The sequence below is a fragment of the Cavia porcellus genome, unplaced genomic scaffold (assembly GCF_034190915.1).
Source record: "Cavia porcellus strain 051 isolate PalLab524CR breed Dunkin Hartley unplaced genomic scaffold, mCavPor4.1 scaffold_12, whole genome shotgun sequence".
NCBI classification, from domain to species: Eukaryota; Metazoa; Chordata; class Mammalia; order Rodentia; family Caviidae; genus Cavia; species Cavia porcellus.
Genome location: NW_026947495.1, coordinates 82902360 through 83021831, shown reverse-complemented (window position 1 = coordinate 83021831; position 119472 = coordinate 82902360). Strand labels below are relative to the sequence as shown.

The 119472-nt window shown below is 52.3% G+C and overlaps 3 long non-coding RNA genes across 3 annotated transcripts; 1 reads left to right on the top strand and 2 right to left on the bottom strand.

Annotated features, from left to right (window-relative positions):
• Window positions 1-60811: 60811 nt before the first annotated feature.
• Window positions 60812-79480, bottom strand: LOC134478360 (uncharacterized). Its single transcript, XR_010050974.1, has 3 exons — window positions 78421-79480; window positions 62172-64114; window positions 60812-61278 (listed from the first exon to the last, which is right to left on the bottom strand). It is a non-coding gene; the product is annotated as an uncharacterized LOC134478360 (long non-coding RNA).
• A 2937-nt stretch (window positions 79481-82417) lies between these two features.
• On the bottom strand, window positions 82418-98370 carry LOC134478359 (uncharacterized). Its single transcript, XR_010050973.1, has 2 exons — window positions 91760-98370; window positions 82418-91416 (listed from the first exon to the last, which is right to left on the bottom strand). It is a non-coding gene; the product is annotated as an uncharacterized LOC134478359 (long non-coding RNA).
• A 16370-nt stretch (window positions 98371-114740) lies between these two features.
• Window positions 114741-118382, top strand: LOC134478232 (uncharacterized). Its single transcript, XR_010050723.1, has 3 exons — window positions 114741-114972; window positions 116457-116930; window positions 118280-118382. It is a non-coding gene; the product is annotated as an uncharacterized LOC134478232 (long non-coding RNA).
• The last annotated feature ends 1090 nt before the right edge of the window (window positions 118383-119472 follow it).

Genomic DNA, 119472 nt, shown 5'->3' with positions numbered 1-119472 from the left:
AAGAGTTGAGGGGACCCCTGCGGTGGCAGGGCCCAGGACACCCGCATCTTCAGCTGTCCTACTGGACATGGAGGAAAGTCGTTGCCAAGGGCACCTTGTCCCAGAGAGGCCCTGTCATCCGTCTGCTGTGGCCCGCTGGGGACTTGCCCTCATCCTGCTTGCCGGTTGCTGGGCTCCTGCTGGTCCGAAGTGGACTGAGCTCTGGATGGAACAAGTATAACTGATTTCCAGAGCTATCGTGGTGGTGGTGCCTGGTGACCAAACACAACAAGTGATTGTTGTCTCCCTGCTCCAGCTGGTCCTGACCTCCTCACAGAGGTCTGGCAAGGGCTCAGTTTTGCTGACTGGCCAGTCCTATGGCCTGGCCGGGGTGCCAGCCCTTGAGTCAGGGTTGGCCTGAGTCTGCACAGCCAGCCCAAGAGCAGGGCCTTGCTGCCCACCGCAGCCCCCTTGCTGAGGAGTGCAGTCCTGGTCTGGTTGAGCCCGACCTGCCATCACCGTCTCCCCGGAGCTCTGGCGTCATCGTGGCTTCCAGCATGACTCACTGCCACATGGAGGGTTCTCCTGCTGTGCAGAAAGCTCGGGACACTGAGGGCTGTCTGCTGGTTTGAGTAGAGGAGGCAGAACTCGCCCCACACATGACTAAGTATGAAGGCCATTTCCGGCTTGGTCGACTTTAAAGAAGACAGTTCCATGCCTTGTAAAATCCGGTCCACGTTGCAGAGTCCTTCATATTTAATATGCACCGATAAGGACACGTTGGCATTTAAATGTTTTCAGAAACCAGTGCTGTGATCCCAGGATAGCAATTTGATTGAGACTTGCTATAGTCAAAAATAAAATAATCACAGGGTGAATTCAGCACTCTGGCGTGGAGTCCATGCTCGTGTCTCCTGTCCGAGGTCTCTGATTGGCCAGCAGCATGCCTTCCACTGCCGTGACCTTGGCTGATGTTTGTCTGAACCGGTGCCATTGAGTCAGAAGAGATCAGCCAGGAAGGGTCCCTGCGGGGAGGTTGGAGGGAACTGTGTTTGGGTTTGTGCTGCCAGCACTGGGCTTAAGTGGGAACTGAGAGCAGGAAGCGCTGAGCTGTGCTTCTGAGGGTCACTCTGCACTGCAGGCTCTGGCGTCTTGGAGCCCAGCCATCGCCCTGAGTCACTGTGAGCGCTGTGGGAGGAGGGCTGTGAGGTCCTCGGTCCCTGAGTGCCTCTCGGGAACATGGCTGGATGGTGATGCAGCCACTGTCGGGAGGCAGTGGAAAAGCTTCTAGGAAGCTGGATAGAGGCAGAAAGGTCTCACGAGCAGGGATGCATCTTGGGAAAAAGTGCAAAATGCTGTTGCACTGAGGTGGAGCGGAAGCTGTACCTCGGAAAAGCTGTCTGTTAGAAGGGCTGGCTCCATGGGGTGTCAGCTCCGTGATGACGGGCTCGCTGGGAACCCTCAGCAGGTGTGGGGCTGCGGTGACTGTGTGCTGAATGGGAGTTGGGCTGGGTGGAACCAGGCCCACAGGAGACAGAGCTGTGGACTGCAGAGCTGCAGACCAGAGCAGTGGACAGGTCCATGAGCACCAGGGGAGAAGCAGAGACTGGCGGCTACACGTCGAGTGTGTGGCCCCAGAGCTCTCTCAGGACACAGGGCTGGGGCCAGCACTTCCCGAGTCTTGGGCCATGGCAGGGGCCGGGGTGATGATACCCGAAGGGCACTCAGACATCCAGGTCTTCTGGTCCTCAGAGGCCTGAGAGATTGAGGTGCAGAAGCAGCAAGAGAAGGCAGGGAGGTCCAGGTCTTCAGCTCCAGGCCTTGAAGTCCTGACTGGGTGAACCCGGGTGCTCCCGGGAGACCAGGCTGTGGGTTTAGTGGGTGTTGCTCTGGTCTGCTGGCCATGACAGAGCACCCCAGCCCTGAAGCAAGAAGTTGCTCCTGTCAGTTCCGGAACCTGGGGAGCAAAACTGGGGGTTGTGAGGTCAGGGTTCTCCCGAGCCTCTGCCCAGTGTGCAGCTGGGGCCTTCTCACTGTGTCCTGCATGGCCCTGCACGTGTGTGTGCCTGTGCATGTGTGTGCACGTGTGTGTACATGCTTGTGTCGTCTGACCTCTGTTCATGCTGCGGCACCATGCAGCCTTGGCAGTGCCACTGGAATTGGGGAAGGTGCGCCTGGCCTGTGGTGACCGAGAGGGCAGCAGCCTGTGCCGGAGGAAGCTGCCAGCCGGGGTCTCCTTCCGTTTACTTTTAAAGGCCATTTATCCCCTGGAAACAGGGGACTTCAGCTTCCAATTCTTAGGCAAACCACTGAGAATGTCTTTATTACAGTCCTGTCAGTGTTCCCGGAGGAGCCTACTCCCCGCATATCGAAGGGCCCCCTGGAGGGGTTTAGGGTTTGGAGGATGGAGGACTCTTGAGGAAACTATCTTTTCATTTGCTAACGCTTTGCCTCAAATCAGAGGAGCTGCACCAGCGGGGCAGAGGCGGAGGCAGGAGCTGAGCCTGTTGGGCAGGTGCCCCCAGGCCTGGGAGTGGGGAACAGGCTCTGCTGGACTTGGGGCTTCTGCCCCTTCACCTCTACCTGGGCTCTGACCTGTGCTTAATCAGCCCGTGGACCAGTGTTCAGTGAGCAGCTACTGTGTGCCCAGCAGCAACGGGACAGCAGGGCCTTTCTTCTGACAGTCACACAGCCGGGCTGGGTGCTCAGACTGACATCCAGGGACACCAGAGCTCAGTCTCACCACAGGAGCAGTGATGGTCCTGGTGGCTTCTGCGGACGGCCCAGCTCCTTGGTGTCTTTTGGGTTTGGGGTCGGTTCTGGGGTACCACTTCTGGTTGTCTTTAGGACGTACCCTTGCTGGGGCAGGGTGCCAGTGGCGGGCTCCTTTGTGTGATCCTCCCAGGTCCTCCACGCCAAACCACACATATCCAAGTATGCGTCTTCTGCTCAGCGAATCAGAGGAAATGGTATTTTGTGTTTTTCCTTTTAAGACAGTGAGCTTTTTTTTTTTGGTGTTTAAATAAACACATGAGCATTTTATAACACAGGAACCAAGAAAATCTTTGGGTGCAAGGCCCAGTTCCACAGCTATCAAGTGACGGTGAGCAGGTGACTTAGCGTCTCTGTCTTCTTCAGCCACAGGTGGGGATGATCTCTTCAGGCCTGGGGCTGCGGGGAGCATCCAGCAGCCCCTCACGGGACAGGCCTGGGTGCGCCAGCTCGGCACACAGTAAGTGCCAATAATGATCAGCTGCGTTTGTATTAATGTTGTTGAGACTGTTAGGTGACCACGTTACTTGGTATGGGATTAGTTTAAAGAAGGAAATAAAATAAACAGGTGCTCTCAGTGCAAAGCCCCCTCAGGGATGCGCCGGGTCCTGCGGTGAGCCTGGGGACCAGGATGGCGGGTGGCAGCTCTGCTTCCTCCGACCATTCTGAGATGTTCCGCGGGCCGGGAGCCTGGGAACACTCAGCTGAGATGTGCTGTGTTGGCCTCTCACACACGGTCACTTCTGAGGAAGCTTAACATAAGTCAGCCAGAGTGAGAGAAGAGCATCGGTGACTACTAATAAAACACAAAGGGTAACAATGCATTTGAATAAAAGCCCATGAATGTGGTGTCCGTCTTTCAGCCTCTCACAGTGCTCCACTCCTGCTCCTCTGGGACTGTGTGGGATGGGACAGTGCCACCTGCAGAAGGGAGGGAGCGGCGGCCCCAGAGCCAAGGAGTGCAGGGGTGGATGCGGGACGAGGCGCGACAGCTGCCTGGCAGGATGCAGCAGGGAGGTGCTGGCACACGGGGTGTGGAGCTCAGGGACCGTGTGCTCCTGAAACTGTCCGTGTCATGTTCTCAGATCACAGCTGACCTCACAGTGAAACGTGGGGTACAGAGGGACTGTGCATGTCCCCACATCTGAAGGGACGTTGCTTAAAACAAGACACTGAGTGTGTTCTTTATGCAGCGCATGGTGGTGCCTTCTGTCAGTGCCGGCTTCCTTGGGAATCTGTCCGTAAGTCGGCACAATTAAAGGAGCCCTGTGGTTGCCCCGTGTGGCACATCCCTAGACACAGATGCAGACTTGAGCGTAGACCAGGCACAGGCACAGAGGCTTGCAGTGTAAGCAGGGCTGCAGGCATAGGAGCACGAGGAAGAGACATCCACTGCATGAATGTAAGCTACGCGCGTGGCCTTTGGATGGCGTTGGAGCGCTCCGTGGCCTGAAGGACACGTAGGAGCTGGTACACGTGGACACTGGACAGCATTTTCCGAGCTGTCCAGTGAGGGTAGGTTGCAGCCCTGGCTCCCAGCATTGTGGGGAGGCATCTGCTCAATGTGCTCCACCACTCTACAGGATGGTCCACTCCTGGGACACAGAGTGACCGCAAGCAGTGCCTTCTGGGGCCCAGGAGACTTCACCAGGAGAGCTTCGGGAGGCTCCCTGAAGGCCGGACCTGGGTTCCTGTGGGAGGAATGGCATGTCCTCCCGGGACCTGCACACCCTGGAGGTGGAGGGAGGATGCATCCTTGCCCTGCGGTAAGTGGACTCTTGAGAGTCCACTCCAGCCCTGGGCCTTGTTCCTTGGCCAGAATGCCAGCTCAGAGCCAGGGCGCTCCCGGTGCAGCGTGACCAGCTGAGCGCCACGCTCCCTGGGGCTGTGCCTGCCCCAGGCCTCCTGCAGAGCTGCCTTTGCACCTTGTTTCATGCTGGGTGGCCCTGCCACAGCAGCTGTCTTTGTCTCCGCGTGGCCTTTCATTTCAGTGGGTCTTTGCCAGTGATGATAGTTCATAAAATGACTAACAATAACGAAGCAAAGCAGTAGCGATTCTTTGCACTTATAACTCTTCAGAACAGACAGCGAAGAACTGAAGGAATCAACATTAATTTCTCGGTTACACAGTGGTGGTTTCCACCCTACCCCTTGCTCTGGGCGGAAGTGTGTGCTCTGGGCAGCAGGGGGCAGTGTTCATCTGCAGATCGCAGGAGAAGGCCCCAGAGGGTGTGCAGCACCCCGCTGAGAGCAGAGCCGGCCTTGCACACGCACAGACTTCCCGGTGCGCATCTCCTGCCTGGTGGGTCTCAGTTTGCTCTGAGTCCTGCAGCTATGACCGAGGGACCTCTCCTAGGTCAGGATGTGCAGCACGAGGGACAGCATGAGCCACGTTTTTATACTTTTGTGGCTGGGGCGTGGCAGCGCAACCGGAAGCCCCCAGGAGCTGGCCCAGCAGCCAGGCTGGCTACCTTTTTCTGTTTGGTTTGCTTGGCTGAGAAGGGTCAGGCGCATCAGGGTGCCACCCCTCGCCAGGGCATCTTTTCCTTCAGAGAAAGCGCCAGCTCCCAGAGCAGGGCCCCGTGCTGGATAGAGAAGAGGCCCAGGCTCCGCTGCTGCGGGGAGGTCGAGTGCATGCTCAGCCTGTGCTCGACCTCTGTGTTGTACCCGGAAAACCTCTGTGCAAGTGAGGCGCGCAGGAGCGCGGGCCTGCAGGTGGGGCCCTCGGCCGCAGGGAGGGTGGAGGTCAGGACTGCGCTCCCTGCAGCCTCCAGGAAACCAAGGCGCCCCCTGCTTCCCAGCGAGCTCTGCTTGGAACCACAGCCCCTGCTCTTTCAATGAGAAACACACATCATAAGCAAACATTTAGGATTATTTTCCCAAAATCTTCAAGTTTTTATCTTTTCCTTCCAAAACATGGTTTCTAGTAATTTCCCCATACAATTTGTGCTTCTGGTGACTGATGGTTTATTTCAGTGCCTGACACATTTTATGGTACCCTTACAAAACGTAACTGAAATAAATGAGCATGGTGTTTACAAAGATTGTGCTAAGCAAAGTTCCTTCAGAAAAGGAAAGTGGGTCTGAAGCTTTAGGGGAAGGAAGAGAGGAAGGGAAGGAGGGAGAGAGATTTGGCCTATAAATTCTTCACTTCTTCATTTTTCTCAGTTACCATTATTTTTAGTTGATTCAGGGTTCACACAAACAGCTGTGTATTGGAACTGACTTCCACAGAGTGAAGGAATTTAGGGCTCTGAGAATTTGGAATTTGGGAAACATAAAATTCATCATTTGACCTTGGATTGTATGTCCCAATTCCCTGTTCCAGCATAAAGCCTGCATATGTACATGCTTGATGAATAAGACCCTCAAGGTTTACAAAAGAACACAATATCCTAGATTTATATATTCCATTAAACGTGATCTTCACAGGCTAATTAGTTGGTAATTTCACCCTTGCTTGTAGTATAAACCACTTTATGCTCAATAATAATAAAATCTATGTAAACTAGGCTCTTTATTAATAAACATTATGTGCTTCTGGCTTTCAAATAAAATAGTGCTTTACGTGGCTCTCTTCTTATCATGCCTGGACTAATCACCCAGTAAAAACCAAACAGCTAAACACTGGCTTTATCTCATGCTGCAGAAAATCAATGCGGAGTCCACGTTCAGAGCGTCAGGACGAGACAGAAACTGGAGAGCCTGGGCCAGAGGGGACAAGTGCATGCCGTTATTTCCGGGTTGGGTGTTGTGAAGGATCCCTGAACCGCAGCGTAGACATCCGTGAATCGCAGATGGGGGGTGAGGGCTTCACCCCCACAGCGTGATCCCTGTGGCTGGGCAGGTCCTGCGGCTCTGAGCTGTCTGGCTGTGTCCTGCACAAGCAGAAGGCCTGGAACACATCTGTGTAGTGCTGAGTTCACCGGTGGGCCAGGAGTTTCTCCTGACCCAGCCTCTTCCCGTGAAAGGCACAGCTCCTGCCGCCAGCAAGGGTCCCATCCTGCAGGACCAGTGATGCCAGGGGCAGGGTCCCCGGCAGAATGGAAAGGTGGGGTCACTTCTTCCAAAGTGATGAGAATCTCAAAACAACAGAGGCGCACTGCAGCAGCCCTGCTCCCACTCACGACATACACACACATTTCCTGTATCTTTGACTTCCTGAGGAGTCAACTTGTAGTTAGAACGAGACAAGCTCTGGTCACCATGGAGCCAACCCAGAAGTCTCCAGTGCGGTGATTCCAGAGAGGTTTCACGCTGCTGTCATGCCTAGGACGGTATCTATAAATGGAGACCTCCAGAGAAATGAAATATATACAGACAAATGACTCTACCTTTGCTAGGAGACATTATTCCAAATTTAAAAGTATCAGTCACCCTACAGAAGCTATGAAGTTGCCTTCTGTTGGACGCTCCTGGCGTCCTAAGGATCTGCTTCTATCAGTCCATGAATCCAACAGCCCAGTCCTTCCTGACGGGTGGTGCGGGGTCCACACGAGGGATTGGAGGCAGAGCAACTGATGTCCCAGCGGGAGGGCACACAGGAAGCCTGGCTCCAGGCAGTGTGATTTCCCGAGAGCTTGCTGCTGTCTCTCTCCTAGACAAGGTGGGGGCACAGGGGCAAATTCACCCTCTGACCACCAGGCCCTGGGCCAGCAGCCTAGCGTCCAGGCGCTCTGTCTTCCCGCGTGCATTGGGGCAGGCCAGATGAGCCACCTGGGCAGCACAACTGCTGTGGGCTGAAGTCCTCAGGACCATCAAGCTGCCCCACAGCCTGGTAATGACCAGTACAGCTGTGTGGATTTGGCCCTACTGGTGGGCTGCCTGCACTTGGCGAGCAGCTGCTGAGTCCTGGTGCAGTGTAGACGTGGCTCGGGATTGATGCAATCGCCCTACATGGAGTTCTTGGGAAAGGGATTTGCTTCCTAAGTGGATCGTGTTGGGTTGAAAATAGATAAAAATCAGCAAAATGGGTGACGAAGGCACCCTCTGTGCAACAGGACAGGGACAGGCTGCTTTTATCCGGAAAGGCAAGGTGGGTGTCCACCTCCTTCAGCCTGCAGGAAGTCGCCTCTTCCTAGAGCCAAAAGGGCAAGCAGCCAGCCAGAGGGTGGGCCAGTGTTTGCTGAAGGTTGACTAAATAAACCGACAGGGACAGAAGATGGATGCCCAGGAATGTTTTTACCAGTCAGGTTGGGCCCCTTGTCTCTGTGACACTGTGAGAATGGACCCACCTCCCCGTTAAGCACCCACAGCTCTAAGTTTTGCTGGGGGATTGCTCCCCGCATTCGAAGCAGTCGCAGTGGGTGCTGCGGGATGGAGCTGCTCTCTGTCTGCAGAGGCAGCCGGGTTGGCATCAGCCTTTCTAAGACCTGGCAGGGAAGGAAAGCTTGGGACCCTCCAGATCCACCTGGTGTAGTGACAGGAAGGGCTGTGGCTGTCCCTCTGTTGGGAGTCTCTGTCTGAGAGAGAACACAGGAAGTTTTCTGGTCTCTGTCCCTCCCTCAGTGCTCAGCAGATACCTGCTGGGTGACCTCGCTGTGCCTGGTGCCATGCTGGGGACAGCAGCAGAGCTGGGATGGTGCCAGCCAACGGCCTGGCCTTCAGAGGGGACAGCACCAGGGGAGGTTTGGGGAAGATTGATTCAGTAATCTCCAAATAGCCTGCCCACACTAAAAGCATTAGTAATTGATTCGAAACATGAGTTGAATCAATCTGATATTGATTCATCTGAAATTCATTTGAAATCTTAAGTTAAAAAAAGTGAAAAAGAAATCAGACCTCCTCCCCACCTGACAGCATCTTAAAGGTGCTTCTGGGAACCCCTGTACCCACATTTCAGGTTTTCTAAGCCGGAAGAGGTAGCCCATCTCCCACAGATCCCTCTGCCTAAGGCTGCTCGGCCCCTGGACCCCAGTTCAGGAGCTGAGAGCCTTCTCCCTGAGCGTGATCTCTGCAGAGAGGAGGGGGACAGGGACAGGGACAGGCTTGGGACACGCCCAGGCCCTCGCAGAGGGCAGCCCAGGGGCACAGTGGGGTCACTCAGCTTGTCCTGTGCAGGAAGCTGCTCTGGGGATCCCCAGGACCCAGTGGGGGGGTGCTCAGTGGCCCGAGCCCTCTCTTTAGCTTCACGACGTGGAACTCTTGGCACCACGCCCACGTCTGCCGTGGGTCCTTCCGCCTCTGGGCTCCAGTTCCCCCAGCTGAGCTGCAACGTCACGAGGGCACGCAAGTGTCCAAGCGTGCCTTCCAGGGGTCGGGTCCCCCACCACCCACTGTCCATCGTGGTGGCTCACTCTTAGCCCTCGGCGCTGGGAAATCAACCTCGGTCTGGCCACGTGCGAGTCCCTGCTGCCCTGCCTTCTGGGCAGTGCTGAGTACTGCAGTGTGACGCCTCAGAACCTGCCTGCCCCCCACCACTGCTTGGCATGTGGGGTTCCCACAGAGCTGCACCCCGGCCCTGTGTTTGTTTTGAGGCAGGATCTCGCTAAGACGCTAAACTGCCCAGGACGTTGCACTTTGCAGTGCTCCTGCCTGAGGCTCCCGGAGGGCCGGGCTTACAGGTGGGCACTGCCACATGGGCTGATTTTCTTTTAAGGAAGAAAGCGACGGTGGCTCCCTGTCCTGACACGGGGCGTCCGTGCACCTGCCATGAGATCCAGCTGTGCACCGGGTTTGGCTGTGACTGTGGCCACACCTCCCTGCCTTCTGTTGTCGTTCCTGCTTCCTTGCGTAAACGGCAGCCACATGGTGAGTGTCACACGCAGAAGTGGACCTTCCATTCTCTGTCAGAAGCCTCCACCAGAAGCCTTGTCGCTGTGGAGGCTTTGATTCACAGGTGAAGCGCTTTTGCAAACCCTGGGTTTTAACACCTGCTTTCTCACGGGTCCTCGGTGATTCTCAGGAGGGCAGGCACGGAGGACTTGGCAGCAGAGTCAGGGCTCTCCCAGGCCCAGAGCTGCCCTGAGGGGAAAGGAGGGGGCGGCCAGGTGGCACGGACAGCGGGCAGCTTAGCTAGGAGCAGGCCAGGGAGTGAGGCGCAGAGTTCCTGTCCTGCCTCCGAGAGTTGAGTCCGTCCTGATGATGCAGTGCAGCCTGGGTTTTGGGGTCCACAGAGTGGGGTTATTTGGAATGGAATGCCAGGGCCCAATGTTGCTTTTTATCAAAGGGAAGCGAGAGGGGGTGCAGTGTGGGGCGCTGGGGATGCTGGCTGCCTCTCCTCGCATCACCACTGTCCTGCACGCTCTGAGGGGTGGGGTCTAAGGAAGGAGTCACATACAACAGAGGAGAAGTACCATGCTCTGCCTTTCCTCCCAAAGAGAAAGGTCCGGGTGGACGGGGGACAGGAGACACTCGCTCCTGAGCCCAAGCCCAGTGGCAGTGTCCTGAGCTGCAAAAGCGCCACCCCTGCCAAGGACCCCAGCATCTGGGGAGCCATCATCCCCGAGCACCTCCCAGCCCCAAGCCAGCTGCACCTCAGTCCTGGACGCCTGGTGCCAGAGCAGTGAGAGCAGACGTGGAACCCCAGCTGGCGCTACCTTGTTAAAGCAGCCTCGGGACCCAAGACACCTTGGTCCCCTGCCTAGGTCACCTCCTTGAGGCTGCCTTTGTCTGCCCCGCCTCTGATTTGCTGAAAGCAAGCTGGGCGTCATGCTGCATGCCCGTGTGATCGCAGGGTTTAGGATGCTGAGGCGGGAGGGTTATAAATCCAACTCTCAGCTGGGCAACTTAGCAAGACCTGTTATTAAAACACCTCAAAACAAACGGAACCAAAGGCTACCTCAGTGTGGTGACAGAGCTCAAAACGTTTGGGCCCTTGTGAAGAAGAACTGAATGAATATTTTGTTGATGAATCCAGGATGAGAGTGTTAGCTGGGGGTGGTTACGCATGAGGATCACTGAGTTTGATGCCAACCTGAGCTACACAGTGAGAGAGAGATACAGAGAAATAGGAGGATAGAAAGAGAGAGGGGGACCTCTGTCACTGCCGGTTTCCCGAGGTGGCTTTGGGAAGTCACGTGTGTGTCTTCGCGCTAAGCTCAACTGTGTGTGCCAGGCCTGGCAGTGCAGACTCCTCTTTGAATAGCTCAGCCCCACTGCTCCTGCCCATCATCTCCTGGAGGAAGCAGATGCTGGTAGCTGGGCCTCAGTCCCTCCGTCAGGTGAACATCTGTGTGGGGACTGATGGGGCCCTCCTGGCGGCATCTTCCTGGGACGCAGCACAGCCTTGCCACTCAGGAGCAGCCTCTCCCCTACTCAGGTGCTCTGCTGCCGGAGAGACCTGTGTCTCCGGGGAGCACGGAGAACCCTGGGGAAGCCCAGCAGAGCTGGAGGATGGACCTGTGGGGAGCACAGGAAGGACCTGGGGACTGACACTGCCTGGAGGTGTGTGGGTGGCCATGCTGTGTGGACGCCTCTGTGGACAGGAGGCCGAGGTGCTGCTGGGCGTGCTCATCTCTGGGGTGATGGTGGGGCAGACCCTCCTCAGCGCTGACGGTCTCTGTGCCCCGTGGAGTCTGGGACAGATGCTGGCAGGACAATCAGCCACTCGAGAGAAGGACACAGCTAGGGTCATGCTCCCTGCTTGCCCTGGGGCTCCGAACGGGAATTCGTTTCTTTTCTTTACATCCAGGTCCTGCAAAGTCCCACTTGGAGGCTGTGCACCTAGAGGGACATTTGTCACTGTGACAGTGCCCGTGGCTCCATGTCAAGAGCCGGACCAGCAGCGGGACCAGAACTGCGAAGCCCTTAACGGGGGTCAGGGCAACCCTAGGCTCTTCCCGTCCAAGGCTCCTCTGAGCGCAGCTTCTGACGTCGCCCTGTGTTGCGGCAGGATTTAATGCTTCTGTTTCTCCAGGAATGATCCAGGAAACTGCTAATTTTATTTGTCCTTTGAGCCTGTTATTCAGATTAAATCTATAAAAGGAAATTATTAGAGCTGTAACCCTAATCCCTCCAATTTTCCCGGGTCTCGTGGTAAACAGTGTTACAGGAAAGTCCTGTTGGATCAGGAGCTTCTATTAACCTGAAGCACTTTTACTGACCCCAATTGCTCAGGGAGCAAAGGATCAGGGAAGGGAACCGAGCACTTCTTCCCAGGGAGGGAAGAGAAGCCCAGACGCCTCTCGGAGATGGTGTCTATCATTTCATCACTTCTGGGTGATAAAACCCTACTCAGCTCCCTGGTGATTAGGGCCAAAAAGGCTGTGGAGTCGAGAACTCTCCAGCATCTTTCTTGACAGATGAGACCCAGGGTGGGACTTAGGCGGCGGTGCACAGACCCCCTGGTCACAGCAGGGGCCAGGAAGCAGGGGCCTTCTGTGGCCAGGAAGGGCCTAGGACACAGCTCTCATCTTCTAACCAGGGATGAGTTGGAGCAGTTTCTAAATCGACACTCATCAAATAAAATTCCCACTGTTTTCACTAAGGGAAATAGGAAAATTAATACATTTTCCAGAAGGAAGAGGAGATGGAGCTTTCTGCTCATAGTGAAGTAAACTGTCCAGATACACTTAAGCTGTTGGTGCTCGGCTCTAAGGATCTTCCTTGCATTTCGATTTTTATTTGTTGAGTTTTCTGCCTTGCTGCAGGCCGTGCACTCTAGGATGGCGGGGTTTACACACAGGATGAGTTTCCGAGGCCTGCAGGTAGCTCAGCGCTGGAGGCAGAGCAGGGGCTGCGTTTTGCAGGAGGGTTCACCTGCTTCTTCTGGGGTCGTCGCTGTGCCCTTCTCCCTGCCAGCCTCTCCCCTTTGCTGCTCTTCTCTGGTCCTGACCCTGGCCACCACCCTTACTGGGTATCTCACTGCAGAGAGGTAACATCTCTGTGCCTCAGTTTGTCCATCTGAGGGGAGGGTACTCTGTAACATGCCATCTCTATCCAGTAGGGAGGCTGGAGGCAGTGACTTGCTGTGTGTCCCAGACGGTCACTTCAGCTGTGTGTGTGACTGCAGACACAGCAGCTGCTCAAAGGTGGAGATGAATTTCTCATGTAAAGCTTGAGCTGCGGGCAGCCAGCCTGGGCGCTGCAGCATCTGTCACAGGTCCCTGTTTCCCCGTCCAGCCCTGGGCCGCCCCTCTCCCGGGCTTCTGTCTGTGGCCTCCACGCTCCTGGCTGCCGCGGTTCCAGTGCTGCTCAGCCGGCCTGCCCTCCGGTGGGGACTTCTGTCTGCTGCTTACCTCGGGTCGATGGTGGCAGATTTGACAGTGGGATCTGGGCACACAGGATGTTCTGGGTCAGGGACACTCCCACCCCCTCCTGCCATGATGTCAGGCTGCTGCAAGGACAGGCTGGCTTTATCTTGTTTGGTGTGCATGTCTACAGATAGCTCCTGCAGACACCAGCATCAGCTCTTCAGAGAAATGAGGTTACAGTGAGAGGCAAGAAAATGCCAGTCAGGTGATTTCACATCTTTCCACGATGGAGCTGGAAGATGTGTGCTGTGTATGGTTTTCCTGTGGGACATGAAATCTGGGAAGCCAGGTGTGTTTTAACAACAGTGCAATGCTTGAGGTAGCTGCAGGGGCATTGGAGTCATTTACGTAGAAAAGATTCAGGAGTTTCGTGGAGGACTTGGACCTTAAGGTGAGCTGGCCACGTTTTGCTGATGAGGGTCCTGAGTCCTGCTTAGTTTGGGGTTGGGGGGTATGAGGAGTAGGGCTCTCAGTTGCCAGGGTGACCTTCACCCTCAAAGCCTGGTGATTGACCAGCGTGCAGAGGGACAGGAGGAGGATGCATCGGAGAAGCGGGAGGCTGAGGCAATGTCCTCGTGCATGTCCAGGTTCCATACTTCGAATGCAGTGACCAGAGAGAAGAGCACACTTTGGATACTGCGCTTCCCTCTGAGAGCAAAGCTAGAGACCTCTCACTGTCATAGGGATAACAAAGCACAGTGTGAGTGTCTGCATCGTCTGGCCAAGCTCGACAGTACACTCAGGATTATAGCTCACATTTTCCAGTAAAGATACTTTAAAATCCCTGTTTACCTTAAAAATAAAATATATTGCTCAAAGGTAAACTGAGGCACAATAAAGTTCTCAAGGAGTTTATCTGAGCACACAGAGATTGGGAAGCCCTCAGCCAGAAGTGATGTGGGCCCCAGTGCGGGAGCCCAGCAAGGCCTCGGATTGGCTGGCAGGGACTGCTTGGTCACAGGCCTGTGCTTCTGCACCTGGCTACTGTTTAGGAGTCACTGGCACGGTGAGTTGGTGGCTTCTGACTTGTTGCATGTGAGTTTCATTTCTCTTCCATGTAGATGCGCAGATGCACGCAGGAAAGGCCAGAGTGAGGTTTGCACACTGAGAGGCTGAGGAGCTGGGAGGCCCCGCTGGCTTGGGAGTCCTCGGGCTGCTGCACCTGCGTCCACTCCACCAGCACCCAGAGTGCAAGCAGCCAGGCCTGAGTGACAGCAAACACAGATGCACCCCTCTGTGCACCAAAAGCTGTGGCTCGTCTCACAGAAGTGGCTTTTTAAAACTTATTCTTTTCTCACATATTTTTGGTTGTTTCCTCCATAATTCTAAAGACAATGTACACATTTTTCTTTCTTTTTCAACTTTAGCCATATCTGTTTTTTCAGGTCTAAAACGTCCTCATTTACTCTAGCTGTGGTATTTTGTTCACTTCTTCCAATTAGAGTTTGATTTTAGTCACTGGAAATAAAAATAAGACTTCAGTCTCACCTATTCAATCCCTGAACTTGCTCATAGTCAATGATCCCAATGAAGTAAATTTCTCTAGTGTCAGATTAGTCCTATCATGGTATGATAAGCAAGGCACAGTGTTATGGTTAGTGTTGGGGTGTCCCCTCAAAGCCTCCTATGCAGTCATGGGGAGCAGGCCTCCCAAAGAGGGCCAAGTCTAGCATTTGTGATTGGTTTGTTATCTAGCGCTGGGACTGGTGGTGTGAGTGCTGTACCGGCCCACAGTCGGGGAGGTGGCGTACAATATCAGGGAGAGAAGGAGGTGTGCTTTTCCCCTTTTTATCTTTTGCTCTGGTTTCTTCTGGTATCTGCTGCAGCTGCCATGCTGTCCCTCAGCCATGCCACCCTGCCTTGGAGCCAGCTGAGTATGGACTGAAACCTCCACAAACTGTAAGCTAAATAAACCTTTCCTTCCCTTATTTTGGCTGTCAGTTATTTTGTCTCAGCCATGAGAAAAAAGTAACCAAGACACATGGCATTCAGATTAGCATTACCTAGAAGCTTACTTGCAAATATAGGTAAGCTCTTTAAATATAGCTATTGGTGATGAAAACATTTCCTTATTGAAAGTCTGTCTAAGGATACATGTGCAATGATTATTACGAGTCAAGTGGCACATCGATCATTAATGCTGGCTATAAGAACACCAATTTTCTGGGCTTTGGCAGTTATTCTGAACATTCAGATGATCACATGAGTGGAGAAAGGGAATAAGAGTGGTTACTTGCCTTCCTCCTCCCTGTGCCGAGTCTGGAAACTCTGTCTGCAGTGTAGCTGGCCAGTGAGGCTTTCTCTACAGGGTCATCATTGTTTGTTCTTTGATGCCCAGAGTCCTTAAAAATGTTTCATATGTTTTGTCTGGAGTTTCAGTCACTTCAAACAGAAGGATAAGTATGATCTGCATTATTCTGTCTTGACTTGAATTTCTACTTGAAAAAAAATCTCTTAAGTAGAGTGACACTCATGATAAATTAATTCTAAGATCCAGACATAATAAAGAATCAAAACAAGGGCGGGAGAAAGAAGAAAAACAACATTTATGCTCTTTATACTACAAAGCTACATTAAAGAATGCTTTAATTAATGCCTATTATTCTGAACCAGTGAAAACTGGTTTAGGGTGAATTGTATCCTGCGCTGAAAGGCATTTTGAAATCTTTCAGATGCTGAAGACCTCATTTGGGACTAACACGTCCTTGTAGATGCACTCAGTTGAGGTCACTGCAGTACACTGGCCCTTCCTATGGCTGTGTCCCCTGAAAAACAGAGTGCTCGTAGAAACAGGGATTGAAGAGTCTGAGGAACATCAAGGAAGTGGCCCCAGTGGGGGAGACACGGAAGGTCTCAAAGTCTCGACTGCTTGGCTCAGACTTCGGGCCTCCAGAACTGTGAGACAATAAAACTGGGTTCTTTTGAGTCACCCCTCTATCGGACTATGTCAGGGCCACCCTCTGCGGCCATCACAGAGATGATCATCCTCGAGTTATTGACATGAGCGCGTTTGGGTCATCTTCGGCTTCCGAGGCGGAAGGACAGACGGGTGTTCTGCTCACGGCCTCTTCCGCGCTGCACGTTGACAGAGGTGTTGCTACTCTTCTCACTCAGGAGCCTGCTGAAACGAATGTCTACCGTCCCAAGTAACTCAAGAGCAGTGCAAAAAGGTGAGCAGCTGAGCAGCTGATGACTCTGAAGTATTATTTATCGTGCTCTATTGAAATTTGACTGATCAAAATTTTGGAAACTAAGCAATTTTGAATAAAATTTTAGATTTCTTTTTTCTAAGCCTGGTTCTAGGAATCTGGGTTTCTGGTGTTTCAGCTTTGGCTGGGTATTGATATTATTAACATTTGACCAAAGCATTTATCTTCCCAGTGTTTCACTTGCTCATGGTCAGCTCTGGTCTCCAAATATTAAGTGCAAACATTCCAGAAACACCGGTTCTAGGTTTTCAGTGGTGTGCTGTGTCCATCTTGGCTGGGATGCAAATCCTCTCTGCCCAGCGTGCCCATGTGCCATGCACCGCCTGCCTGCCAGTGACTTCGCTGGCCCCTGTGCCGGGCTGGCTGTCGTGGAGCTGCAGTGCTGGGGTCTGAGTCATTTTCTTTGCTCTCCATCTCGGTCTGAAGTACAGGACAAGGGCTGCAAAGGAGGCATCACCATGGGAGGGGCAACCAAAGCGCTTTGTGGCTTCACACGCTGCATGGCAGGTTCCGAATGCTGTTGCTTCCAGCATCCCCTGGGGCTTTGGGTAGAGATTCCTGGGCCCCTCTGCCTCATGGGGAGCCTGTGACTCTGCCTGGAACCTACACGGTCTCCTCTCTGAGTAACACGGTCACACTCCTGCATCTACCCTCAGAGTTTCTGACGCCAGAATCAGGAAAGCCATTTCCCACTCACCATGGCAGCTGGACCCGAACATGTGATGACGGAGGGTGGCTCTCTTGTGCCTGTGAGGGGTTTTCTGCTCTCTGGGTCCCAGCTGTGCCCTAGGGGTGTGGCCAGGCCAGTGACAGCCAGGGTGTTAGTGAGTTTAGTTCTCTTCCGGTAGACCATGTGTCCCTGCTCCTGCCAAGGTGGCCTGCTTATCCTGCCCCTCTAGTCCAGGATCTGGAAGCTCGTCTGATCCTTCCGAGTGGGTTTGGGGATGCCATCTCCAAATTCTAGTCCCAGGGGCTGCACTGTCCTTGGAAAGGCTGCAGACGATTTCTGCAGCAGACCCTCTGACGCCCTGGATGATCCTGATTGTACTTTTGCCCCTGTCTGTGCTAAGTCCAGGACCGTGACAGAGCACTGGGCACTGCATCCCTGCATGGCGGAATGGCAGCCAGAGCTGGTGACAGCTACAGACTGGAGGCATCACCCAAGCCCTCACCCAAGAGTCCTCGGGGAAAATCCATCTCCTTTTGGGAAAAGTTCTGTTCCTGATTTTCAGGTTGCTGTTGACACGTCTCTCTACTGGAGGAAGAGCCAGTTATATGGAGAATTCACCTCACGTTTGAACTGCTCCTCACCCCTCACAGGCACAAGAGAGCTACCCTCTGTCATCACATGTTGGGTCAGGCTGCGTGTCGAGGGGGACATGGCTTTCCTGATCTGATGTTAGAAACTCTGAGGGCAGATGCAGGAGTGTGACCGTGCTCCCTCTGGTCCTGGCATTTTTAGCGATGCTTCTGCTCAGCCTGGCAGCACCGTGGCACCCAGCATTCAAACCCATTACCAGGAGGCTGTGCCCTTTGTAAGCCCAGTGGGACTGTGCCTTGAATGTCCATGTTGACACCTACCTGTGTGTGACATGGGCTGCAGCCCCAGGGAACCCTGATGTGACTTCCAAAGGCAGCATCCTCTGCTCTCCAGTCTCTGTGTTTAGGGCGCATCCCCAGGGATGGTGTAGAGCAGGGGGTGTCCCCAGGGATGGTGGGCCACAAAGCCAGAGGACACTTCCTGGTGAGGAATGGTGCTGGACTTCCTGTGCTGATGGCCTCAGGTCACAGGACGCTAGGCTTGGAGGCCTAGCGATACTCTGTTCCGAGAGCTGCATCTCAGCCACAGAGCAGGGAGCCGGGTCACCACTGAGACACGCAGCCCTCGGCAGGAGAGTGGGAGCCGGAGCCGAGCTCCCGACATTCCTGAGCCGGTCCTTTCCCACCACACTTCCTTCAGGCGATTCTCATAGCTTTTCAGGGCTTGTAACCTGTAAAGTCGAGCACATGGAGTGCCAGTGTCCCTTCCGGGACACAGGCTCAGGGCCCGTTGGGCGCAGTCACTCGGGGACAGTCTGTGTGACCTTGCCGTTGCTTCTGTTGGAAGGTGTAACTTTCCCCATGTGTTGCCGACCCACTGATGCTAGACTTGGGTCTAGGCGAAGCTTTCTGACTGTGGAATTTCCTCCTTGAGGCTCATCTCAGCCTTTTCACCTTAGAAAGACCAGACGGCACCTCGGCATTTCTGACAGTGAAATCACCACAAAAGCGCAGAATCGTGAACAGCGCAGCGCTCACTAGGCCGTGGAAAGGACGCGAGTTTATACTTTGGGGCTGAAGCGGGAAGGAGCAGCAGGGCTGTGCTCGCCACAGCTGGAGCCGAGGATCTGTCTCCACCCCGGCCGGGCCAGGAGTGGCTGGGAAGCACTGTGATTTGGGGGGTCTCAAGTAACTATCAGCAGGGAGGTGCTGCAGATACGGATCCCAAGCGGAAGTGTGATCCGGTGACTATGGAGAAACGATTCACAAATGTGGAAATCGGTGGACCTGCAAGTGTTTTGACAGCACTGTGTCTTTCATTACGGGGATAAGAAGGCGTTTCCTGTGGGAACCACCTGTTTCAGCCACTTTCTCTTCCTGTCTCCTGCAGGCATCTTCCTGCTCCTCTTTGTCCTGGAGAGGACAGCTCATCGCTACCTCGTGGCCCCCTCCCCCTTTCACCCAAATACCAGATGTCTTGGCTCCCAGCCTCTTCCATCTGGCTCCACCAGGATGCCCTGGGCAACACCCACTCTGTCTCCCCCCGTGATGGATGCCCTCGGCCCCCCCGAGACCTCGTCCTCCCTGGGCGCTCAGTGCAGCAGCCTTCCTGCTTTCTCCGTGGACCCCACACACGGACTCCCCGGAGACTGTCCTCTCCCTCCCACAGTCTCTACACACCGGGATGCCCAGGCCTAACCCCTGCTCTGTCGTCTGTCCTCACTCTTTAGCCACACAGCTGGAAATCACACACTTGCACGTGCACACACACTCACATGTGAATTCACACTGTGCAAAGGGAAGGGCTGCTCTTGGCCACTCCTGTCAGCCTCCTTTCGTAATACAATTCGCATCCTCGGGCTTCTGCTCTTCTGCAGAGCCCTGGCACGTGGCTCCACTTCCCAGTGGGGACTAGACCTCTCCGCCCTCCTGCAGCAGAGTGCAATACTCCACCGCTCAGCCCGCAAATCGTGATGGAGCGTTATCGATGATTTGCTATCGACACGAAGCAACAGGCTAACTGGAAAATAGCCGTGAACAGATGTTTTCAGAGTTGGGGAGCGTGAAGCACAGTCTGTGGTCCCTGAGAGAGAGGAACGTTTGCAGACTCCTGCACCATGCGCTGCCCTGTGCTTGGAAGAACAAAGAGGAGACCCAGGTGGGCATCCGGCGGCCTGAGAGCGTCCGAGTCTGGGGAAACAGATGGGCACTAGGGACATGTGCAGCACTAGAAGTTCCAAATAAGACCCCACCAGAAGGTTCTGTGTGGATGTAAATACACCTCAGGTGGAGGCTCCTCTGTGCACTTCGCTCCTGACAAGGGCAGAAGAGAAGCTGTGAAAGAACTGACTCTATCCATATGCAACTTTACTACACCAGGAAGCAAAACCACGCACTTTTAAACAACAAAATGTGGGTGCTTATTATAGGATTTGTGATGTCCAGCACCCAGTGAAGATGCATACATTGCAAGAATTGGGAAAACATGACCAATAATTGAGAGAAGTATAAAATGGAAACTTCTCAGAAGGGAGGGTTGTATAGATTTACAAATTCTCACCGAAGAATTTATCCACTTGGCAAGACGTTCCCTGAGTGTGCTGGGAGTTTCCATTCTGAGTGTTTCATTCTTCTGAGCGCCTCTAGAATAAAATCAAATTATCCCCCCATCGAGGCAGCAGGAGGCGAGAGGGTTCTATGTTTCTTCCTCTGCCCTGGTGTGGACACGTTGTGTTTAAATTCAGGGACAAGAGTGTGGTGCAAGTGGCTTGATTTCCAAAGACTCTGAGGAGATCTCTCACGCTCTGTCACACGAGCTTATCAACACCTTGTGGGCACCACACACTTGCTGCACACCTTGGTTTGAATTAGCCATGTTCCAAGGGTGCAGGTCATTTGAATTTTAGGTGATTTAACAGTGCAAGTAAAAGTTATTACGTTAAACTATATTTTAAAAAGTAAAATATAAGCTCCTTCTGTAAAACGCAGGTTGGAGATCGGGTCCTGTCATGCCTTCCCTGATAAGAGTCCCTCCCCAAGGCCCTTGCCCTCTGACTCAGAGACCGAAGCTGTCCCCTGCCTGCTGCAAGGGTGGCAGGTTATCTGATTTGCTTTTGTTAGTGGAGCAGGGGCAGACACCAGGGTGTGCATCTGGGTGATGCCTTGGGACTCTGCCATGCAGTATGAAAAGCACATCCCAGTGTCATGATTCACACCTGGATGCCCCCAAGAGCCTCATGTGTTCTTGGTGAGGCTTTGGGGAGGTGAACGGACCATGGGTGCTGATGCTGGGGGGAGGGGGGTTCATCCACTGATGAGTTTACAGGTAAAGGTGATGTTGGGGGGGAGCCTCATTGGAGGAGGTGACCCCTGGGGGTATGGCCTGGGTCATCTCCCTCCCTGGCTTCTCCCTCTGTTCCCTCTGCTTCCTGTGCACCATGCCTGTGCAGTTGTCCTCTGCCAGGCTCCTCTGTGACACCCTGCTGTGAATCAGCTGACCATGGGCTGAACCATGAGCTGGAATAACCCTCTCTGCCTTTAAGCTGTGGGTGTCAAGGGTTGCACCCAGTGATAAAGCAGGTCACCAAGAAACCTGAGGAACCACAGTTCCGAGGAAGATAAAGACATGCGGATCCTACCTGCACACACGCTGCAACTCAGACCCCAGGGCACAGAGCACAGCCCCGCCGGGCCAACCTGCAGCCAGCCTGGGAGGTAAATGCTCGGAGTTTTAAGTTCGTGAATTTGGGCAGATTTTACATGGACTTATTGAGGCAATAGCTGATGAACGCACTCCCTGGGATATGGCAAGGAAATTCCTAAGGCACCTACATGGCATGCAGATGAGCTTGGTACCCTGGAAGCAGGGCTGAAAACTTGAGCATGTAGTCATCTCTTTATCCCAATTAGCCACATTTGTAGAAAAAAAGACATGTGAAAATATAACACAATACAGCACCAAAAACCCGATGACCTGACTCTTGACAGGCCAGGGCGGGAGGTCCCCTCTCCCTTCAGGCTGAGCTTTCCCGGGGCTTCCAGGGGTGAGAGTAACTTCAGGCTTACTGCGGTGTTAGATGCTCCTTAGGATTTACTTTCTGACTGTAGCCCCAGAGCGGCCATGGATCTTGGCATTAGTTACCCAGTCTTAATCATCTTTCTGTCTCTCTGCTCTCAGGTCCATCCACAAAACACCAGTTAGGTTCAGTTATGAAGCCAGAAGTAGGAGGAGATCATCCATTTATAGACAGGGAAACTGAGGTTTACTAATGCACTACTCGCCTTTGGTTGTATGGTTCATAAACAGTATGTATCTTTATAAGTTTTCATCACTGCTATCATCTGTGTAGGCATTTTCAAAATCATTCTAGGTTGGATGCTTTCAAGTTATCTGAGATTAAGATCATCAAGGACTCTCACTACTTTTTCTCATGGTGTAGTATCTGTTATCTGATGTACATTATCACCTCGTAGAGGGTGGACACCGTTAGCGGTGGAGTGCGCAGTACTTGCCGTCTGTAGCTCAGGGAATCCCAACATCTCCACAACCCGAGCGTGCTTCTCCTGGCCTTTCAGTATCGTGAAGGATTCGTAAGTTGGCAAACGTCGCTTTGAACGTAAAAGTGTTTTCTAAGAGAAGTTTGCCTCCACGCACCATGATTGTTGGCAGATTAATGCACATAAATGCAAAGTATTTCCCATTCCTTTGTAAATAAAGTCTGCGTCGTTTTTACATTCTTAGGCTGGAAATTGATGGTGTCTGATTTGACATCAACAACCCAACGCGGTACCGGGAGGACTCTACGACCCTCTCACGTTGAACTTCAGCTCAGAGTCTTTCTGCCACGTTTCCTTACACACCTAACGAAGGGGCCACAGGAGCTGCGGCTTGACTGGGCCCTGAAACAGAACCTTCAGCTGCTGGGGCCGACTTCTTTGGGCCTGACGCTGCCCTCTTGTTCATGAGGGAAGGAGCCATTTTCTTTCCTGCGTACACAACCTCTGCAGAGTTGTTTGTCTTTTAACAAAGACAATATGAAAATAAATTAGGCCTAGATTTGGTTTAGGTAAGCAATCTTTTAAGCCGCAGCTGTATTACTAACTGATCTATAATTGCTCTGTGTTTATGAGGTACATAGTTTGCTCTCTCTCTTGCCACACAATGGGCCACGCAAGTTACAGAGCTCCAAGTTTCAAGGCCTGGAGTTTTTGAGTGTCTGCCAGGACTGATCTGTTTAGCAAACAAGCTGGAGGGTGCTTATTAGTAGGTTGTGGCTTGCAGACCATGAAGCCCCTGGGGCCAGGAGCGCTGATCAAATGGTGGATCTCTGTACGGCGAGCTGTGGAGGAGAGGGCCATGGCCCTGCTCCGTGAGCTTCTCCCAGGCTTTAATTAGGCCCCTGCAAATGGCTGCTTTTGTAAGTCTTTCTGTTGGCTCAGAAGACAGCTATTAAAGATTAACATAGGAGCTATTTTTCAAATTAAAATGTAGACAATTCTGATGAGTTACAGTTACATTATTCACATGACAAGAACAAGGCTTGGTTAGATTGGGAAAGTAGAGAGTCAGATTTCGGGTGGAACAGAACACGTCTTATTTTCTCCAATTGCGTTTCTTTTTGTAAAAATTGCCAGTCTTCTGTGCCCCCTGCTTAGAGTTTTGCTTCTCCTGAATGACTCAGGGTGGCTCACGGCTTTAAATTAGTGCTTGGTGGGGTATCACTGAGCCCTCAGAAGGATCGAGCCAGTCATCTACACTACATTAAAGGTATCTGGGTAGCCCCAGGTTTTGCCCTCTCGGTCTAGCATATTGTCCTCTGCTGTCTCCTCTGGTCTCTTCTGCATTTGAAGGTGACAGCATAGCATGTACCTTATGAGCGTTTCCTATTTTAATTCAAGCTATGAGCTGAGAAATGCTGGAGGGCCAGCCCAGCAAGCCATTCCTACAAGTCCTTTTCGGCGAACCCTCTTGTAGCAGTTGGCCTGTTGCTGAGTGGGCAATAACTTTGCTCTTTCAAAGTTAGAAGATAATTTCCTGTAAATATCAATTTCATGAACTCAGGCTTGGGCACAGGGAGGAGGCTTGAGCCAGGGAACAACAATCTCTGCTAAAGTGATCTTCCGTGCCCCACATGTGATTTATACTCAGGACAAGTCACCCTTTGTGATGGTGTAAAAGCAGCACAATACAAAACAATATTAATGTTAATATTTTAATCCTAATTTTGAGACATTCCATAATGGGAGCAAACTAAAAACAATGATTATTTCTAGCTTTCTGATATTCTTGGCCTTGGTTTGCTGCTGCAGTACTGGAATGGTTAGTTATTCAGGAGGAAAGTATTACCCAGGAAAATATAATCCTTAAAAGTGTGGCTTTTATCACTCTGTAATTATTTAGTGTTGATAAAATTGACCATATTTATTTCTTACCAAATCATTTAACCAAAAACAAATGCACTAGAATAAATTCCATACTTTTCCTTCTTTAGTTAGACCTCAAAACCATTTTTATTCATAGCAATGAGATTTCTCATCTTTTTTATTTTCTTTGGGTCTGTGTTTGTCTGTGTGGGTCGTTAAGGAACTTAGTGCCCGTTGCTGGTGGAAATGGGCTTCTCTGGAAGGTGTTTATGTTTATGCAGTTTGGGCAGCAGATGCCAGCGTGCCCCGAACTCTCTGAGGTCACGTGGACCAGCATTCTGTGACCTGGAAGTCTGACTACTAAAAACCCCAGGAAGCAGAAATCCTCTTTAGATTTCTGACATTGTCCCAACCCAACAGATGCTTTTTGAACCTTGACAACGCTTCAGTGTTTGATTTGGAAGAAGGTAAGACCTGGTCCAGTTTCCTCGAGCTCCATTTTTTGGGACATTGTAGTAAAGACAGAAAAATCAATAGGTCACTTTAGGGGAGGGATGCACTCTACTTAAAGTAGGAAAGCTAATTGCTGATGGCTTTTCTCATTCAGAAAGGGAAGTGCGCCAAAGTGTAATATTTTACCTAGCAAAGTCATTGACCTCCGTTATGCGCCAGACACTGTGCTTGGGAGGGATAAAGAAAAGCCCAGCTTCGTGGATCTAGACTCCTGGAAGGCTCATCCTGGCAAGGCAAGGAATCAAGCGGCCGAGTGCCAGAGTGGGAGCCAGAAGTCCAGGAGGAAGAGTGGCTTCGCTGGAGGCTTGATCACTGGGAGGAAGCCAGAGGAGGTGGGACAGAGAGTTCTAGATGGGGACACCCGAGACGGGGCATGAAGAGGACTCATGGGTCTGCAAAGCTCCCAGCGTGACTGGCGAGGAATCCCGGTGGCCCTGGGCTTTGGGGACACTGTGCTCCAGATCTGCTGTCACCGGCCAGGCCTGCCTGCTGCAGTGCCACGGCTGCAGCCACAGAGCCTGCTCCAGCGGACCCCAGCAGTGCAGGGATTCGGGGTGCTTCGCGCCTGCGCCCTGTGCAAGTGTTTTCAGTAAACGTGGCTGGGTAATAGCATCAAGCAGCCAAGGAGCTGGCTATGCCGCCTGCTGTCTCATCTCACCCCACAGGGAGGCCTGTGGTCGGCTTGAGATGTGAGATTCCGGGCTCATGCTCATGACACCAGTGAGTGACATGGTCCTTTAACTCCAGATTTAAAACCTTTGAGCCAGTTCCTGTGAGAGCCTTTCTCTAGGTCTTTGCCCTCCCGAACCGCCCAGGAAAGCGCAGAGAAACCTGCTCCTCTGCTGTGTGGTCAGAGCCTGCGGGCAGGTTCTTTCTATGATCAAGGCTGGGAGTCACCTTCATGGGCCAAGAGACCAATGTGCCCCTTCTTTCTTTCTCCTGCTTCTAACCTTGAGTTCCCCAGGTTTGCCCAAGAGGATGTTAGGGCCTAATGTGCAAGACACCGCAACCACGCCAGAGCTCTGGGGTCCGTGTGTGTGGGCTGGGGCTGGGGCTGCCGTTCCAAAGTGGCTCTGCTGGCTGCTTACACCAGCATCCTCTGCATGACAGCCTAAAGGCCTGCGGCCTGTGGGCCCTCGAGCTGGCTCAGCACCTGGCACCAGGACACCCAGGGTGTGCTCAGGTGGACAGGCTCAGCTGCACTGGATGCTCAGACTGGGGTGATGGGGTGCCTGCAGGCCTGTTGCTGCTGCCTGGGAGCAGCCTCGAGCTCGCCCCACGTGAGGCGGGCAGGTGGCATGGCCGTCCATGTCACATGGTGTGAACGCGGCTGGGCAATGCTGGTCAAGCAGCAGCTTCAAAGCTGGAGCAGAGTCATGAAGGCAGCTGCTTACAAAAGAGGGGGAGGGCTGGGGTGCAGCTCAGTGGTGCACATGCCTGGCACTGGCATGATCCGGGGGTGCATCGCCAATAGAGAGAGAAAGAAGAGGAGGAAGAGGAGGAGGAGGAAGAGGAGGAAAGAAGAGGACAAGTAGAAGAGGAGAGGAGGAAGGGGTCGCACCAGATTCCCAGGCGTCCCCCAGGTCCTCAGGCTTCTAGGCCAGGTCCTCCTCAGTGGTCCCACCAGGGTCCAGGGCCTCCCTCCTCTCTAGAGGAGACCAGCGGCCTTCACTACAGTCCTATCCCCTCACTGTGCACCCGCAGGCAGGCAGGCAGAGCAGAGACAATGGTGCCCAGGCCTGGGCATCACTGATGGAGCCAGTGGTGTTCCTGAACCCGCTGCCCCAAAGCAGCCACAGGACTGCAGGCTCCTCCACGGGCCGTTTCAAGGTTGAGGCTCCGAGCTGCTCACCCAGCTGGGTCCCCTCGGGTGACAGCACTGGATGGGATGGGGGAAGGGGAGACCCTGGGCTCTCTGGGGAGCGTCCATGCCCCGCCCTGCCAAGCCCAGGGGTGCCCTCAGCCTGCCCATGGGTGAGGAAAGGCAGGGCCCCTGCTTCTGTCACACACACGTGCAAGGGCACCCCCTGTCCTGCAAGGCTTCGCTTGCATGCAGTGGGGCCTCGACCCAGGTCCCCAGAGTTCGCGTGAGATGGTGAGTCCTGCTGGCTGAGTCACATCTTCCTGGGCCAAAATTAAGAACAGGGCCATCATCTATAAGATGTTAGGAAAAAAGGAAAAATAAATCTACAGCAAATGATTAAAAGGGGGCACCACTTTTAAAGATAAAAGTTTATAATTAGCATGGAAGCTCTGTAATTCAACATGGGAAGCTTTAGGAAAGCAGGATAAACCTCAGCTCCAAAATAACAGGTTTCAGATGTTAACAGTATCAGCCGGTGCACCCAAAGCGCACCAGTTGTAACACATTTCTCCTGGTGGAGGGGCCTAAGACCCAGAGGTAAATCCACTGACTGACAGGAAGTGTCATGTCCTTAACACCAGTCCCCGAGCTCCCCAAACTCAGACTCCAAACTGCTATGCCACGTAAGCTACTGAGTTCGGTGGTGTCTCTGTGTTGACAGGAGAGGATCGTGTGTTGAAGTGTGGCATCTGTGTCCTGACCGTGTGTCTCTTATCTAATTGTATCATCCAGACAAATACGCTTCTTTCCATAGTCATCTGGGATCTATTTGGAACAGTGCACCTCCCATTTTAACTTAGATTTATTTCAGTATTTCAACTTAGACTATTTATTTCAATATTATTTTACATCTGTATATCAAAAGTGCACCTTGAGGTCTAATGGGTAGTGAGTTGTTGTTGCCAAAGCACTGCTGGTCCTTGCAGAATATGTTCTCCCAGTCAACCGGCGGATCCGATACACCGTAGACAGATAGCTTATCAAATGTCTGTTTGGCTTCTTTCACTTGGAGCGCGTTAGCTGAACCTGTGGGATGAGGAAACTCAATCTCAGCCTGAAGGATGGAATTTGTGTGTCTGAAAGGTGCAGTTTTGGAGCTGGAGAGCTGAGGTGGTGAAATGCGCCTCGTGCACTGCCAGCCCCTCCGAGAGCTGGTTTGGAGTGGGGGTCCCTGAGCCCCACAGCCTGACTGCACTCCAGGAAATCATTTCAACAATGCAGCGAAGTGAGTATCATTTTGCTCATAGTGCGTGACAAAGAAAAATGAAATTGACTAGCAGAGGTTTCCTTTTAGAAAAGCAGTTGGTTTGACCGCCATGACTACGTCTCTGTTCAGGCTCATGAAGGCCGGTAGAGATGGCCTTCTGCTCCATCCTACAGTCGAGAGGAAGTTCAGGCTGGCCCGTGGCCCTGGGTCCTGCCACACGTGACTTCTCCATTACCAACTGGATTTGTCCCAGCGGGCCGACCCATTTCCAATGGAAAAATGCAAATTTTATGTTCTGTACTTATTTGTGCTGCAAACCAGGGCTGCAGTGAGCTATTTCTCAGTGTGATGGGAGCAGAAGTCCAGGTCTTCAGGGCACTTCGGACAAGGAGCGTCTGTGATTGCAGCGGTCGGCGGGGTCTTTGCTGTGCGGGACCTGCTTGGTCTAATGTGTCTCGTCGCTGTTGTGTTCCGACGCTCGATCCACTTCGGACTTGAGGTGTAGGTTAGTCTGCCTTCCCGCAGCGCTGGTGGGAACAGTATTTGAGACACTGAGGAGCTGAGTTCTGTGGTGAGTTGCACGCATCTGCACCAAGGCCCTGCGACCCATCTGAGGCTGTGTGTCACACTCATCTGTCACTCGAGCCACACTCTCAGCAAAGGCACAAGAATGGCGGTCAGCTCAGCTCAGGCCGGGTTTGCCCTTTGCCGCCAGGTTTTTAGGGTGGCGTTCTCTCTCACTAGAGGCTCCATGAGGATTCCTGAAGCTTGGTAGCCACCGCCGTGTGGACTCAACTTTATTTCAGTCAAATGGAGGTCAGAGTGGAAAAGGGGAGGCAACTTGAATGTGAAGAAGCAGCAGCCTATAGAGCGACTCAGAGGAGCATGCGGGGATTTTAATGAAATGAGCACAAAACATTAGAGACTCAGTGAAAAAAAGAAAAACCAGGGAAATCTCTGCACGTTCGCAAAGAAACTCGCGTGAACCAGCCTGCAGTTTAAATCAGTCCGAGGTGCACCACCTGGCTTTCCACTGCTCTTCCAACATGTCCATACATTTTCTCCAAAGTTGATCTTCACCGAGTTACTCATTTCTGGGAAGGAGAGGTGCCGTGCAGTCCTCCTGCTTAGAAGCACAGGGCTCCTTGCAGATGATCAGTGGCTCTGATGTGCGGTGGAAACCACCCTCGCGGGCAGCCGAATCTGAGTCTTAGTAAAAGTTGTTCCTATTCAACATCGCAGTGATTGGTGCAGAGCATTTGGAAATCGCCAGCGTTAACCCAGAGAGGGCAGTGGGGCTGGGTCTCACCACTCCCCTGTCCTATCCCGTCAGCCCTTGGTCCTGTCTCTGAGACTGTCCCGGCTGTCCAGAATGCTAAGGTGGGATGTTTGTGACCGACTGAGGGCTGCACCCATGAGGTGAGTCACTGTTTAAAGAACATGGACTTTAAGCACCACAAGCCAGAGCGCAGGGCGGAGGCAGCACCGTCTGCCATCAGTGAGGACTTCGGAGTCCCCTACCGCTCCTCGCTCAGCTCCTCTGTGTAGCTGATGACTGTGGAGGACACAAGATTTGTAGGAGTGAAAACTGGGCTCCGTTTGCCATAGAGTAATTAAGTAATTGCCGAGATGGCGTAAATCCCATCTAAAATTGCAGTGTTTAAGTCCACATGGGAGCAATCGGCACGGCTATAAATTATTGGAAGTGTAAATGTGGTTTAATTCTGGGACAAGTGGTAACGATATTGGAGACGGTTCCCTAGCACACTCTAATTACCTGGCGGTGTTCACTGAGTCCCCCCGCCACTGGCTCCGTATTGTACGGGCACCGACTTGCTTTCTGGGCACCTGTGAGACAGAACAGATAGCAGATGACTGAATTCTCAAATTGAGCACTTCTTTGTCCTCCCGGTTTTCAAATATCATGACATTGCTGCCTGCCACACATCCCCAGGCGAATTGTGGTAGACAGTGTGAGCTCTGGGAGAGAAGGCGCAGGATTACCATTTCCACAGGGAATTAAAGTCTAAATGCCAGTTATATTTAACACTGAAAGGAAATACAGTGTCAAGAATGTGAGCGGGCCACAGCATCCTTACACAGGCCGAAAGCTGCTGGAAGAAAGCAGAAGAATTCAGACTTGGCTGAGGTCTTGCAGTTCACCCAGCCAGGTATGGAGTCCCTCTCGCTGGGATCATGACTGTGGGGGTAATAAAATGCCTATTAAAGTGGCAAGGAATTTAAATTTTAATGTGTCTTTAAGTGATTTGCTGGACTTGTCATTGGATTTCTTTAACTATGTGAACATCCGAGTAACAAGAAAGGACTCCAACATCCGTCACCTTCCCAGCGCGCATCGAGCAGGACGTTCAGCTCTGTGTACCCCGTGGCGGGCGACTCTGTTCTCTCTCTGCTCTCTGTGCTGGCGTCTCCAAACCCCATTTTAATAAAATTAGCACCAGTTCTTACAGCACCGCTGGGCTCCCCGTAGAATCCCTGACTGCTGATTTAACTTAGAAGGAACTAGAAAATCATTCTTGGAAAAATCTCATGACGGGCTGGGTCTGAAGCTTGAAAGTCAATCCGGCTTTTGTCTATGGAGGGAGAGACGAAAGCTAGGTGCGGTCCCTCAGGTGCCGCGCACTGAGTATTCTGTTCCTCGCATGGGTCACTGGTGGACAGACACAGCCTGCCTGTTACGGGAAGAACCTGAGAGATGCGCTGGCACTGAACGAGTTTCACCGTTTATCCTCAATGGTGAAAATTCACGTTAGGCGGGAGCTCCCTTTGTGCAAAGTTTGCTCGGGACCATGATAAATCTATCATATGAAATTTTTTTTCTAGGCATTTTTAAGAAAACTTTATTTAAAGAGGAAAAAAAGCAAAACTTAAAAAGGGTAGAAATAATATAGAATTTCAAAAAATAAACAGTAAGAAATAAATAGTAAGATAAATTACATATTATCCATCTAGAAATAGTTGTTCAAGTTACAGAATTAAAGCATACAAAGTGGACATTCAAACAGTGAGACTGCAAACAATTCTGTTCAACGACCAAACAGAAACCTACTACTATGCTTGGGCATGTTTACTTCACCCAAGAATTTACCCATTTATTGACATTTGTTTTGCTAATATGTGTTATACATGTCTTACTTTTACTCAGCTAAAAAGCACCTTTCTGTATATTTTTGCTCAGTGCAAACTTTATAAAGAGATTAAGATGTTTAAAAGTTTCAGTAAGTTACAGCCCTGTCCATACAAACAATGTGTATGGTAAATAATATGGTGCAATTCCAAATGGACTCAAACAATGGCAGAAGTGTGTAAAATCTTAGGGTGGGGCCAGAGCTTAGGGCTCATATAGCTTGATTTCCTTTCAAATTCAGGATGTCTTTTTATACCCACAATGCATAGCATGCATTTGTTTCCCCAGAGAAATGGAAACACTGAAGGTATCTATGTGTCCGTGCACGTATACACGTGTGTGTATGTATCTATGAGTCATCTCTATCACCTATCAATCATCTATCACCCATCAACCATCTCTCTGTCTATCTTCTGTGTCTCATCTGAGAGCTTCATTGTAAGGAATCAGCTCACATGATAAGGCGGCTGGCAAGTCCAAAACCTCCTGGGTGGGCCTCAAGCCTGGAGACCCGGGGAAGGGTTCTGTCCAGGGTTGGTGCTGGCAGGAGTCCTCCCTGCCGGGAGGTCCATTTGTTGTTCTGTTCTGGTGATAACTGATCACACAAGGCCCACCCACGTTTGGAGGGTGATCTACTTTCCTCAAATTCCACTGACTTAGCTGTCACCCTCACCCAGCCTCCCCTTACAGAAACGTCCAGCACAGTGTTAACCATGGAGCCGTGAGCTGCGGCCCAGCCAGGCTGGAAGACGGCACTGAACTGGCCAGCAGGGATGACCCAGAGAGAGAGAAAAGGCAGTGAGGGAAGGGGGCGTGCGTGCCTGCACACACATGCACACACCCCGTGGAGCTCAGAGTCAGACTTTAGGTGGGCAGAGAATGGGGCAAGCTCCGGAAGCCAGCCCCAGGGTCCCCATTGTCACCAGCATGCTCCCCTGTCCTGTGCTCTATATGGGAGAGGTATCCTGATTTAGTTCCAGGCTCCCACCCTGGACAGAGTCTCATGACTTCTGTCCTTTAACCAGGACCCAGGATCTCGGCTAGGTTCTTTGTCCTCTTTTGTTTGTCTCGGGTCCTAGGCAGCTCTGGCCCCAACCAGGCTGGGCGGGAAGCCTTCTGAACGTGCTCCTGTCCCCTTCCCTCCTGCACACCTGTGACCTCCTCAGGGACCCCACACCTGCCAACATCCAGAGTGGGGAGGGGCTTGGCGTCCCACCCTTCCCACACCAGCCCATCCTCAACTTTTAAAACACCAAATATTCCTTTGAAAGTATGACTCACAACCTTCTTCACCGGGAAGTAATAACCAATAAGTGGACACTAGAAACTGCCCCAAGAAGAAGGTTTCTGCCTTCCTTTCAGTCCTCTGAGCCTGGGCCTGCTATGCAGGAAACACTTCCTGCTCCAGCTGATGCCCGGTCGGCCTGAAAACCACACAGAGCCCCGGGGCAGTGGGCGCAGGGAGCCTCAGCCTGGACCACTGCCGCTGAATGTGAGAAACAGATTTAAACAGAACGGTCACGCTCACACAGGACCACATGCGATAGAGGGTAAATGATTTCTCTGAAAGTCAATGTAAAAATTATCCTGAAGGTTTTTAAATGGAGAAGCTATAGTTGAGTAATAACGATATAGAGATGCAAATGATACAAATGAAGACCAAAAAGTGAACTTGGGTTGAGACAGGGGAAATAAGAACATACCAAATTTCTAATCTATAACAAAAATTAAAGATTTCATCTTACTTTGTGAATTTTGCATTTTATTAAATATAGTTTCACATATGATTTGAAAAACTTAGCATCAACCACCAGTAATATGAAGAAATAGGATGTCTAAATTCCAAATCTCTATGTAAGATAAAAGCAATCAAAACACCAATTGTAGAGCTAAACACAGGCACACACAAAATAAACAGCAAGACATTATCCCAGAACAAAAGGAATAAACAAAATGTTAGCAGCAAAGCCAAATATCAGATATGACTGTTGATGTAAATTTTGTAAACTTTCCAATGAAAAGACATACTCAAAGACTCCAATGAAAAGACATAAACTTTTCTTAAAAGATAGAGCAAATTTAAAACAAAACACAAATGTTTAACCCCAAAATTGCAACAAGTAGGGCAGGAATGCCTGGTATCTTTGATATATAATGATCACACTAGAAAAAATGATAAATTTCCATGAAAAAGATGAATAAGAGACAACTTACAGTTCACAGAAGAAACATAAATACTGATTTTCGTATGGAAGAGCATCCATTGTAGTTAATGAAATTCAAACCAAATTAAGAGAAAATTGAATTCCTTCTTCCTAAATCAACACGAGTTTGAGGAGGAATGATCATTTTGAATGGCAGTAAGACCGATTTCTCAGACACCTGGTGGAGACCCTGTGAATTTGTACCTGCTCTCGGAGAAGTTCCATACCAAGGGTCTTTAAAATGTGGAGTTTTCTGGTCAGCGAGTTCCAAATGGACATACTTAGAAAAGCAGGTAAATATTTTTGGGCAATGACTCATGCAATTATTTCTAAGAAAAATGACTTGAAAGTTCCAACCCATAAAGGAAAGATTATCAGTTACAAAAGGTTACTGATTCGTTAGGAATTACTTGCAGAAGGGAGAGGGGACCAGGAGATGGAGGCAGAGGGAGGAAAAGAGCCAAGCTGGCTTCCGTCTGTGTCCCAGCTCCCCACGAGGAGAGGGACCGCCGCCTTGCAAACTCAGATGAATAAAATAAAAATTACAGAAGCAAAATTATGTTTACAGAATTGTGATGAAACGGCAAACGAACCGGAGTAACAAGACCAGCAGTCTTGAGCACACCCCACGTGGTTACCTTCGAAGGAGACCTCAGAGTGCCAGCCGCACCCATGTGGAGTCAGAGACCGGAAATGCAGGTAATAAAGTGTGGGCGTTCAGCCTGAACAACACGGTGTGTGTCTGTGTGTGTCCATCATGCTACGGTAGAGCTCTTCAAGTCTTAGTGCTTCTGAGAATTAGGATGCATTATACACTTAATATAATTCCTTCCCTAACCCAAAATCTATTTTTAAATTGATACATTATCCCACCATCCCATCGTGAATTAAGTCTCAGATTCAAGGAGCTACTTTATTTCCATGCTTAAAAATATTGCTGATATAATTAGCAAACACGTGATTTCTTCAGAAAGAAAAGTCCATCCCAAGGCGGAACTTTAATGCTTGCCCATCCGGTCTGTGAAGAGCACCTTGCTTGTGTGGGGTCCTCTCCAGCCCCATGTGGACCCCTTGCGGAGGGCAGGGCTTTGGGCCGGGTTTCACACGCGCTGCCCCGCTGCCCAGCACCCTGCTCTGCTGTCCTCTCCAGCTCTGCCGGCGTGTCTCCGTGTTTACTGCCCCTGCCGTCTGCTCCCAGCACCTCTCAGGCTCCCCTTTGGTAGAGGCTGAGTGCGTGGTGTGCTGGGCCCACTCTCTGACCTACCTCTGGGTCCCACCCCACGGCGGCCTCACCCCCACCCTGCAGCTCCTGCGGCTCCAGGCACAGGAGTGGGGACACAGGGCCGGAATCGATTCAGCAGCCGTTCTTCCCTGCTGGACTTGGAGGGCTGGACGGTGTTTCCCGACAGCAGTGCTTCTGCATCCCTGGCTCAGCGCGGCCAGCTTCTGTGCTGGACACTTGACACCTGTCCACAGCAGAGGACACTTCTGTGTGCTGGGGCTGATCAGTGCATTCACGGTTGTGACAATTTTCTTATGCATTTCACGATTTGTGTCCTTGGCTGTATGAGCTTTCCCGCCTTTGTATACAAATTCTTTCAAAATCCTGACTCGTCAGAGGCTGGACGGGGGTCGTACTGACATTTTCACGTCCACATTTGTCCACCCGAACAGGGCGCACTTCATTCCCCCCCTCAGCTGCGTGCTTTCAAACTCCCTCCCCCGGAAGCCCATCTGAGCTTCCTCCCCAAGGCCCAGGGTATAGGGTAGACTCCGGGCTCTGATCGGATGTCCACACGGTGGGCACTGGCGGTTCCTAGACGGTATGGCCACTTTATCCTGTGGGCTTCGTTGCTTTTTCTGCCCTGGAGAGTGAAAGCCCTACTGACTATGCACTGCATCAGGATGATCAGCCTCAGTCACTGATACTGGTGGCCGGGCCCTGCCGGCGGGGATTGCTGGTCCTGCAAGCTCTGTAACATCAAGTGCAAGCTCGGGCCTCGGGTTTTGCCCTCAGGGAAATGAAGCATGTGGCGGCCACTACATCTAGGCTTCCTTGGTGGCCTGCAGATCTGCATGGCCCCCCAGGCACCACACACGGACGGGGGCCCACTGGGTCGAGACCTGTAGCAGCCCGGCCTGCAGCTGGGGACCACAGCAGGGCCCCTTGTTTATCCTCAGTGAAACCCGAGAGCAGGCAGATTAGAGCTCCGTAAACATGGAGCCGCTGAACTCCTCTGCGGAGTCAACCAGGCTGTGAAAAGGCCCGAGTGGGTTTTGACGCAGACGTTTTGTCGAGACACTTAATTTGTTTGTCAGACCCAAAATATGGGAGTTTCGAGGGCTGTTGTTTTTTTCCAGTGTGGGATGAAACAGTCTCACAGCTCAGCCCGCGAGCATCTTGTTCTAGTCTTCTTGGTGAGGTTTGGGTTGCGTTTGCAGCTGAATAATGGTACGTGCGCTCGTCGGGCCGTTCAGCACAGGCGGTGTTTATCTAAGACAGGCCACGGCCAGAGGGAGGAAAACGTTAGTTTGAGCTCACATTCTTGCCTTACTTTATCAGTTTTAATTTTTGCACTTTATTTCGTAATATACACAGTACATGGGGACATTTGTAGAATACACTAATAAATGTAGATGTGCTAGCCATTGTAATGTATTGGCTGACCTGGGGACGTGTTTGGGGACCGTGATCATTGATAGAAAGTGGTCCTCGGCATCTTGGATTCTGTATGTGCATCTCTACAAAATCTCCTAGAGTTGGAACTGATGTTTTGTGACATCAAAAAATGAAGTTTGTATTTCTTGAGCTCCCAATAGGAACAAATGTGCTAGCGTCTGAAAAACAATTTCAACGAAACTTGGATTCCTGAGCAGCAGCCTTGGTGAACGTGGGAACGGGAAGAAGGACGCTTCCCATCTGTGTTCGAGCTCTCTTCCTGCTTAGCTGTGGAAGTCGTGCTTCTTAAACTGTGCGGCTCCCCAGCTCCCCTCCCTGCAGGGTGCTCTGCGTCACCAAGAAGCAGCCACAAGGACACATTCAGACGTGCGGGGTGCTGCTCCTGCAGTGTGTCCCTAAAAGGGGCTGTGTGTCTCCCTCCTTCCGTCCCTGGCAGGATGAGGGTGTGATGGTTGAAGACCAAGCATGCACATTGTGCCCCGAGGAAGGAGCCACATGCTGAGGGCGATGGGGAACCAGGAGTCCCACAGCAGCTCAGCCACAGTTGGCTTGGGGGAGAAATCAGTTCCCAGCTTTTAAAAGCTGTAACATTTAACAAATCTGATCTGATGAATATCGTAATTAATGTAGATTGTGATGTACTTTCCTGAAGTCAGTTTTATGAAACAACATCGTGGGAGACCACGTTCTAGGGGTTTAGCTGCGTGCAGGGATTGTCCCAGTCTTCCTCAGCTCTGCTGAGTACACATGCAGGCAACATAAAAACACAATTAACGCGGGAGATACGGACACAGACAACAAGTTAAAAGTGCAGATAGAAAGGTAGGAACTGGGGTTCAGATGGAGAGAACCTTACTAGGAGGGCGCTTGGGCCGGGTCTGCACCCCCAAAGCGGGAGGACTTTGCTGGGGAGTCAGGCGGGGCTCACGCCCAGGCAGAGAACCGCAGAACGTTCGTAAGCATGGTGGAGAAAAGGGGAGAAAATTGTCCCACATTTGGTCTGGGGCAAAACTTGACTGTGAGGCAGTTCATAACCAAATTTCTCCGGGAGAGAAACCAGCATTCCTGATAAACGCAGAAGCAATTTTCTGATAAACTTTGAAGCAATTAAGAGCTTTGCTGGGAAATCAGCCCCTAACCTCCTCCCTTGACGTCTGTAACCAGATTCTTTTTCCAGAATCCAGCCTAAAGATTTTCACCCAAACGTTCCCTTTCCATGTAGCATGTTCCTCCTGAAAGACTCAGCCGGCCTCTTTGGATCTCCTCCCCGGCAGCAAGAGGAATACTTAGATTTGCACTCACAGTACGTCAGTCAGCTCACCTTTGCAGGAAATGCAGTGTGCGCATGCGCGTGCTGATAGCCCAGGCCCTGGCACGCGGGTCAAGGCTCTGGGGGGCGTGGTCTGCATGTGAGCTCCGTGCCCCAGGCCGGGCTGCAGGGCCGCTGGCTGTGGGGTATGGAGAGCCCAGGACACGTGGGCTCAGGGTGCATCCCCCCCACCTTCCTCTCCTGAAGCCCTCGATCTGGCTGTAGTAACAGTGCGCTGTCTGCCTCTTCCTCTATTTTTCCAACACCCAGTGACCATTATTTTGTCTCCTCCGTGACTTTCTTCCTCCTTCCACCTCTGAACGCAGCTTCCCAGGCCTGCTCTCTGCTCCTCCAGCCCTGAAGCTTCCTCTAGTGTCTCCGCACAGTAGCTGTTTTGCGCCAGAGAATCCACAGCTGTGCCTGTGCCTGTAGCACTTTCTGGAAAAGCGCGAGACAGATCCAGAAGATTTGGGCTGGGCCATGACCTGCCTGGGTGCCGGTATGCCTCAAGTGGCATCTTGACCAGGTGTTCTGGGCTGAGGCCTCCTGCTTGTATGTTTGTGCTTCAACTCGGGATCCTTGGTTTAGCATTCTCCCTGAAAAACGGCACCACGGAATACTTTCTCTAATCACACTTGTGCGACAGGTATAATTGAGGCTCATTTGCAAGTCTGTGAAGTCACATGCGCAGGCAACGCGGTTTCATGGCTCTGCCTTTCCTCCCTGTCTGTCCCGTCCCTCTGCTGTGTGCTTCTCTGTAGTTGTCACATGAAATCGTAGGACGGATTGCAAACATCTTAAAAGCACACATTTCCAGGATTCACCCCTGTATCTCAGCTGGCCACCACATGCCTAGCATTAGATGCAAAACAAAATTTCATCAATTAAATTAAAATCAAAAATTGGGTCACTAAGAAAAAATTAGAAACTAAAAAAGGTCTAGTCTTCTCAAGAACAGTTAGAAGGTCTGAATTTGATTCATGACACATTTTAGAGCCATGCCAAGTGGGATCATGGTGATTTGTATACCTCGCATTTATTGATGGTCTCCCCTCTGACTTCCTCTGGGATCGTCTGCGACAGATCTGCAAGTTCTCAGTGCCACCAGTCAGCAGCAGGCAACTCTCCAAGGCTGCATCTCAGCTTTGGCTTCTGCCTTTTAGGATGTGTGCCCCACTTGGGGACCCACACTATGACAATTTCAGACATTCTGGACAGGTGGGGACCGCTGGGAGGAGCTGGTCATCCAGCCACCAGCTGTGTGGATTTCTCCAGCTGCTGTATCGGAATGGGCCTGGGATGTCTTCACGGCGACCCCAGCCCTGGCCACTGTCTGCCCCAACACCCCCAGCTTCCGACTTCCTGAGCCACCAAAACCCGGGTGGTAATAACTGCTTCTCATTATCCCACAGCGTGGGTGTGGGATGATTTGCTGTACTGCAATAGATACACTGTCACCATCCCTGAAACCAGCCAGATTCATCTATTTAAGTGGATCCTGCTTTTCAAAACATACTGAGATTTACATGTAATAAATCTATTTATATGCTTCCTAATTGTGTTCCCATTTCTCGCATGCATCTCTGACTCGATGAAAGGAGTTATAAATGCGGAGATTTTGGAGAAGCGGGAGGAAGGGAGAGGGCGGAGGGGCGCCAGGTAGAGAGGCCGGCCGGCCAGTGGGCAGCGCAGTGTGTGGGCATCCTGCCTTGAGCACCGTGCCGAGTTTTATGGGAGACTCTAGCCTTTTAGAGAGAGCGGTCAGCTTTTCTGTGATCTAGACAAGGAAGAGCATAAACCAGATCAGGGACTCTGTGATCCCATCTGCCCCATCCCTGTGATCCCTAAGTGGGACTCTAAAGCAGGAGCGACTCTGACACATACAACGAACCTCAAAAAGGGGGATTTCGTATTTTTAGTGCTTTTCGAGTTGTGACAGAGGTTCTGCTCTTTGGTCTGTCAGAAGGAGCTCTGTGTTCCTCTTGCTGTACTGAGGAGCTCTGGGCGAGACATCGAGCCCAGGCCGACAGAGAATCAGGAAAACCGGCCAGAGGAGGGCAGCCTGGCTAGTGCTGCCCAGCACAGAGGCCAACGTGACAGAGACATAGACCTGGCCTCTCAGGCAGAAGCAGACATGGACATTTGAGAGACCACTTATAACTCCAAAGTTTCCGAAAAGGATGTTCGCCCTTGAAATGGACCTGGCATGGTCAACTGTGCAGTGCCGAGAAACGTGTAAGGCTGGACACTGGGGTGGGTTGACTCTTCCATAATGCACCAAATAAGAGTCTCCACCGGCCTCTGGCTTGTTTATAGTGTGAGCTTCAGCCCGTCCCTGGGTCCCTCCGCCCGGAGCGCCCTCCACTCCCTGCACCTCCCGGGCTGCTCGCCCATCCGAAGCACAGTCCTCTCAGGATGGCTCCGACTTCTCTTCTGCCCCAGGGTTGATCCCCGCCTCATCTTCAATGTCGCCAGTGGTGGCTGCACCCCTAGAAAGTCACGCTCCACACTGGGTAGTCAGCCCAGGCTTTCTGACATCACTCACCCAGCTATGAACTCCTCAAAGGGTTGGCTCTTGGGTCTTCCGGTTGCTATGGATTAAGTAGATACATCATGGCTCTCCTCGCCCCTCTTCCCGCCTGGGCCAGCCGTAGGTTCTATCCCAGTGGGTTGCAAAGCTTGCCATTTGTGGGGACACAAACAGGGTGGCTGGGGAGTCTGTCCAGGTTGCCTGGCCGGAGGCAGCTGGGATGAGTTCTGGTCCTCAGCAGGAGGGGCAGTGGCTGTCCTGTTTGCTACAAAGAGTCCAGCGGACATTACCACTGAGCAGCTGATATAACCAGGTGTGCTTCTCCCTACACATCAGGTGACAAAATTTGAGTTGTTCTGCTCTCCTTTTCATGAGGCTGCTTTCGTAAGAACCTTCTGGAAAGTTAGAATAAAGAGGGATCTGTCCCCTCCTGTGTGCTCCCCGTGTAGCCCACTCCCACGGCGGGGAGTGGGTGGGGCAGAGAGGGGCGCTCTGCATGTACAACCTGGCCTGTGCCGTTCAGTCTGAGCCTATCCTAGGCCTCTGCTTGAGAGAAGGCGGACATACACACGCACACATACACACGTGCACACGCACGCACAGACACACACACAGAGTTTGCACAGGGGTCTGGGGGAAAAGTGAATGTCTCAGCAGCAGAATATCACACAGCAGGAGCTGGTATTTTGCCTGAACTGTTTTCTGCAACTCCGTTGTCACTTGGGTAAGTGAGTCACTCGATACCCGACCTTACTCTCCAACAAACTGGCTTTGAGTCCTACTTTGCCTTTGGAGAGCTGGGTTTTTCCCTGAAAATGAAGTCCAGAAAGTGAAAGAAAACCCAGCAAACCGAGCGGAAAGCTGAAAGAACTAAGATGTTCCTTGTTGATACCTGCTCAGTCTGTGGCCTCTACTTGGAAGAACTTTGACTTCCAGGAGCTGGTGTCCTAGGCCAGAGTACTAGAAAAACCTCTGCCTTTGGCAGGAACAGAAGTGTGCCTCCCTCCCACTCTACCGCTGTCCTCTCATGCAGGTGCTTTCGAGGACCCTGGTGGGACTGTAAGCTCAAAAGCACACAGAGGCAATGCAGCTTCCCAGGTGTAAGTGCACACGGGAACTCTGCTTTCAGGTGGGAACACTGCGGCATCTTGTCACACTTGGACTGTTAACTTGAAGCTGTGGTACCTGGCCGGAGGAACCACTATCCCAACCTCTAAACCAGGCAAAATCTCTTTCAACTCAAGGGCTGTTTTGGCGTTAGTTTACAATGTGCCTTGCTGTTAAGACTTTCCAAGGTGATATTTTATGATGAATTCTCCAAGCTTTATATAAAATATTGCTGTCTCTGTCCAGACTCCTATCCAGAAAGTGACCCCACCATACAAGAACAAGTCAGGGACAGAGGCGAGGGGACTCGGGACCCACTTCCTCACTCCGTTCTTTGTTGTAAACTGCGCACGACTCCATGGCTTTATGCTAGGGAACAAAAGGTTCAGCAGAATCTTTGGACATCAAATGGCCTTAATGAAACAATGTCTTGATGAGTTAAGTAAAAACGAATCAGAAACACATGGACTCAACTTCCCCTGTAATACAAGAGGGCCTAGAAATCAAGGAAGAGAGCACTTAACAAACACCGGGTTTGGGTTTCCTGAACCTGAAATGTTAAAATAATTAACAAGGACTTATTGAGGCTGAAAAGTGATCAGTTCCAGTATTCCTAACTCAAAACTGAAACGAGCGAAGGCAGAGAAGGCTTAGAAGGGAGAGAGGCGATCACGAGGTGGAGGGGGCCCTCTGAGAATTAACTTGCTCCCCAGACTGTGCGTTTCCCAAAGCTCACAGACTGTTTATTTATTCTTCCATTCTACTCCGACTTTCAGGTTTCAGCGGAAGACCTGAAGACCTGACCAAAGTCCTCCGAATCCGTCTTCTTCGTCCCTTCTCAGCAGACAGTGATGGGACGCGGCTGGCGAGACAATGCTCCGTTCATTCTTGAATTAGAGATAAACTCTTCCACTGGCCATTTAGCAGGTTTGGTTAAGTCATCATCTTGAATTTATTTCCTGGTGAGCTGGACTCCCTCAGACTCGGAAAATGAGTTTTTTTCAGAAAGCGCTGTGAAAAAATCGTAAGAAAGAATTATTAAGTACTAGCGTACCGCTTTTGAAATAGATTACAAGTTTGCAGAAAAAGAAGACAAGCCCAGATGGTTAGAAACCGAGGGCCCACTGCCTCCTGGCTGGACGCTGCACAACCCTGGGGTCCCAGAGTTTCTTCCCTGCAGACTGATGCCTCCTCCTGCTCCTGCTCCTGTTCCTCTTCCTCTTCCTCTTTCCCGCCCGCTGCCCCCCCCCCCCTCTGCTCTCCCTCTGCCATCTCCTTTCAAGCTGACTGTCTTTGTGAAGTGAGACCTCCCGGTCAGCCACTGCAGGCCTGGTGACTTGTGTGCTCCTCTGTTAACCCTTGCGCGACCTCTTCCACAGCTGAAATGATCCCTGGTCCTCGGTGGAGCAAATGCAGACTCCGAGACACTAGCGTGCTGGCTATTGAGCCACTGGGAAATCAGAGCCTTTGGACCTGTGCTTAGCCCAGATCTGACTCAAGCACTGCTGGTTCCTGGTGCTCTTCTCCACCTCAAAACACCCCAACAGAAAGCCCGCACTTCCAAAGGAAGGTGCTGCAGAAATCAGCCCTTCTGGCGGCGTAAGGGCGGCCAGGAAAACCTGCCTTCCTGTTTCATAGCGACCTCATTGTGGCTCCATGAAACACCCTCCGCCCGGCATCACAACCCCCAGATCTGGCTCACTTTCTAGGAGCATCATAAATGTGGTTGCAGGGTGCCACCAAGGGCTAAGTGGCGATCACCGTCAGACCCACTCAGCCGTGGCAGGACCAGGAAATCAGGGTCGAGAAAAAGTGACTCAAGTCCGCCTTGTGGAGCCCCAGAGCTGCCAGATCTCTGGGATAATCGCCAAAATAGCTACTTTTCAAAGCAAAGGTTCTGAAGGGACTTCTGAGTGTTTACCACTGGGTTTGAGTGGCTGTGTAGCCTTTAAATATACTGGGTTTTTAAAAAATCTTGTTTCGTTTTAAAAGTTTATTTTGCATTGGCATATGATAATCGTGTGCATTTGCGGGGCACCATATGATGTTTGCATGCAGCACACTTTCAGAAAGGCTCGAGTCGAGCTAATGAGCTGCCTCTGACACCTGGCCGGGAACGGAAGTGTCTCGCTCCCCGAGGCCGGTGGTGGGGGAGAGCCACGCCGTGGGCTCAGTGGCAGCGAGCCAGACACGCTTTTTATCTGGAGTACGTAGCTGGGTTTAGACTCACAGTTCAGTGAAGCCTCAGTGCCTTTTAGATGGTTTGCACTCAGGCTCCTAGCAGTCCCCAGCAGTCTTTCTGCTCCTCGGTCCTTTGTTTGCTGCAGGCCTGGGAGTTTCCAAGTTCAGTAAAACACACAGACACAAAGACAGCGCAGCCCAGTGCTCACACTGAGCTCTCACTGTAAGCCAGCACTGACTTGGGAGCTTCACACTGCAACCTGATGCAATGGGCGAGCCCTGTTATGATTGCAAACTTACTGCCCAGGGCACCTGGGCATTTACCTAACCATCCCAGGTTAAAGTGGGCCAGTTGAGCTGATCCGCAGTGGATCTTTTTAGTTTCTCCCCCATAAAAGTCCTTGCTGTTTTCCCCAAAGAGCTGCACACAGCGCATGCCCTCCCGGTCACGCTGAGAAGGGACAGTGCTTTTTGGTCAGCACTGCTGCTGTAGCAGAAAAGGCCTCCCAGCCAGTCTGTCAGTTACCAGCTAACGGGTACCAGTTCCTTCACAAACTCGGGTTCCTTCTGTCTCCTGGACGCTAGACTGGGTACCTGGTCACTAGTATGCATATTGTGGAACCAATCAAAGACCCCAAGTACTCTGCCTCTGTGCCCCGCTTTCACAACCAACCCCATAACGACCTCCCTCCCTGGGCCTTTGGGGCCTGACATTTTGAGGAGCAGTGAGGCCTGTAGGACTGAACTTCCACTCCCAGGCCTCTGTCTTTTGGGAGCAGGGGACGCACTTCCCCCAGGAGGAGCTCGGCTGTGGTTTCATGACCCAGGGCTATGTTGAAACTTCTATGTGTTATAACATAAAATTCTTACTACCATAAAACAGTGCAAAGAACTCACTCTAAGAGGAAGACGCATGTCTTGCCTCTGCCACTAACCAGTTTTGTGACTTTGGTATATTTTTTGATCTCTTTGGGACTCAATTTCCTAAGTTTTAAAGTAAGAGCAAAATGGTTCTTTCTAAGGAGTCTTTTAGTCCTAACAGTGATTTGCAGAGACCATGTGAACGAAGGCTTTAGCAACTTGGACGCAGTACTACAAGGGGATCTGTGCTCTTCTGTGAGTTTGAATTTTATCAGACATTGTTCAGCTCTGATTATTAAAACAAAATTGAAGATTTTTCAATTAGCTTTCTATGTAGTGCAAAATGCATAGTTAATTCTGGAAGAAACAAGTGAAAAGCCTTGTATCGAGGGTAAAAAGAGGTGCTCTTTCGTTTTCTTAAACATTAAATGGCTCATTCAAAGCAACATTTTGATAAACTGTGTAAATGAGAGGGGAGCATATGGATTACATTTTCCTTGAAATACATACGCACTTAAAAATTAAGAAGAAAAAGTGTTTGGCAAGGCCCATTTGGGGTTCTGCCAAGTGGGAAACATTCTGAGAGTTGAAAATGCAGTTTTATCTGAAAAGGCTGCCATTTGCACCCATGCTTATGGATTATGGATTTTAAAATTTGCTAGTTACCCTGCTTGTGTTCATGTTTGCAGGGTGTTTGTGCCCTGGGAGCTTCCTCTATTTTGCTCCTTTTTTTCCCGTTTCCAGCAGGGCTGGAACCCCAGTTACTCAGCAGCACATCACCCTGTGACTGCTGTGACTTGGGTTTCTGGGGAGGCTGCAGTGTGATCTTCTCCAGAATAACAAGCGGTGTTAATTTCTGTCACTGTCACGAGCAATCTTCGGGTCCAGTCCCGCAGAGCACAGCGAATGGCTTTGTAAATCGTGCTATTGTTCTGTAGGAGCTTTGCGGGAGGGACGTCATGGGTTTCCTGATTGTGTATAATTCGAAACCAAGTAATCAAAAGACAAGATAACATTCCCCTGCATGGATAGAAGAATCTGGTTTGTCATTGGCTCCTTTTGTATAAGTTGAAGAAAGGAAACATTATTTTCTTAAAAATCTCCAGTCACAGATTTCTTATCGAATTGGCAACACGCTCTGGTACTAAGTGTTGGATTCATCTGGAAATGACTCAGTGCAATTTGTGTGATTCCTTCACAGCTTTCTGCAAGACCCTGTGACAGTTCTGTCCCCTGGGAAACGTGCTCAGCCAGGTTCCTGGTACTGGCTTCGAGAGCAGCTTGGTCTCCCCTCTCCCCGGTCCAGCTCCCTTCATGCCGCCAGATTCTCCTGGAGGAACGTGGGAGGAGAGAAAAACACACCGAACAAAGAATACATCCTTGATGCTGCAGTCTCCGCCCCAAAGAGATGCTGCCATGGGATTGAGTGTTCTGCCTAGGACTGTCCAGGGCAAGGGCACAATGCTTTCCACCAGGTAGGAACGGTGTTTTCTCCATGGAGATCATCTTTAAAACAGAAAGGCAAGGGCCCAGATTTAGCTCAGTGGCATAAGTGCCTGCCTGGCATGCACAAGGTGGTGAGTTTGATCCCCAGTACCAAAATCAATCAATCAATCAATCAGTCAATCAATCAATCAATCACAAGGGCACAGCTTGCTTGTTGGATTGTCCTTTTCCTTCAAAAGTATCAAAATAGCAATGTGTTATTTTAACTAATTTTTTCATGAACTGTTTACAATTTAAGGAGGAATCTTCTCATGTGTTCCAGGCAGAACCAAATGTAAATAGAATGTGCTGGGTTATGTGAGCTCTAAATGAAGATTGGTAGGCAAATGAGATGACTAGAACCTGCGGTGAGCTGAGGCTCACACTTAAACGTCCATGGAACATGAGCGTGTGCAACGCAGAAGGGGAGCAAGTTTGAAATACTTTGTTGTACTAGGAAATAGTACACATAATGCTATCAAGTAAAATTTCCTCTTTTGACTCAGACTTTCAGCATACAGTACTCCATTTATTTTGTTCTTTGGTCTATTTGAAATGTAGTGGGATATCAAGAAGTAGAAAAAAAGAAGTGAATGTAATGAGTTCACTAGGTATTAGCGATGATTATTCTAGTTCATCAATAAAGAAGTGAATACTGAAGCATCTTTGGTGAAGGGTTCCTTTCTGTAAGTATATGATGGTAGTTTGGAGACATAGATTAGTGTCATAGTTTCTCAGTTAATAAGATAACTCAAGTTTTTGAGAATCAGCTTTATCAGGCTATAATTTGCAATTGATCAAATGTGCCCATTTAAAATGTACACGTAGCTGAGCTTTGGAAACTGCATTCATCTGTGGAATTAGCATCACCACCACCAAGACAGAACGATCACATCACACAAAGTTGGCCTCGTGTGGTGTTGGTGCCATCGCCTTTCTGTCAAGCAGTAGATACACGCAGGGCTGCTTCACAGGACAAGGCCACGCCTGGCCTGGCGTTTGATGTGGATTCTCTTTGGTAGTGCAGACTGTTTGTGTCTTCTTGTTCTGCATGGTGGTTTGTGACTGATCTGTGCTGCAGGAGCCCGTGGTTCTGCTCCGGTTCTCACCTTTCGGTCTCACGGCTAACACTACTGTGAACACCATGTGTGGGTCTGAGTGAGGACACGGAGGGGTGGAACTCGGGGGCTTCTGGCTCAAGTTTATGAGAAGCCACCAAGCTGCTTTCCCAACGTGGCTGTGCCACTTCCACACCCACTGGAAGGACATGCAACTTCTGTTTGCTCTGTGACTCGCTAGCATTTAGTGTTACCGCCCCTTTTAGAATCAGCCATTCTGAGGGCCCTGATGGCGCCTCACTGTGCTTCTAACCTGAGCTTTCCTGATGACCAGTCATGCTGAGCATCTGTTCATTTGCTTACTAGACATTTGCATGCATTCTTTTGTAAAGCAGCTATTGAAATCTTTTACTGTTTTAAAACTATACTGTTTTCTTATTGAGTTGCAGGGATTCTTAATATATTTTAGATAAATGTCTTTTGTTACACATGTGTATTACTAGTTATTTCAAGAACTTTGAGGACTATCTTCAATCAGGAAATGGGTGTATCCTAGCAAAGTTTATCAGCTTATCTTATTTAAAATATTTTCCTTCAACAACAACCAAACAACTCCATTAAAAAATGGGCAAAGAGCTTACAAGCCACTTCTCAACTGAGGAAATACAAATATCATGGCTCCTACGAATACCCACTAAGTGGGAGCATGAAAAGGTGCTCAATTCACTAATCATGAGCGAGAAGCAGAGACCCCTCACCCTCCCTGGGTGGCTGCTACTAAAAACAGACACACAGGAACAGCCAGCCCTGGTCAGGATGTGGGAAAACGGGATTCCCCCGTGCCTTGCTTGTGGGGATGTGGAACGGCACAGCGGCACTGGAGGACAGCTTGGTAATTCCTCAAAAAGTTTAAACCTGGAGTTACCATGTGACCCAGCCATTCCACTTCTGAGTATGTGAGGCTGGAATGTGGAGCTGGAGGCCAGGACTTGGGGAAATACTCAAACACTGATGTGGTAGTACCAGCGCCCACAGTAGCCAACGGGTGGAGACAGCTCAGGAGCTCACACACAGATCGAGCACGGCATCAGCATTAACGGAGTGTTTCTTAGCCTCAGAGGGGAATAAAATTCTCATGAGGGAAGAACATGGAGGCGCCCTCAAGACATTAGGCTAATAACGCAAGCCAGACACAAAAGCCAAGTATTCCGTGGTTGTCCTGGGCAAGGTAACCGCGGGCTCCACGCTGAGGGGCGGTGTGCGCGGTGATGTGTTGGGGGGCAGTGGTCAGTGAAGAGCACAGAGCTTCGGTCTGGGATGATGAGGGGACGATAGGAACCCGGGGGGTGTGGCTCGGGGGGGCTTTGGGCTTTTCAAGGAGTGATAACCAGTGAAAGTGCAATTCTACACTTACGTGCATCACGTTTATGTTTTAGTACATGACCAGCGTGATGTTGGAACACACAGATGAGGAGCTGTCACCGCTCCTACGAATACTGGAGAAAAACCTCTCGAATGATCAGTCTTTGGTATCTGTGATGAATTTCGTCCCCTGGGGTATTTATGATGAGGATGCCTTGTTTCTAGATTTGGTCCCAAGCCACGTCGTGCGTCTCCCGGGCACTCATCGAAGCAGACAGGAAGCTGGATCCCAGCTTGTGCAGCCAGCCGCCTGCCTCCTCTGGAGCTGGCCTGGATGCATGCGTCGGTGGCCTCCTGCTGGGCGACTGTCCATCTCACGGAACCAGAATTTCTCTTTCTACTTACCACGGCCTCTTGCCCTGGAGATGTGCTCGGTGTTTCTGAAATCACACTTTGCACATGCACTTGTTGTGTAACTGTAGCTCTAGCCCACAGCCTGGGGCCTCGTTTGACTTAAGTTCTAACACTGAGTAATTCTCCTGCTGCACTCACCGCCGGAACTCTGAGGGCTCCTGAACCTGGACGAGGAACGGCTTATTTAGTGCCACTTTTTCTTTCTCTCTCTCTCTGCCAATATATTTCCCTCTCGGATCTAGATAAAAATCCTACACGCTCTCCCAAATTCCCTCACCTTCCTGCTTCCCTCACCAGACCTTGGCATTCATGAGGTAAAATGTATTATTCACGAGTGGTTTGCTCCTTCATTGTGTCACAGATCTCTTGGGTTCCCTTGTTAGAAACGTGCTTGTCATCTGCACATGATTTCAAGTCTGCGGATGCCCTGGCAAGCCCAGAGCAGCCCATGGCAGGTTTGTATCTTTAGGCCCCGTCGAATTAATGTCTGTACAAAGGGCACAGAACAGCACATTGGCCAAATGGAAGAGCTATCCATTTGAAGAAGCAGAATAAAATACTCCTTACCGTAAGTTTTCTTGCAGAACTCGCATGCTCTAGATCACCCCGGAGTGGGAAAGTCCTCAGGAGAACTCTCCCAGCTCCAGTCCCCGCTCTTCTGCTAAGGGAGGGCCAAATGGTAGTCCCTATTCGAACTAGTTTTGCCTTTTTCCTTTTAATGGGAACTGAAAGTTGTAATGTCCCTAACCAAAAAACCAGACCCCCCTCCTGAGCAGATCCACCCATCTCCCATCTAAGCGCTGTGGATAGGGAGCAACTGTTCCCTTTCCTGAGCATCACCTGGTGACCGTCCTTGAGGACCAGCTCAGCACAAGGTCCTGCCAACTGGCTTCCAGACTCTCCCCCGATCGGCCCCTTCTCACCATCTCCACCGTCACACCTCTCATCCAAGCCACCCGCATCTCTCTCCTGAGTGAGTGACACGGACGCCTGGCAGAGTCCCCGCAGCTGCCCTGATCCCTTCAGCCCCTGCTTTAGGTTGAAGTTACAATAATCTTTTGCACATTCAAAGCAGATGAAGTTATCCATGTGCTTCAACCCCTTCTGTGGTTTCCCGTGGCACCTGGGATCTCATGGTCTGCGTGTTCTGGCTCCCACTGACGTCTACAAAGCACACTTCCCTGCTCTGACCTCCAGGCATTCACTGCTCCCCGGACCTCCGCACATGCTGTTCTGCTGGCCAGGAGAGCTCTTCCCCCGCGCCTAGCCGACTCTGGGAGCTCAGACAGAGCATAACTTGAGAACTGTCCTGCCTGAACACAGGCACCGGAGAGAAGTGTGAGAGAGAGCATCAAGGGAAGTCTCTTCAGTAATGTAGATCATCATGTACACAAAAAGAGAACCTCACCTGTCACAAAATTTAATTCTTTGCCTAAGTGAAATTAAAGTTAAAACAACAAAACTTTGGGGCTGGGAATTTAGCTCAGTGGCATAAGCGCCTGCCTTGCAAGCGTGTGGTCGTGAGTTTGATCCCTGGGACCGGTTTAAAAAAAAAAAAAAAAAACTTCTAGAAATCAGTATGGGGAGAATAAAATATATTTTATGCATCTGGGTAGACAAAGATTTCCTAAGTAGAAAATAAAAGTACTTAGTATAAAGGAGAGGATCTAAGTTGATCTAAGTTAAAATGATGTTTCTTTTTAAAAGCAAGATAAGCCATAGAATGAGACAAGAGTTTTGCACATTTATAAATCACAGAGGAACTTGTAGTCAGGATATTCAAGGAACTATGTCAGTTAGACGAATTATCAGCTTAATATAAAAGTGAGCATGAACTTCCACGAGCAAAGCAAAGGAGCAGATACTAGATGGACGATGACCATGTAAAAGGGTCCTTGTCCCTGTTAGCCATCAGGGAGCAGCAATCTGAAGTAATGCTGAGCAGTCCCTGGCTCTCAGCAGAGTGTGAAATGTGGAAGGACGGTGCTGCCGAGCGCTGGTGAAGAGCAGAGCCGCCAGAGTCCCATCTGCTAGTGGCAACAATGCACGCCGACCCCGCCGCCGGGGGAGCCTGCTCGGGAGCGTCTAGCGAGGAGGAAATAACTCAGATCCTACATGTCAATTGCTCTCCTAAACACACACTTCAAGAAAAGAAAAACTTGCATAAATACTGTAATACTAAGTTTATTGAGGCATTGTGAGGTTAATACAAGTTTCCTTTGGCCTCTACAATTACAAGAGGTGCTCAAAGTGTGGCAGGAGCTGCCAGGCATTTATTAGCACAGTGAGCTGCTGCGGGGTGACCCTGCTTGTTGAGACTGCTGCTCACGCATTTTCAATTTCTGCTCTAAGGACCGGCAGTGTAGTGGGTTTTCTACAATATAGGACACTTCTAGGGTCTCCATTCTGAGGGTAACACAAGCTGTTGAAAATGTCATGCTATTTTTCTTTTCCTGAAGTGTGTACACATTTCTGCGGACTGTGTATAACAAAATGCGTGTAGGCCTGCCAGTGGACACGGATGGAAAGATTAACAGCAGCATTATTTGTAATTGCCCAACACTAAAAACAACCTAAGTGTCCTTAAATACTAGAATGAATAAGTACATTGTGAGATCTTTTATAATGGGTTACTATGAAGCGAAGAAAACGAACCACTGATACCCATCACATGGATGTCTTGTACACAATCCTGAATGAAAGAGGGGAGACACAAAGTAGCTCCCACTGCAGCACCCCTTCCCACACAGCAGACCTGCTTCTCAACAGCACGGGAAGTGGGGTGGGAGGCTTTAGAGAGGAGGCGAGTGGGGCCCCCTCTGGTCTGTGCCTAGCAGAGGTTCAGATGTGTTCACTTTGTGGGTTTCAGATGTTATGCTGTGAATACTCTTCTCTATGTGTGCTGAATTTTGGCTAAAGCTGTTTACTAAGCCAGTGTTATTTCAGAACCAGTGTCATGGTTGCGATCTAAAATGTCCCCGACAGTCTCACGTTTGGGAGGTGACTGGCTCATAGGCCCTGGCACTCCTCAGTGATGTGTCACGGTGAGTTCAGCCCTGAAGCCTGCTTGGAGGCGGTCACTGGGCCCAGACCTGGAGGGGTGTGTCCTTGGCCCCAGGTCCTCCTCCAGTTTCCTGGCCACCATGAAGTGAGCTACCCTCCTCCACCAGGCCCTTCTACCAGGTCATTTCTGTGTTGGAGACTGACCATGGGCTCAACCTGCTAGAACCTAGGAACCAGAATGAATCTTCCCTCTCAAATTGTGGGTGTCTAGAATTTTGTCCCTGTGATGATAGAAAAGTGACTAATGTAACCTCTCTGCGCCTTGGCATGCTGTGAGAATAAAATGAACTAAAACCCAATGATGCACATACATGACATTTGCACGTGCTATTGTGGATTCGTATTATTCATGTGCCTTCAGCATGTGCCTTTCAGAACTGGCTCTAAGAACACGTGAACTGAAAACAAACGTGAAAAACCAGTTACTCTTGGAAGGCAACTCTTGTAAGATGGCAAAAGAGGAGGAGACAAGATGTGCACAACTCCTGACTTCCAAGCACACCCAGGCAGGAGCGCCTCTATGAAGAGCTGAGTAATCCTAAAAGATTTCACCAAAAACTTCCAGAGTTTCAAACTAGACTCAAGTTAACACATTCAGCAAAGTTACAGGTACAAAATCAATTACATTCTTACACATTAACAACCGACTACTTGAAAATTATAAAGAAAATAATCAAAGTAGCATCAAAAATAAAATAGAGTAAATCTAACCAAAGAGGTAAAAAGTCTATATAACTAAAAATTATAAGGCACTAATAAAAGAAATTGAAAATACAAATAAAGGGAAATATTCATGTTCATGAGCTGGAAAACTTTTAAAATTCCATTCTTTCCAAAATGATCTATAGATCCAATGTGATCCCTGTCCAAATTCCAAGCTTTCATAAAAGTAGGAGCACATTCCTAAGATTCACATGCAACCACAAAAGATCCCAAATAGCCAAAGCAACCTTGAGAAAGGACAAATTTTGGGGTATCACATTTCTACTTGTCAAAATATATTATAGAGCTATAGTAAACAAAATAGAATGTTATGGGATCTAAAAACAGGCACATTGGATTAGTCGGCTGGGACACAGAACCTGACACCCAGAATTTCAAGAGGAGAGGTTGACGTTGGCCCATGGTTGTCGGAGATTCAGTCCATGGTCAGCTACCTCCAAGGCAGGAACAGCATGGCGGAGTGTGTGGCTGAGGACAGCTGGTCAGCACGCCACAGCCAGGAAGCAGAGGGACGGCAGCACAGCTGTCCACTCTTCTGTATTAGCACGTGTTCGTGGTCCACAATGAGTACTTCCTCTGAGGGTTCCCCGTACCGGACCCACCTTGCTTCACTTTTGCACCCCCTTTCTCTCCCTTTCCCCCTTCCCTCCATCTCCTCGTCCCTTTGCCATTTGCAAAACACCGATCTTCCTGCTTCCTCGTATCCATCTTTCATCTTGCATTTTATTTATACTTTGCATTTTTCACATAAGAGAAACCATGTGGTATTTAAACTTGTGTGCCTGATTAATTCTATCTAACAATGTCTCAAGGTGCATCTGTTTTCCTACAAATGACTCCACCTTGTCCTTCATCATGCATAGATACCACATTGTCTTCATCCATTTGTGTACTGATGGACCTATAGGACACTTCAAGACTTAGCCATTAGGGCTGTGCCGCTATAAACACGGTTATGCACGGATGATACAATAGAGTGGTTTTTTTTTAACTCTTTGGGGGAAATGCCTAGAAGGGAACAGCTGGGTCAAATGGAACTCCTAGCTTTAGTTTTCTGAGGAATCTCCACACTGATTTTCATAGTGGTTGTACTGGTTTTCATTCCCACCAACAGTGAAGAGGGTTCCTTCCTCCCACAGCATCACCAGCATTTGTTATTATTTGATTTCTTGATGCTAGCCGTTTCTTCTGAAGTAGGATGAAATCTCGGTGTTGTTTTAATTCACATTGCTTTAATGGGCAGGGATCCTAACATTTTTCATGTATTTGTGGGCCTTTTGCATTTCTTCTTCTGAGAAGTGTCTGTTCATTTCAGTTGCCCGCTTTATATTAGTCTTGTATTTTGGAGGTCCAGTGTTTTTGATATAGTCTAGATAGTAAGAGGAGAGCTGGAAAAGTTTTGCCCATTTTAGGTTGTATCATCACACTGCTGGCTGTTTTCCTGGCTGTGCAGAAGCCTTTTAATTGGTATGATCCCATTTGTTGACTCTTGTATTATTTATCATGCAATTTCACTCTGTTCAGAAAGTTCCTGCCTAAACAACCGCTGGGCCCCTGGTAAGCAGCTGTGGCTTGAGCAAGTGGCGGACGCCCAAGGGGAGAACCACCAGCGTCTCCTGAGATCCCGCCGTGTTGGAACTGAGGGTGCCGGGAAAGACAGCAACCCGCTCACCTCCGGGTAAGCACCTGTAGGCCTACCAGTGCGCGGGCTGAGAATCAGACATCCCACCCTCCACCCCGTTAACAAACGGGGGCCAGAGGGCTGAGCATCTATCTCTTGGGAGGTTGACCGTATGCAATATAGCAAAGATGCTAATAAGGGGGATTTCCTTCTACCATCTCTTTGAGAGCAAATATTTTTACCACTGTTTTGCTTTGTTTTGATTAATTGTATTGCTCTATTCAATATTCTGTTTTGATAAGTTTTACCATGTTCTGTATTTAGTTTGAGTTTGCTATACCTGATTGAAAGAACAACTATTGTGAAGATTACAATATATACTATGGTTCCTATTACTGTTAACCTGGTAACTGCTGTGAAGTTCTGTATCAATTTCACTGCACTGTCTTGACTGGCTTTGCTCTGTCTTGTCCTGTTGTATTTTACAACCTCAAAATAATTTTAAAAATGAAGAAAAAAAAGAAAGTCCATGCCTATGACTTCAAGAGTATCACCTATTCTATCCCCCTGCAGGTTAAGTGTTTCTGTTCTAATATTTAGATATTTGACGCATTTTGCTTCTAGTTTACTACATGTTGAGAGACATGGGTTTAGCTTCCCTGGCCAGTTTCTCCAGCACCACTTGAGAAAGAGGCCATGTTTCCTCTGGCACACAGTTTTAGCCAGCTTGTCAAATACTAGGTGACTCAGTGTGCCTGGGTTGTTTCTGCATCCTCCATTCTGTTCCACTGATTCACAGGTCTGTTTCTGAACCAGGAATATGCTGATGTTATCATGTACCTTTGTAACAGAACTTGAATCTGGAGTTATGATGCCTCCTGCTTTGCTCTTGTTACCAGGATTGAATTTGCTATTCTGGGTCTCTTCTGGTTCCATATGAATTTTAGGATTTTTGTTGTTGCTGTTATTCTTGAGAAATGCCATACTTTTCGATTGGGGCAGGCTGTAGAGACAGGTGAACGCCACAGGACTTAAGCAGCCCACCCGCATGGTTGCAGCCCACATGGCCTCTGTCTTGGGCTGGCTCCATTCATTGCTCTTAGCTTTCCTCCGCAGATGTTCCAGGCCTCTGCCATCTCCACCTTTCTTGAATTCCACTGAATTTATGGCTTTGCATTTATGACTTCACGGGCCTGGCCTCGCAGGCCTTCTCTGAAATCTTGGTGGACGCCTCCGTGACGCTGTAACTCTTGCATCCTGCATACCTGCAAAACTAGTACCACGTGGTGATACCAAGGTCTGACACCAGCTCAGGCTGCATGAGATGCCCTGGGACCATTGCTGCAGGGGCCTCTGAGTATCTGAATAGATGAGCACAGTGAAGTGACTCCTGGAGAGCCAGTTATTTAGGAGGTCCTTTTGGAGCAGGCTTCCCATGGACTCTCTTCTCAAATGAAAGCTTTACAGTTTTTTATCCTTAAGACTGCCTAAGGTGGGTGTCTTTCTGATTCCTGAGATGCTTTCAAGCCATCTTTCCTCTCATGCTGATGCAAAGTACTGTGGGACCTCTCAGTTCATGAACTTAATTCATTCCACAATTCTGGAAAAGATGGCCATGGGCATGTTTGTCTAGGAAAGATGGCCATGTCTGTGTTTGTGTGGGAAAGGGAACTATGGTTGTGCCTGATGCAGAATTTGAAAACAAAAAAAGAATTTTTCCCACTGCTTCTGTTTGCAAGCCAAAGTATTTGCAAACAAAAGCATTTGTGAACTGAAGTACCACTGTATCTGGCTTCATTTTAATACTAATTTTTCTGCAACCAAGCTCTTCATGGCTCCCATTTTGTCAGCATTTCCTTTCTGATGAAACTGCAAACTTTTACATCTACTTTTTGCTCCTGATTTTCACTATGTATCTGACTAAAAGCATCCAATGGTACCCATCGCACAGCCTGAGTGTGGGCTGCCTTGAAATTTCCTCTACCACAGTAATTAGTCCACTGCTCTAACCTCAGACTCCAGCAGTCTCAGGACATGGCCAAAATGAAGACAACTCTTCTGCTAGGTTATAAGGCACATGGCTTCTAGTTCACCTGCCAGTGCAGTCCTCATACCCACGTGAAACCTCCCGAGCCTGGCCTGTACTGTCTGTGTTCCTGTCAGCATTCTGCTCTTCTGAGCTCTGACTAGAATCTCACATCAATCTCAACGTGCAGTAATACAGGGTTTCTCTATATTACTGATCCCTAGAAAACCAAAGTTGCTTCTTCAAACTTTTTCCAAACTCCTCTGGTAAACAAGTTTCATAGGTCTCTAAACCACATAATCATGTACAGTGACAGCAGAGACTCCACTTGCCTGGGGCAATTTTATGTATTAGTTAGTTGCCCTGTTTCTGGGACAAAATATCAAGTACTTGCAATTTAAAGGAGAGGCTTATTTTGGTGCATGATTTTCAGTTCATAGTTGATTGGCTTCAAGGCAGAAGCGGCATGGCAGAAGGGCGTGGCACAGGACAGCTGCCCATTCTACGGCAGCCAGGAAGGAGAGAGAGAGAGGGAAAGAGGATGAAAAACAGGGACAAGAATATATCCTCCCGGTTACACCCATGGACCCACCTGCAGCCGGGCCTTTCCTGACAACACATTTAGCTACTAAACTCATCAGTGCATGATCCTTTGATGATTATAGCACCTCCATGAATCTTTGATCTTCCAAACATGAGTTTTGGGGGGACATTTTAGATATAGATCAGTGAAATAGGGAGCCAAGAAATCCATGCATATCCAGTCAACAATAGTTGACAAGGAAGCTAAGAATATACCTGAAAAAAAAGAGTCTCTTTAGTAAATGGTGTATTGTCAGTGTCATGTTACTACACCAACATGCTAGAGGCAATTCACTTATAAAGAGAAAAGGGTTATTTAGCTTATATTCCGGGGGGTCCAGTCTAAGGACCCTTGCCTCATTACTTTGGGGCAGCTCATCATGGCAGGAGGATGTAGTAGGGTGGCCTCCCACTCCTTTAGCCAGGAAGCAGAGAGCAGGCCATCAGGCAACTCCACAGTCCCTGCAGAGCTCAAGCTGTGACCTGAGGCCCTTCCCCCAGACCGCCCCTTGAAGGTCCAGGCACCTCCAAAAGCTTCGCCTTGGGGTGCAGGCTTGCAACTCACAGACTTCTGGGAGATACTAACCATGTTCACTCTGTACCACATGCATTGGGAAAACTAGATATGAATCCACAAGCAGAAAATGCATTGGACCCTATCTTACATCACTCACAAATATTAACTCAAAATGAATTAAAACTTTAGACCATAAAATTCCTAGAAGAAAGCATCGAAGAAAAGCTCCTTGGTGTTAGTCTTGGTAGTGAGTTTTTGAATATGACACCAAAAACAGAGGCAACAAAAGCAAAAACACGTAAGCTAGAAATCCAGGCCCACGCTGGGTCTGCTTGGTAGCCTTCCCTGTGTTCTAACACTGGTTTTCAGTATTCAGCATCTTGTGATTTAGAAATTCAGTTCCTAAATTCTCCTGGATCCTTGGTACACCCTTCCTTTCAAACAGCCCACCTGTGTTCCTAAACTACATTAAAAATATGCACAGCAAAGGGAACAGTGAAACTGAGGCACCCATGAAGGGGGATCAAGTGTCCTCAAACCACACATCTGGTAAAGGCCGCTGCCCCAAATGCATAAGGAACTTCTACCACTCAATGGCAACGTAACAATGATAAAATATTAATAATCCAATTAAAAATTGCTAAGGACCCAAATAGATGTTTCTCCAGCAGATGCCTGAAAGGGTGCTCGGTATCACTAATCATCAGGGAAACGCCAATCTCACCATGGTGAGGTGTCACCTCGCACCTGCCATCCAAAAGGTCAGGAGGTGACCATGTTGCTGAGGATGTGGACTCAAGGGAACCCACTGCTATAATAAGGACAGGCTAGGGGCCCCTCAGCTCTGACACAGCACAGTGCCACGTGACCCAGCAAACCCAAGTGTCCGTTGATGGGTGGACGAAGAACCCGCCCTGAGGAAGCAACGGGATGGACAGCCTGGAGGGACGCCTAGTAGATGGAGGAGGCCAGCGAGGGCAGGACGCAGACTGCGTGATGGCGCACATGGAATCTAAGGGTGGCACCGACCCTGGCGCCAGAGGATGAGGGCCTGAGGGCAGGGCCTCGGGATGAGGAGGACGAGGAATGACGGAGCCAGCACCCTAACGAGCGCTGCTGTCCACTGTTCCTGCTCACATGTTCCCACTTTAGAAGAGTTCTCAACTCCGCTACATTTCAGATTCACTGGAGAGCTTTACAACCAGGATCACCTGGGTTTTACCCCAGACTTGGGCATAACTGGCCTGGGCCTCCTGGGCACAGGGTGGAGACGTCTGATGCCTGTTAGCAATGGGCAGCCGCAGTTCGGCTTTGGGGGTTCAGGTTTCCCAGGCTCCAAACTGATCTCGGTAGCGGAGATCCTGCGTGGTGCTGTGCATGGCAGGCTGTCTGCAATGTCTCTGCCCTTCTCTGGGAAGCTAGGACATGGCCAGGTGTGGCATACAGGGGCCAATGGAAGGGGCCTCTGGACAGCACCACTGTCCACCCCACTGACCACTCCTGGCCCTCCTGGCTGCCCAGTGTACAGTGGAGGGAAGGAGGCTGGAAATGGAAAGGCAAATTTTCAGACCCTGCTCTGGATCTACTGAAGGGAAGTTCTAGAGGTGAGACCTGACCCCTGCTCGCCACCATAACTGAGATGGAGCTGGGCTCATGCTGTCCCTGAGCCACGTCCCCAGAGCTTGTTAAGATGCTCAGGCTGGATTCTCCGTGCAGATCCTCCCACCTCAGCCTCGAGAACAGCAAGGATAACAGGGGCACTGAGGCTACTTTCTAACCCAGCCTTGGGGGATGCTGCGAGGAGCTGCAGCTAGAAGTGTGGACAGCTTAGCGAGCTCCGGCTCCATGGGAGAGGACCTGCCCCGTGCCAGCCAGCAGCTCCTCTCGACCTTGCAGGGCTTCTCCCTGTGCTGTGACACCCTGCCTGGTGAGTGCCACCAGTTTGGCGCCCGTGTCCTAGGCTGTCTGAGCTCCCTTTCTCCTGGACAAGGGAAAGGGCTGCGGAAATGCACTTCCTGCTGAGCTTCGGGCCTGGTCCTGGCCGGGAGACTGAGGCCAGGGGAGCTGGCAGTGGCTCCAGCTCATGCCCATGCCCACGCTCATACCCAGGGGAGTGTGCAGATGTGAGGTCCAGGGCTTCTCAGGAGGGTGGCGGGGACTCCGATTCAGGGGCCTCTGGCTCCAGGATAGGGATCCTGCTGTCCTCCCAGCAGGATGGTGACAGGGCGGGATGGGCAGGGGTGTAGGGGGGACTCCTTCAAAGAAAAGTCATTAATTTTTTTTTTTTTTTTTGTACTGGGGATTGAACTCAGAGACCCTACCACTGAGCTACTCCTGCCCCTTTTAATTTCTTTCATTCACTTACCTGTTATTATTATCATTACTGTTTGAGGCAGGGTGTCTTGGTTACTTTTTCTCATTGCTAGGACAAAATATCTGACCCCCAAAATGAAGGAAGGCAAGGTTTACTTAGCTCACAGTATGTGGAGGTTTCAGTCCATGCTCAGCTGGCTCCAAAGCAGGATGACACCGCACCAGGGCAACACTTCAAGGCAGCAGCCAGTGAGATCAACCAGAGTAAAAGCAGGGAGACCAGCCTAGCAGCCCTAGGGTGGGGTAGCGCTCACACCATCTCCTGCCCTCTTGCACAGGCTCAGGATGTTTACAAAGCAAAGACTCCAGCTCCCTGCTGAGCTGCTTAGTTAAACTTCTAAACTGCTCAGGCTGACACAGTGTATCAGCCATAACACAGGGTATGGTATGCTGAGTGACTCAGGCAGGACTCAACTGTACCACCTCCTGCCTCAGCTTCCCTCAGTGCTGGACTCCACACCTCAGCTGGGACCCCTCGATGAACCCAGAAGGACCCTGGACCTCGTGAGCTGGTCTCTGGCAGAGCCCACGGGGACGTCAGTAAGTTCTTGGGTCCTTGGCTGATATTTCAGGAACTTCATTTTTTGTGGCTCTTTGGCATTTTTCTGGCAACTTCTGTGCCCTGTGGTAACCATTAAGGTGTAAGTCAAATTCTTTTTCTGACCGCATCAAGCCAGTGTCACACAGAGTCAATGCCTCATGAGATGTGACGAAGGGAGGAGGGAACGGAGGAAGGTGTTGGTGGCCCTTGGCTTCTGGCCTCCAGAGGAAGCTGGTTCATGTGTTTCCTGCCTAGTTGCGGGTGCTTGGCTAGCAAGGAAATGCCCTTGCTCTCAAGGCTGTCCCATTTCCGCATCAGGGCAAGGAGACGGGCAGCCCTGCAGATGCTTCAGGCCCCCAAGCTAGGTCACCATCTGTGGGAAGCCCTGTAATTGGTGGCCACCTATATCTACAGGCAGTAGCTCTTTGCCTAGCCTGTTTGGCCCATTCAGGGATTATGCTAATCAGCTCGCCTTATGAGTCCTTGCGGGAGATTTGAACTACCCTGTAACCCTCGGTCTTGCCACTGTTGCTAGGTTACCTGCTAACATCTCAGAGCCCAAATCCCTCCTCCGCAATACCCTATATATTCGTTACTCTTTCTTTGAATAAATGAGACTTGATCAGAATCCTGTCTTGTCTCCATCTTCGTGTCTCTTGTCCCTTCTCATCCCCACTCCCCCTCTAGCCTCTCTTGACTCACCCTCGGGCCGGGACAACCATCCACGCCGGACCTTCCTGTGCTCTGTGAGATCCATCAGATGCTCCCTGGGGTGCAGAGAGAGAACCGGATTCCTGACTCACCAGATCTGTCACTGAGCTATGGGCAGCTTTGTCAACAAGCGCCTCCTGACTTCCCTAAGAACTGGCGACCTGTTTTCTACCCTGTCTCTTGCTCCCCGTCACCTGCACAAAGTTTCACAGGTATTTTTTCGCATGCAGCTTTCTTTGTGCAGTGAAAGCCCCTTTCTGCTTCTCCTGGGCCCGGGGGACATAAAGGCAAACTTGGTCTGCACAGTAGTGCTGTGTGCATCTGAGGGCTCACTACGTTCAGACAACCAGAATTGTATTTGGCAAAAAGAAGTTTTTACCAAAAGCGATTTCTCTCTTTTCTGCTTTCTGCACAGGCGGGGCCATCGTTAAGGGGGGGACGCTGGCCAGAGACAGCTGAGTCGGAGACACAAGCTGCTGGGGTGTGTGTCAGGCCACTCCTCAAGTGCGGCTTGGAAAACTGTCTTTGGGGGACACCATGGCAAGCAGACAGCTCCCGAGCAGGGCTGCGGGCGCCGTGGAAAAGCTTTTCAGTAGCTGGCGGCAGCACCCGATGCCCCTCATCCCTGCCTCAGCCTCTCCAGGTGAGCTCCTGGCACCCTGTGGAGAAAGGTGCGGGGTCCACGGTGCCAGAGGCCCTGGGGCTGGGGAGCAGAGTCCGCCTATCCTGTCTCTAGGCGGAGATGGCGAGGCACCCCTCCAGGGCTTCCCGAGCGCGTTCCCTGTGCTGGCCTCCGTGGCCTTCAGAGCCCTCTGTGCGCTCCCCCCAAGGCTCTTTCCCTTCTCCTTTTCATTTGCAGTTAAAGTCAGATTCTACTTATTTTGGCCTTAACAGAGATACAGAAAATTTGATCTGCACATTAGTGCTTTATCCACTTGAAACCTTACTATATTAGGACAATTCCAAGTTTTATTTGGCGAAGATAAATAGTCCTAATTCTGTTTATTCTCCTCAAATACCCCATTACCCAAGCCTCGAGTCATCTTTATTACCTCCTTTCAGCCCTCTCTGACACGTCCCTGGTCTGCTCAGCCGTGCTTCTGAAGCCCGAGGACCATTATTTATTAAGTTCTTATGCCATGCCCGGGGGGAAAATCTTACATCCAAGGCTCTCATTTGCTGCCGTGGTACTTAGACAGCTCAGAAGCAGCCCCGTCCTTTATTCCTATTAGCAGTGCTTGCTGGAAACACCACAGTTTGACTTCGGGCCGGGACTTCTGGTTTACAATGGCACCGTGAACTGGGGTGGCTGCCTCCTCCTCCTCCGAAGTTCTGGGAATGACAGCAAGGGTTTTTTTTTTTTTTAAATGGAACCAGAACCAGGCTGGAAAACACATGCTGGTCAAAAATGTTGGAGAATTCCTAGAATACAGAAAACACGTGTGAGGAGATGGACAGAGAGGGATGAAACTGCGCTCCAAGATACCGGGGTAGGGGCAGCATCCTCTACGTCCCGCCCAAGGTCACGCCTGCGAAGCCTCTGGTGGCCGAGACACCCGTTAACCCTTCAGTGTGGCGGAAAAGAGCGCTCAGTTTCGGCACGGTACATCTTCTAGCCTTTCTGGGCTGGGAGACCTTTGGGAAACGAGGAAACTCTGGATCTTTCTCTGTGAGCGCTTACAAAAGTGCTTTCTGTTTTGTCAGTCCACGCTTGCAGCACACAGCGATCCCACTCCGCGCGTGGAGCGGGCACAGGTACAGAGCGCACCCGAGTCCCTCCCTCGTCTCCAGTTCCAGCCTTTCCCCTCCATCTCTAGGCCCCACTCCTGTTTGCAAAAGGCCCAGCTCTCTGTTTCCTATCACCTAGCTTTCTTAAAATTATTATTTTGAAGAGAATAAAACCAAGCAAAATAAAACAGAAGAAAGCCAATCAAAATAAAACAATGTCAGTGACACAGGACTTAAAACAAGATAACAGGAAATCAACAATGGCTACCATAATGCCTCTTGTTATCTTCAAAATAGCTGCCTATACCTTCAGACCTAATAAAATCACATAAAACAGAACAGAATAAGGCTAATCAAAAAAGACAATGAAAACAATACAGGACTTTAAAACAGAATAATAGGGAATTAACAATGGCTACCACTTTACCTTTTTAGACATTTCCTCCCTTTCACTTCCCCAATATCTACTGTACACTTCGGGTCCCGCCAACTCCTTTAGTTTTTTATACGGGAGGCAGCACGATGTTCCCCCACGTGGGTCTGGACCATTTCACCCGAGAGCACGCTCTCAGGTTACATCCACTTACCTACAGGAGCCTCGTGATTATCCTTCTTTATAGCCAGGAGCTTCCCGTGGCTGAGAATGCCGTGCCTTTCTTGTCCATACTGTGGCTGATGGAGAAGCTTCCCCCGTTTTTTCCTGGTTCCCTGCTGCGTGGAGCATTGTTCTCCCTCCTGTGACTTCAGTCTGTGGATTTCCTTTTGAGTTGTGTGTTCCTTGTCTACCGCATATTGATGGATCTGTCCCCTGGTCCACTCTGCCTGCGTTGCTTTTTATTGGTAGAGTCGCGGCCTCTGCATTAGTGATTATGACCAGTGTGCTCTGGCTCATCTCTGCCGGCTTTTTCCTGCTGTTGGCTCCCTCCTTTTCCCTCCATCCAGCTGTCCGCTCCACTTGGTGACCCCCCTGCTGCTGTCCCTGGGACCAGGGTCAGCTTTATCTCTCTCTAGACTGTCCTTCAGGGTTGGTTTGGTGGTCATGAATTCCTTAAGTTGTTCTGTGTCATGGAAGTATCTTTATTTCACCATTAATTTTGGAAGATAGTTTTGCAGGGTACATCAATCTGGGTTGGAAGTTGTTTTCTTTCAGGACTTGAAATACTTCACTCCAAGCTCTTCTTGACTTGATGGTTTGTGTTGAGAAGCCTGTCATGATTCTGATGGGTTTTCCTTTATAGGTGATCTGTTTCTTTTCTCTAAAAGCCTTTAATATTCTGTTCTTGTGCTGAATTTCCAGGATCTTGATTATTATATGTCCGGGTGTAGATTCATTTTGGTTATGGCTACTTAGGGTTCTGTATAGCTCACTTATGTCAGATCCTTTTCTCATGCATGGGACAGTCTCTGCTGTGACTTCTATAAATAGTGTCTTTATATCATTTGTGATGACTCCTGCTTTTTCATTCTTAAGTTATTTTTCTTTGAGCCAATTGTAGCCATTGAATTATTATTTCCTGGTTCCTTATTATTTTTAAGAGATCTTTCCTTTGTGATCACTAGCTGCCATCCTGTCTTTAACATCTGAAAGTCTGTCTTCAGTTTCTTTCAAGCAGTTTTGCCAGCTTTCAGTGGAGGTTTTAATTTCCTGGATCTCTTTGAGTCAGCTTCATGCATCCCGATGCCTCTCTTTAGGGTTCACTCAAGGTTTCCTCCTTCTATTCTCCTCTTTTTCTTAAGTCTATGTCTTCCTCACAGACGCTCAGCAACCCTTTTATTATGTTCGTGATTTCCTTCACCTGAGGTTTTAATTCTGCTCTGATTGTTTTTACAGCCTCATGGCGCGGTCTCTTTATTCAGCTGCCATCAATCCAGAAATTCCGGGTGTGCAGCTCCCTCCTTCCCTGTCCACGTCTCCTGGCCTTGTTCTGTCTGGGCTGGAGGCCAGAGATGGCCTTTTGCTCCTTCACCTTGCATTTTGCGTGGTTCCTCTGGACGAGTGGGTTGTGAGCTCCCAGGCGCTCCCCGTTGACTCCCCATCCACAGTGTAGAAGGTCCGGCACCTGGGTTTCTCTTCACCCAGGTCCCCAGAGGCGGCGGGGAGTGTGGCAGGCTTCTCTAGACACTCACAGCTTCTCCGGGGCCTGCTTCTCCTGGCGTACACTGGCTGCTGTGGGAGAGTCCTGCTGCCAGCCCGTGTGTATGCCTAACACTTTTTATTTTGCTCTTTTAGCCATGATTGTGTTTTTATGTCAGAGGATCCATACAGTACTGACACTTACGTGCCTGATTTATTTCACGTAACATTATGGTCTCCGGGTGCATCCATTTTCCTACAAATGCCTCAAGTATGTTCTTCCTTACGGCAGGGTGGCGCTCCATGGTGTAAATGCTGCCTCTTCTTTATCCTCTCCGCGGCTGATGGACGTGGGCTGCTTCCAAGGTCTGGCTGCCCGGAGCTGTGCTGCTGTAAAACCAGCGTGGATGGGTCACTGCTGCAGGATATCGCTGTGGACGTCAGCGTGGTGCACACCTGCAGAACAAAGCCACACTTATGAGCACAGCTGAGAGGCTTATTGGGTTGCAGGGAGTCCTGAGGGGATGGCCCGGGATGTGAGAGGACACCTCAGGATGTCCTGATGCTCACACAGGCAGCACAGGTCCACAGTGCCCAAGGCAGGCAGGACAGTCCCTCTGCCTCGGCCCTGAAGCAGCCAGGACCTAGCCTCGGGGCAGCAGTGAGGCGCCCACTGCAGAGCAGAGTCTGGCTTTTGCCCAGCAGGTGGCAGGCAGTGTGCCCCTAAACCTGGTCTCCTGGGACCCAGGAGCTGAAGGCAGTTTTGGAGGGGATCAGAGTCCAAAGGGAGGGGTGTGCCCTGGGGCTGCCCCGTGGGTCCCTCTGTCGGGGCGGGCCACCTCCCTAGCCTCCCCGCCATGTGGCCTTGTGTATGGGTCCCGTGTGAACTCCATCCCGCCCCACAGAAAAGCCCACACCAGTTGGCAAGAGTTGGGGTTGGCAGGAGTACACTGAATTTGTTACACCTGCAGACACTCCAGACGGCACAGGGACTGATGGGGACAGAGGTGCCCAGAGGTGCCTGGAGGAGGAAGACAAAAGCCAGAGCCAGCCCTTGGGCCTATGCTGGAGTTTGACAAGAGAAGGAGAGGAAAGGATTACTGGGCAGAGCTGGCCAGGCAGGAGCTGGACTGCCTCAGCCTCACGTAGCTGGCTCAGCCCTCGCTCAGCAGCACCAGGGGTGTGGGGAGTGGTTTGGGTAGTGGGAGGGAAGCCAAAGGCTGCCCAGGAAGTCCAGGTCAGGAGGTGTCCAGGAAGAGCGAAGTCAGCAGAGCAGTCCCTGCTGGCGACATTGTGGTGTGGTACAGCACGCTCAGTGGGACAATGAGAGACGCAGAGCGGACAAGGACAGAGATGCATGCGTCACCACCCAGGGGCTTCTTGTTTTTAATTTTCTCTATGGTTGAATGGCAGGCTGCTTTCCATGAGGCAATTAAGGGATTTATTCTCATAACAGTGAGCAAAGAAGGAAGGAAGGAAGGAAGGAAGGAAGGAAGGAAGGAAGGAAGGAAGGAAGGAAGGAAGGAAAGAAAGAGAGAGAGAGAACTCAGAAGTGAAACCCCACCAGAGGCCCTTGGGCCCTCAGAGCTTGCGTGAGGGTGGAGGATGTGGCCTTTCCCTGCCCTTCCGGGACCCGTTTCTTCCTTTCTGGCTTTAGAAAGACAGCAGTGGCACAGGTCCCCGAGACCCTGATGGGGGCACAGTGTGTCTCCTCGTGAGGCGGGGTGTGCCTCTGGCATCCCACACACGATCCCCTTGAAGTCTCCCCCTGGGTTTCCAAATCCTTGGTCCTTATTTATCGAGGTCACTATTGCTGTCCTTCAAAATGCCCCTGTGTGTCTGTTGGATATCACCCTACAAACTCACCCACATTTCCTTACCCCAACCCTAGAGCTTAACATCAAGCATTCAGTATACAAGCAATTATTTTTTCTAGAAACAACTGAATAGCCTCAGTTTTATGCTGTGCTTTGTGGCCTAAAAGTACATTTTTTTATCATGATTTCTCTTTGAATACTTAGGTTCCTGGGGAATGACATCACTTAGAACAGAAACCGGGAAACACTTTGTACAAGTTTTTAAAATGTGGTTAGAAGTCGGGGAGAAACCAGATTCTTCCAATCAGTGACAACTTTGGCAGAGAGCGGGGTGGCCAAAAGCTCTCCTCTCCCCCAGCCCTGGCTGTGCATGCGGCAAAGGGGGCGCCTTTCATTCAGAAAATTAAGCTCGGTGAGAACGATGTCCGTTTGCTCCAAATAATCACAAGACAAGGAAAACATGTTTTTGAGGTGGAACCGCACGGCTGTCAACGTGGGTGTCCCAGAGAGCGCTCCATGGCTGACGGGGCTCCTGGGAACTCCCAGCCTCTCCCTGCACCAGGTCAGGGCTCGCAGGGATGGGGTGCTCTGTCCGGAGACCTCCCGAGAGCATCCAGGGAGACCTGGCAGGCAGCCCACCTACTGGGCAAGCCCTTGGTGCTTGGTGACCAGCTTCTCCTTGCTAGCTGCCCAGGAACCCCGGGTGTGTGAGACAGGAAACGGGGAACACGCTTCACTGTGTGCAGGCACTCAGGTGCTCAGGGACAGTCCTCCACCCTACCCCACATAACCCTCACACAGCCCACAGGGCTGACCGAGAATCCGAGGTGCACAGCAGAGTCCTGGCCTTTGTAAGTGACAGGACCAGAAATCGGGAAATCAGACCAGGAGGTGTCCAGGGCCTCGGGCACTGTGCTGCAGGAACCTCCCAGGGGCGGTCGGAAGGTGGGAGCCAGCTGGAGGTGGCGGCTGGGGCCTGCTTTACTGTTTACTGTGTGCAAGGCTGTGCCCGATGGAGGCCAGGCTGGACGCCCCACCCTCCACCCCCTACTGGCGGAGGTCATTAGGCTTGATGTGAAAGCCCACGGGGTTTGGATACAGTTTGAGGGTGGCATAAACTCTTAAACTTTTCGAACTAAATTAGGATGGAGAAATCTGTCAAATTTGGGGTTTCTGTTCTACACCTCCGCACACACAAACAGCAGCCCGGCCAGGCCAGGGCCTCCCCCCTGGCCAGGCACTTTCGTTTTCCTAATCAGCGGGTGCTGGCGGGCTCTGGGCCGCCTGGGGCGGGCAGTGTCCTGGGCCCTGGCCGCTCCCCTGCCGCGGGCCACCTCGCTCCTCCAGGGCGCCTGCGCCTGTCACCGTGCTCCTGGGCCAGGGCTGCCTTCCTCCCGGTACACGGACTCCTCCTTGTAATTACCGAGAGTCACGGGAAGGTTCAGCTGTTTCATTAGCTGACTGAGAACAACAGCGGCTAAGGTTTCATTGAAATCAGATGTGATGTTTGTGTTCCAAGGTCAGCTGGAAACTAATAGGAATAATTTAAGCCATAATGTCCCAGCAGAGGCTGGACCATGCTAATCATCCTGTGGACCGCGCGGGAGGGCCGTTGGGGGGGGGGTCCCCACATGCAGGAGGAAGGGACTCATCTTCAGCCCGGTGGTCACGGCCCTGCCCTGCCCCGGCGTGGGCAGCGGGACCCACAGCGCCGGAGGAGCCAGCTGTGGCCTGAGAGCCGTGCCTCCACCCCTCTCCCTTCCCAGCTGCCTCCTCCCTCCTCCACGGCTAGTGTGCAGTGTGCGGCCAGATTCGGGGTGTCCAGGCCTCCTCCGAGCCCCACTCCCGAGCTAGAAGCATCCGGAGGCTTGGCGCTCAGAGCCAGGGAAGGTTTCTGCTTCCTCTTCCTCTTCCCTGTCCTACTGAGCAGCCCCGCGGGCTCCCTGTGACTGCACTGTCGCCTGGTTGCAGGCTGCCAGCCTTAGCTGTCCTTACTGCCCCCAGGAGGCGGTGGGCTGGGGACTGCCTTCCCCACCTGCTCCGCACTTCTCCCCCTGGCTTCTGCCCCAAACTCCAGGGTCTTTGCTTTCCTCCCGGGAATAAAGGCAGGCCCGGTGGAAGGTACAGCCATCTACGCAAGGCTGAGCCTGATCACCCCACAGTGGGTGGGGGTGACAGGCCTGCACCCCTTGCATCCACACTGGGCTGTGTACCCTGCATTCTCCCTGTCCTCTGAGAAGGAAGTGGGGGGACGGGGGAAGGAGAGAGTTCCAGCACAGTCTCTTTTTGCCTCGGGACTCAGGGCTACACAGAGACCTTGAGCAATAGCTGGGGTGTGCGGGAGGGGACGTGACTGAACACCAAGTGGACTAGGTCAGAGCTGCCTCTGCTGGCTGCGCCCCGGAAGCTGGGGGCCCGGGGCGCCCAGGGCCTGGCTGCTGTGTCATCTGAGCTCGGCTCCTCCTCAGTGCTCCTTATCTCAGTCCCAGGCCTCGCTCAGACTTGGCCGCCATCAGGCCGAAGGTCCAGCAGTGCCGGCAGCTGTCCTGCCTGGAGGCGGTGTCTCCCTGCAGCCCAGTGCACCCTCCCTGGGCCGCCTCAGTGCTCCGCCTGCAGGAGGCAGCCTGGGGTCACCTGCCGGAGGGGATGCACCTCACTCGTGATCTCCGATGCATTTTGCATTTGGAGTTTGTGACGCAGGACACTGGCATTCATCTTGGGGACTGGTGTGGGCTCATCCAGCCCCTGATCCCGTGCTGCAGCTTCTCCTTCCCACGGCGGTGTGAAAGGCTCCTGCTTCCCCTGCGTGTCGGGATGCTGCTCTGATCACGTGGCCATTCTGCCGCCGAGGGTGTCTTTCCAGCTCCTAATGTTACTTTTTCAGAGAATCATAGATTCATCATAAAGGGCTTCTACTTCATACATACTTAATTTTTTGACACTGTCATGAATGGAATTATTTTCCTGAGTTCATTTTTAGTATACAGGAATGCTGGATTTTGTGTCTTGCTACCTCACTGAACTTGTTTAATTCTAGAATCTCCTGGTGGATTTGGGGGAGTCTCCTGCGTGAAGAACCACATCTTCTGAAACAAGGCCAGTGTGACTTCTTTCTTTCTCTTGCCTGACTGTTCTGGCTAATATTTCGAGAACTATATTGAACCAGTATGGTGACAGTGGCCGTCCACTGACACAAGGAGTCTTGTTCTGTGTCTCATGAATTCTTCACTGAACCCTACCTGAAGTTCCCATAGTAACCTACTTTGGAGCAGTTAATTAGACAGTAACCCATTGCAGTTTGGTTCTTTTTGCGTTTGGGATCAGATTACTTTTAAACAAATTTTCCTCTTCTGAGCTCATTTGGTCCTAGAAAGCCTCCTGGGTGTGGAGTTGCTCTTCTGTGTGCCGGTGTCCCAGACACTGAGTTCTGCGGTCCCTGGCCCGGGGTAGGAAGGATGGGCCCCCGTCCAGCCTCAGGATCCCCCTGGCCTCCCAATGGGGACAGGCAGGGTCCGCTGTGCGGCACACACATGAGCCACAGAGCCCTGTGCACTGCGGGGTCTGTGGCCCCAGATGAAGGGAACTCAGGCGTCGTGGGGTTCACCAGGCAGCACATTTCGTCTGCTCCTTTGTGGTTTAACGTCCTCCCCAGCCCAGAACAGGGCAAAGCTCTCTGGGAGGAGAACCGAGCGAGCGAGGCGCAGGGCTCTAGCTGGGGGGACCCCGGAGTGATTCCCGGGCACTCAGCTTTCTGTTTGTAGCAGCAGAACACTTGCGTTGGGCTGATTTTACAGCTTCAGGTCATCTCCGGAGAGTGCAGAAAGCTCGGCACGGCCTGGTCTTCCCACCTCTGTGGTGTCCTGCCTGCGGCCAGTCCTCCAGGATGTCACTAACACACGGGGTGAAGGCCTGAGTGGCCCAGCAGCGCTGTAGTCTGCACCATGATTCCTCACAGTGTCATGGGAGAGACACTTTAGCTTTTTAGGACAGGAAAACACTTTTCCTGGTGTTTATCGCGATGCTAACAGACTGCTCAGCTCCGAGCGCCCCACACCTGGGGGAGAGGTCTGGGTGTCTCTGGGCTTCAGGAAAGCTCGACGAGGGCGTCCTCCCTGTTTGACCCACCCCTCGCTCATGTTCACCCATTTATTCACTTTGCAAACATTAACTGAGCATCTACTCAGTTTTAGGTGCTAGTGAGGCACAGAATTGAGAGACGGTATCCTCCTTGGAATGTGATATTTTGTCATTAACACCCCAACACACACCGACGAACAGCACTCAGGTTGGATGTGTGAAACTACAAGCGCCACCCCAACTCTGGCTCATGGAACCCTAATTCCCCAAGTGCTACCGGGTCGCGGCAGGGTCTACACTGAGCACGGCAGGTGGACCTCCCTCCCCGGTCCCTGGCAGCCCTGGTGGACACCTGCAGGTCCCTGGAGCCCCAGAGTGAGTGGAGAGCGGCCCTCCCTCTCAAAGCCTTTCCCTGTCTTGGGACTTGCCCGTGTGACAGGAGCCAGGCCGGAGCTGCTGGTCCAGCTGGGAAAGCATCCCCCGGCTGGCCCTGCGGGTTCTGAGTGGGCGGGTGATGCCGTGTCCCCGGAAGGATGGCAGTCACGTAGGGATGTCTCAGAGTTTTAACCAATTCAGCGGGCCCACAGCTCCCACGAAGGCCCACGAAGTGTGGGGCCCGCAGTAGGCAGGGAGGAGCAGACACGGTCACGGCGCGTGGCAGCTGTCAGCGGGGCCCGCTTCTCCCGGGCACCTTCCTGGGCACCTTCCCGGGCAGTGCCTGGGCCCGGCTCCCAGGTCTCACTGCCTGCTGTCCTCGACCAATCTCCTGGCTTCTCTCCAGTGTCCCCTGGTGACAGTGAAGGCTGGTGACGGATGTATCAGTGGCAGAGTACTTTATGAGAAAGATTCGGAGGGGAAAAGAAGCTTAGGGCCCAGAAGTGCCAGAGTTTGGGGTGGCAGAAACTGAGGCAGCACTGGCCAGACACGGTTACTTCGGAAAGGGGCACAGAGTGTGTGCACGTGTGTGCGTGCACGTGTGTGTGTGCACGTGTGCAGTGTGTGGGCACATGCGAGCCGATGATCAGAGTGAAACGTCTCCATCACTGTGCTGTCTCTCTTCTACACTGTGGAGGTCTCAGCATTCTGTTTTAGCAGTGTTGATAGAGGAACTGTAAGAGCCTCCTGGATTTCAGGACCTAGAAATTAGTGATAAATACATTTATCAGGAGAAACCAGACTCGTGGATTTCTCCCTGTTTTGTCAGACAGATATTTTTCTATTCCTTTCTATAGTCATCAATCAATGTCCACGTGCACATGGAAAAAGAAGGAAAATCACTAGGAAGAGAGAATATTTTTAAAGAAAATTTTGGGTTTCTTTTCCACCCTGACCTGGAATACTGGGGTTTTGCAGGGCGCTGCGTGTGCGGTAACAGAGAGCCCAGTGTGTGCCGAGATGGATTAGACAGATGTCCCCTCACTGCTGACACCCGCGAGGCTCGTTCCCACAGTGCCGTTTGTGAGCCACTTCCACGGGATGCTACGCACAATCTGTCTAATGCTTTCCTCATTTGTCACCGTGCCTTGAAGCCGGTAAAATATAGCGGAAACGAAGTGTTGGGCACATCTGGGAACCTGGCTGTGCCCCGAGCCCGGTGGCAAGGCTCCGCAGATGTGCGTGTTTCCTCGGGAGCTCGGCCCCCTTGTGCAGAGCCGGTGTTTCACGTCTCCCTGCGGCCGGGCACGCCCTCCCTGCCGGAGCCGAACAGTAGCTCAGCCATGCGCCCCACGGCCTGCTGCAGTATCTGTTTCCCTAAATTACGGCAAACGAGGACATGGGGCATGCATGTGTCAGCTCCACCCACTTAGCTCTCCTGTAATAATGTGTGCACATGCAGGCTACGTCTCGGCTGTGAGCCCCAAAGGCTTGGTGAATATGATGTAGCCGTCGTTCTGTGGAAAAGAGTCCAGGAGCCCCTGGCCAGCGAAGGGGCTGAGGTCACCCGGGTGATCTCCCTCTGCTCACAGTGAGAAGCGCGTGGAACCAAGCGACGGCAGGCTGACACGTAAGTGTTTCACTGTCCCTGCCTCAGAGGCCTCATCCTCTCGGCCACACGCACCTCGCAGGATCGCCACATTTCTGCAAGGGTTTCACAGAAGCAGTTATCACCCAAAGATCCCCTGACAGATGACCAGTTTCAAAAGAAAGGCCAGTAATGAGAGAGACCAGCTGGGATGGCTTTGGACTCCTGTAGAGTTGAGTGGCTGTGGCATCTGTGGGCTCAGGGTCTCAGAGGTCCCTCCAGGACTCACAATGCCCAGACCGTGGGCATCCTGAAGAGCCCGTGGGGGGGTGTTTCCAGGGGTTTTCTAGCATCCATTATGTGGTCTCTTGTGTAGCCAGAGAGCTCCTAAGCACCGAGGCTGTGCCCAGTGTCCACAAAGGCCTTCCATGGCCCTGGGCAGGCTTTTCTTCCTGACCAGGGGCCAATCACTCCGTGCTCCTTAAGGCACCAGGCCCAGGGATCTTACTAGGTCAGCAACGCACTCATTTGACAGAAGCAGCAGTTGCCACAGATGAAGTTTCCGGCAGCAGAAGCTAAGAAGCTGATGGAGGCTCGATCTGCATCATTTTTGCTTGTCCCTGAGTCCCTGTGCGCGGCCACAGTCATGCTGCGGGAGGATGGTGAGTTAGCGGGACGAAGCGGAGAAGGAAGAGGGTCACACCAGCTGCCCGGAGGCAGAGGACAGTAGCCCCTCACCCCTCTGGTCCAGACTGCAGAAGAGGCTGCATGAGCGCCCGGCCCCCTCGCCCTGTAATTATCCTGAGTGTAAACACCTTCCAAGGGGCCGTGTGCATAATCAGATGCTGCTCACATCTGAAAGCCCCGCCAGCCTCCTCCCGCCGCACCGAGTGGGATCCTATGTACCAAGCCATACTTATAATTTTCCCCCTGGTTTCGCTTGGGTTTCCTTTAATAATGTTTGATTGTAATTAAAAATCAGTGTGGATGTGGAATAGATGAAAAACCAAAATTGTTCTCTTTTGTCTTTTAGGAAAGTGACAGTCACAAAAAATGCTTGATATAATCAATTCACTTTCCCTCCACTGAACTAGCATTTTATCAACCACAAATATGAATCTCCACATCAGACAGCACTGCAGCTCTGCGGCCAATGCAGTCGGACTGAAGTCTCTGCCAGGAAGCATCAAAGCTTTTGGAGCGTCTATTGATGCGCAGGGTTCACAGCTCAGAAAGGAGGGGCAGGCGGAGAAGCCAGCACGGAGTTGCTCTGGGCTGTGCCTTCAAAGTGGGCTCGATCTGCAGGCTGGAGCAGGCTGGGATACTCACGTATGAAACAGACGTCGGCCCCTGAGCCGGCTGAGCAGAGCGAGGTTCTTTCTTGAAATAGTGGATGACATTTGCTGTCTCTGATACCCATCTCCTTGTGAGTTATGCAGTTTGATTCTCTAGGTGCCTCCTGAAGCTGGGTTTAGCTTTTCTTTGTGTCCGTCCCCGTCTGCAGGACACGGTGACGTTTCTCGCGGGGAGCTGGCCCAGCTGTACAAGGCAGCCTCACTGTTTCCGCATCTCTTTCCCTTCCTCTCTCCCCTTCACTTCCATTTCTTGGTCTGGCTTCTTTTTTCAAAAGGTTAGTCTCCCTGCTGCTTATGAACCGTCCTTTATTTTGCCCTTGAAATGTTCTATACTCTAGGATTTTCCTCGCAGTGTTTAAGCCTGGGTGTCTGATTTCTTTCATCTGACATCCTGGTCCCAAGGTGCTTACCTTTCTCTACATGTGACCCAAGAGTATCCTTCTTTAAGGCAGAGTAGTACTCCACCGTGTGTAAACACCCCATTTTCTTTAACCCCTCATCTGCTGAAGCACACACAGGCTGCTTCCAGGGTGCAGCTGTGGTGAGTTGTGCTGCTGTAAACAGCTGTGCGTGGGTCATCGTGACAGATGCTCTCTGTGGTCAGACACCACCATCCCAGCGAGAGCTGAGCTTGGCAGCCTTGTATGGCCTCGTGGCAGCTCTGACTCAGCTGATTCTGTGTGCCATCTGCATCTCTGCGTGATAACAGCGTAAGACCTGCTCTTTTCCTTCAGCCCTGTTGTGGATGGGATTGGTGGGTTCTGAAATCTCACCCTGCCTTCCAGTGGGGAGTGAGCGGCAGCTTGGAGGCATCTTGGGCCTGACCTGGAGCACCTTGTCTGCTGGGTGTGCCCACGTCCTGGTCTGGAGTGTTCCAGCCCTCAGCTTGGGAGACAGCGAGGCAGCGATGGGGTTGAGAAGTCCTTCCTCCCCAGTCGCTCAGAGCTGTTATTGGCCTGGGGTCACCATGTCGCCCCTCTGTAATTACTCTGAGGGTGAGCTTTGGAACAGATGGTGGGCGTCCCACTGGGTGACAGCCTCATCGGGACACTGGTCCTCCTTGAGTGGGCTTCAGAGGGGAGGCTGTGTGTGGGCTGGTGGCAGCCAATCAAATTGGCACCTGAGGTGACGTGGTGGAGGGGCAGTGGCTGTCAGACCTCCTGTCCCCTGCTGGGGATGGACGGGGCCTGGTGTCACTAGAGCATCCTCCTCCTGGGACCAGGCACCAAGGCTAGAAAACAAGGCCACGTCCCACCCGCTGCCCATAGCACCAAGGCAGACTCCACACCCTCCTCCTGGTCTTCTGAGCCCCCTCCCTGTCCAAGCAGAGGTCCTCAAGGATGTCCACTGTCCAGGACAGTCCTATCCTCCAGGGCAGCACCAGGCAGGATTGACTTGGCTGCTTGCTTGCCAACAGTCGGGTTGTTTGGCAGCAGAGAGGGTGTTAATTTTTAGATGCTGCCTCCTCACACTCCCCACTCTAAAATACGGATTTTACTTCCTCTTGATGGAAAATGCACTTCTCAGCTCCACCGTGACCTGCTGGAGGTGGGCAGGGCTCAGGTCCCTGTGAGGCTCCTGCAGCCTCGTGGCCTCCCTGCTCTGCAAGGGCAGCTCTGCGCAGCAAATGGTGAGCGAAAGGAGCCCGTTCTGGGCCTAGTGTGAGCCACAGCACCAACCCAGAAGGAGGGGGCCTCCAGGACACCGCTCCTGCGTCCGGGGAGCCTCGAGCACAGGGCAAGCACTTCGGTGCAGAGCCAGGGCAGGGAGGGAAGTCTCTGCGGAGCTCTGCGGAGCTGCACAGAGGCTGTGCGGCGTGCAGCAGGAGGACACATGCGCCAGGTAGATCCAGTCCTGCCTGATGGGCTGACGGCTGTCTCTCTGCCGGGAAAAGCATCTTCAGAGCTGAAACATGATTACTTTTTCCTCGAGTATATGTTTTTTATATAACACACAGCATTTTGAACTCCTCGGTCTCCACCATCTGTAGAACTCAATTTCCGTTTGGTAAAAAAAAAAAAAAATTGCTGACATCTGTTTAAACCCTAATATCTCCACAGCCATGTAGAATGTTAACTCGAGCTTGGTGTCATGTTAAATCGCCTGAGTTTTAAAATAATATTAAACTTATGGTTTTGCTCAAACTTTGCCATGATACTAGTATTTAACCCTTCAGATGTTCAAAGCTGGTCACCAAGAACGATTACGAGCAAAAAGACCCCAAATGAAATCAGACGTGGATGGTTCCTCTATATACCACAGTCTGTAAGATTTTTCTAAAAACCACCAAGAATTTGGAGCCGTGAAGGAGCCTGATGGGCTGCTGCAATGTCAGGAACTTGGCTGAGGCTGGGGCGGTGGGACGGTCCTCCGAGAGACCTGCTGGGAGGAACCCAGGCAGAGGGAGGCAGGGAATGGCTTGGGTTTTTCGGGTGTAGAGAAAGCGGGCCAACGCCCAGGTCCCCCCACCTGGCTCAGTTTCCATCTGCCTGCGGGTGATGGGCCAGGGTCCAGGTGCCTCCTCCACCCCGCCGAGAACTCAGACTCCATCCCCACCATTTGTGCAGGGGTGTCCCTGCCACATGGCAGCCCCGATGGCCTTGGATCCACACCCATTCCCATGGCAGTGTGTTTGGGAAAGGGAGCCCCTTTGGGCCATGGCACCTCCTGGACCCCAACCTGGGGCCCCATGGGAACTTTGGGTTTGCTCCATGAGGAGTGAGCCGAGCTGGCAGGGCTCTCAGCAGCACCATGGAACACGCGGTCTTCGTTCGCCCTGAATATTTCTTCCCAGGTGCCTGATCACTGGGCTTCTGGGAAACCTGGAAACTCTTTTCTCGAATTCTAGAGGCCAGACCAGGGTACAATGTGCTGGCCAAGAAGGCCTCTTCCTGCTGGCCTTTGCATGGTGGAGGAGACTAGAGAGCTCCCCGAAGGCCTCTAGGATTCCAGCCTGGGATTCCTCTCAGCAGGGCTCCCCCCATGGCTCAATTTCGTCTGAAGCCATCATCTCCTGTTCCAACATATTGGGACCAGGTTTCAATAGGAATCTTGGGGAGACAAACCTTCCACCTGCAGCACTGGGATGCTGTCTGCCTCAGGCTGGGCTCAGATGCCCACAGTAGCTGCCCAGGCCTGTCCGCTGTGCTCCTGTGAGCATAGTGCCCATGCTGCCCTGCTCCCTGCTTGGGGGTGCCTGGCGTGGTGTGCGGACACTGTGGGCTCATGTCTACACCCCTGTGGGTGAAGATGGTGGAGATCCCAGCTCTCCTTAGATTGGTCACTGCCTTTGGTGCTTGGCCTGGCCATGGAGGACATGTGACCACAGGGTCACAGCATGGCTAGCCCCTGGGCCAGGGAGCTTCCAACCCAGGGGTGCTGTGGCCTGCTCCGAGTTAGCCTGGTGGGCAGAGATGGCATCTCCCTCTGCCCAACTCTGTGCCCTTGAAGTGGGACCCTTGTCTCCTGACCCCCTTCTCAGTGAGGGTCAGTAAGCCATGGTGCTGGCTATTTGATAATATCTCAGGAGGACACAGATGCCCCTATTTGTTCTGTGTTTGTCTGTGCCACAGGATACCTGAGACCACACAGCCCACCGAGACTGCACAGTCCACTCTGTGCCTTGGGACCAAATGTCCATTGACCCTGGCTCACTGTAGGTCTTCAGCAGCCTCTCTCCAAAGGGGAAGGAGACAGGTTCATGCTCCTGGCCATTCCTCGACCCCTTCTCCCAGCTCCTATCCACACCTGGTAGGGCTTTCCAGACAGAAACCATGGCCTTGCAGCTCAGACCTGGGTCCCTGGTGTGGGGTGACAGATTTGTAAACAACGGGCTTACTTATCCACAACCGTGGGTGGTGCATCCCGAGCAAGGTGGACTCCAGAGCAAGGAGGAGAAATGAAGGCTTGAATGAAGGTTGACTTTCCACCTGTGATAAAGGCTCTCTGGGGAAGCAGAAGCTTTGTGTGGGTCTTTGTGTGGGCCCACAGGTCACCTGAGGGATGGTGGTACGAGCTGGTGTCAGCTGAGCTTGCATCCATCGCTCTGAGCTCCCTCCCGCTCCCGTGGGCCCTGAGTGTCAGAGGTTCAGGGCCTGCAAGCTCAGGAGCTCCTGTGGTGACCACTGCCAGCACCAGGCAGGGCAAATGGGGACGAAATGTGGGGCAGGCAGGCCAGAAACAGTGTGTCTGGTGCTGCTGGGAAGGGAACATGGGGGACATCGGGTGTCAGTGTGAGCCCGGGGTGGGGCAGATGGCTCCGGTAATGGCATCTGACAGCACTGTGAACTGTCACAGAGAGGAGAGAAGGCAGAGGCGTCGTCCAGTGTGGACAGCACCAGAAGTCGTGGAGTCAGCTCAGCAGAGCACGCATGGCTATCTGCTCACATTTGCTGCCCACCCTGTCCCTGAGCTGGCCTCTGCCGTGATGGCCAGAATGGCCCTGGTTCCCCTGCCAGCATTGGCTGAGGCTGCCTTTGCTGAAACTGTGTCCTTGCAGGGCTTCTCTTCACTGCTGGAGCCTGTGTGACCCATATGGGTTTGTCCTGGGCCCCCACCTTGCACACTTGTGCACATGCCCTGCATACCCGTGTGCACACACTCTGTACTGTCATGCACACACCCTGCATACCCACCTGCACTGCACTTCACACTTGTGTGCACATGCCTTCTCTCTCTCACACACACACGCCCTGCACACCCACCTGCACACGTCCTGCATACCCTGCACACCTGCACACGCACCTCTTCCCAAGGCCTCTCCCAGTGGTGTACACAAAGTGGCCAAAAGTAAAGCAATAGATACAAGAAATTGAACACAGTTACGGCACCGAGACGTGGAGGGAAACAAGCAGTGATCCCGCAAGGAAGAGAATCCAAGCGTGGCCATGACCTTCCATGATGCAGAAAGTGATGCCTGGGAGACCTGGGCTGGGTGGCTCCAGCTTGTCCATCCAGGACAGGGCAGCAGGTGAGCCTGGTCCTCCACAGATGTCCTGCTGGGTATGTGGTGCGCTCAGAGCACGCTGTGCACTTCCATTAAAATACCTGTCACAGCAGCAGAGGTGTGGCCACGGCTCCCCTCAAGTCCTCCCCTTCTCTCTCACACACTCAGCCCGGGTCCTGGCCCTTCCTGCGGCAGCGCCAGAGTCGCTGACCCAAGTGTCTTTAGCTGGCCACCTCCGTATCCTGCACTGACCCAAATGTCTCCCTTTCATGATCATCTTGACTCTGAGGAACAACCAACGCCAGATCCGGGGAGTAAGCGGGGTGCAGATGCACCGTGGGGTTTTTATTTGACAGAAATTGCTGTAAATGGTTCATCAAATAGGTCGATTACAAAATACACGATGCTTATATTAAAAATATTGCTGCAAAATACACATCACCTTTAATCCCTCTCCTGTCTCTCTCTCTCTCCGTCCCTGTCTCTCTCTCTCTCTCTCTCAGCGCTGGCACTGGACAAGGTCCCCTCCTACACTAGCCAAGTACCCTACTTCTGAGCTGCACTCCCCACCCTACGCACTGCCACGTGCCCCTCAAGATACTGACCGTACTCCCTCACTTGGACATGCTGTCTGTGGTCTTGGCGCGGGGTCTCTTCCCTTATGCGTTATTTAATGTCCACCGTGTCTTGCAGGCACCTTACATCAGCCGGCCCAGGTCATAGTCCAGGACTTCATGGAGCATTTCATGATGCGTGTTCCTAAACGCTTGTGAATCTGTGAAACTATGAAAAGTGGAGACAGTTTCCAATTGAAATCTTAGAGAATAAAGTTGGCCAAATGTCACCTGATTTTCAGAAAGGGAAATATATAGAATGGCAAACTTAATTGTTAATGGCTTCCAAGCTTCAAGAACAGATTAGCAAAGAGATGCACTTAGAAAAGAATAGTGTGATCACAGGGGGCTCACAGAGTCATGAATGCTTCTTTAAAAATTACTATTTTTGAGACAGGGTCTCGCCGTGCAGTACAGGTGGTCTTGAGCTCATGTTATAGCCTGGGCTGGCCTTGAACTTGCAGCGACCCTCCTGCCTCAGCCTCCCTAGTGCTGGGATTACCGGTATGTACCATAATGCCCCGCCAAGCTTCCCATCTCTGAGTAGACATTAGAGGGAATGTTCTGGCCACAGTGGGTGGTTATCAGGTGCTTGGTAAAGGCTCATAAAGTCACCTTGAGGACAACACAAGGACATGACACTGATCACAATGCCACCCATCCACAAGGTGAGGTCAGAACAGCAGTGTGAAATGTCCTCTCCAGTGCTGACGTGCCCAGGACAGCACCCTGTGCTTCCATGCCTGATCCTCCAGCCTGCTTTCCTGTTTCTGGGCTTCGCCCTTCTCCACACACACAGTGTGTCCCCGTGGCCTCAGTTGGAAGCTGAGGAGTGGCCTTCATTGGGACTCCAGCTCATGCCAGGACCCGAAGGGGTCCTCCTGTGCCATCAAGCAGCTTTCACACCTCTCCAGGACCTGCAGGGGAGAACTGCGGTCTGGCACTGATTGCTGGGCGTCCACAAACAGGGTCTGCCCTCTGCAGTGACTCCATCTTTGAAATGGGCACCAAGGTCCGGTCCCTGCCTTCTCTTCCATGCTCCTCAAGACTCTGCCTGGGGACAGTTTGGCTTTCCCTCCCCTCCTTCCCTCTGACCCTCCCACCCCTGTCCCTAACAACTGTCCTGGAAGTGCTGGGAAGCCTCCTGGTCGCCCTCACGCTGAAGCCCAGATGTGCCCAGCCTCTCCCCTGTGTCACGCGTGCCATCTCTGAGGCCTAGGGCTCCGACCCAGCCCCGGTGCTGGCTGCCCATGCCCTGCTCTGCCCAGCTGCCAGATGCAGAGACTCTGAGGACCGAGTCCTAGCCAGAGGCCTGGGCTTCAGGAGCCGCCACCTTCGAGCTTTTTGAAAGAGAGGCGCTGGATAAATGCAAAGCACTGTTGCTCTTACAGCGAAGAAAAAGCCGCTGTGAGCTCAGGGTCTGTCATCAGGAAGCAAGTACAGCGTCGGTGCCTTTGACGATGGGATGTCTGTGGCGGCGCAGCGCACGGTGAGCCCACTCACTGACCGACAGGTTTTCCACCAGCAGGTCGGAACCCTCTGAGTGCTTAGTTTTTGCTTCTGCTGTTCCTCTTCCCAGCTCCACCCCGACTCTGTTCATAGGTAAATGGTAAGAGGACAGAGGTCAGATTGACGGCTCTGAAATGGATACACTGAACTGCGTTCGTGGAAGAAGCACGGCCCTGGAGGAATCTAGGCTCACTCTCTGTTCAATGGATCACGCAGAGAAGCCGCCCCCGGCTCTGGGGCTCCCCCAGATTACAGGGCCCCAGAGGTCTGCATCCTGCAGCCTGGGAAAGAGCTTAGAATTCTTCAGGAGGAGCACCGATCGGGATCAAGCCTTGGAAAGGAAGGAAGGAAGGGAATGTTATAAAATACTTTAATGTGTTTATCTGCATATTTTCGGTCTACCCATAATGTTCAGAGAATTTAAATGGTTTAAGAAAATTACTTCTTAAAATAAGGACTATTGTTCTTGGGGAGCAGGTCAGCCTCGCAGGCTCCTCTGGCTCTGTGATCTCGACCTGGGCCCTGGGTGTCGCCTACGTTTGCTGCGGCACCCTCCCTGTTGTGGGACTTCCCCTGGACAGCTTCCGCCTTGCTGCAAGAGGGTGCAGCAGACCGGCAGGGGTCTCGGGCGGCTGTTAGGTTCGCATTCTGCTCCATGGGCCGCGAAGCAGCTAAGCCCCACCCCGTACCTGCCTCAGTTTCCCTAATGTAATATCTAGTAAGTAACTGAAAGTAACAGACAGGAAAGACATTTCCCTCACTGACACACGTACGTGATGGAAAGCAGGCACACACTTGGGACTCGGGTTTAAGGTCCTTTATTTTATTCTCACTTCTTCCTTGTCCTGGCTCCGGTGACCCCTCCCGGTGGCACTGTTGCATTCTGAGTCTCCCTGCTCACCTTCATTTTTCTCATTTCTCTGGGGGTGACTCTGTCCCAAGAGCTTGTGCCGGATGCTGATTCCAAAGTATCTGTTAGCCTTCTTAGAACGCCAAGCTCCAGGCACGGGTTTATGCTTGCTTGGTGGATAAAGGGCTTTTTAGCTACATTTTACTGGGGCTCCTTATGTCTATCCTATGGGTCTGAATTTTGGTTAATATATCATCTTTTCTGCTAAAGTTACTAGTAAATTAAAATTAAAACATAATGAAGAGAAAGCTTTAGCTTTCACGCCCGTCTGGTCAGCTGAATTGGCAGGAATTCAGTTGAAAGCCGCGAGTCAGTTGCCGGGGACCGGGGCACCAGGCTGCTGCCGGGACGTGGCATGGGGGAGTCTGGACAGGCGAGGCCGCTTCTTGGGTGCTTGCTGCTGTCAGGGGTGTTGCACCCCAACTTGAGTCGATGTGAATGCACTGGGATTGGCTTTGGTTTAAAGTTTGCGGGTGCCACCTGGAAACACTCCCCACCCCTTTGATTTGGAACCTGGGCTTGTGGGGTTTTTCTGTGTCAATTCCATCTTCCTCGGCAGTGGATGTCCTGAGCATAACATGAACTGGAAAAACAGGACTGGTCCCCAGCCCTCACTGCATAGGACGGTCTAAAGGACAGTGAAAGGGTCCCGGGCTGGCGAGAGAAGTCCTTGGGGACATCTGTGACATGCGCGGGCATCCAGGAGACCGAGTTTGGAAAGAGCCCTCCGCGGCTGCACAGGGCAGGGCGCGGTGCCGAGCTCTGTCTTCTGTCTCTGCCATCTACAGGGGCTCCTCAGTGGTCTCTCCTGTGGGGTGGCCTTCAAGGGCTCACTATGGTCACCTTCCAGCCCCCCACACATCTGCTTCCCAAGTGACAAACCAAACTGCCCTCGGGGCTGGAGCGGCTGCCGCCAGCACACATGGCCGACATGTGACGCTGTGGTCTCCTGCGTTTCGACGCATTCTTCTGGGACACAGGGACAGCAGTGTTCGGCGGTCACCACAGAGTTCTGTGGCCGCCAGACAGCTCAGAGCTGCAGGAAACCTCCTGTGGGTTCCCAGGACGCTTAGCATTCTTCAGCAGCCGACAGCCCCCCAGTAGCGCTGTGCAAACAGGCCATGCTCTGCAGCAGGGCGCCTCCCTCAGGGGTGAGGGGACCCCAGAAAAGCCGGGAGGGGCAGGGATGCCGGAAAAACCCAGGCTGCCTGCCTCCTCCTCCTCTTCCCCTTCCTCCTCCTCCTCCTTCTCCTCCTCGCTGAGCTGCAGAGCTGCAGAACAGGGCAGACAGGACTGCACAGGGACTGGGGATGGGGGAGGAGGGAACCTTGGGGACCTCGACTTCCTCCTCCTCATCCAAGCCCACCTCGCCCGCCTCAGCCCCCTCCACCCTGCGGGGTTCGTGTTCAGCGTCAAATTAAGTGTTCATGACAGCTAACCGCAAGTTATTAAATGTGATTCACCGCCACATCTCCGCGCCTTCCTCGCTGGTGGGTCAGAGTAACCGCTTAGACAAACCATTTGATTCATGGCATCGATACAAAGAGCCTTTCAGAAGGAGAGAGAGGCCTTCTCAGCCCTGAGCTGAAAATTGTTTTATTTCCACGATTCTCTTAAACAGGTCAGGGAGCTGAATGAAACCCCAAATCCTTTCTGACTGCTTAGCTGTGAAGTCTCTAAAACGTTTCAGAGCCGGGAGCAAGGGCTGTGGATTGCCACGTCAGCGGAAATTTAAGAAATCAGTGTCAGAAGCGAACTCGTGTTTGACAAGTGAGACCAGCGGTCTGCGGCCCTGGGAAGGTGGCGATCTTTTCGTGTTTAATGCTCCTAATAATCGGGTTTCCTGTCACAGAGAGGCGGTGTTGTGCTGGTAGCTCTGCTAGAGGCGAGGTGAGGAACCGCGGCAGTGCATTTGCTGGTCTTGGCGTTTCCCCGGCTCGCTCTGAGACAGTGGGCACCAGTCTTCAGGTGCCAGGCACCTTGGTCCCTGCCCCCTAGGTCGTCAGTCAGGCTCCACCCTTGCCTGGGTAAGCACCCTCGTTGCTGGGTGCTGGGTGCTGGGTGTAGCCCTTCACTCACCCACCGGGGACTTTGCTCCCCCTCGGCATGGCCGCGTGACCCTCCTGCGATGCCCTGGACAGGTCCTGGTGAGCGCGAGCCCTGGCCTTTGTTCTGGGGCAGGGCGTGGAGAGTCGCCATCTGTTCATAGTTGGCATCCAGATCTGATAGGTTGCACAGGGCCCCTGGGCTGATTGAATTTAAGAGGGGACCGAGTTCGTGTGGGATAAACTCAGATCTAACTTGTCATCTCTCTGCCAAGAGCATGTAATTCATTTTCTTATTACCAACATAGACTATTAGAAAATAAGCTTGCTATGTAACAAATTGAAGTCTAAGAAAATATCCATATTAGGAAACCCAGTTCGATGATTAAATTAAGCAAGGATTACTTCGGCGTGAATAATTCAACAATCTGCTTTTCTGTCCTGAAAAATGAGTTCAGTGAGGCATGGCTTGCTCGTAATATTCAACGGCTTGGCTTTCGGGGTTCGGGGCTCTTGCCCTCTCTCTCGGTGTCCTGCCCTCTTGTCTCAGCATCACCTTGCTGTCATCTGTGACATTGAGTCAGACTGAAGTCGCCCCAGAGGGGCCGGACCCTCTCCCTGCAGTCTGCTCCCCTAGAGTACCCGGCTCCCGCGAGGGGCAGAAGTGGGGACCCCAAGCCTTCAGTCACTGGACGTCCTCAGCGCACAAGGCAAACAGCCGGAGCACGGCCCCCCGAGACTTGCAGGGCTGCAGCAAAACCAGGCTTCCTGTTTCAGGCCCAAGGCACAGCCCATTCCAGTTTTGTTCTTCTTGAAAAGTCCAGACAGTTTCACTCTTCACAGTTTTAAATAGACAGAGAAACTATAAAATCTTTTATGAGTTCATATATTGCTAAATCATCATTCTTTTAAAAAATAATGTTTACTTTATTCATTTACCACACATTTGCTCAGCATGTACGCTGCAAACAGCCTGTTGTTGTTTTAGTGAATGCTGGACAATTTATTTTTTCTCTTTTGCTCAAATATGGAGCTAAAAGTAATCGTTGGACACTGGAAGGCTTAGATTACAGCAATCAGCATTTTAGGGTAATTTAATGAAAGAGTTCATGCTGTCTGAAAGAGGAAAAGCAACCTTTACGCAGAAAACAGTTTCACTAATACTAATAAAAGTGATCGAAAGACAGAATAATTAGATCTTCTTCTCCTCGTCTGACAGGGCTGACGGCGGCCTGTAACTGCCTGCTCCTCACAAGCGCTGGATGTGGGCTCCGCAGCCGGCAGCCATCGAGAAGGGTTGAAGTTCACCCAAAGTCATCTCGCTGCATTATGGAAGGCAAACGAAGCCCTAGAGTTCAAATCATCCAGCTCACGTGATGAGTGTTAGAGGGATAAGAAACTTGGAAGGACTATTCACTCCAAAAATCTATATCATCAGTTGCTAGAATTTGTAGGATTTTCGGATCCATGATAGACCCACCTAGGTGTGGCGGGGCGCTGGGAGGTCAGGACGCCCCCAGGGTGGGTGCATCTCAATTGTGCCCCCTGCTCTCCTGGACGCCAGAGCCCAGCTGTGAACGTGGCCAGCACACGAGTTGTGCCCTCCGAGAAACCAGGCAGGGAAATGCCCGCACAGTACGCTGATAGGATTCATTCCTTCCGCCATCGTTTGGCAAGAGCCTAGCAAGTTCCAGGAAGGCAAAGGGGACCTGGGCACAGCTGGTGTGCAGCAGGAGCCATGGGAGCCTGGAGAAGGGCAGTGGGGAGAAGTGGCCAGAGGTCAGCTGAGGAGAAGGTCAGGCCGCCAGTGCGTGCAGAGGGAGGGATGGAGGGAGGGGGGAAGGAAAGGAAGGAAAGAAGGAAGGAAAGGAGGAGAGGACTGACGGCCGAGGGAGGCTGACTGGCCAGGCATGTCCTGTGGGCCAAGCGTCTCTCCACCGCCCTGCAGGGTGGGCGCCATCTTTGTCTCTCTTTGGGGAGGAAGAAGTTGACCCCACCATCTCACAGCCAGGGAGTGCAGAGCCAGGGTCCAACCCAGAAGTCTGGCACGAGAGCCCCACTTTCCGTTGCTTTATGGGGAGACCAGGACAGATAATGTATTCTTGGTGCTGGGGTGGGGAAGGGGAGCGTGGAAATGCCCCAGCAGCCCCCAGAGGGGAGCGTGCGGATGCCAGCAGTGTGGCCCAAGGTCAGACAGGGGCCGAACCAGGACCTCTCGGAGGGTGGGCAGAAGCAGGCTTTAGAACACACATGCAGTTAGGGGGCAGAGGCAGGATGACATCACAGACGGCTGCCGGTGGGTTTTTCCTCCATTTCCTCTTCCTCTTCCTCTTCCTCTTCCCCCCTCTTCCTTTCCTCTGGTCCCCCATTTCCAGTAAGAGTGTAGGCATCTGCTACTCTTCCAAGACACAGGACTGGAACACAGCTGGGTACCCCAGGCCAAAGCCAGTCACCCAGCTGTCCTTGGGGTACCTCCCTCCTCCTTGTCCTTCTGGAAGTCCTTCTAAGGGGCCGTCAGGTGCATCTGTCCAGGGAGCAGAGCAGACCAGACCTGTTCTCCCTGGAGAAATCAGGAGTTCCAGTACACTGGTGACCATGACGTCGACAAGCACCTGGGTCCTTTGGGGGAGGAGGAGGGGAGAAGGCACCTTCGGGCACCAGGACCTGCCAGGAGGTCACGCACATCGCTGGACCTTTCCCTGCACAAGGACCGAGGCGCCCTCCACTGGGTACGGGAGGGCCGTGCATGGCTGTGCTGTGTAGGTGTGGGGCGCAGGCCTGGAGGGTGCCTGACAGACTGGGTATTCCCAAGTGTTCCCCAGCGGCTCCCAGCCCCAGCTCCACTGAGGCTGATGAAGGTGACCTCTTCCCAGGCTGTGCCAGCATCGAGAATTTTCTCTCATCTGTACTTTTGACAGGTGAATGGGCTGGAGACAGGAAATCTCTAGCTTTAAGTGCAGTTTCAAGACTTCTAGGAAGGAAGAAGATTTCTCTGTTTGTTTCTCAACCATGTATATTTTATAGACGAGGAGGCGAATGGTAAATAATGTTCCCAGGGCTGCACAGTCCACAGTGGGGAAAATCAGGCCCGAAGTCCAGCAGGAATCCACCCGCTCCTGCCCTTCCATTTCTGCTCCTTAGCCTCAGGTGTGGTGAGCGAGGTCTCTCCTACCCTGAGCCTTACAACCTCTCACCCGCTCACATTCCGAGAGCTTGGACCCAGTGGGTCTTTGGTTCGGTGCTTCCCTTCCAGCGTCTCCTGCTGTGCCTGCCTCTCGAGGGGCCCAGTGTGGCCCCCAACAACTGTGACTGAGCCAAAACCAAATCCTGGAAGGAAGGCAGGCACCCTGGGTCCCAGGGCAGAGAGACCAGGGCTGCAGAACAGGTGTCACCACCGCGACTCACCGCCAGGGGTTGGGGCTGGCCAGTCTCTCTCCACACATCCACCTCTCTTTGTGGGGCACTCAGGAAAAGGGGAGCTGTCTGCACCCCGACTAGCTGAAGAACAAGCCCAGCTGGTCCTGGGCCATGGTGCGTTTTGTGGAGGCAGAACCTTGTCTGTGGGTTCGAGGTTGGTGGGGGCCCTTGGCACCCCAGGGCCCGTGGAAAACAAGTGTCCCTATGGTGCATAGGGACCATAGCACCTGCTTGGTCCCCTGCTTCAGAGCTATAAAATAAAGTGAGCTGAAACCTGTGTTCTCCCAGGGGTGTTCCTAAGTCCTCGCTCACCGTTCCTACCCATCATGCCGGTAACCATGTGCCCAGGTCCTGTGTGTGCGTGTGTGTGTGTGTGTGTGTGTGTGTGTGTGTGTGCGCGCGTGTGTGCGTGTGTGTGTGTGTGTACTGAGATCCAAGGCAGTGGGGCCTGCCCAGCCGGGGGATGGTCCTGCCTGGCCAGGGGACAGTCCCTCACCCCTGCCCCCTTCTTAAAAGGAACTGTGGAGTTATAGTGGCCTCTTGGAGGATAGGGCCACCTCCCACCGGAGCCTCCACCTCACCAAGCCCCCTTTCCTTTAGGAAGGAGCAGGCACACAGGCCTGGGGATGGAACGGGGACACCTTAGGGGCTACCCCGACCCCCCAGTCCAGCTGAGGTAGGGGAGGGACTGTGTGCTGGATCCTTGGCTTGTGTGTCCCACACCAGTTTGCTGGCTACCATCACCCCAACCCCAGAAGGACCCCTGTTATCACCCCTTTGCAAAGCTGAGGAACCCGAGTCACAGGACGCTGAGGGGCGTGGGCCGACACATGGCACAGCAGACCCGACAGAGTCCTGCACCATCTTCATCCCAGCCAGCACCCGCCTGGCCCCACCCTCCTGGCGCCTATCCCTGTCCTGGCGCCTGTGTTGTCGGAAGTGGCTTTGGCAGGCAGCCACACAGGTCCACCCTCTCTGCCCACCCTGCCCGGGCCCAGGGCCTCCACACAGGGGCTTCTGGCTCTTAAAGGAGGTTGGGAAGAAGAGGGAGAGGGCAGTGGGAAAGAAGGCCACTCATTCAGTGGGGCCTGGATTTGAACCCAGCCCAGGAGCAGAGTAGGCCCAGTGTACCTGGTGGAGGACGGTGGCTGGGGGGCCAGGCAGGGAGGGAGGCCAAGCTGCCCAGGTCCCTAAGAGTCCTGAGCAAAGTGCTCAGCAGGACCCACCCTCTCCACAACTCTGGAGGCTGGAACGGCTAAGATGCCTGGGCTCCGGCGATCTCTCCCCCAAGGTGTGACCCAGGAGACACGGCCCTGGCTGTGGCATCTGACCCCAGCTCTGGCCCTTGCAGCACGTACTGGTTCCCTGCAAACCTCATTTCCCACGTCCCTGTTCTATCCAGAGCCTGTGCAGGCCCTGGCAGTGGCTCAGGCCCTGAGGCCAGGCAGCTGGAGACTGGGCCCCTGCTGGAGGGGCTCACAGCCCTGCTTGGGGCTCTGCCATCCCCTCCCCTCAGCTCAGGTTGCAGGGACTGTCCCCTGCTGGCCCTGGCATCCCTTCCTTCTCCTCTGTCATCCCTCCACACAGAGCTTCCTGCGTGGCTGATCCCGGGCTCCTGTGTCCCGGGGCCTCTTGCCCTCTTCCAGCACCCACCGCGGTGTCACCTGTCCCCAGGAGTACTGCACCGCTGAGGCAGTTTCTGTTTCGCTGACTGAATCTGCACTGGGAGCAGCAGCTGCGGGAGGGAGGACGGGGAGGACGGAGTGGGATGGATGTGGGGCTTCCCTCCTCCCATGCACGGGAACCCAGAGTGCCAGGACGCCAAGGGGAGCCTCCAAAGATACCGTCAGGGAGCGGGACACCCCGCCGAGCCGCACCCTTAGAGGCTGCGCGGTCCGTGGGGGTTGCGCCCTCCCACGCTGCCCGCCGGGCCCCGCGCGCGCTGCCGCTGGGTGCGAGCCTCGCTGCCGCGCAGCTTTATGAAAACCAGACTCGGTGCAGCGTTCTAAGTTTGCTGCATCAAAAAGAAGTTTAAATATTTTTGTTTAATGTGGAAATATTTTTAGATGATGAAGATGATTAAGTGTTGAAAATGTAGCGATCTGTTTGGCACCGAGAGAAAAGAAATATGAAGAATTTTTAATAAAAATCTGACCACATTGGTGTTGGAACACAATCTGTCTGAAATACAAGACAGATACTTTATCCCACGGGCTAAGCTGACTTTACTAATAGTTTTGGACAGTTACAGGTGTAATTTTAGCTACCAGAGGGAACACAAATTGTGTTATAAGAATGCAATAGAAACAATGGGAAATACAATTAAAGTTATTTTAAAAATCGAATATAAAGTTAGCAGAGCTAATACAAAGCATATTTTTGTAGCCTTTCACCAACAATGTATGTGAGTCTGAACCATTATGAAAATCAGATTTATGTGCTGGGCTTCTCATGTAGAGTGTGAAGATTGTGCTGTGAGCTCTCACTGTAAACAGCCACAGAGTGTGCCTTAACAGAATTATTCGAGATACACTGGCTCACAGAAGTAAATCTTTAAGAAAGTATCGGGACTCAGGGAGGGAGGGAGGGAGGGGGAAGGGTGAGGGCCGGAGGAAGGGGCTGCTGTCTGGCCTGCTTGGGTCTGCACGGCCAGCAAAGATGCCTCTATTTTTTGCCTATGTGGCTTTAATTTACCACTGCGCGATGCAGTATGTGTGGGGAAAATATGTGGAGTGAAAGCTTTCATGTGTTTTTTTGATTAAAAAAAAGTCAGTGCCACCAGCCCATGAGCACTCCTAAAATAACAAAGCAGTTGTGTGTGTGTGTGTGTGCGTGTGTGCGTGTGTGTGCCTGCACACACGCTGAAAGGGAAACTCTGGGTAAGGAGACAGATTTAAGTTTCAAGTTTCCAAGAATCTATTTAAATGACAGCAAGAAAAAATATTGAAAAAGTGATGAAAAATATCCCAGCAGGATCCTGTCAGAAAGCCACCTCACTTCCGGTGGTTTAACTCATGCGATGTAATTTCCACAGCCTTTCCAGTATGTGGGCGCCCTCGCTGCCAGTGACAGGCCCAAGGCTCTGAATCTAAGGCTCCGCCGGGCTCGGGGGAGGTGGGGTTTCCAGAAAAGTCTGCTAATTGCCCGCTCGGGACTCAAACCCAGCGACAGGCAATCATCATCTCTTTCCCTAAGTGACACTGGCATGTGGTCTGCACCAGGCACCGGAAGAGGCAAGTGTGTCAACTGAGAAGTGTCTACACAGCAGGCAGAGCGCTGTCCACCAAGGCCGGTCTTCCAGGCGGAGCCGGTAGAGGGGAAGGCGCTGTGTCCACACTGCAGGCTCTGACAGAGGCATTGTGGACCTGCACAACCAGCTGTGTGCTGTCTTGAGTTGTCCCCAATCAGCATCCCTTGGGAGTGCTGTTGACCAGTCCAGCTCACCTAAAAGGCTGTCGCCTTTGAGATTGGCCTGGCCCTGAGCCCTTGTCCCACCAAGTCACCTTGTGAGTGTCCTTGCTGTGTGGAAATCCTTTCAACATGAGCAGAGAAGCTTCGTGACCTCATCTCTGCCAAGGACAGCAGGCCGCCCTGTGGGTGCAGATGTGACCCGAGGTCCCCTAGGTGATCGCACTGGGAGACAGTGCCAGGTCAGTGTGGAGGCATTTCTGGGATCCTGCTCTGGACCCCAGATCTGCAGGACAGGAAGATGGCGGCACAGAGCGAGCAGAGACCTATGTCTTCTGGTGTCTTCAGAAAGCAATGAGCTAATGACAGCTTAGCAAGCTATTGGACCCTGTGCCCTGGGCGCTCCTCACTCCGGATGGATCCAGGCAGTGGAAGCGGGAGGGCATGTGGAGCGCACCCTCTCGGGGTTCTTCTCAGTGCAGAGTTTTCCCTTGAAGTCTGGGCCAGAACTTAGAATAGAAGCAAATGCCTTCTATAACTGGTTTTTAAAATATAAAGCCTGGTGCGCAGGCCCATGGCTTGCACGGGCCACCCTGAGGGGAGAGGAACTGTGTCAGGCTGCACATCAAACACGTAACTGTTTACTCATCTGCTGAAGTACGATGCAAGCCCAAGTTTAATAATTAAAGAAGGAAACCTGCACCTTGCTTGATCATCATACCCATCATCCCCTGCCCATCTCTCCAGACACCCGTATGTGGGTTGAAATTCTCCTTGCCAAGTGGCACAAGCACGTGTTTTGCGTGTCACAAGAGGCAGAGTTCGTGCTGCGAGGTCTGTGCTTGAGGACCAGGCAGTCAGTGGTGAGAGCATCCCTGGGTCACAAAACCTGCACGCTGCAGAAGGGGCCGACCCTTGAGCCCTCTGAGAAGTCTGTGTTTCCTGGTGGCTTTCTTTTCCCACCTGGAATCTCAGCCCCTCAGAACCACCGCTGTGGCTGCCGGGGTGCAGGGTCCCCCCCTCTCTGGTGTGTCAGGTGCTGGGGACAGCGCTTCCGTGACGAGTCTGCCCAGGTGCTGGCTCCAGCTTGGCACCTGGGTCTCTTGGCCGCGGCTGTGAAGCCCCGTGAGGAAGTCATAGAGGAGACCTGGTCATGACAGGATTTCAGAGTCCACAGCACAAACAATTGCGTCTTTAAAAAGAGAAGTGGCTTTTACATGATCCTAATGTCTTATACTCCTACCACCCAGATGAAATACCTGGAGTAAACACTGAAGACCAGACTGCAGTGGAGCAGAAGCCTGAGTCGCGTGACGGCTGCCTCTAAGAGAGCTTCATGACACCTCCGGTAGGACTCAGGGTCCAGGTGACAGCCATGAGCAGGGCTGGCGCTCACAGCTTCCCTCCTGTACCGGGTCCTGTTTGAGCCCCTATCCACAGCCTGGTCAGGTTCTCAGAGCCCAGGAAGCGAGGAGCGAGGCCCGGGCTTGCTTTCATGCAGGACAGGCTCTGCACAAACCCGGGTGTCCGCGCCCATCGCAGGGGCTCCATTCCGGGCCTCTGGCCCACCAGCTTCACGATCGATGTCCCTGTGCTCCACGGTCCAGAGGGCCTGCTGGTGCCAGCATGCTTGGTTCCTGAGGCTCCCTAGGAAACCCCGCGTCTTCCTGCCAAAGGGCTTGGTACCTAGTTTACTTTCTGTTTGGAATGAAAAGTACAGTTAACTTGTTTCTGTGGGCTCCTCTAGAGATACGCAAAACCAAAGTCGAAGCAATGGAAAACAAACACTGAGAAAGCACGTAATTAGGGGGTGCACATGCACAGGGGGGGCTGGCCGCATGTGACGGGGAGGACTGTGGGTGCTCAAAGCAGGGAGAGTGTGCCTGACGCTCCTGTTTCTGGACCCTCCCCAGCAATCGGAATGCGGGAGCGGCAGGTTAGACGGAAACCGTGGCCTGATGAGTCCACAGCCCGAGCCATCCTGACCAACCCGTAGGCTGCGGTTCCGTCTTGGTGGCGAGGGCCCCTGGTACACACAGACCTCAGGAGGTGGCCAGCGTCGAGACGTGGGGTCGGCCCCGGGCACCGAAGTGTGCCTGCGATGTCTTCTGCCAAGAGCAGGAGCAGCACTGTCACAGAACTGTGGGGACCGAGAGGGACAAGGACACCGCACGCGAATGTCCTCTCCAAGAGGAAGAAACGAGAAAGTTCAGCAAAACAAATACACTCTCCCCGGAATAGCAGAATGTGCTATCTTTCCAGGCAAAAGAAAAGAAGTGAGATTCTCCTAGGAAGTTACTGCGGTGACACAGGGGGTCGCCTCTCTCCTGGGGCAGAGGCAGCCGTCACTTGAATGCCGTCGAACAGCTTTTCAGCTCCCACAAAAGAGCAGACGGTTCCACTTATTTCTGAAATTAGATGCAATCATATCTGTGGATCGCGCAGCAGCAAACCACCGTAATCTGCATTACAATGCATTACCCCGCGCTCCCTCGCTGCGGTCTGCACGGCAACAGAAACACTTTGCGGTGACCTGCGCCGCGTCTGGCGGAGGCGCCGAGCCATGCCACGGCAGCAAAGCGACAGAGAAGGACGGCTTTCTGCTGCGAGAAAAGAGCAAATTAGAACCGAGTCAAGTCTCGGCTAATGCAAGACGAGCGTCTTCCAGTTCACGGTTTGCATAATTAGATATCCTGAATGGTCTCTTTTTTATTGTGCTAAAAATACTCCTGCTTTGTTTAAATCAGCTCTTTCCTTAACAGCGGGACTTTGGTACAGGAATCAGCGAGGTAGTTAGGGCAGTAGCAGGGATAAGGTACTTTTAGTTAACATTTAGGAAAATGCCCCTTATGGACGGCTTCTCCTGCTCACTAAGCAGCTGTCTCAGGAGGCCTTGGCTTCGCCTCGCAGCTGCTGCCTCTTCGTAGAAGGCAGGAGGCCACAGGGAGGTGCCGGAACGGGCAGGCTGGGAGGCCTGGCGACCCGGCGTCCTAGCACTGCTAAGAGCACCTTCCGTAACTTTCCTAACGCAAGCTGTTCAGGAGCACTGCAGGCATCCCCACACATTGAAATCCCTCGCGCGGATAACGGGCCCAGGGTGGCATGTACTCGTCCAGAGACAGCATCGCTTTTCTGGGTTTTACTCTGTAGTGCAGGCCAGCTTTGAACTCCCTGTGTAGCCCAGGATGGCCTCAAACTCACCCTGAACCTCCTGCCTCAGGCTCCTGAGGGCTGGGATTCCAGGCGTGTGCCACCACGCCACGCTAAATAAAGGCCACTTTGGAGGGGAAAAACTAAACCTTTCCTCGGCCTCGCTGGTGGGCCCTCCATCCGCTCTCACTGGTGGCTGGCGGAGGACACACACCCACCTGATGCCCTCTCCGCACACAGCCTGTACCCCGCCCTGTTTCTAGCCTACAAGTGCTCCTTCCGGGCGCTTTACCAGTTAAAGTATTAATACTTCTGGCTGCCGCTGAGCTAGAAGAGGTAGCTGAGAAGCTACCATGGCAGTGGCCAGGCCTGACGTCCCTCCAGGTCCCCAAGGAGGGGACAGCAAGACCATGCTGCAGGCCTTGCAGCTCCCTAGGGATTGGAGTGGCCCTGCCAGCTTGCCGTGCCTGGCGCGGTGCCCTGCAAAGACAGTTGTGGTTAGCATCTCCTGTTCCCTTAGGACGGCCCAGGGCCACCGTGACAGACATCTCTGGGATAGCTGAGGGACACGGCTCATGTTGCCCTGCCCACAGTGCACTCTGACCTTTCCTGTTCTAATTCATAGCCCTGATCTGCAGGCTGTGGTGACCGTGACAGGGGACCTGCGCTGTCCCTGCATCTTAGCACTCACATGTGCAGCGTGCGCAGTCAGCGCTCCGGACCTGGGCATCTTTCCTCCTCGTAAGGGAAACAGTGTTCACCATCTTCAGCAGACTGTGTGGTTCCGTTCTGTGAGGATCTGGGTTTCTGCTGGAGAAGGCAGCCCCGAGGAGGGCTCACTCACATAGCCATGCAGCCACAGGACTTGTCCCCTTTCCTGCCCTGGGTGTGGGAGGACCACGTGGTGTTTCACCCTTGTGCAAGAAGCTAACCAGTCACGAGGGTCCACGTCTGCCTCTCGCCCCACTGTGATTCCTCCACGGTCCCCTCGGAGTGCCCCCTACGAACTGATCCCTCAGAGATTTGAAGGGGGAGGTTTTCCAAGTTTGCTATAAATAGATGTCTTTTTACTTGATCTACAAGTTTCCTCCCGTAGATCTAGGAATCTAGGGCCAGATAAGAGGCACTGATATTTTCCGTGGTTTAAACTGCGTGACTTTCATCTTTCTACTGAAACACATGCAGCCTCTGTAGCCTGACCTCAGCAAAGAGCCCCGGGGGTCCGACCCGCTTTCCCAGGTTGCTCCCTGGAAGACACGGGGCACGGTTCGGGATTTCCGAGCTCAGATGGGCAGAACCGTGAGAGGCAACGCAGGTGGGAACTGACCGGGGAGGTACGAGCAGCTGCCAACAGAGGTGCCAGGCACCAGCATCCCGCAGGCAGGGCTCCTTCGCATCTCCCTGAAAGATGCTGCGCCCCTTGGCCTCCGTGGACTCAGTGTGGGCCTCGTGTCCCTGTCAACATGCTCCCCCATGACAGCCTGGAGGTGCTGTCACCATTCTCAGGCGGTACGGAGAGTCGGTGGAGCTGGAGCAGGTGTTCCAGGGGATGATTTTTAAAATCTCACACCTCTCCACGGTGTGAGTGGCCCTGACTGTGTGTGAGCCCTGGGGCAGTTCCAAGCTTGTCACCACGCACCTTGTCCTGTCTGTCTTCCCCTTGGAGGCCCTGCACATCTGTTCCCGATTGTTTTTTGTGCCAGGGAAGGTACCAGCAAATCGGGGTTGGCCCAGAGGAGAGTGGGGCAGTTCTGCATGGACGTCCTGGAGGGACAAAGCTAAGGAACCAAGGAGGTGCACTGCCCTCCTGGAGGTCGCAGCCACCACTTCTGCTGTTGATTTCAAGTGGGCTGGGCCGAGGGGCATGCTGGGAGTCAGACAACCGCACTCAGATTCCACGGAAGAGTTCTCATTGTTTCTAAATTACTGGTTAGCGTGAGCAGCCCTGGTGACTGCGGGGGAGGGGTCTGAGCAAACACATTTGGCCTCCACGCTGGCGTCACCGGCTGGAGGGAGGCAGACAGACACACAGCAAGAGGGCCGAGAAGCTCTGTGTGCGAAGGGCCAGCTCTCGACGTGACCTGTGTGCTGCCCAGCTGCACGTAGCCCACGCCCCGGCTGCTCCTGCCAGGGCTCCCTGCAGCCAGCAGACGCCTGCCCTTCCTTACTTCCCCGGCCTTTTCCAGATCTCCGAGGCCCTGCGGTGCGGTAGTGCCGCAGGCTCACCTGACGGACGGCACAGTTCCCGGGAGGCATCTGTGTCCTAACCGGGAACAAGGACCCTTGCCCAGTGAGGCTTCGCTTCATCCTCTCAGCTTGGCAGATGCAGGCAGCTCCGGGCCGAGGGTGCTCAGGGCTGCGACTCCTCAGCCCGCTGAGATCGGCTGTCACAGGCGCTGCCCGAGGCCTGGCTTACTCCAGGGAGTCTGCGCAGCCAGGGCACCACCTACATCCTTCAGTCAACTGTTTGGCACTGCAACCCTCTTTAATTCTTCCGAATCCTTGAATTCTGTTCTTGGAAGTGCAGGCAAGACAGGGCAGGCGAGCTGCCTATGAAACGAGGGCCCTCACCTGGATGGTTCCAAACACCAGTGCATTTGAGAAGCAAAACACATCCCTGTGGCCTGGTTCCCACAGGTCAGCCTGGCCCTGGGCGATCAAAACTCCAGCTTCTCTGCACTGTTGTGGTTGCTGTTGTAACGGGAGAGGATAATAGCTAGGGTTCCTTGGCTTCAAACACTGATTTGTGTTGCAAAACTGCTGAGTGTTCTGGTAAGGGAATGCGTGGGTCTTTTTGTCCCTCTAAAGCCAGGACCTAGGGCTCTGCCGCGTGCTGATGTCCATCTTGCGTCCTGGAGAGGGCACGCTGCAGCTTCCTCCACAAAAGCAAAGAGTGGAGACGGCTCATGCCCATCCCTTGACAAGCTCCAGCCCGAGCCCTGTGTGGTCACAGCTCCCACCCAGCTCCTTTGCCCGCAGCTTCAGTATCACAGACGGAAAGGAGGCTTTTTCATTCGTCCTGGGTACAAAAACCCTTCCTCAGCTTGTTTCAAAAGGGCTGAATTTTTTACAGTTCAGAGGTTGGAGCACTGAGAATTACAGACCAGCAGGCTCGAAAGCGAAGTGACACTGTGTTGTTGGCCAGCGGTGCCAGGTCCTGGGTGTGTGTGGAGTGTGCTGAAGAGTGGGGACTTGGGGGGAAGGAGTGATCTGGGAGGAGCAGAGGAGCTGACAAGGGAGGACACAGAGTGGGGACGCTTCAGCAGGCCTCAGTGGCCTCTCTGGCCCAGTCTGGCAGCAGGAAAGCTGGGGGTCCAGCAGGGCTGGTGCTGGGGGTCAGGACTCTCAAATTCCCCAGCCCAGCTCCTGAGCGAAAACATGGGCCGTTAGTGGCTTTCACTTTGTCGGGGGCCTGCAAGTGTGACCTTAGTCAAGCCAGGAGCTGGCTCAGCTGTAATACGACAAGGCCAGCCAGTTTAAAACTTATACACAGGTTTAAGGATTGAATGGTTAGCTCTATTTGAGGTCATGCTCCGGAGCAGTACCAGCCAGGGCAGAGGCTGCTGGCCCAGTAACACGGGTACCACTGAGCAGCCGCTCCAGTGTCCAGCTGGGTGCACAGGCGCTGTGGTGCCCCTGAGCATGTATCAGAAAATGCCCCCGTAGTCAGTGTACTTCAGATTGTTAGTTGCCTGGGTAACAGTTCCTGTCCCAGTTCCAGTTGCTCCTGTCTCTTAGAAACGGTTGATCACTGAGGGCACAGCTGGTTGCTACAATGCAGGTCATATAAACAAATCCCCAACTGACAAGCCACTCTGCCTCTGTACTACCTGCTTGCGTATCCCATATAAGCCCTGGGTCACCAGAGACTGGGGCCTGATATTCTAGGAATGACCCTGATCTGTGCTTGTTGATGTAAAATAAATCTGCCTCCCAACGCTGGGTGTCATTTCTGTGTTTCTGCTTGCCTTTGAAAGCACATCAGGGCTGCAATCAAAGACCTGCATCCAGGTACGTGTGACACACAGAGACAGACAGGGTGCGAGATGCTAACGGGAGGAGCAGGGTGCAGAGCAAGCCAAGGTTGGCCGTAGGATGCGCGGGCATTGCCCAGCAAGGCTGAGTCTGGGAATGTCCTAACTGTTCTCCTCTCTGTGCCGTGAAGACCGTGTTTGTGGGGCAGGACGGTGTGTCTGAGTGCCTCGTCGGCTGACGCTTCTGCAGCACTGCTGTCAGCCTCTTAGTCTCCTCGCAGTGAAGCCAAGACAGTCCTTGGAAAGCTCAGAGTCCTACGGAGAGCAGCCTCCCCCGCCAGACAGGAAGCCACGGTGGCTCTGCTAACCCACAGGGACATCTGTGAGACATGCCAGGGACTCTGAGCCAGCAGCGGACAAGGCTTCATGACACGGGAACAAAGAGCTGCAGCCCAACACCCACATTTACAGGCGGGAAGGGGTTCTCCCTGGAGAGTCTGAGTCATGCCTCTGGGACCCACGGGGGCAGCAGGACCAGTTCCACGCCCGAGCTCCTGGTGCCCAACCCTTCACTTTTCCTTTTTGGTGTTGGGGGTTGAACCCAGGACTTTCGCATTGAGCTGTACCCCAGCCCTGATTTTACTTTCTCTTTTGAGACAGGATCTCACTAAGCTGCCAAGTTGCCCAGGCTGGTCTTAAGCTTGCCACCCTCCTGCCTTGGCCTCCATGAGTGCTGGGATGACAGGTGTGCCCCGCCATGCCCAGTCCAACTGTGTCTTTTAAAAGTTTTCTCACACTAACATTATTTTATGGAAACCCAGCAAATTTACAGGGAGCCCCCCTTACACCAAATGATAGCACCCCAGGTCCTGATTACTAATTAGTTCAAATGTTTGAGAGAAAAATAGAACAGACAGTGGGCTTCAAAGTCAGGTCAAACAAGGGAAAAAACAAGACCTTAGCATCTTTTTCTCTGTGGTGTCTACACAGATGCCACCTCAGACGCCTGAAGGCAGAGGGTGGCGGGAGCCCCCAGCATGTTTACTCAACAGTTACCAGAGGGTAAGTGAATTCTTTCTAAGATTTCACTTTAGGACCAAGATTTATCTAAATATGTGAGTGTTTAGACCACTAAAAAAATATGGCAGAATGATTCTCCTTTCACAATATGTTAATCTTTCTTTATTTGTTCCTCCCAAATGTTTTTAAAACAGTCTCTGCCCAGGACAATTGGATCTTGTGTATCCTGTCAAATTTTAGGAGAAAACAAATTATAGAAGCAGATTATAAAGCTTTGGGCGCGGAGGCCGTTCACCACGGTGGTGTGGTGAGAGGTTTCGCTGGGGACTTCCGCCAGCAGGGCTTCCAAATCGGCTGAGAAGTGCAGAGTTTACTTGGCATCTATTTTAAGGCCTGTCTTTCTGCACTGTCCACCCAGTTCAAGGGCTCTGATCCACTTTGGGGGTGAATGTGTCAGGTTTGACATTAGACCTTCGTGATGCAAGGATCTCAAGCTGTAAAACTTGCTCTAATTTCCCCAGCAATGGATTCAAAAGCAGGAGGTGGTACAGTGGACCTGGTAGCTGTCAGATGCACATCTGAAATCCAGGTCTCAGTGACTATCTCCCAGGAGAAAATGACACTTTACATTTTACCTCGGAGCCACGATCGGGAGGGGAAGGGGAAGGGAGCTTCTTTTTTGAAGTCACTATGTGAGCTCAAACCAGGTCCATCTGAGCCATGGAGCTGGCGGCCCTCAGGCCTGTGCTGTGTGGGTGGGCGGCAGGTGGCCAGCCTGGGCCCCAGTTTGGGGGCCAGGGGGACACCGTGAGGCTGGCGAATGTGGGCAAGTGCAGACTCCCTCACGACGCAGGCGATCGCCCGTCCGGCAAACGTGGCCTAATAAAAACGTGTGTGAAAGCTTTTAAGGAGCTTCCCTCCTCAGCTTGGTGACAGAGTAGGCAGCAAATGCAGGGAGGAGGAGCAGCAGGGGACAGGGACCCTGGCAGGACGGGGCAGGAGCGGAAGTGGGCCTGGGAGCAAGAGGGAAGGGGGACTGGGAGCCACAGTCTGGCGGCACTGCTCTGACCCTCCAGCGGGCGGTGAAGACTTCCGTCTTGCCTTCTTTTCTGGCTACCAAACTGTCACACTTATCAAATAAATAATTTCCACACAAGCAGATGAGAGAATAACAGAGGGAAATGAAGCATCTGCAGTGAGCCCTTTATCAGCAGCGCGTGGCCAAGGGCCCGCGGCCACGCCCCTCCTCCCGAGCATGCCACTGCCTGGTGTGCAAACCCGCGTACTAACTTAGGTTATTGGGAGAGTTAAGTGCGTGTGTTATTGCAAATTAAACTAATTAGTGTCATTTCCTGACAGCTGCAGCGAGTGCTAGCGATCGAGAGCTTCCACAGCGGTTCACGGGGCTGCGCAGAGCAGGCAGCTGTGGTTTGGTGGGACCGAGGCGCCTGCTGGGCCGAGGCCCTGTGTCCCTGCCCTCCTGGCCCTTTGCAGCCCTGGGGACTGCTGGGGTCTGCAGCCCCACAGGGAGGGAATCAGGCTGGGAGGTGCAGGTCGCTCCCTGTTGGAAAGGCTGAGCGCGTGCTCCCTCCCTTGAACCCAAGGCGTAGCTGCCCATAAAACATGTTGAAACTCATTTCCTGAAGCAGCCAGACTAATTGTTCTGAAACAGCCTTAGAAAGCCTCCCTGACTGCAGCTTCCAGCACGGGTGAGCAGTGGAAACCAAGGTGACGGATTTCACAGGCTTTTCTCTCAGCCCCTGGGCTACAAACCATCAGCATGTCCACAGCATGGCGGTTCGGTGCTTTGCACACAGAGCTGAGGTCCTAGACGACCAGACCCAGCACCGGGCTCCTGCAGGCCACCAGGGGGGTCTCAGCATCTGCAGCTTAAACTGGGACAGACTGCTGAGTCCTGCAGAAGGGAAGGGACCAAGAGGCAGAGGGAGATGGCTGGAGAGTGAGGCCGTGCTGCAGGTGTACCAGCTCCCCAGGAATGTGATCCTTACAGCCTGCAATCCTGTGCTGATATTTAAAAAATCTAATTTAAAAAAAGGCCCAACCAAGGGAAAGAGAGGGGAGGCCAAGAGACTGAAGTAAAAAACAGATAGAAAAGAAGCTCATAGGGCTCCTGCCGCGCCCTGCACTCCTGGGCCTGCTCCTGAGCCAGCAGCTCTGCTCCCAGCCTGGCTTCCCGGGGAGCAGCAGCCCTGGGGTCTGGGGCGAGGGAGGGAGACAGAGCCCTGAGTAAGGCGGGGTGAAGGGGACTCTGCAGCAGTGGGCCCGGGTGCCTCGTGAACTACTGGTCCCTTCTCCCCAGGCTCCGAGAGCAGTGTGTGCCCTCCCACTGCTCAGGGCTGAGCTTGCCTGGGACCACAAGGGCTGTCCAAGGGGGAGCCGTGCCCTGATGTAGACCTCCCAGCTCAGTTCATGGGTGCAGGCCCAGGAGGACCCTTCGGCGGCTGCCACCTGCATGGCTCAGGCCGCGGGATGGAAGTCATACTGGCCAGCAGGTAAAAGGCAGCAGGACTAGGGCAACAGGTTGATGGCCAGCATCTCGGGGAGTGGGTGCACACAGATGGAACCCCACACTCCTCGAGGTGCTGGGACCCATGAGGGCTGTGAGGGTGTTGTGGCATTGGGGATGCAGCAGGGGCTGAGGCTCAGGACCACCCCAAGTCCTAGGCGGAGCGGCCTTGAGACGCCTCACTAACCAGAGAGCAGTGTGCACCCAAGGCGCGCTGGGCCTTCTGCAAACTCGATGTTAACAGTGGGCCTCTGTGTGTTTGCGTGACGGAGGACTATCTATGGAAAGACGTGTTACTCCTGTAACCATAGCTGCCACGCGGCTTTGAGCCGGGGATTCGAGCACGCAGGGCTCAGGAGGCAGGAGACACACTGCCATCTGTGCAGCCTCTTTCTTTTTTAATAGCCAGGGAAAGCTATCACCTCCAGCACTGGTCCGCTTTCAAGATGGGATCTGTTTGGTAAGACCTGTGTTACGGTTCTGCTTCCTCTAGAAAGCACCCTGCGACCACACGTGCAGTTGCACACCTGTATTTGTGCTCTAAAAGTGCTCTCTCTGGGTGTGGTGGAGGATCCAGAAGGCTGAGGCAGGAGGATTGTTGCAAGTTCCTGGCCAGCCTGGGCTACATAGTGAGTTCAAGAGCAGCCTGAGTTACACGGCTAGACGTGTCTCAAAAAACAAACAAACAAACAAACAAACCCCACAAAAATGCTGTCTTTAAAAAATTTTAAGCTAAACAAACTGATAAAGCTGTGACTTAATTCTTTCTTTGTGAAAATGGTTGAAGGGACCACTCACTGCCATGGAGCCACTGGACCTGAGTCCTGCTAGAATAGACGCTCTGTGGAGCGAGGGGGACTCAGAAGGGACAGGACGGCAGGCTGGAGGCAGGGAGGGCAGAGCCTGCGTGGCTCTGTGGGTGACGGGATGCAGCTGATGGCAGGGAGAGAGGGGCTGCGTGCTGTGACGGTGCCTGTGGGCCTTGTCGCACCTGAGCAGTGCTGCCTCGGTGCAGTGAGGCTGGCCGGAAGCGCACTAGACTGTGATCCGCTGAGGTTCATTCAGTGTAAACGTCTGTCTGCCCGCCTGGGCCTCCTGCATGCTACAGCACATCGTTTCTTCATGAAATATTGCCATAAGTAGTTATTGGCACTTTTTATGTTTAAAGCTTGGTAAAATGAAAGTTTGGCAAAACCTTGTTTGAGCCTCTGAATTTCACAGCTTGTGAAATCCGGGCTGCTGCTGAGAGGACCCAGGTCAGGACGCAGCAGGGCAGACTCGCGGTGCAGAGAGGCTTCTGCTCTCCTGGTGGCTTTTCATCAGTGTACTTTCTATCAGTGGCTCTGCATAAGATGGTGTTTTAAAAGCATGAGTATTCTGACCTGAGTTTGGTTTGGTTTGGGGTTTTGGGGATGTGGTACTGGGATTGAGTTCAGGGCCTGAGATACACACCCAGCCCTTTCTTCTAGCGTTTCTTACTTTGAGACAAAGTCTTGCTAACTCCCTAACTTGCCTGGGCTGTGCTTGACCTTGGAATCCTCCTGCTTCAGCCTCCCAGAGTGCAAAGATCACAGCCGTACACTACCTTACCTGGCATGATTTGCTTTCTAAAGCAATTATCTAGCACTTCCACTGTATAGAAATGTTTTCATTTGAAAATAGGAACATTTTTCCTTGCACAGTGAGTTCGGAAGATTGAAAACTAAATCATCAAAACAAAGTGCCACGAGAAAAGTTTGTATATTTGCTTACCGCCAGAAGAGAAATACCAGTGCCTCCAGTCCTCAGTCCCCACCGACACCTGTCCCTGGCAAACCCTGACCACTGTTACCCAAGGAATGCAAAGTGACAGCCCTTATGTGGCTTCAGTCCATGGGACTTGTTGACCAGCCTTGTCGGTGTGATTTTCCCTCGAAGACTACTTGCTCTGTCTTCCTGGTTCTTTGGCTGCTGTGAGTTTGGAGGCAATTTTGGGGAATGCGCATTCGGGGGCTGATTGATGGAGCACCCGCCGGAGCTGAGCATCTACTGGGCGTCCACAGAGCAGCACACACTGCTGGACACGGAAGGACGGCGCCTGGACTGTCTGGTCAGGGAGTGCTTACACCCACCGGGATTGATGCAAGGGTGTGGCCCACCATGGGCCGCTGCTCCACTAGGAACACAGTGAGGACAGCAGGGAATGCTGGTTCTGCCCGTGCCCAGAAGCTCTGCAAGGTTCCTCAGAGACAGGCGGAGGCACCCGGAGAGCGGCGGGAGCTACCTAGGACACTCTGAGGTGCAGCCCTCAGTGTGGCCCCTGTCTCCTGGCACTGGACACTGGGCCTGGCACAGAGCAGGGGCACAGACCACAAAGGAAGCAATTGGCTATGCCACAAATCAGCCTGAAAGGTGCCTTTACAAGTTTAAGTCCTCTGCCCTGGGCACACGCAATCAGGAAGGACGACAGTGGGCTCTGAGCTGTAGCACACGAGTGATCGATCGACTTCCCGAAAGAACTTTGAGATGCTTTTTCCTGCGACACCAGAACGGAGATTCTGCACACCTTTTGGTCACTGGTGACTAGATGTTGCACTTTTGGACCCCGGGATTCTGGACACAGTCTCTTATCTGAGGCATGAGATGAAACTCCGTGAATGTAGCTGAGGGACTGCGATATCTCGGCTCCCAGGAGTTAAAGCACTCCTTCCTCCCAAATTCCTGGGTTTCCTGGGCTGGTCCACCAGGACACAGAAAAGAGGTCATTCCCCCACTTTCTCCCCCACTTCTTCCTCTCTTTGCTCGACGTGTCAAGGACCATCTTTGCAGCCTTTCTTGGTCTCTTTGTCTGAGCTCTGTCCAGGTCAGGAGCACTGGGATCTGCCAGCTAAGCGCCCATTTCTGCGGGGATCGACCCACACAGCTCTGCCCAGAGCGGGAGGTGGAGCCTTTTTCTCTGCTCCGTCGGTGCCCTCTGTGGGTCACGGTGCACCAGTGCCTATCCTGGGGTGTTCCTGGGCACACCTCAGAGTCCCCGCCCTGTGGGTGGCTGCGCCCCTTGTGTAGAGGGCCTGTGTTTGGTTTATAACCCACTACACGGCTTCCCACACTCTGCCTCTCAGCCCCACACATTCCTTACATAGCATCTGCAGGTGCATAACATCGGTGTTGTGTTAATAGCTCCTCTTCCTTATCTAGGGAGTCACGACAAAGGAAAAGCATATACAAATGTTGAACACAGGCGTGCTTTATTATTTATTATTTTTATTTGTTGGATGGGGTCTTACTATGCAGCTCAGGCTGGCCTTGACCTCACAGTGATCCTCCTGCCTCAGCCTCCCAAGTACAGGCGTGCACCGTCATGCCCACATTTCTTCTTTTTTATCTTCAATCCTCAGCTTGTTGGATGTAGGCATGCGGAGACTTGGAATTCTGGAAGCCAACAGCACCTATACCAGGGACACCCACAGGACACGCCACTCTCAGTGGCGTTGGAATGGTGCGTTGGAGCCCAAAGGGGTAGCATCACACAGGCACTGTGGAGTGCGGGCCTGGCTGAGGGCAGGTGGGGCCGCGGAGGGGCTGTCCTCCCAGAGGTGCTCACTTGCTGCTGCCCGGCTGACCAGGCCGCTGTGCTCTGACCCCTGACCAGAGCGCAGTTCCTGCTTTCTGCCAGGCCATGTGGTGGCCATGTGGGTGGCCATGGTGCTGGCGGTGCGGCCCGTGCCACCTTCCTGCCTGGGCACACGCAGCCCTTCACCGTGGAGCTCCGCTGGTGTTCTCGGAATGCAGGATGTGACCTTTCTCACACCAGGAGAGAGGAGGACGACCCTGTCCATGCCAGACACCCAGCTCTCGGAGAGATGTGCAGTGCGGGCGCCATCTGGGGCTGTCAGGACTCTCGTTCCCAGAGGACCAGGCTGGGACTCGCCGGCATGGTGGGCGACAGCGCCCAGCACAGGTGCTGTGTTCGTGGGCTCAGTAAGCATTGGAGTGGTGGGTTTCACTGTGGGCCACATCCAGCCCTCTCCGCAGACCCCGACTCACTGCCAAATATTAATTCTTTCACGAAGCCATTACCTAGGAAGGAGCATGTTAAGAAAGGACATGCAGGCCAAAACTGCAGACTCCCCTTCAGATGGTCCCCTTTACACTACTGGGAACTTGGCCTGCATTCCGGGAAGGGCCGGGCAGCAGCGGATATAACCAGAAAGTTGTCATGTTAGTTTCACAATTGTCACCCTGTAAAGGAGGTAAGGGCTATGCTTTCAGAGACACTTCTCATCCTTAGCAACAACTCGAGAAGCTGGCTGGCGAGGTGCCCGTGCCCTGGCTGGGGTCACGCAGGCAGGACAGGGAGGAGGACCCAGCTCGCCCCTCACCGCTCTCCACACCCACCGCGGCCGAGGGGACCTGCGTGGTCAGCACCTCGACGTGACTGCATCTCAACTTAGGAGACTCCACCTTGTCCAAAGTAAAGACTAGTGCTCATGTATACTACAAAACAAGGTGGATTTCACACACACACACACACACACACACACACACAGAAAGTGCTCATGAGCAAACGGGAAAACATCTAACAGAAAACACGCAGCGCCCCTCCTTCTGGAGCGCAGCCTTTTCTCTCTTCTCTTTTGGGCACACAGTTCATCTCCTGTGCTTTCACCTGCTCCTTTCACTTAAATATCATCCATATAGTCCCAGAACAGTAATAATAAAGGTGCAGCAGATTTTGTTGTTAAATGACTCCCATGCTTTGTTACAGTAATTAAGGAGCCAGGTGATTGCAAATCAAGGTGAGCCACAGCCTCGCCCCAGAATCTGGTGCCTCTGCTGCTCCCTGGCCGGGTTCTGAGTGCTCGGCGGCTGCACCCTAGGGTCTGCCGCCCTTCACACGACCGTGTGTGCCGTCTCACGTGGTAATTTAGGAAACCGGACGTCGATGTGTGGTGCCTGGTATCTCCCAGCCTGGTTCTTGCTGTGTGGAAATACCCTCCCTCGCGTGCAGTTCCTCGTCTCCTGCGGTGGAGACTCAGAAGTCGGTTCTGGTCACCTTGTGCACATGTCCCCAGTTGACGTCTCCTTGCCGCTAACGCGTGGCTAATCGTCCGGGCCGCCGAGCCTCTCCGGAGACTGCGGCCTCCCCCTCCTGCCGTGCTTCAGGTTTGAGCCGACCTGTGAGCGGCCTCGAGCCTTCAGTCCCCTGCTTTCTTCCTGTTTGTTCTTTTCCTTTGTCTTAGCGCCTTCATCATAAAACTGTTTACAAATGTTGAAGCACCATCACCCTTCGATCATCCCTCCACATTTTTGGCCTCAATGATGCCACTCAAGTATCATAAATGTGTGACTCACCTTTGCTCTTATTTTTACATTAAAAATGTGTGAAACACGAAAGTTTCTGTATTTATTCATGTGTGCGGTTTGAGAAACACCCCCGGTGTTCTCTGAGTTCTACCCTTGGTAGCCAAGGCGCTGACTGCTCTGGCTGAGTGCTGTCTCCCTGTGTTCCCCCGTCCTGCTCGCAGGCATCCCGGCTCCTCCAGCTCCCCGCCTGTCCCCTTGATCACTCCCGGAATCATGATAGCTTTAGAGCATGTTTCCCTATGTGCAGGGGAGGTTTCTACCTTGTAACAGGGGCACCTTAGTTTACAAACCCCACTTGTATGATCTGAGGAAAGAGGACTGCATTTGTGTTTGTGGTCATGGTTGTTTGTCACCTGATGCAGAGTTTGCTAACAGAAGCAAAATTTTGCCGAACGCTTTTGCTTTTGAACCAAACTGGTTGCAAACAGAAGCATTTGTGAATCAAGGTCTTATTGTATTTTCCTTTAAAAAACATGTTGCACTCTGGAAGCTGAGGCAGGAGGATCACAAAGGTCAACCCTAGCTTGGGAAACTTAGCCACTCAGTGAGACTCTGTCTCAAAATTAAAAAGGGGGCTGAACATGTATTTTAGTGCAAAGACTCTGGGTTCAGTTTTCAGTATCAAAAAAACTCTATTTTCTTCTATATGAATTTTGGAAACCCCTGCAAAATAATTCCTCTTGCTTCGTTAACCCATCTAAGAAGGTAGAGGGTTTGCAAACTCAGGCTTTGTTCTTATATAAGTCAAATCCATATCAGATCTGGGGACTGAGTTTAATAAAAGCCCAGGAACACACTAAGGTTCTTGAGGTGAAACTTATGCAGCCAATATTTATACACCTCTGACATTATGTTTGATTATGAGTTTTCTGCCCTGTATTTGTATAAACAAGATCTGCCACGTAAGAATGTCCAAGTTTGTGTTGTGGTTTCTAATGTTGCCTCTGAAAGAGGAGCAGCATGATCCCCTGGGGATCTGCCATCCTGTTACTCACCACTGCCCCGCACTGAACTCGGGTGTCATCTGACTCAGAGAACGGCCGCCAGGTGCACACGGGAGTAGAGGATGCAGCCGGGGCCGGGGTGAGGGGAGCATGGAAATGCTTCCCCATCAGGAGAGCCCGACCGGAGGCTCCGTCCCGGTTATCAGCCGTCGGTAGGCAAGCGGTGTCTTCCTTTTCCCAGGAGCTGAGGAAGGCTGTGGTCTCCTGTAACCCTCGGGATCCCATTGTATTTATTCATGCTGTAATTTTCAGGCTGGATTACTGTAACTAATATACCACCAAGTCTGTGCTGCAAAACCCGTGACCTTTGGAACTCTCCGTTCTAGCAGAAAATTGGCATAAGAAATTTCGACACAATAAACGCTTTAATTTTTTCTTAATCTTGATCCAGAATTCACATGGTCTGATTTAATTATGGCAGCGGCTCTTTGCCACCAGGACCGGTTTGGGTTAAGAGGCTTTGCAGATTGCAGTGACAGGAGAAAAGGAGATGAGATCGTTCTATTGGAGCAGGTTATTCTGAGGGAAATAAAAATATGAAATCTTTGGGTCTGTTCTAAAGCAATCCACGCCCACAGCTCAGTCTGATTTCTTGGTTTTTGATTTTGGTGTGGGGACCTGGCCTCGTGGCCTCATGCTAGCCAGGCGTGCCCCACCACGTCCAGCTTTGCGTTAGCTTTTACAGCATTTGAAAGCCTAAAAACCACCTTCGTGCATAGACTGTGCCAACACAAGCTCAAGCTGGCCTGGGCCTCTGCGGAGCTGTGGGAGGGACCAGCCTGCGAGGGCTGCAGCTGTTGCTTCCATGACGCCTGCTTCGGACCCTGCAGGACGTTTGCTGGTGACCTTAAACATGGTCTCTCCTGCTCTTCATGACACCGTGGTGGACGCCACTCTCCTGGCGTGGAGGCCAGAACTGAGCAGTGCCCAGAGCCTCATGGATGTTGGGCGGCAGCGTCAGAACGGAGGCCGCCACGTTGCAGTTTGCGGCTCTTTCTGTTCCTCTCTGGCTGGGTCAGAGATAGGGCTGGTGGGAAGAAGTCAGATCAAGGAAGCCGTGAGTTCATGATTCACGTGTCGGCCCGGAACTCCCAGGCTTGAACCCCAGCAACTGCCCAAGGACATGCACTCCTTCTGTCCTGCAGCTCAGGGCGGCTGAAGGGTTAGAGAAATTATCACATCAACTGGCAGCCGGCTCAGGATTTTGCAAAATCTCTCCTCAGCTCTTAATTCCTACCTATGCCGCTAAAGCTGCCACAACTTGTGCCCTATTCATGCTTAGAAAGACTAGCGAGGAAGCGGGCGGGAGCCCCACCGCTGCCAGCAAGGCTCTCCAGGACGCCTCGGAGGGGCTGGCGCACAGGGAGAGCAGCCGCCGCTCAGAGCCGCGGTGAGGCGGAGCGGGCCTGTCTGGAATGACGCGCTAACTCGACTTGTGTGGCCAGGACTAATCAGGGTCTACATCAGAAGGAACAGGCAAGGTACATATGGGACTCATTCCGCATCCGAACAGCCCGGAGACGCCAACTGCGTATCCCGTTACACACGGGACCGGGAGATAAGGTCCCAGAAATGCGGTGAGCTCTTTCCACCAAACGTCCTAGGACAGTGTTGCTCGGTGCCCCTTACTGTTTTTATTTGGAACTTTATTCCTTGTTTCCTCTACTTAAAGGGGCTACCCCTCAGAAGCCGTCACCCCGTTACACTTATTAAATGACTACCACCGCAGCCAGGGGCCACTTGTGGCTTCTGATACTTGGAAATGTGGAAATGTTGGAGAAGGTTCAGGAAAGACTATAAAAAATAAAAGTGCTGGGAAAACAAAGGCCGGGGGCAGGATTGGAGGGATTAATCTTTGCTGAAGTTTAAAACTGTTGGGAGACCGACGCCGCCATTGACCGTCTGATGAAGATTTCCACCTAGGGGAGCCAGAGCGGTGGTTTCTCCTCCTGTCTGCAGTGAGCCTGCAGGAACCGCTCCATGACTCTGACCCCCAGTTGGGCTCCAGGCTTGGGGGGCCCCCACAGGCTCTGCCGATGAATTATCCCAAGGGGATGCAGCTTTATTTTATCCAACATCAAACACAAAAATGTGTGCTCCTGGAGAGGTGATGTGAAACGTTTGTCATCCAGTGGGGACCTTTGCTTTTGAAAACTTGGAGGACCACTGTTTTGGGTGTGGCACTGACACCCAGGTGGGAGGAGGAATTCACCTCCCACCAGGGAGGAGGATTCGCTGAGGAGCAGTAAGGACTGAGATCATTCAGATGAGTACTACTTCAAGGTCAAAGGGGAGTTTATCTCTGCTTTAATCCACCGCTGCCCATCAAGGGCTGCTAGCATCCAGGGCTGGGTCCGTGGCTCAAGTGCCTTGCTGGGCAGGAGCTTGACGTGGGATCCAAGCACACAGTCAGGCCTGGCAGAAGGTGTTGCCTCGCACCCACTGGGAGATCCAGCTTCCTTCCTCACCAGCAAGAACAGGGAATGCCCGTTTGGATAGGGGAAGGTGAATGATCACGTGTGAGGCTCATTTCCTCATTCAGTATGAGTTTACAGCCAGCACTGAACGGAGCAGCCTCCTCCTGAAATCCTAAATTTGTCCCCCTGTGGACAAGCGGAACACACACACTCCCTGCTCAAAGGCCACATGAACCCGCCCCACTCGCCCTGGACTCCAGAGTTGGAGTTTTCCAGAGTCGGGAGGTGGCTGCCACCCACTCCTGCTGGATAGGGCGGAGCTGGCTGTCCACTCTGAGTAGGAAACTGCTTCATTCCACACGAAGATGATGATTAATCTCCCACTACGCACCAGCCTTCCGATCCCTTGCAGGTCTCGGTGATGATAAATGTGCCATAAAGAGTATCAGAGACCAACGTCCGAGACTGGCCATGGCCAGCCTGTGACGGCAGCGCTGCCCAGACACTGCCCAGCCCGTCCACCTGGGCTGGAGCCTGGAAGACGACCGTCCTTGCACCCAGCCCTTCCTCTTCGTCCCTTTTTGGCACATTTTGAGTCATCTGGAATGTCACAGACAGCACAGGACAGAGATTGGACAACGTTTCTTCACAAGTCCTAGGAGCAATGCTTTTCTGCTCAACTGAGGATTCTGTCAATCCCGCTCTATGGATGCTTCAATCCATGGCAGCCTCACCAGATTCCAGCAGCCCCGTGACTCCCGAGAGGCTCAGGGAGGCTCGGTGGCCCCAGATCACCTGGGAAAGCAGGGTTGGTTTGGTGGTAGCCATGCTTGGCCACACTATGTGCTCTGCATGGCCAGGTGCTCTCGAGGCAGCCTAACTCGGCACGCAATAGAAATACAAATCAGAATTTTAAAGCGCTTCCTCTTTTCCAGAGTTCCCAGTATGTCTGCTCAGCTATGAGGACTGCACAGCAGTAAAAACTGAGGATCTGTCACTAAATAACCAGCATGAGCCGGGTGAGATGGCGTGTGCCTGCAATCCCAGCACTTGGGGGGCTGAGGCGGGGGGACCGCTGCAAGTTCAAGACCAGACTGGACTACAAAGTGAGCTCAAGGCCAGCCTGAACTGTGTAATGAGACGCTGTCTCAAAAGACAATAAATAAATAAATAGTAAGTAACCAGCAAGGTCATGTCTCATGGCAGGAGAGAAAACAAAACCTAATTATTTAATTAATTCGTGGAAAATAGAAAAGTGTGTGCTCCACACAGTGTAATGTTTAAGAATCTGAGTCTATGACAAAACTTGGGGAACAAATCCCGAAATTCTGTGGCTCAGTTAGCTCCGTGGGAGTGGGGCTGCCACGGGCAGGTGCATAGGGCCTCGCAGTGGGCATGGGCACACAGGGCTTGCTTAGTGGCATTTTAACCTGTTGTGTATGCTGTATGACTTTACTCAGAGCGTGTTTCATAACCCAGTTTCAGGAAGCAGCTATGCAAATGCAGGAAATTTGTCATTACAGCAGCTTGCAGAAGCTCCGTAGTCTGTGCCCTGTGTAACTCATCCTCATCCCCGGTCAGAGTTTTCCTGCACTCCATGCTTGTAGTAAGACCTGAAAACTCTTGTGAATTGTAAAGAATAATTTGTTATGCCTAACATAGCACTGTGGAAAGCATGCCTTCTGCTAGTCACATTCCTTTTTTTTTTTTTTTTTTTTTTTTGAGATGGGATCTCGCTATGCAGTTCAGGTTGGCCTTGAGCTCACTTTGTAGCCCAGGCTGGTCTCGAACTTGCAAAAATCCTCCCACCTCAGCCTCCCGAGTGCTGGGATTACAGGCGTGAGCCACCATGCTCGGCTGCTAGTCACATTCTTTAGAAATTGTTCATCAGAATAAAAAGATGAGGATTTAACAGATCTGCACAGAGCCCCACGCAAGTCGTATCACCCCCTCCAGAGAGCAGGCTCCAGAGTCTCCCCTTGGCAAGGAGGAGGCTGGCTGATTCTCTGCGACACCCCAAATCCTGCGGAGCTCTCCCACACTGGTGGGACCGTGGCACCTCCCTCTGCCCTCCTTCTCTCCCTTTTCCTCTCCTCCGTCTCCTCTTTTTCTTTCTTTCCTTATTCCTTCTTTTTCTCTCTTAAGGTTTTCGTCCTTGGCAGTGAGCACGGCTTTTTTCCCGTGGACCTTTATTTTGCCCTGAAGGGAATTTACTGAGCTCTGAAACAGTACCAGGTCTTGGCGTCTGCACTGTCTCTGTTAGTGATTTCCGGGGAGCAAAGTGTCGGGATCGGGTTCTGTGTGGTCGTGGACAGGCAGCGGGCAGCTCGCTTACTGAGCTGGCTGCTGGTGACCACTCAGTGATAATCCAGATCGGAAGGCTCTTGTGCTCATGAAGCTTAGAGATATTTAACATAGAAAACTAGGATCACAGAAAAATGGAAAAAGAGAAAGAACATTGCCCATTTCTATCGGTTGTGTTAATACTTGAATTATTCACTTCCTGTCTTCTCTCAGTCTTCCGCTGTATGATGAGAACACAGGAATGGAAGAAGCAGCTCAGTCCCTGGCTGCAGGATCGCAAAAGCCCCGTTCTGTGGGGCTCTCAGACGCCTACTCAGTACCAAGAAGAGATTTAAAAGCCATTATTTTAGTTATTTCTCAGAGATGAGCCTCAATTCACAGCCGGCAGGACCGATCTGACCTTGATCTGCGTGGCCAGCACTGCTGTGTGCACACCCAAGGCCCGGTTCTCACACAGCCGCAGCATGCCCAGGCGAGGACCCCACCCTGGGCTGCCGTGCTCTCTCTCTCCTGGCAGTTTCCATGCTTGGAGACAAAAGACTTGGAAACTGAAAAAAATTCCATTTTTCTTTTCATTATTCTCAGAAACCCCAGTGCTGGGCACCGCTGGGGAGCAGGACTCCTGTGCAATCACCTGCCTCAGCCAGGGACAGCCGCTGGCCTCCCCGGGAACCCAGACAGTTCGGGGGTGTGGGAGGAGCGGCCTCTGTGGAGCAGCAGCACTGACCAGGTCTGCAGCTACACATGGTGACCCAGGTGCGCAGTTTCTTCCAGGGCCATTGCAGATCCACTGCTCCAAAAAGTCAACACTTGTCTTTATTATTTTTAATTCTTAAAAAAATTCTGTGGATTCTAAGATTTTATGTTCTGAACCATTCAAGAGTGAATCAGGGTGCAAATTTAGTCGAAGGTACTCAACGCACTTTAACAAAATAGCGCCATGTTATTTAAAGTAAATGTGGTTTTAAGTAAAATGTTAGCAAATCAAATCCAGCAACATATAAACTGGATGCTGCATCATGACAATGTGGGGCTTATCCTAGAGATTCTAGTGAGTGTAATAAGGCAAAAAATAAAAAAATAAAAACATGCATGTCTATTGGGAACAAAGAAATAAAACTATAAAAGGACAAATGATAATTCATCAAAATTAAGAACTTCTCCTTGAATAACACTATTAAAGAATGAAAAGACAATCCTCAGGCTTGGAGAAAATACTTACAAAGTATACACTTGAAAAAGGGTGTTAAGGTTTGTGTTTTGTTGCCCTCCCCCCAGCCTCATGCAGTCATGAATGCAGCTGAATCCAGCGTTCGTGATTGGCTCACTGTCTAGCACTGGGATTGATGTTGTGAGAGCTACACCCACCCAGGGCAGAGCCAACATACAGTGTAGGAGCAAGGAGAAGGCGTGGCTTTGCTCTTTTTGTGTGGTTTGCACTTGCTTTTTTGCAGGGGCGGTGAGTGGCCACCCTGCCACGCCACCCTGCTTTAGAGCCAGCTGAGTATGGATTGAAACTTCCAAAACTGCAAAATAAATAAGCCTTTCCTGCCCTAATTCAGGGTGTCAGGTATTTCGTCTCAACAATGAGAGAAAAGTAACTAAGACAAAGGGCTCATATTCAGAGTATGCTTAAAGATCCCCAAAACTCAACAACAAGAAAACAACTCCATGGAAAAATGGGCAGAATGACAGGGCCTGAGAGAGGCCAGGACAGGCATCAGCAGGGGCTTCCTCCGGCCATGGGTGCACCACAAGAAAGAGCTCTTGGGCTTCTCAAAATCATACACACCCACCTGTCGCGTGAATAAATGACCTTCATTCCTACTTAGTTACTTCAAAAAAAGGAAAGTGCTTCCACACAATGGGTGGTACGGATATGCCTGCGGCAAGTTTATTTATAACAACCCAAATCTTGAGACCATCTGAAGCCCCATCAGCCTCTGTAGTGGTGCACGCATGGAGACAGATCTCTGCCAGGAAAACCTTGGACTAGTTCAGTCCTGCAGTGCTGATTCTTGGGTCAGCTGTACTGTGAGCCAGAGGGTTTCGAGGGTCCTGGCCCTCGCAGCAGCCTGGCAGCGCTATTCACAGGGAAAGGAGGTGACATGGGGGAATTACTGACAGCAGGGATTGCTGGGTGCATGGTGTGACAGGTGGCAACCTGCTGCTGGCTGAAGCCACCACTGTGGCCAGGTGAGACCACTGGTCATCCTGTGAGCACATTCCTCAGTTATGAGCTGTGCTCCTGCATGCCAAGTTAGGGCTGCAGTTCGCTGCCATGGAAACAAGGCCAAGCTGAATTTAATTTAATGTAACAGATTCATACAAGGGCTAATATTTGGCAACAAAGAGGGATACATGTAACAAGCTGCAGTGTATGCTGTGCAGTGTCACTTAATAAAGCTGTAGAAAATCCAGTCAGTTAACCATGGAATGCTAGGGAAGCTCATCTAGAGGGACAGCTGATCAATAAATAGTTCTCTACACAAAGCTTGGGTGGGTGGCAGAGAGGGATTGTGAAGAGGACACTGGACAACTCCGGGGCGTGGTGATGACTTTCACTGTGTTGATTTCAGTGGTGTTTCACTGCCGTGGGCTTGTGTGGATAGGTATAGAATATATGGAAACTTACAAAGGTACACACTTTATGTGTGCGGCTTGTCGTGTATCGATGACAACAATAAGCCTGTGAAAAACTGTACCGGTGCTATGACGCTGTGCCCTTAACCTTTCAGGAGCTAGCCAGCATCTCCAATTATGTTTAAAATGCTTCCTGTTTTATCCCAAGTGACACAGACCATAATTGAAAAATTAAAAATTCATTAGCTGCCTTATGAATTATTTTTCATTGCAAAGTGCAAAACGAACAATTACTTATTAAAATAATGTCCTCAAAAAAAAAAAAAAACCTTCAAAATGCTGTCCAGACAGACTATAAAAATTTAGCAGAAGCACTGTGTGAAACACAAACTTGAATATAAAATGAAAATTGTGTTCCTATCCAAGCAAAAATGGACACAGAGCCCCAGTAAATTCTGGGTGAGCTTTTCTCTTGGTGCACTTCTAACTGTGGGGAAAAGTATCTTTTCCTAAAGTGTGTAATTACCCTCTGCCACTCTTAAATCTCCTCTGGTGTCTAAGCTCCCTTAATAATGGTGAACAGATGAGCAGAAATTAAAAATAGAGGCCGTCTGCCAGTTTAGCCCCGGAGCATAATGCACCTATAATGACAGCCTGATTGCCGGTGCCATTATGATGTACCCGGCCCTCTTTTCTGTCGCTGCCCGGAGCCGGGTCTCACAAAGGATGTGGAATCCTGGTCCGTGGAACCAGAGCACAGGCGGGAGTGTGACCCACGTGGTGAGGGGGAGCGGGCGAGGCCGGCGGGCTGGCCGGGGTCATGTGTGGAGAACAGAGAACGGGATGAGCATTTTCCAGCAGAACAGGGAAGGAAACTGACGTGTGTATGAATATCAAAATGAAGAAGAAAATACACGGAAAAGAGGCTGGTGAGTGGCCAGCACCGTTCCCTCAGCAAATACAGAGCGGTTCTAAAAAAGTATTAAAAATGAGGCCAAAAGGGTTATTATTCAAGACTGGTATAAAACAGAAGAGTCTGCAGATACCACTCTTATTTTAATTATTACTCAAATGTGGAAAAATCTCGTTTAAAATGCCTACCTTTAATTACAGTATCCCGTCTTCTCTGGGGTCTTATTCCTATCTAAGTTTTCCCAGTGACAGTTCACTGCACATCATAATGAGAGCTAAACGGTCCCCGGAGAGAGAAGGCCCTGGGCTGCACGGCCAGCACAAAGTAATGAGCTACCTTTTATTTTTGTGCTGGGAGTGAACCTAACACTTCACACACGCAGGCCAAACATCGTGCCGCTGAGCTACATCCTCTCCCCTTTTAAAAAACTTTATTCTGAGTCCAAGTTGCCTAGGCTGCTCGTGAGCTTGTGATCCTCCTGCCTCAGCCTTCCGACAGAGAATTGGGTGATTACACAGAATTGGGCGATGCATAAGGTTGAGATGACTTCTCTCACTCATTAAATGAAGTCCTTCAGTAATTTCAGTAAAATGTAGTCACAGCCCTAAAACACCAGGATACCCCCTCCGGATGCTGTGTCCTTGGGCAGGGGAGTGGGGGGTGACATCCCAGGTCCCACTGCCAGATGTCACTGCATGGACTGGGCTGGGCTGCCAGTCTGTGGTGGTCTCCATGTCACCTGTGTCCCAGCAGGGTCCGGCACACAGGGCTCGGACCTGGGCTGGCCAGGGCTCTGGTATCAGAATATCTTACAGACACTGCAGCCAGCAGTCTGCCCCGGGCACCATCCAGGCCATGTGGGTCGTTCATCCTGGCCTTGTGGCCCCACACCGCCCACCTGGTGCTGGCCCGGAGGGTCTGGGCACCAGAGCCCTCCTCGTCGCTGCCCGACCTCTCAGCAGCCCAGCTCCTGCCCCGGGTAATCTGCAGTGTGTGCAGCCTGGCTTTGTCCTCACGCCATTTTCTGAGCCTCCCCATTCGGAGCCCAGGGTGCTGTAAGGGCAGCACCCTGGCCATGCGGGTCTCAGGACAGTGAGGCTGGGTGCTCCTCTGCCCACAGCAGGAAGTGCTGTGTGCCACAGAAGCTGGCCACAGACTGGCATGAAACGGGATGCACAGGCCGGGGCGACCCCGGCTGCAGGCTCTGGAGAGACCGTGTTTCAGGATGCCTGCAGAGAGCCGTGCACCACAGCAGCCGGAGGAGGCAGGCCAGTGAGGCCAGGCCCCGGTGGCACTCTGGGTACAAGGTGCTGTAGCCTGCCTGAGGCAGGGGATGACATGGCACTGCCCCCAGAAAGCAGTGTCTGGGCCTGCAGGAGCCTCACACATGGCTCCTGCCCAGGAGTGGCTGGGTCTGCAATGGGGACCTGTGGTCCCATGGGCAGCAGCACAGGCTGGGTTATGTCTCGCCATTGTCTTCTTTCTCTGTGGCGTTTGCAGACCCCTGGGGACCCAGCAGGGAAGGACAAGCTGCTGCCCAGAGGCTGCAGCCAGGCCAGGTCAGGACAGGCCAGGAAGCAGACAGCTCTGACCCAGCCCCCGGGAGCTGCCCCGCGCCGTGGAGAAGAAGCTAGGCAACCTGGCCCACAAGTCCTGGTCCAACCTCGGGAATTCTGTTCACGTATCACCACTCAGTAAGGACGATGACGCGACCTGCAGGAGCAGGGCCTGCACATCCCCCGCATTGCTGAAGAAGCCACTGACCACATCCTCATCCCAGGCTGTTCCCCAGCCACAAAAGTAAGCCAACCTCCCGCTGTCACCTCCTGCCCCACTCTGCTCCACAGGAAAATCCACTGCACCTGGGCTCCCTGTTCCTCTCTGCTTCCTGCTAAGAGCTGAAAACTCATCAATACAGCCTGAGAATCTGCACCGCGATCTGCTGCAGCCACAGCACTCCCAGGGCAGGTGTAGGTAAGGGAACGCCTTCCTGAGAGATTTGGGAAGACAGTTCGGTTCGGGGAGAGGCGCCCTGTGGAGCCCTGGTGGGAAGCTGGTATTTCTGTGCTATTTTGGAAAATTCTTGGAAATGAGATGCACAAAAATTTCAGCAAAACTTTTTTTCATCCTAAGAATTTGGTAGACTGCCCCACGGTGAGGTGAGCGTCATGGAGCGGACAGGAGGAAGGGTCTCCTGCTCACTTGCAGTGCGGGTAATGGCAGTGCAGGGCTTGTAGCTGGCGCAGTACACAAAGCCTTCGGGAAGCTGTCTGCACTGCGTTTCAGTTCAGGGCTCCCCCAGAGCGGAGGGGTGTGGAGCAAACCAGCTTCTTGGGGCAGATGCAGCCGAGAGCCAGAGACCCGAAGGCCGTCTCCGCACCTCAAGAACACAAACCCCTTCCCAACCGCTTTCTAGAAGCCGCCACATTCTAGGTCGAGGACCTCAGCTCTCATTCTCAGCCTAACCCTTCCCTTGTGCTAGGATCGGGGCGCGTTCTCTTCGGGAGTTACTACTTAACCCAACCCGGAGAGGATGCAGCTGCCAGAGAAATCGGTAGTGGGGTGGCCCCACCCGCAGGCTGCCTGGGAGCCTTCCTGAGGAAGAAGCGGGCTTTGGGAAACTTCAGAAAGCAGGATTCACCTCCCTTCCTCCAAACGAGGGGGTGACAGTTCTAGGGATCCCATGGCTGGTTCTGAGGCCCCACGCCTGCACCAGAGCTGAGAGAAGCCCAAGGCACACGCTGGTGACATCACTCTCTTCCGGAGGGGAGGGAGAGGCCAAGGGAGGCCAGGTGACTCGCACAGAGCGGGACCCTCGGTTCCTGCCCGGAGGTTGGTGGGTGGCACAGCGTCTCTCCCCACGGCATGGTGCTGCTCCACATGGCACAGTGCGCTGCGGGCCTTGCCTCACCCTTGCGCAGGACCTCGTGCTGTGCCGTCCCAGCTGACACAGCTCACCACCATACGCAGAGGCCCTTTCCCTAAGTCGTCGTGGCTCGAGAGGCATGGGGTAGCGGAGCACCTGTGCCCCTCTTCCCTTCCCGGTCACTGCCGTCCCGGAGCAGCGGCTGTGCTGGTTTTGATTCTGGGCAAGGCAGGTCGTATATCTGTGCTCCTGGGTAGCTGACTGCTCTTGTTTAGCTCAATGTTTCTGGGATCCCCACAGTGCTGCATGTGGCAGTCCTTACATTTTTGACTGCTGTGTAGTATTCTGTGTAGTATTCCGCACACCAGCGTCTCTGGTTTCCTCTTGCCAGACATTTGGATAACTGTTGGTGCTCATCTGTTACGCACGAGGGAAACATGTTCCCATGCTTCACCAGGCAGGGGTCTCGTTCCTGGCGGAGGAGAAGAGCTGAGAGTGGGAGGGGACAGCAGCACAGAGCCCCGAGATGACAGCACCGACCTGCGCCTCTGCCCCCACGCGTGAGTCGCACTGTTCTCCTCCCTGCAGCACTTGCCACTTTGCGTTTCTCTAAAGACGTGACTCTGTTGGTTACTTCTCCACTTGCAGAAGAGTTGGAGGAAGAGTAGAGGGGTTCGTCCCAGTTTGTTTTATATTTTAATTGCTCCTGAGGTATCTCAGACCCTAACCTGTGAAGGCTTTCTGTCTGTCCCAGGACCGCAGCGCTTGGCAAATGACCACAGCAGTGAGGGTGCCGCTCCCAGGAGACCTCGGCCACACACTTAGCTAAAATATTGCAATTAAGATGCCTTCCACTGGCTCCTCACAGCCTTTGCTTCTTAGGTATGCTTTGTAGAGAAATGAGGGTTTTGGTCCGCGCACATCACAGCTGACTGTTCAGGGACCACTTGATGGTTGAGAGACAGACCTTGATTCCGAAGAGGGACGCGAGGGGATGTCATCGCGGGGCTGGGGGCAGCACCGCCACCCGCCTCGGGCCTGGTGCCAGCCCGCAGCCTTCACATTTCACAGCTTATTTCCCCCAGAATGTTTCCTGGGCTTGTAGCAGTTTGGAGGAATCAGAAAGAAGGGAAAATTGCTAGAGGACTCCTCCTCCATATTGAAGTTTAGAACCCAGAGGAGATCTGTCACTGTCACTACATCAAAGCTAAGGGTCCACCCGGGACAGAAAGCAACCAGTCCAGGTCTTCATGATGTGTCAGGAGCCCGGTCTCCGAGACCACCAAGCCTGCCCCCCAGGCACGCAGTGTGTGAGAGCAGCTGAGCCTCTCTCTCTAATACCTGGGCAGAAAAGAACCCAGCCACTCATTAGCAGCAGGGTGGCATTCAGGCTGCGCCTGTGCAGACGCCGACTCTGGGGCCCTGCTGATAGTCCCGGGAAAACCGTGTTGTCTCACGGCAGCATCGGGAAGGCGAGAAGGGGAGCACGCAAGGCTCTGACCTTCTGCTGCACGGGCCAGCAAGGCTGCAGGCTGGAGCCTGAGGGCTTTAGGTCTCCAACAGCTCCTGCCTGACCCTGATGGGCTCCTGTGGTCACTGACAGCAGAGCTTTGGCCGTGGCACTGTGTGGCCTGCAACCCTGAGCCTGTG